Source organism: Megascapheus bottae, chromosome 14 (genome assembly GCF_031878675.1).
Source record: "Megascapheus bottae isolate mThoBot1 chromosome 14, mThoBot2.hap1, whole genome shotgun sequence".
In the NCBI taxonomy this organism is placed as follows: domain Eukaryota; kingdom Metazoa; phylum Chordata; class Mammalia; order Rodentia; family Geomyidae; genus Megascapheus; species Megascapheus bottae.
The window spans coordinates 27,037,597-27,180,974 of NC_143522.1; the positions used below are offsets into that span (position 1 = coordinate 27,037,597).

Genomic DNA, 143,378 nt, shown 5'->3' on the forward strand with positions numbered 1-143,378 from the left:
ATGACAAGTGTGGGATGGTTGCAAAAATAAAAGTGACAATTTGCTTTTGTTTTCTGAACAAGCTCTTCTTCCTTTCCCTTTGCAACTTGGCAGCTGGGGATGAACATGTAGGTATATTTGACCAGAGTCTGGGTCCAGCCACTGACAATAAATCATGACAGCTGTATGCAGCTTGGCTGCTATGCCATGCTGTTCAGATGGATTACTGTAAAAGAGGGCTAGCAAGAGTGGAATCAACTTGTACTGTCTCCCAAGGACCTAGAATTTTACATTTGTTGAGGGGTAACTACTTTGTACAACTACTTAAAGATAATGAACATATAATTAAAAAATAATTTGACACTTAAGCCCAGGAGCTGTTCTCATTTATGGATGAGGGGCTAGGAATCACAAAGGTTAATAATTATACTAGGTCCCAGAGCAATGAAGGGTCAGAAGGATGTTCTAGAACTAAGTTCTAGTTTATTCATAAAACTATGTCCTATCACATTATCACACAGCTTATCTTTCTCACTACAAAGACAATAAACTCACTGCCAGTTACAAGAGGCATGGATCACAAGATATGACTGGATTTCAGAAGGATTAAAATGTGAAGAGCTTGTATTTTAGTTGCTTGTCTGGGTGCATGGGTACACCTGTTTCTGCTTGGCATTTTTGGCTCAAGTCTGCTACTCTACCACTTGAGCCACATCTCTACTTCGGGCATTTTGCTGGTTAATAGAGGTATGTGTTTCATGGACTTTCCTGCCTAGTCTGGCTTCAAACTGTGATCCTAAGATCTCTGCTTCCTAAGTCGCTAGGAGGATAGGTGTGACACATGAGCTCCCAGCAGTTTGAATTTTAGAACTGATGAGCAATTGCATTTATCGAGGCCAGCCTCTCTCCTGTATCAAAGTTTACCAAGGAACAGTATAAATACTCTAGGTCTTCTAGCATGCATTGAGGGATTTCATAGAGTTGATTGCCTATGAAATCTCTGAAGGCCTGGGCTAGCAGGCATGTGTTAGAACACTGCAGAAGTACTGGCCTTCTCTTGGCCCTGACCTCATCACATTTCTCAACACCAGCAGCTGTGATTGTCAGCAATGGATGTGGAGCAGCTAGATCTGTTGGTGACTAACAGGGTGACCTTAGCAGATAGATGCTCATGCATTGACCTGGTCACTGAGCTATTACCTACATGCAAGCTTGAGTGAGATAGAATCCCTACTGCCTGGATCTCTGTCAGGTAATGCATTGAGGCTAAAGATGAACAGATGCAGCAGTGGTACTCACAAGACTGTTGAAAATGAACTACATACCTTGTGGGTGGGCGTGGGAGAGGAAAATTGGGAGAAAGTAAGGGAAGGGGTGACTTTGTCCAGAAAGAAAGGTACTCATTACCTGACTTACCAAATTGTAACGTCTCTGTATATCACCTTCATAATAATAAAAACAATGTATTGAGGACATGGTACCCACACATGGTAGAGGCATAACAGTAAAAGGACTGTGGGAGTGTCCCCTGGAGACAGGCATTCAGGAGACCTTGGAAGATATCCTGCTCTTTACTTCCCTCTTCTGTCTTCTCTGGAGGTACCATTTCCTTGGGACACCAAGATGGCTCCACATACATCTGAAGAGGCAAATTGCTTGTAGGGTAATTGTTCCCCTTGTACAAATGGAAACCAGGGTAAGAATTCAATACCTGACTCATGGTGGACGCTCAGGCTTCTCATAACTCTGTTTATTTGACTTCACGATTGGAAGTTCTGCCACACTGGAGAACATGCCCATCTCCCCACATTTCCCAAATGCCTTTACTCTCTGTTGGTTTTCCAGACCTTTATGCTAACATAAAATGTTGAAGAGGCTTCCAGAAATAAAAATGGCACTTCAAGACCTCATTATGTGGGCAAAGCCAAGGCAGATCCTACATCTAGAGAGTTCTGGTTGGTCACCCCTTGCTGGAGCACTTGAAGTCACTCTGCTTTAGCCTTCTGATCCCTTACCCAGGAATCTCAGTATTGGTTATAACAGTGCACAAGTTTCTCTCTCTGTGCTGAAACTTTCTTTACAAGAACTGTCCTCATCTCCTGAGGCCCTGTATGGAAAGAACATTTAGAAATACATCCAGGGGGCCAGAATCACTTACATTACTTGATCTGTTTTCTTCCCTCTCAGAACTGGGGAGATAATGTGTATGCAAAAAGTACAGTGCCTACTTAAGGTCTCCCCAAATGACAGTTAAATTAGAATCCCTGTAGTTGAGTCCAGTCCCTGACTTACAGGAAGTGCTTGGTAAACATATGTTTGGACTGGATCAGTGTTTCTAATATTTGGCTGGATTATATTGTGAACTCCTTCTTTTCTCTTTTCTTCCTAGTTCCTTGTTATTGACCAGTCAATCTTCTGTGCAACTCTGGTGTTGTTTGATAAAACTTTGCTGAGGGTGTCCTAAGTCCCAGCAATGCTTCTCCACCTACAGCACTCAGACTTGTGGTCTCCATGACAGGAGCCTGGGCCCGTGTCCTTCTGTGTTCTGCACTGGTAGGACATCAACCCAGCATGAAAGCAGTGACTTTCCTTCTGCAGGTCTTCTACTAGGGTCAGGGGGACATGGTCACATTGTAACAGATAAATCCCATTCCAAGTCTTAGTGTGCCTGCACACGCGAATATTGTACATTCATTCTCTCTACTCCCCCCTCCCATTTTTTTTCACTCAATGAATTCTGGCCACAAAGTCTTCCTGGGAATTCTGCACTCATGGGATATGTGAATCTTGAGATCACTTGGTTGACAACTATTCATCAAGTGCTCACCTTGGGCTGTGTTTTCAGCAGGGTCTTGACAGAAAACAGATGACACAGGAGAAACAGGTTCATATGAAGAAGGTTGAAATTTGCAAGGTAACTGTTCACAAAGGTGTATGTTGGGAGCGACTAGGGATGGGGCAGAAACTGGAGGCTCAGTGGCTGTCAGTGTGTTTTCATCTCTTGACCTCATGCACAAAGAAGGGGCTCGTGTTACTCACTGCAAACTCAAAGGAGGCCCAAACAGAAGTTATGAAGTAGGGATCTTTTGTAGAGGTCAGCCTCCTGGCTTGGGGGAACAGGAAGGGTGTCTGGAGGGACAGCATAAGACACAGGACAGAAAACAGCCCTGTCCAATGGACAGGGAGATTGAGGTTTTTATGGGGACTGAAATGTGCACAATTTTGGGGAGATCCACTTTAGGAAAATCACACAAAAATATCTTGCCTTGGTAATCAGAAGCCTGTAAAGTCTCTACAAACATCCAGTTAAGGCTTATTCCAGGGCTTCGGAAGGTGTAAGTGATTTAAGAACATCGGTGTAGGTGATTTAACTTATAACCTTAAGAGCTTTGTGATTTTTAATCTAGAATAGTGTCCCAGTCCACAGTAAGCTTACGGTCTCATGGGTAATAGAAATTCACAAGTGATAATAAATACAAAGCAAACTGGTATAAGAGAATTACAGTTAAAATACTACAGGGGGTTAGGTCAGCTCTGAACCTGGGAACATTTTAACGGATCAAGCCACTCAACACACGATATTCACTTCAGTTTCTATGGCATGGACGTAGTCTGAAGGGTGGAGCCAGGCTGTAAAACTACATTTCCCAGAAGCCATCGGGGCCAAAAGGACAGTAACTTACTTTGCCGCTCAAAGACTCTATTTCCCAGCAGGCACCGGGCGCAGGCGCCGCAGCTCCCGACATGCCTTGGGAGGTGCCGGGGACGCACAGCTCCGTCCGGTCGCTTTCCGTTCGTCCCGCCTCCCCTGTGCCTCAGAGCCAATAGGAAGGCTCCTTACTGGAGGGTGTGGGGGGAGCCGGCGTCGCCGTAAGGTTGGGAGTCGGTGGAAGCGGCGGGAAGTTCGTACTGGGCGGAAGGCGACGGGTCTTCTCCAGCCTGGGTAGGAGGGAAGCCGGCCGCGCGAGGTTCGTACAGGGCGGAAGGCGGCGGGTCTTCTGCAGCCTGGGCAGTCCAGCTGCGGGCCACGCGATGTTCGTACTGGGCGGAAGGCGACGGGTCTAATGAAGCCTGGGCGGGCTGGCTGCGGGCCGCGCGAGGTTCGTACAGGGCGGAAGGCGACGGGTCTTCTCCAGCCTGGGTAGGAGGGAAGCCGGCCGGGCGAGGTTCGTACAGGGCGAAAGGCGGCGGGTCTTCTGCAGCCTGGGCGGTCCAGCTGCGGGCCGTGCGATGTTCGTACAGGGCGGAAGGCGATGGGTCTTCTGCAGCCTGGGCTGTCCAGCTGCGGGCCGTGCGATGTTCGTACTGGGCGGAAGGCGATGGGTCTTCTGCAGCCTGGGCGGTCCAGCTGCGGGCCGTGCGATGTTCGTACTGGGCGGAAGGCGATGGGTCTTCTGCAGCCTGGGCGGTCCAGCTGCGGGCCGTGCGATGTTCGTACTGGGCGGAAGGCGATGGGTCTTCTGCAGCCTGGGCGGTCCAGCTGCGGGCCGTGCGATGTTTGTACTGGGCGGAAGGCGATGGGTCTTCTGCAGCCTGCGCGGTCCAGCTGCGGGCCGTGCGATGTTTGTACTGGGCGGAAGGCGATGGGTCTTCTGCAGCCTGGGCGGTCCAGCTGTGGGCCGTGCGATGTTTGTACTGGGCGGAAGGCGATGGGTCTTCTGCAGCCTGGGCAGTCCAGCTGCGGGCCACTCGATGTTCGTACTGGGCGGAAGGCGACTGGTCTAATGAAGCCTGGGCAGGCAGGCTGTGGGCCACGCGAGGTTCGTACTGGGCAGAAGGTGACGGGTCTTCTGCAGCCTGGGTGGTCCAGCTGTGGACCATGCGATGTTCGTACTGGGCGGAAGGCGGCCGGTCTTCTGCAGCCTGGGCGGTCCAGCTGTGGGCCGTGCGATGTTTGTACTGGGCGGAAGGTGATGGGTCTTCTGCAGCCTGGGCGGTCCAGCTGTGGGCCGTGCGATGTTTGTACTGGGCTGAAGGTGATGGGTCTTCTGCAGCCTGAGCGGTCCAGCTGCGGGCCATGCGATGTACGTACTGGGTGGAAGGCGACTGGTCTAATGAAGCCTGGGCGGTCCAGCTGTGGGCCGTGCGATGTTTGTACTGGGCGGAAGGCGATGGGTCTTCTGCAGCCTGGGAGGTCCAGCTGTGGGCTGTGCGATGTTTGTACTGGGTGGAAGGTGATGGGTCTTCTGCAGCCTGGGCGGTCCAGCTGCGGGCCACGCGATGTTCATACTGGGTGGAAGGCGCCGGGTCTAATGAAGCCTGGGCAGGCTGTTTATGGGCCATGAGAGGTTCATACTGGGTGGAAGGCGACGATGGGTCTTCTGCAGCCTGGGTGGTCCAGCTGCGAGCCACGCGATGTTCGTACTTGGCGGAAGGCGGCCGGTCTTCTGCAGCCTGGGCGGTCCAGCTGCGGGCCACCTGATGTTCGTACTGGGTGGAAGGTGATGGGTCTTCTGCAGCCTGGGCGGTCCAGCTGTGGGCCACGCGATGTTCGTACTGGGCGGAAGGTGATGGGTCTTCTGCAGCCTGGGCGGTCCAGCTGCGGGCCGTGCGATGTTTGTACTGGGCAGAAGGTGATGGGTCTTCTGCAGCTTGGGTGGTCCAGCTGTGGGCCGTGCGAGGTTCGTACTGGGCGGAAGGCAACAGGTCTAATTCAGCCTGGGCGGTCCAGCTGCGGGCTACACGATGTTCGTACTGGGCGGAAGGTGATGGGTCTTCTGCAGCCTGGGCAGTCCAGCTGCGGGCCACGCGATGTTCGTACTGGGCGGAAGGCGACTGGTCTAATGAAGCCTGGGCAGGCTGGCTGTGGGCCACGCGAGGTTCGTACTGGGCAGAAGGCGACGACGGGTCTTCTGCAGCCTGGATGGTCCAGCTGCGAGCCACGTGATGTTTGTACTGGGCAGAAGGCGACAACGGGTCTTCTGCAGCCTGGGCGGTCCAGCTGTGGGCTGTGCGAGGTTCGTACTGGGCGGAAGGTGATGGGTCTTCTGCAGCCTGGGTGGTCCAGCTGTGGGCCACACGATGTTTGTACTGGGCGGAAGGTGATGGGTCTTCTGCAGCGTGGGTGGTCCAGCTGTGGGCCTTGCGATGTTTGTACTGGGCGGAAGGGGATGGGTCTTCTGCAGCCTGAGCGGTCCAGCTGCGGGCCACGTGATGTTCGTACTGGGCGGAAGGTGATGGGTCTTCTGCAGCCTGGGCGGTCCAGCTGCGGGCCACGCGATGTTCGTACTGGGCGGAAGGCGGCCGGTCTTCTGCAGCCTGGGCGGTCCAGCTGTGGGCCGTGCGATGTTTGTACTGGGCGGAAGGTGACCGGTCTTCTGCAACCTGGGCGGTCCAGCTGCGGGCCACGCGATGTTCGTACTGGGCGGAAGGTGATGGGTCTTCTGCAGCCTGGGCGGTCCAGCTGTGGGCCGTGCGATGTTTGTACTGGGCGGAAGGTGACGGGTCTTCTGCAGCCTGGGCGGTCCAGCTGCGGGCCACACGATGTTCGTACTGGGAGGAAGGTGATGGGTCTTCTGCAGCCTGGGCAGTCCAGCTGCGGGCCACGCGATGTTCATACTGGGCGGAAGGCGACTGGTCTAATGAAGCCTGGGCAGGCTGGCTGTGGGTCATGCGAGGTTCATACTGGGCGGAAGGCGACAATGGGTCTTCTGCAGCCTGGGTGGTCCAGCTGCGAGCCACGTGATGTTTGTACTGGGCAGAAGGTGACAACGGGTCGTCTGCAGCCTGGGCGGTCCAGCTGTGGGCTGTGCGAGGTTCGTACTGGGCGGAAGGTGATGGGTCTTCTGCAGCCTGGGTGGTCCAGCTGTGGGCCACACGATGTTTGTACTGGGCGGAAGGGGATGGGTCTTCTGCAGCCTGGGCAGTCCAGCTGCGGACCACGCGATGTTCGTACTGGGTGGAAGGCGACTGGTCTAATGAAGCCTGGGCAGGCAGGCTGTGGGCCACGCGAGGTTCGTACAGGGCGGAAGGCGACAATGAGTCTTCTGCAGCCTGGGTGGTCCAGCTGTGGGCCGGGCCAGGTTCATACTGGGGGGAAGGGGATGGGTCTTCTGCAGCCTGGGTGGTCCAGCTGTGGGCTGGGCCAGGTTCGTACTGGGCGGAAGGGGATGGGTCTTCTGCAGCCTGGGCGGTCCAGCTGTGGGCCACGCGATGTTCGTACAGGGCGGAAGGCGACTGGTCTAATGAAGCCTGGGCAGGCTGGCTGTGGGTCACGCGAGGTTCATACTGGGCGGAAGGCGACAATGGGTCTTCTGCAGCCTGGGTGGTCCAGCTGCGGGCCGAGCGAGATTCATACTGGGCGGATGGTGATGGGTCTTCTGCAGCCTGGGCGGTCCAGCTGTGGGCCACGCGATGTTTGTACTGGGCGGAAGGTGACGAGTCTTCTGCAGCCTGGGCGGGCTGGGTGTGGGCCTTGCGAGGTTCGTACTGGGTGGAAGGTGATGGGTCTTCTGCAGCCTGGGTGGTCCAGCTGCGAGCCATGCGATGTTCGTACTGGGCAGAAGGTGATGGGTCTTCCGTAGTCTGGGCGGTCCAGCTGCGCGTCATGCGATGTTTGTACTGGGCAGAAGGTAGCTGGTCTTTTGTAGCCTGGATGGTCCAGCTGTGGGCCACGTGATGTTTGTACTGGGCGGAAGGTGATGAGTCTTCTGCAGCCTGGGCGGGCTGGGTGTGGGCCTTGTGAGGTTCATACTGGGCGGAAGGTGATGGGTCTTCTGCAGCCTGGATGGTCCAGCTGTGGGCCGTGCGAGGTTCGTGCTGGGCAGAAGGTAGCTGGTCTTCTGTAGCCTGGATGGTCCAGCTGCGGGCCACGCGAGGTTCGTCCTCGGTGGAAGGTAGCTGGTCTTCTGTAGTCTGGATGGTCCACCTGTGGGCCATGCGAGGTTCATCCTCGGTGGAAGGTAGCTGGTCTTCTGTAGTCTGGATGGTCCACCTGTGGGCCACGTGAGGATCGTAGTGGGCGAAAGGCTGCTGGTCTTCTGCAGCCTGGATGGTCCGGCTGAGGCCTACGCGAGGTTCGTCCTGGGCGGAAGGCTGCTGGTCTTCTGTAGCCTGGATGGTCCGGCTGAGGCCTACGCGAGGTTTGTCCTGGGCGGAAGGCTGCTGGTCTTCAGCCAGGTTGGTCTGGCTGCGGACTCCGTGAAGTTTGTACTGGGTGGAAGACAACGGGTCTTCTGCAGCCTGGATGGTCCGGCTATGAGCCCTGCCAACTTCATACTGGGTGGAAGGTGCCTGGTCTTCTACAATCTGGGTAGGCCGGACGCTGACTGCGCTAGGTTTGTCCTGGTCGGAAGGCGATGGGTCTTCTGCAGCCTGGTTGGTCTGGTTGCGGGCTGTGTGTGGTTCGAAGTGGGTGGAAGGCGACCGGTCTTCTGCAGCCTGGATGGTCCGGCTATGAGCCCCTCCAACTTCATCCTGGGTGGAAGGCGACGGGTCTTCTGCAGCCTGGATGCTGCCGGCCACGCGAGGTTGGAACTGTGCGAAAGGCGACTGTGCGGAAGGCGACCGGTCTTCTGCAGCCTGGTTGGTCTGGTTGTGGGCCGTGCGTGGTGGTTCGTACTGGGCGGAAGGCGACGGGTCTTCTGCAGCCTGGATGGTCCGGCTGCCCGCCATGCGAGGTTGGAACTGTGGGGAAGGCGACGGGTCTTCTGCAGCCTGGATGGTCCGGCTGCCGGCTACTCGAGGTTGGGACTGGGCGGAAGGCGACGGGTCTTCTGCAGCCTGGATGGTCCGGCTGCCGGCTACTCGAGGTTGGGACTGGGCGGAAGGCGACGGGTCTTCTGCAGCCTGGATGGTCCGGCTGCCGGCTACTCGAGGTTGGGACTGGGCGGAAGGCGACGGGTCTTCTGCAGCCTGGATGGTCTGGCTGCCGGCCACCCGAGGTTGGGACTGGGCGGAAGGCGACAGGTCTTCCGCAGCCTGGATGGTCCGGCTGCCGGCTACACGAGGTTGGGACTGGGCCGAAGACAACAGGTTTTCCGCAGCCTGGATGGTCTGGCTGCCGGCCACGCGAGGTTGGGACTGGGCGGAAGGCGATGGGTCTTCCGCAGCCTGGGTGGTCCGGCTGCCGGCCACTTCAGGTTGGGACTGGGTGGAAGGCGACAGGTCTTCTGCAGCCTGGATGGTCCGGCTGCCGGCCACGCGAGGTTGGGACTGGGCGGAAGGCGACAGGTCTTCTGCAGCCTGGATGGTCCGGCTGCCGGCCACGCGAGGTTGGGACTGGGCGGAAGGCGACAGGTCTTCTGCAGCCTGGATGGTCCGGCTGCCGGCCACGCGAGGTTGGGACTGGGCGGAAGGCGACAGGTCTTCCACAGCCTGGATGGTCCGGCTGCCGGCCACGCGAGGTTGGGACTGGGCGGAAGGCGACAGGTCTTCCGCAGCCTGGATGGTCCGGCTGCCGGCCACTCGAGGTTGGGACTGGGCGGAAGGCGACAGGTCTTCCGCAGCCTGGATGGTCCGGCTGCCGGCCACTCGAGGTTGGGACTGGGCGGAAGGCGACAGGTCTTCCGCAGCCTGGATGGTCCGGCTGCCGGCCACTCGAGGTTGGGACTGGGCGGAAGGCGACAGGTCTTCCGCAGCCTGGATGGTCCGGCTGCCGGCCACTCGAGGTTGGGACTGGGCGGAAGGCGACAGGTCTTCCGCAGCCTGGATGGTCCGGCTGCCGGCCACTCGAGGTTGGGACTGGGCGGAAGGCGACAGGTCTTCCGCAGCCTGGATGGTCCGGCTGCCGGCCACTCGAGGTTGGGACTGGGCGGAAGGCGACAGGTCTTCCGCAGCCTGGATGGTCCGGCTGCCGGCCACTCGAGGTTGGGACTGGGCGGAAGGCGACAGGTCTTCCGCAGCCTGGATGGTCCGGCTGCCGGCCACTCGAGGTTGGGACTGGGCGGAAGGCGACAGGTCTTCTGCAGCCTGGATGGTCTGGCTGCCGGCCACGCGAGGTTGGGCCTGGGCGGAAGGCGACGGGCCTTGTGCAGCCTGGACAGGCCGGAAGCTGACCGCGTGAAGTTCATACTGGAGGGGAGGCCGCGGGGTTTGCGCACCCTCGGTGGTGTGGACGCTGACGGGGCGAGGTTCGTGCTGGGTGGAAGGCGGTGGGTGTTCTCCAGCCTGGGCGGGCCGGACGCTGATGGCGCGAAGTTCGTACTGGGCGGCAGCCTGGGCGGGCTGGACGCCGACGGCGCTGCCTTGGGAGGTGGTGGAAGGTGGTGGGTCTGACGCAGCCTGGGCGGGCCGGACGCTGACCACATGGAGCTCGTACTGGGCGGGAGCCGGCCGGTCTGCTGCAGCCTGCGGGGGCCGGGCCTTGGCTGCGCGAACTTCGGGCTGGGCCTGCTGGGCCGCCGTCTGCCGGTCTGCTGCAGCCTGCGGGGGCCGGAGGCGGCTCGAGCGGGGCTGGCTCGCCGGGCCGAGCGCGGGGGCCGGCTTCTGGAGCGGCGGCCTCTGGAGCGACGGCCTCTGGAGCGGCGGCTTCTGGAGCTGCGGTTTCTGGAGCGGCGGCTTCTGGAGCTGCGGTTTCTGGAGCGGCGGCTTCTGGAGCAGCCGGCGTGGGCCTGGGCGGCCGCTGCTCCTCCTCCTCGTCCGGCCCTCCCGGGCCGGCCTCACCGGGCGCCACAGTGTCCAGGGCCGTCCTCGCGGTCCCCGCAGGGTCAGGCGGCCCCGCAGGGACATGAGGCCCCGCATGACCAGGCGACCCTTGAGGGTCAGGCGGCCCCGCACCGTCACGCGTTCTTCCGGCCCGTACCATGACTGCCCGATCTGGCCCCAGAGCCCCTGCAGGTTCAGGCCGCAGTCGCGGTTCCTCCGGGTCGCCGCAGTCCACTCTAGGGTTAGGCCGGCCTTCCGGCCCCCGCCGCCGCCTCCGGGGGCCTTGGGCTGGTCCGCGTCGCTGCGGGGCGGCCGCCGCCTCGCGGGGGGTCCGTTCTTGAAGTCATTCCTTGAAGAGGGGCCTTCGCCCGCGGTCTGCGGGCGGGGCGGCGGCCTGGCGGTCCTGGAGGACCCCGAGGAGGAGGCCGTGGCCCCGACCTGCCCTGCGCGGAGCAGCACCGGCCGGCCTCCCCCCACCCGCCCGGTGAGCCTCGCGGGCGCTGCCTGGAGGCCGAGCCGCGCGCGTGCCCACGTTCGGCGCTTCCTCCGGCCCCGGCCCTCGAGCCGCCCTCGAGCCGCCCTCGAGCCGCCGGCCGCCCGGCCGCTCCTCCCGACCGACCCAGCCGTCGTCAGGGGCGCCGCCGCCGCCGCCGCCGCCGCCGCGGTTCCCTCCGAAAACAGGCCGATCCATTTAGCTCAGTTTGACCAATAGCTCCAAGGTCAAGGGGAGACAGACGAAGGGACGGACGGACCAGTTCCCACGGAGATTGCGCTCCGTCCGTCCGTGCGTCCCCGTTTTCTAAGAGCGCCTTGCAGACCGCTCATCCCCTGCCCCATCAGGTCCCCGCCTTGACGCGCTGTGTCGGGGAGGAGCCCGGCTAGGTCCCGGCGGACTGGTGAAGACGCTCTCCGAGATGTCTGCTTTGAAGCTTCCAAGTGGGAAGCTTCGCCCCGTCTGTTGCAAAGCGTAGGGCAGAAAAGCTACACAAAAGCAGACCAGAATGCAATTTTGAGATTTCAGAATAAATGGACGCGTGCGCGCGCGTGCGCGTGTGCACGTTCGTGTGTGCGCGCGCGCGCGCGTGTGTCAGTGTATGTGCGCTGTCCCTGAGCTCTCTTGCTCAGGGCTGCTGGCCCACCAATGGAGCCACAGCTCCACTTGCAGCTTGGTTTTTGTTTTTTTGTGGATAATGAATCTCTTACACGACTTTCCTGCCCACGCTGGCTTCAAGCTGTGATGCTCAGGTCTTAGCCTCCCGAGTAGCTGGGATTTCAGGTGTGAGCCCCCCAGCACGTGTCCTGGCCGTGCTGGGCAGTGCACTGGATGGAAGAAGTGAGTCGACCGTTGGAATTGCGTTTCTGGTCAGATAAGATCATGCTCACCTTCCTGCAGAAGGGAAGGCAGGCAGCGCCAGCTCTGCAGACAGCAGTCGCGCTCTGTGCCGATGCCTTTGCAGATAGTTCATGTTTCTTGCCCATTCCTGTGCCCTGTTGGTAGGGTAATGCAGGTCGAGTTTCCTAAATGAGCAGGTGTTCGGCCTTACTGACCTAGGACAGCTCTGGTGTCCAGTCCATCCAGTCCAGTCCCATAGTGTGACGAATTCTTTTTGGGCTCAGTGCTGCAAAAATTATGAGTGTATTTGTTAAACAAATGAGATTAATGGAGGGATGTGTTACCCATAAAGCCTGGCATAGAGGAAGTTAGTGAAGTGCCCAGGAAATGGTTATATGGAAGGTTTGTGCTAAGTTTTATTCCAGTATGCAAATGTATATTTTAAAAATAACAGTAATGCAATTCAAGATGTTGATAGACCCTAAAATTAAATTTCTTAAAGGAAATAGGCCAGCCTTTTTTTTTTTCTTAAAGTTTGAGAACTAATGTAAAATAGTAAATAAATGCATGGCCCAGATGTCTAGAAAAGGAAAAAAAAAAGCAGGGTTTTAATTTTGACAATTATATTTTTTCCCTAAAGGAGTCCCTTAGTATATACATATATGTACATACATATATATGTACTATGAATAGAACTTTGATTTGAACGATGAAACTGGAAAAATAGTTCTTATTTGAAAAGTGAAACTTGGAAATGAAACAAAGCTTTGAAATTGACTGTAAGTGGAATGAAGCAGGATGAATCCTGGACTTATGCAAATGTGCAAATGCTCTCATCTCCATGTATCAGGCAGCGAGCCTAATGGGGATTAAATGCAAGGGAGAGTGAGTGAGGCTTTCAGAAAATTGGTCTTGATGGTTTCTGAGACTCATTGGTAACTGAATAGCACAGGAGAATATTTTTGTAGAGTTGTTTTTTTTTTTAAACATGTTTGCCCAGATAATTTTTCAGTGAGAAGAAATTGATTCATTCGTTCAGAAGTCACTGCACCTACCCTTGACCAGGAATCGTGCTAGCTCTATGCTTGCTATTTTCTTGTTTCCTTTGTTTCATATTAATTTGGATTATTCTTTTTGACTTCCCTTATGCACAGCCTACCAGCAGTCAGTGTATGTGTCAAAGCACCAACTTTACCATTGATGAAGTGTAGGAAATAGGGAATTTTAAAAGGAATGGAAGACTAATTTAGGAAGTTGTAGAATCTGCGTTAATTTTCTCTTTGTGGATTGGCTGTCTAGCTGCTGTTTGCATGCCAGCACATTTATCTGTTTTACACTTAGCTCCTGGTTTTAAGAACCCAAAAGAGACTACATCATATAATTGTCAGTTTTTTTCTAAGTTTTTTTTTAAAGCATGAAGTTAAAAATCTTACAGCCAAGATAATTATAGCTTTATTTCAGGTTTTTATTTTATTTTTGTTCCTCTTTATACCCCTATTCCCACATTAGCTGACATAGGTTATAGGGGGCATACTTATATTTCCACCCATATACAATATGTTTCAGTCTTGTATCACCCCTGCTATCAATCTCCTTCTTTAAAATAATTTCAATAGCTTTCATTCCACACAGAAACAACTCTGAGCAAAGAATTCAGTATTATCACGAGCAAAATTGATTCCACATCATTAAAAAGTGAACTGTGATTTTGGTTGGTTTCTTGTAAGTTCCTCTGAGAGCTTAAGATGAAACCAGAAGAAAAAACACTGTTGAAGTCAGTGAGACAGTTTTAAAAAAAGGGTCGGCCCCTCATCTGCTGAACGTGTAAGAGCTTATTTCCACACCTAGAGCCCTTGCTGCTCAGGACACTGAGGCCTGAGGAACACAGTTTGAAGAGACAGGAGAGTGTGAGATTTTCTTTCAGTTAAACTGCCAGAAAGCTGCAAGTAGACTGTGGCTCAAGTGGTAGAGTGCTACCCTTGAGCAAGAAATCTCAAGGGCAGTGCCCAGCCCCTGAGTTCAAGCCCCAGGAACAGCATATACACACAACATGTCGGTCTAATGGTTCTAGTTACTACATTCTTAAGATGACTTTGGAATGGGAACAGAGTAGTGTTTATGGGCTGGGGCTGAGTTACTTTCAGGTAATGGATCAGTCTTGTAGCCTGATTGTGGTGATGGCTGCAGAGTGTATGTGGGTGACAAAAGGTGGTATACATACATACATACATACATACATACATACATACACGCACATACTAACAACTGACATTGGCCCTATCTAGTTTCAGTGGTTGTACAGTGTTCATCCACTGTACTGCTGGCTGTACAATGATTTGTAATCATCCACCCACTGAAGGACATGTGGGTTGTTTCTACTGTTTGGTGATTACAAATAAAGCTTCTGCGAGTATTCATTTTCAGGTTTTTGTGTGATGCATGTTTCTATTTCTTCTCGGATAAATGCCTAGGAGTGTAACTGTTGGGTTGTGTGGTAAGTGTATGTTTAACTTAGGAAACTGCCAAACTTCCAGTGTAGCGACATTTTACAGTCCCATCATCACTCTATGAGAGATCCAGTTTCTCTGTGTTGCTGCCATTTGGTACTGGTTTTATTCTTGTGGGTAGTGGTCGGTTTGATGTGTATATTCCTAATAGCTAATCTTTCCATGTACTTAATTGTCTCTGATAATTTGTCTGTTCAAATCTTTTGCCCATTTTGTCTATGAATTGTTTGTTTTCTTATGGCTGAGTTTGGAGCTTAAAAAAATATGTTCTGGATAGTTCTTTGCCAACTATCTGAGTTGTTAGTACATTCACTCAGTCTCTGGCTTGTCTTTTCTTTCTCGTATAATGTGGTTCTCAACACAGACATTTGATAAAGCCTAGGTACTTTGAAGGCATGTACCTCTTAAAATTTAGGGCCCAGTCTTTGTCAGGAAGATGGACTCTTGTTTTTTTCTAAAGAGTGTTCTGATGTTATGTCTTACATTGATATCTGTGATCCCTTTGGAGTTGATTTTTACACAGGATGTAAGATTTAGGTGTTGATTATTTTTCTTTTCCCTTTGTGAATGTCTAATTATTCCAGAACTGTTGAAATACTACCCTTTGGCTTTTTACACCTTTATCGAAACATTAGTTTGCCATTTTTACTGTAAACAATGCCACAGGAAGAAATGAAAGAATAGTTAAGTAAATATGAATACAAGTTCATCAAGATATGATGTGGTTTGAGTTTGGAGAGAGAAAAAACATCTTTGGGGGCCGGGAGTTTGGCCTAGTGGTTAAAGTGCTTGCCTAGCATGCATGAAGACCCGGGTTCGATTCCTCGGTACCACATACATAGAAAAAAAGCCGGAAGTGGGGCTGAGGCTCAAGTGGTAGAGCTCTAGCCTTGAGAAGATCCAAGGACAGTGCTCAGGCCCTGAGCTCAAGCCCAGGACTGGCAAAAAAAAAAAATAAATAAGAACTGGATATTTTGTGAACAAAGTGGGTGTGGAACTTAAGGATAATTAGTTCAGGTCTGTTGAAATTGCTGGCTAGATTAAAGAGAGTACATAATACATTTCAGTGTTGGCTAGGAAGATGCTGTTTTTGAGCAGGAAACAAATGGTATTTAAGAGGAATTGTGTTAGGTGTACATACACGGCAGTAAGAGGTTGATAGGAAGAGTGGGATACAACCATAACCCTTGAGTTATTACTTTGTATTCCACTGTTCTGCCAGAAAGTGGTATTATTTCACCATGTTCAAAGTTGAATGTGTGTGTTCAGCTTTCCTGTCTGAGATGATCAACTTGTAAGAGTTTGGAAAGAGGTATTTTAACTCCTAATGTCTGGGGCTTCAGTTCATGGTTAGTTGACCCTGTGGCTTTTGGGACTGTGGCAAGGGAGAATCTCATGTGAGAGTTACGATGGGGGCAGCTGCTCATCTCATGGCATCCAGGAAGCAGAAAGCCAAGAAAGGATGGGGTTTTCTGCACCCCTTTAAGGGCAGGGTACAACAGTAGCTAAACAGGCCTCACCTCCTAAAGGCTTTATCAGGAGTGCCACAGGCTGGCTATCAAGCCTATAACACAGGCTTTTGGGGTACCTTTAACAAACCAGAGTAGTAGTTATGGTACATTTCAGACTTTTACTACTTTCAGCTGTAGAGATCGAGAATTCTGTTGAGCTTTCAGACTCCTTCAAAGCAATGCAACTTTCAGCAAGCTCCTCATGTGGGAGAAAGTGTCATTTCCATTGGCCTATTGTTGATGTGGATAATATATATATATATATATATATATATATATATATATATACACACACACACACACACACACACACACATATTTTATTCAAGCCTGGAAAATGTCTTAGAATTGAACAGTGAAAATGATTAATTAAAACAAAGGAACAACAACAAAAAAGTATTTATAAATTGGTTCAGGGAGGAAAAGTTAATGGAACAAGAATCGTTTACTATGGCAAAGAGTGTATTCTTTTGTACCCCATACTTAGGAACTGTAGAGAGAACTGAGGATCTGCTGTTCTGACACAGCAAGAAAAGTGAATGGTGCAAATTGTAGTATTAGGGTTTTAGTCTTGGGAGTTTCCAGCCAGTAGTTTCTTGCCAGTAGTCTGGGAGGGTTATTTATTTATTTTTTTTCTGAGAACTGAACTACTGAACTCAGGGCCTGAGCACGGTCCTTGGGCTTTCCTCAAGGCTAGAGCTCTACCACTTGAGCCACAGCATCATTTCTGGCTTTTTTTCCCCCTCTGTATGTGGTACTGAGGAATCGAACCTGGGTTTTTGTGCATGCTAGGCAAGCATTCTACCACTAGTCCACACCCCCAGCCCCAGTCTGAGAAGTTCTTAAGGGCAGAATAGTAATTCGGCTGTAAAGAACATTTTGTTTACAGTCAGGGAGTATGTAGGTAACAGTCATACAGATCTACCCTTGGGTCTTAATTTTTGTATTTGTGGTGTGTGTGTGATGCACTTTTTGTTTTGTTTGGTTGTAGGGCTTGAACTTGGGACCTGGGTGCTGTCCCTGAGCTCTTTTGCTCAAGGCTAGCTCTACCACTTTGAGCCACAGCTCCACTTTCAGTATTAGAGTGGTTAACTGGAGATATAAAGAGTTGTGCAGAGATTTTCTTGCCCATGCTGGCTTTGAACTGTGATCCACAGATCTTAGGCTCCTGAGTAGCTAGGATTACAAGTGTGAACTCCCAGCACCCACCTTAAAATGTATTTCTGTTTTCTCATCACACACTTCAGTTTTTGATTTTTCCTGTACAGATTAATTTTTTAAATCCATTTTGCAGATATTGAGAGTAGATAACATGGAGTCCATTTTTACACTGATGTAGAATATACTTCTGCTGTTTAAAAAATAATCAACTAGCTGGGTGTGGGTGGCTCACGCCTGTAATCTTAGCTAATCAGGAGGTTGAGATCTGAGGATCAAGGTTCAAAACCAGCCCAGACAGGAAAGCCCATGAGATCCTTATCTCCAGTTAACTACCAGAAAACCAGAATTGGTGCTGTGGCTCAGAGTGATAGATTGCTAGCCTTGAGCTGAAGAGTTCAGGGACAGTGCCAGGCCCAGAGTTCAAGCCCCAGGACAGACGAAACAACAGAAAAACTCGAGTAATGAATAAGAATCTCCACAGTGTTAGGCAAACTGCTAGAAATCAATGCATTTTTATACTTACTTGGGTCATGGAAAACGTAACATCCCGTATAAAGACACGGAAGATGACTTGTTATGTGAGGGTTTTATGATGATGTATAGAAATGCAGGGCTGACAGTGTGAAAGCTCACTGCAACAACTCACTTGTCCTTTATGTATTTTTTAAAATTTGATTTAACTCCTCAGTTTGGTTCTTTGCTACTGTAGTAAAGGGTTGTTGTTGTTCTGTTTAAATGTGGAGATTGATCAAGACTCTATTGTACTTGTGACTGCAGCCCTTCAGTCTTAACCACAGAGGAATTTTTTTCCCCCTACGGAAGAGTAAGCTCTTACAGTGCTATGCAAGCTGCCCATTTAAAACTATCATTGCTTGGCACCTATGCCCTAGTGACAGTTTGACCAACATGTGAGCAGGCACACTGCCATCCTGACAGATGGATGTGAGTAGAGGCAGCCAAGAAACCATGTATCTGCATCTCGTGTATTTGTTAAGGGCAGGACTCCCAGTCAGGGACGTTCAAACGTCTGTCCATCCTGAGCCTTCACTCCTGTGGATAAAGGGATGTCATCATTAATCTCAGCTCTGACTGAGATTCCATGGGTAGGTAAGAGCTTCCTGGCACTTACAGAAGTAGGCAATTGGAGACAGTCAGGATAATTGTTCTCTCCTACATCACAGGACTACTTCAAATAATCCTTTCCTCTTTCTTCTAGCCAACTAGATTTGTAAGGAGCATAAACCTGTTTATGCATTGTTCTGATATATTTGAAATAGTGTTTTTTTGGGGTCTTGTAGAGCATTAAAGCGTTGCTAGTCATGTACTATTTATCCTTTGTGCAGAGATATATAATTCGAGTCAAGTAGATCTGAGTTCAAATATTGACTGCTGTACAACACTAGGGCAGCCTAATTTAGCATCAAATCACTACCTGAGATACAGGGTTGTTGTGAGAACTAAATATGGATTATGCACATAAGTCGCTTATGTAAGGTCTGGCCCACAGTAAATGTTCTGTAAGCATTGTCATCACGTTGACATCACGTTAGCACTCTTAAAGGTAGTTTTCCTATTGAGTGCTATCTGAAACAGAGTACCTTTCTTCAGCTCCTTTCTGTTCTTGAAAGTCACTTAGTGGACCTTATGCAGGCATTGTGTGGAGAATAATGATAGGGAATTCCAGTGATGGGGAACTCACTATGTCTAGGGCTGAGAGAAAGGTCTTTCTTTCTTTCTTCCTTTTATTTATTTATTTTTGTCCATTGTGGGACTTGAACTCTGGGCCTGGGCACTGTCCCTGAACTCTTCAGGGCAAGACTAGAATGCTACCACTTGAGCCACAGCGCTGCTTTGGTTTTCTGGTGCATAATTGGAGATCAGAGTCTCATGGTCTTTTGTGGCTTTGAACCGTGATCCTCAGATCTCAGCCTCCTGAGTAGCTAGGATTTACGGGAGTGAGCCACTGGCGCCTGGCTCAGTCTCCTTGAGTTGAAACATCTCCAGTTTATTACCAATTCATCACATGCCATAGTTACATGTCAGATCAACACATTGGTGGTTTTTCTCTTGAAATTTTCATTTTTAAACTATGGTTTAAAAATCATGGCTTGATGAATAAAAAATAATACATCTCTTGTGGATGTAGCACCCCCTCTTTTGTTAGTATAGTGAAGAATCTTGTGTTTTATGCATACTGTGTTTTTATTAATAATAGCTACTTTCTGTTGACCACATCATGCTAGAGGTGAATAGATTCGTGTATGTACTTAAGTCATTTTTTTCATGCTGTTGCCCTGCAGTAATTTTGGGAAGCTGTCATGGATAGAACGTATGTTTCACCATGCTAGATTTCTTTTTATTGGCTAGCTTCAACTTTTTTTTTTTTTTTTGTCAGTCCTGGAGACTGAACTCAGCACCTGAGCACTGTCCTTGGGCTTCTCTACCACCTGAGCCACAGCAGCACTTCTGGCTTTTTCTGTATATGTGATACTGGGGATACATGCATGCTAGGCAAGCACTCTACCACTAGGCCAAACTCCCGGCCCCTAGCTTCAACTTTTTTTGGCGGGGGGGGGGGGGGGGGTGGGTCATGGGTCTTGAACTCAGCCTGGGCACTGTCCCTGAGCTCTTCAGCTCAAGGCTACCACCCTACCCCTGGGCCTGGGCATTGTTCCTAAGCTCTTCAGCTCAAGGCTATGGCTCTACCCTTGAGCCAAGCCTCACTTCCCAATTTCTAATTGGAGATAAATTTCGGGTTCTTTTGTGCCTGGGCTGGCTTTGAACCTTGATTCTAAGATCTCAGCCTCCTGAGTAGCTAGGATTACAGGCGTGAGCCACCGCACCAGCTCCCCTAGCTTCAACTTTTTAAAATACTTTGAAAACCTTATTCTTGGTCAATCATAAGTTACTAGTTTAAAAGAACAAATATGTGATGATGCCAATTAGCTGAGATGGGAAATACAGGAGGAAAGAAATGTGTGTGCAGAGTGAGAGGAGGATTGAAGCTGAAAGCCTGCAGGGTTTCAGACACTGCAGGGCAGAAATGTGGGACAGTGGGACAAGAAGAAGCTGTGCCCATGGGGGTATGATGAAACAAGAGTACTGTTGTAAGCTACAAAGATGGTCAAGAAGTGTGCTAGGGTTGGAATGCAAAGTGTGCAAGGCATGGTCACTGCTTTCTGCTCTCTTTATTTGCCCCACAATTTAACTGTTGAATCAGTGGCAATGCTTAGTCACTTGTGCACCTGAAGAATTGGAAGTATCCTTTATTTCTCTCCTGTGCACTTTGATTTATTTGGTTACCAAATTCTACTGTCTGTCTGTCTGTCTGTCTGTCTGTCTACATCTATCATTTATTATCTATCTCAATTGTGGTACTGAGGTTTGAACTCAGGACTTTGTATTTGCAGGGCTGGTTTGTTAACTGCCTTCTACACCTCCAACCCTGTTTCCACTGCTTATTTTTAGAATGGGGTCTTCCTGCTGCGACATGTGCCTGAGCTGCTTTAGGCTTCTTGTTGCTGGGATCAGCTTTCCTGCAGGGAAATGGAGTCTCTTAGACTTTCTATCCCAGCTGGCCTTGCATCATGCATGATTCTGACTCAGCACACACCAGTGAGCCCAGCTATGAGTTCAGAAAGGGTTTTGTGAACTTTCTACATAAGTTGGCTTCAAGCTTTGATCCTCCCATTCTTAGACTTGCAAGTAGCTAAGATGAAAGGCATGAACCACAACACTCATCTATCAGGTTTTCTTTTTAGTGTACAAATCTTACCTAGCTCAGTGGTGTGTGTGTGTGTGTGTGTGTGTGTGTGTGTGTGTGTGTGTGTGTGTGTGTGTGTGTGTGCCTGCACCTGTGTGTGCTTGTTGGTTGTGGGGCTTGAACTCTGGGCCTGGGCACCATCCCTGATCTCTTCAGCTCAAGGCTAGCGCTCTACCCCTTAAGCCACAGTGCCTCTTCTGGTTTCCTGGTGGTTAATTGGAGATAAGAGTCTCACAGACTTTCCTGCCGGGGATGGCTTTGAACCGAGATCCTCAGATCTCAGCCTCCTGAGTAGGATTACAGGTGTGAGCCATCAGTGCCCCGCTGATTTTTTGTTTTTTTAAAGCATAGTGATAACTAGCAGGCAGATTGTAGCTAGTCACTTTGCTAGTACCCTAGAAACTCTGTTGCCCCTTTCTAGTAGTTACTTCCGCTGAAGGCAACCCCTGTTGTGAGTTCTAGAACCATTGGGTAGAGGTGCCTGGTTTGAACTTATATGTACATGGGTAATGTCCTGTTCCCACCTTCCTTCCAGTTTCCTATTCTTCGTTGCATCTGAGGTTTAACTATGCTGTTACATGACTTTTGTTTTGAAGTAACTGGTTCTAGCTAGCCATTACTGCCAAATGCACTAGTTTTGACCATTGAATATAGCCTCACACACTGATTCAAAGTCAGTGATACAAAATAACATGATTCATTTTATCATGATTATGAGTTCTCTGGGTTGGGCATTTGGTGGGGATGGCTTCTCACTGTAATGGCCTATTTACAAAATCAAATAGGGGCTTCTTCCCCCCATTGTCTCCTGCTATGGCTGGGAAGTGGAAGATGGGTATCATTTAGGACTGGAGCAGCCTAGCTTCCATGTGGGCTCATGAGGCCTTGGCTCTTCACAACATGCTTCAGAAGTCACGCATTACGTCCACCCATCTCTGTTGGTTGAAGTAGACACTAGCCTGCCTGGACTCACTAGAAGGGAGCATAGACCTTTCATCCTCATGGAATCCTCACTTTGAGCTGGCACAAATTATATCCTAACATGGACCCATTTTAGTGTAGGTGCATCGGGAAATAGTATATACTTTGGAGTACTTGTGAATACTGTTATAAATTTGTGCACATATGTTTTATTTGGGAATACGTTTAGGAATACAACAACATGCCCGGAAAACCTAGGCATAAGTGACACTCTGGAAGCTGTGGCTCTTAGGGCCCAGAGTTTGGTCTTCAGATACCATATCAACTAAAAAGAAAATCAACAGTTCTTGTAAGAGTGTCTGATTATAGATTAGGAGGAACTCAGAGTCTCTTTCACTAGAAAGCCAAGAGAAAGATCTCCAAGACTTTGCAAACCTTTTGAAAGGACACAGTGGCCAGCTCAGAGGGCCTTCTGTGAAGTAGTATAAAAGAAAGAAGTGGCCCTGACATTGAGAAATTGACTTGCACTCCCAGGGGCCATGTTGGAGAAACTTTGTCTAAAGCTTTAAAAAATCTTGTCCAAGGCTTTAGTCTTAAGGAATATTGAACTCTCCTTGTCCAGCTACAGGTGTGTTCCTGGTAGTCTTTGGCTGAGGGCAGGATTAGGATAATTCAAGTAACGATTAAACAAAAACAGGAAACAGTGCATTGACATCATAGGGTCACAATCAGCAAAATTCAAAATGAGAGGAATTTTACTAGACATAAAAAGGAGGAAAGGAAAATAATATGGAGATGGTACTGGTAAAGAGATCTGAAGACACACCAGCCAGATGCAGTGACTAGTCTTTGGTGGTGAGTACATGTCATCATGTAAAAGGACATTGAGACAGTTGGAGAGGTTTGAACACTTATTGGTGGATAGGGAGGAGTTATTGTTACTTTTGTTGGGCAGTGATAGAGAGTACGGACAGGAAATGATAAGATGTTTGAGATTTGCTTTTAGATAATCATAGCAGGGGTGGTGGAATGGGACAGTGGGACAAGCTGGTCAGGTCTTGAGAGGTGTTGACACTGGTTGATGTCATTTTGCTGCTTGTTTGTATTTGAAGATTCCTATAATTAGAAGCTGTTGTTCTTGCGTTTCTTTTTCTGTGAATTTGTCCATATTGTTTTTCCAGTTGTTTGGTTGAACTTGAGTCTCTTTTTTTCTTAATACTTTGAAGGGACTTATAGTATGAAGAGTACCCTTTTGTCCTTAATATATATTTATATTATATTTATCTTAATATATATTTATATTTTGAGTTCATGGCGCTTTTTTCTTATGGACTAGTTTTCATTTTTATTTTATTAGCTCTACCTGTATCCTTCCTTCCCTATTTTCCTCCTCCTTTCTTTCTCTTTTGGTTCCCTCCCTTCCTTCCCTCTGTCCTTACATTTTCCTTCTTTCTCTTTCTTTTCTGCTAGTACTAGGGTTCAAACTCAGGGTCTGGGTACAGTCCCTGAGCATTTATGCTCAAGACTAGTTCTTAACCACTTGAACCACAGCTCCATTTCCGGATTTTTGGTGATTAATTGGAGATAAAGAGTCTCATGGCCTTTCAGGGCTGGCTTTGAGCCACAATCCTCAGATATCTGTAATCCTGTGTAGCTAGGATTACAGGTATGAGCTATTAGCACCCAGTTACCAGTTTTCTTTATAGTTTAAATGTCTTGTGTGTTGCTTTTTCTAAGCTTTTCTCTGAGATTCTGAAAAGTTGTTTTAATGAACATTTTAGTGACTGTAGTTTGCTGTTCATATACTTTCATTATTTGATCATCCTACTTTTTTCAACATGTTTAGGAATATTCTAGAGCTTTGCCCCAGGAACATATCTGCAAAACGTCCAGTATCTCGGTAGATTAAATAGTGAACAAAGTTTGCTGTATTGTGTGACAAATTGATTATTTGCAAAAATTTTAAAGTGTTATATGAAGCAAGAATACAGGGCAGTGTTTTCTTTCCCTTTAGAGATGTTTTAGTATTTGCTCTACGTTAATTCTTGTCTTGATGCATGGCAGGACCCCGGGTCCCCTCCCTTCAGCTGGCTCTTGTCTGCCAACTCTGCTGCACAGACCAAGCAGTACAGTACATTCTGTGTCTAGTTACTGTGGCGCCTTCTTCACGGTTGGAATGGGTGGCTGGGTCTTCCTCAAGCTGCATCAGGTCAGAAAAAACCTTGAGTCTGCAGAGACTGCAGGGGCCCTTGTGTGCAGGGAAGATGGGCTTGGGCCCGTGCTCCGTCCGCGATGTGCCCCTTGGAGAACTTTAGACATCGTTTGAGGAAAAGCACAAGTTGTACCTGCCATATCAGACATTTTTTTCTTCCAGTAATTTTACAGTCTAATGATAATTACTTTTCTAATTCATGTGACGAGGAAGATTTCTTGTCTGAAGGTACACACCTTCTTATTCAGAGCTTGAAGCGTGAGTCTTCACCTAGTTCTTTCCAGCTTAGGTGTGAAAACATGACTAGTGTGACAATTGCTGCTAAAGATTGTGTCACAGTTTGAGTTTAGTCAAATGTTTTTTTTTTTTTTTAGAAATAAACCTATGAATTTATAGGCTCATTATCTCTAGCCTCATGGTTTTTGTTGTGTTATATTTTGATACTTAGTTGGTTAATGCTACAGAAGATACCATATAGCTATGAATGCTTGTACTTTTATTATTGATTTATGTGGTCCTCTGATTGAAACCAGGGGACTGATTAAGTGTCCTTAATAGGAGAACCTGGAGACGTTTAACTTCCTGATGCCTCAAATTTTTATGTTAAATGTATTATTTATAAATGTATTCTTATCTTTACTGAATATTCTTATAGTTCTATCTTACTGGCTGGATTTATAAGGACAGATCAAGAAAATAAATGAAGGCTCTTACTAGAAATTGGCTTTGTAAATTCAGAATTCTGTGTTTTACTTTTCAGAAGATTTTTTTTAGTGTTAATCAAATGCATTAATCAACTTCAGATTAGCTCATTCTGGGAGGCTTGTCTTTAGTTGCCTTTCAGATTGTTCTTGGTATAATTTAGAAAAGAGGCAATGAAGTTCTTTGTTGACCAATTATAAAATTTGATTTTGTTCTTTTACTGTAGTTTGGCAGGAAGCCATTTACACTTTGGTAATTTCTTTTTTATCCCAGATAATTTCGAAATACAAATGAGTTATATTGGCCTAGGGTTATGATGGGATGAGGGAAAAAGCTTTGATTTTTGACTTTTCCTGAATCATTCACTCAGTAACTTATGGTTTTTACTTTACTTCTAAGATGAACTAGAAGGAGCTTTTATTAAAATCTTCCAAGTAGAGTGGATGTGTAGGTAACAGAACAGTCAGGCTGAGAGTGACTGTACAGAAAGGAAGGTGTGCCAGGATGTTTAGCCCAGTGGACCAGCTTGCTTACGTACCTTGTACAGATGTGCAGATCTCAATGCCATTGTGGAGTGGGACCTTTATGTTCCTAAAATGCTGTTGTGATAATGGTGGATGTCAGAATTGACAGTTCCTGACTGAGATAATAGTAGTGGTATAATCAGCTTCATAATTTTGCTCTGAATGTTCTGGCAGTCATTGTCGTGAGGAAGTAGGAGTTTGCAGGCTCTTTGATGCTATGTGCCCGGGGAAGAAGCACTTTATTTCTCGTGTATGGATCTGCAGGGCTTTGATTTTATAGATGTGTAAAACTGTTCACTGTCTTTCATAAAAAGTTTGTCTAAGGATTCAGTAATATTCTTTACCTGAAACCCTTTGTTGTGATCCTTGCTTGAAGAATGGATTCTCGTAGTAACAATAATCATAACTGTGACCTGATGATAGGTCTTGAGTGGAGCTAAGTGCAGCTTCTGGTGGTCCAAAGTGCATTGCCATCTTTGAATTTCCAGTCTCTCGCTGTGCCTGCCCAGACTTTGTAGGAGTATGCGTTGGGAGTAAATGGTTCCAGGGTTGAATTTTCTGGTGAACTGATTGGCTGTAGAGAGCTTAGCAAGTCTAGAGGAAGAGATGATTAGCATGCTTCCTAGGCCATCTGTCACTAATATCAGTTGTTTCCGCTTGGCATTTGTTTTTTGAGGGGAAAAGGCAGCTTGTCTAGCAGTTAAAACAGCTCTCTGAAGTTATTCTGTACCCCTCTGTGAGCAGCTAGAAGTCAGTGCAGTTATTGTTCAGTGACTTTCTTCTTCAGTAAGAATGCATACAGTCATTTCTTGTTCCAGTTGCAGTGCCATTGTAACACAGGTTTCTGCCTTGTCCCTTACCAAGGGGTCCTTTTAGAATGCCCTTGAAAGCAGTGCATGTCCCCTGCTGGTGATTTCCCTTCTCACCCAGACTTATGGTCTATCAGTGGTTCAAGCATGGCCATACTTTCCACCTTGGTATCCCTGCTTCCCTTTGGCTGCTTCTGGCTGCATGGCCACCTTACTGTTTGCAGAGCAAGTCTGGCACATGTCTACCTGTGCACCTGAGCATTTGTTCTTGTCTCAGTGAAGGATGCTCTTTCTTCAGAGCATCTGTATGGATAGCTCTTCTCATCGTCCCTGCTTAAATGTCATTGTCCTCTGTGGTTTGGGAGGCCATTTTTAAATTCCACTCTCCTTTCCTCCAACTTCTGTATTTGCTCCTCTCCATCCCTTAGTTCTTACTACCCTTTGGACATAAGACATATCTTAGTTAAAAATGTGTGTGTGTGTGTATATGTGTGTGTGTGTGTGTGTGGTGACATTTTGCTTCTTTTGTTTGATGTTTTAACCCTGTGTTCTGGGAATATGCTGTCCATATATACTTGTTGATCAAATGATAAGTGGTGATGATGTATATGTTATAATAAAGAATTCTGTGGGAATCAATATTGTTTGTTTTAAAGTTAAAAACAAAAGTGTAAAAATATTTGTTTCTTGTCAAGCAGTTATAAATCTATTCCACTAGTCCTATTCAATTCCTCATACTGTAGTTAAAAGAGAATAGGACCTGTTTTTATTCTCTACTTTTCAGGGATGAAATATGATCCATTATAATTCTGCTTCTTCTTTGAAGTGACTTTTGTGACAGAGACACCATAGAAGAATCATTTTAAGTTTTGGACTTAAGATTATGTAGTTAATTTTATAGTTAGATATATTTTGAGCACATTTTCAGGACATTGTAGGTTATCGATAAATATTTGTTGAGGATTTTGTAATTAGCATTTTGAAAAATAGCACTGTAGTGCTTTCCCAGTTAGTGTGTGGAGGGAGAGAAGTGACCATGGTCATCAAAAGTAGATCTGTATTATTTTGATTCAACTAACTTCTATCTCTGTTACAGCTGTTGTATCAGGAATCTTTTCTTTGTTTTGTATTGCGATAAAAATAAAGTTCACCGTGTGTACATTTTCAGTTCAGTCGTGTTACGTGGGTGTACATTATTGTGAAGCAGATCTTTAGAAATTTGAAACCATACCATTGAATAGTCTACCTTCTTGTCCCTCTCCAGCAGTTTACAACTATTGTACTGTTTTCTATTTCTGTGAGTTTTGATGCTTCAGATCCTATGCATGAGTGGAATTACACTGTGTCTAATCTTCTGAGACAGCTTTATTCACTTAGCATGATATCTTCAGTGTTCATCATTTTTGTTGTTGTTGGTAGTGGGGCTTGAACTCAGGGCCCAGGCGCTGTCCCTGAGCTCTTTTTGTGCCAAGTTAGCACACTTTAAGCCATAGCGCTACTTCCCATTTTTGAGTAGATGATTGGAGATGAGCCTCTCATGGGGACTTTTTTGCCTGGTTTGACTTCAAACTTTGATCCTCAGATCTTAGCCCCCTGACTGGCTAGAATCACAAGTGTGAGCCTGTAATGAAGGCACTTAGCCTTCATCTTTTTTTTTCCCCCCAAATGTCAGAATTTCCTTCCTTTTGAAGGATGAGTGCTATTCCAACACACACACACACACACACACACACACACACACACACACACACACACACACACACACACAGTGCTGTGAACTGTGATCCTCAGATCTCAGCCTCCTGAGTACCTAGGATTATACATGTGAACCACTATGCTCAGCTACCATTTTTTTCTCTTAAAGAACTTTGAGCAAATGTGAAAGCCGATGGGAAGGACACAGCAAGGGATTGCCAGTGTATGTCTTAAGGCTGTGGGTGGCGTGTGATGTGAAAGGGATGGAGTTGGTGTTTGGTAACTTCCTCAATGTGAGAGGAGAGAAAGGAAGCTAAGGTTCCTTGCAAAGCTGGGCTTGAAGTGAGTATTTTACATGAGATTTTACTTTTGGAAAAGTCTGTTTCTTTTAAGACTAGTATCAGGCATCTGTTGGGAAAGGAAGGGGAATTGCAGTTTTGAGGAAAAATAATCCTGATTCACCATTGTCCATATGGAGAGGGGCTGCTTAGTTTTTATGAGTGGCAGTGGGTGAAGGTACTTGGATTAAAAGCAAGACAGACGAAACCAAACCAAAAGAATTACTTTACTGGACAGTGCCTAGGTTCAGAATTCAAGCTTCATGACTGACTCCCCCCCCCAATGATTTTACTATATAATTTCATAAGTTTTTGAATACTGAAAGAGTATAATGTATTTTAAATAAGACCATTCTTACATCCACGGTGTTCATAAAATCATAGCGATCATTTCTCATTTCATTTCTTATGTGCAATGAGAGACTGAAACAATACTTGAGAGATCCCAGAGATCCCATCTGATTGGCCAGATAGCCTTGGGAGAGATTTCAGTAAGCGTATGTGGGAGACAAGGCCAGTGGGAAGGGTGGAGGTAAAATATTTGGGAACACACTAATGAGATGGTCAGTAGCCACCTTGTCAGATGTGCAGTATGAGACAGAGAAGTTAGGACTTTAGGAAAATACATGACCTCTTATAAAGGACCTTGCATGTGTACCTGTTGTAGGATAGTTTCTGAGCAGTCATCTAGTATGTTAAAAGTGGTTTCTGGCATTGTCATTTCCCAGTATGAGTGTGATGAATTCATTGAGCTCATTAAATGTGCGTGTTATTGTTGTGATTCTTTCAAGCTTTTTGTCCTCTCTTTAGCAGAAAATTTAAAAAAAATCCCAAATTTGAATCCAAGACTTGAAAAAATGCCAGTTATCTAAATACAGTACCATAGTGATGAATATAGCTATTGAAAAATTTAAAAATCTATTCATAAAACTTTATTTTAATATTCATAGCAGAACTTTTTTGGAATGTTATTTGAAAAAAACAAGAGCATTTTATCACCAGAGCTGACTATTAATTAGGGTATTGTTTCAGATATAAAAGTTGATCTGCCACTAAAATTCTATTTGAATATGTATAGACCCAAGCTTGCTTTGTGTATTTAATAACTTTAGTGCCATAATTACTCTGTTTACAATTAAATTTTGGTGACTATGCTAACAGAATATAGTGGTGAGTAATTCCAGCAAAGGGCATTATTGATGTGCATATGGATGTACTTTTCAGTTGCATCTGCATTCCATTAGTATCTCAGGGAAGAGAAGTGATCAGGTTATGTAATAGCTTACGTGATGTGATGATCAAGTCATCTTTGTCTTGGAAACTTCTCTAGTGCACTAGGTACTGTAGTAGTAGATTTGAGCCAGCTGGGTTGAAGTTATATGTGGGAAGATTTTATTTGGTTACACATTATACTCTCCAGTGTATTCTTTTTTTTTTTTTAAGTTATATTTTATTGTCCGGGTGATGTGTAGAGAGGTTGCAGTTGCATTTGCCAGGTAGTGGGTACATTACATCTTCTTGAACACTGATCTCCCTTCGCATGTTTTTCCTCTACATTCCCCTCCCCCCACCCCCCAGTGTATTCTTTAAAAGAAACCTTCACGCAGGGATTGGTGGCATTATTGCAAGAAACCTATAATGAACCAAATCAATCGTTAATTCAAATTAGTAAACCAAGTTCTTTAGAATACTCACTAGCTTATTAAATCAGATGATTGTGGTTATGTTACTGTTGTGACCATGGACTTCTGCTTTTGAGTAATTTCCTCTTGCAAAAATTGCCTAAAAGCAACAAGATTAAGGCACAGATTCAAATTCTCAGAAAGTAGAACATTTCTTGTAATCCTCACCCAGAAAATAAGATATTCCTCCACTGTAGGAGGGGTATCATGAGACCAGAGTATCATGTGACCATGCTGAAAGTTAAAACACATGGGTACAGACACATCTCAGACAAAGTTGGCAAAATAGTGTTCCCCCAAGTGTACCTCCTGAGGGGCATGGTAGCCTTTGTTTAGGAAAATGGGAGTGCGTGTTGAGAGAAAAGGGTCTTAGGGAACTTAGGGTGTCATGAAGAGGTTTTATATGTTGTTGGACAAGAATGTATGATGCATTAAAACAATCCATGCCTTCTTATTATATTGGTATGTACTTAATAATTTATTGCGTCTTAGCTCTGAACTTAACCTTCCTTTGTTCTGTTATACTTGAGCTAAATCTTGTAAGCTTTTTCTCCTTTCTGAAATGTTAGGTTCTGTCATTTGGAGTAATATATCGTTGAGGAAGAGACTTATGCTATTGCAGTGTCTTTTTTTTGCCAGTCCTAGGGCTTGAACTCAAGGCCTGTGCACTGTCTTTGGGTTTTTCTCAAGGCTAGTGGTCTACCACGTGAGCCACGGCCCCATTTCTGGGTATGTGATACTGAAGAATCAAACCTGGGTCTTTGTGAATACTAGGCAAGCACTCTCCCACTAGGGCAAACTTCCAGGCCCCTCCACCACCCTTTAAAAAAAAAGTTTGTTTTTTTTTCCATCTCAAAGTTTGACTGCTGGCTCTACTATACTCACTCTCCTGGGAGTATTATCAGCATTGTAATAGGCAGATTTTTCTACCAATATTGCAGTGGGTACATATCAGTGGTACAGCTTCGCCCACCTTTGCTCCAGAGAGCTTGACGTCCAGTGAACTGTCACTCCAGCTAGTCCAGCAAAGTCTTCTTTTTTTTGGTACTCTTCTTTAGTCTCAGCTATAATAGTGGCCATACCTTATGTTTGTTTGCCTCGTATTCCTCAGTGTTGTCTTTTATTCCTTTGTGTAGTTGATCGCTTATAAATCAAATTTTTTATGGTAATTCTACTCTTTAAATTCCTTGTATATATTTTTTTGTCATCGAAATGAATCCCGATCAATATAGAACTTATGTGATTTACTGTGTTAATTTTACATAAAATTGAAGGAAATAAATCATAAGCAGACAACTTGGTTTTAACGAAGTGAATGCACAGTTTAAGTATCCAGGATTGGGATGTAGAATGCTGCCAGATTCTCAGGACCATGCCTGCCGGCACCTGTACCTTCTTCCAGCTCTCAGCATTTCTGCTCCAGACTGACTTTATCACCAGTGATCAGTTCTGATCCCTTTTGGGAATCTTAATTATAGGAGCAGTCCTGTTTTTAATGTTTCAATATGACAACAATACCGAAAACACTCAAACACTTAATAATTTCATTTTTCTCTCATAAGCTCCATGTCTTCATGAAGGTGATGCTTATGGTAGGTGCTCTCTCATCTTTTGCCAGGACTTTGCAACACAACTCACATGCTTTCCCAAGTGACTTCTAGCTTTGTGGTGGTAACTACTTTCTGTGGTTTAGAGTTGCCCACTTTTGTTCTGTTTTAGGTATGTTTAAGGATTTTTTCCCCCTGAGATAAGTGTCTGCCTGTGTAGCCTAGGCTGGCCTTGAATGTCTGGTCTCCTCTGTCAGCCTTCTGAGTGCTGGGATTGTAGGCATGTACCACTGTGTCCAGCTACATAGAGCTTGGACTTCCTCAAGGCTAGAGCTCTACCACTTGAGCCTCAGCATCACTTCTGGCTTTTTTCTATGTATGTGGTACTGAGGAATCGAACCCTACTCTTGGTGCATGCTAGGCAAGCACTCTACCACTAGGCCAAACTCCCAGCCCCTTGTGGTTAATTGGAGATGAGAGTCTCACATTCTTTAGTGCCTGGGCTGGCTTTGAACTGTGATCCTCAGGTCTCAGCCTCCTGAAGTAGCTAGGATTACAGGTGTGAGCCAAGGTGCTCGTCTGTTCCTTTTTTTTTTTTTTAAATAGTTGTGCTGTGTCAACATTGCCAGAACAAGGGCTTGGTGAATACTCTTCTCTGTAACCCTTTGCCAGTCTCAGATTTACAAGTAAATGCTTGTGTTTACTGTGCAGGGGTACTTGATGTTCCTTAGTATCCCTGCCTGTTCTCTAGTAGATTCTTACTTTTTTAATGTTTACCACACACGAATTCAGTTTGTTTTTAAAACATGGAGGTTACCTTTTCTTATACTGTGCTTTCTTTTGTAATATGGGTATCTTTTTGCCCCTTTTGATTTTTTTTGGTGAGGGGGTGGGGTGGTACTTGGGCTTGAACTCAGGTCCTTGGGCTTGAACCTGGGTCTTCGTGCATTCTAGGCAAGCACTCTACCTATCACTAGGCCAAACTCCTTGCCTGAGTTTTTATAATTATGATTCTTTTTGTCTTTGTAGGTGAACAGTTTTGCCTAATTTAAAAATATTCAGAGGAAGTTTTTTCTGAAGGCACTTTTCTCCCCCTAATTGTCATCTGATATGTTTGTGGGCTGGGTAAGGCCATGGTCACTCTCAGTTCTTGTGATTCACATGCAACTGTTATCCAGTATGTAGGTGTAGTTTTTAGTTGGCATTGTTCAGGTTGATTTTGTCATTCATTGCCTGCTGTTCACTCTTAACTTGGTTTTGTGTTGTGTTCCAAAATCTGGAGGTTAACCTGCAGATTTACTTTAATTTGTGTTGTCCTTAGGATGCTCATTTTAGGTGATCTTTCTGGCAGGATATATGTTCAGAATGAGTTTGACCTATGTTTAAAATCATATAATACATGCCTGTGTATGCTCACAAATACACAGAATTCCTTTGCATAGTGGAGTGAATTGACCTGACCTGAGGATACTTGAAACTTAGAAGTGACTTGATCAGGATTTCCCAGCCAACCAGTTACATACATGGGATATAGATCTTTTGATTCCAGTCCAGGCTTCTTTATTTTGGCCCACAGTAAAGCATTGTTTTCCCAAAACGTTATGGTATGCTTAACTTTGTGAGAAAGTGGGTTGAGAGACATCTCTTGTTGAATCCGTAGTGGGACACGAGCATAGAAATGCTTGTGTTACCAGCTCTAACTTCTCTGTGGATCTGAACACTCACAGGTTCTCCTCATTACTCCTGGAAGGTCATTTTTCCATGCGTGTGGACTGTGTGGGTGAGGTTATAGCATGGATAGTTACCTGTGTGTGTTAAGTGCGGATGGTAATGTATAGCCTTGGGGCTGAATAGGGTCCTGCTGTCCTGCCCCAAATGCCCCTTCCCCCTGCATCTCCTCTGAGTGTGTGTGTCTGCAGACTCTGTGCTGTGGACTGAGCACTGGAGGGTTAACCTTGTGAGGGCCTGGTTGGAGTACTGAGGAGTATGTTCTCATGCATGTACTTTACTCCTGACCTCATAAAACATATTTTTTTTAAACAAATAGCCTTTCAGCCATAGATGATATGCCACTGTAACGTAACACTAAATATTTTCTGGAAAGTAATTGCATAGATTGTCTTACTTGTTTCTTTTGCAAAAGTAAGAGATAACCAAATAATACTTGAACAATTATAAATTAGAGTCGGCTGATACCTCTCTTGCAGGTTTTGAGATAAATAGGAATTTGAACATTCACACATTGGCTTTATTTAAGGAAATTGATTGGAAGACTTATGGGATGATAACCTCAAGTGTTGCTTTCTTTTGTATTATAGTGAAAATGCCTCGGGTAAAAGCAGCTCAAGCTGGAAGACAGGGGCCTGGGAAGAGACGCCTTGCAGAGCAGTTTGCAGCTGGGGAGGTAGTGACTGACATGTCAAAAAAGGAGTGGAAATTGGGACTGCCCGTTGGCCAAGGCGGCTTCGGCTGTATATATCTTGGTGAGTTCCTGACTGCTTCTGTCCTCATTCCAAGGCTTACATGCTTTCTTAGCAAGAATGATTTCTCCTTTGTGAACTGTTCCAAGATGTTTCTTAAGACCTGCAGTCACTTACTATGTCTGATTGCACAAAAATTCATCTGACATAGAGGACTAGAGAAGTGTTCATGTAATCATAATAGAAAAAAATTAAATTACATGTAACATTTTCACTGCTAAGCACTACAGCTATAGAATTTTAGTGTATTTATAACCTTAATGTGTTTTGAGACCAAGCAGAAGATGCCTGTATCTTTTCTCCTCTACTTACAACCAATTAGAATACACTTTGTCTGTTTTTGACTAGCTTAATAGATCTTTTATAGGTGCATATTTCCTTTTCCTTTCTTTACTGGATTTAGGAGAATGGCCTAGAAACTGAATACTAGGCCCAGCCAAATGCACCATTAATTAGCATACTTTCACTGAAATTTTTTGAGACCTGTGTAGAGCTCTGCAATCAGAGTGCTAACTAAATTGTTGATTTTAAAAGTACTTTACCTGATTGCTTCCTAAAGCTGCTTGCTTCTCCAAGAGAGTCAGTGCCTCCTTCTCTAAGCGTCAGTGAGGATGCAGTACGATTGGTATTTAGTTTCTAACTTTTCTAGTTTCTGTTCTTATTCCACTTCTCATTTCGATTTAATTAGTTAACTTTAATTTCTCTCATGGAAGTTTATATAGCATTTTATTTTTAGCACTCAGTGGAATTTTTTCTTTTTTTCAAGGACTATCTTAACTCAGAATACTAAGACTGTAGATTAGTGCTATCTGGAAGCTTGTTAGACCTGCGTATTCCTGGGCCCTCATCTAAAACCTGGTCGTCCAAAACTTACCAGTGGCACTCACCTGTTCTTCCGGCTGCATGGGAAGCCGAGATTGCGAGGACTGAGATTCCATGACAGCGGAGGCAGAGAGTTCAGGAGATTCTCATCTGAACAGAAAAGGCTAGATGTGGTGGCACATACCCATCATGCCAGCCTTGGTGGGAAACATGAATAGGATCTTGTCTAGGTGAGCCCTGGCACAGAATGAGACCCTGTCTAAAAAGTAACCAGAGTGAAAGGGCTGGAAGCATGGTTGAAGTGATAGAGGGTGCCTGACTGTCTAGCAGGTACAAAGCCCTGAGTTCAGACCCTAGTACTGGCTGACCAAAACAAATGGACACCTTAGGAAGAGACCCTCCAGTGTGATTGAAGAAGCCCTCCAGGTGAGCCTGGTGTATGTTCAGGTTTGAAAACTACTAGAGTAGATAAAAAAGCAGCTGCTTTTACTCAGGGGGCTCCACTCTACCTTGTCACCTGTAGGGTACAGTTTGTCTGCTGAACTCTTTGGGCTTGTCTCATGAAACATAGCATGAAAGCCAATGCTTTGCCTGTAGGTTTGTGTCACTTGCCTTTGTGGGAAATAGATGTTGGTTCTCTCTCTGGTTTGGAGCAAAACCCATAAGCTAGGTTATATTTAACTTCAGGAGAAAAGCCACTATTGTCAAAGAGTAGTAGCTATACTAGATGTATATATTTGATTGTGATTTTTAGGAGATGCTAGATTGTATAAGTTGCCTCTATTGTACAATACTTGAATTTATGACACATTAGTGAACACTTGTATCTGAGTAACACAACTTAATTTGCTTTTGTAGCTTTCTACAAATTGGAACTTACCATAATGTATGCTAGCTGTTTTGTATTTATTACTAAGAGGTGCCATCTGAAAGTTTTTTTTTAATATCCTGTGGTTTGACAGTTTATTAAAAACTTTACAAGTACTTCTGTAAATTTGCATTGATAATCCTGGAGGAGGGATTTGCTTTTGTATTGCTGCCTATACTTTATCTTTCTGTCCAGATATTCAAACAGCCATTTTTAAGATCCCCAGTAACTTCTGTTAGTGAACTAAAATTTTACTTTGATTTCGCTTTATTTACTTTCTGCCTATAGTATTTGATACTAAGTATCTTTCTTTCTCATAAAAATTCCTCCCATTTTCTCATCTCTCGTGGTAACCATTCCTCCCCCAAGCTTTTCTTCTCTGGCTGTACTTAGTCTTCTTGTAGATTACCTCCGGATTCTTCAGCTTTCCTTCTTTGACCTGTTCTTTCTTCCTAGCATTCTCTCTCAGTGACCTCACTGAGTTTCACAGCTTCTGCCACTCTATGTTGACTTCTGTTCTCTATTGTCTGCAATGAAGACTTGATCTTTTCCATCCAGGCCAGGGCTTCCGGCATATCTCTTCTTAGATGTCTCCAGGCATGTCTAAAGTTTATTTTGTCTTTCATTTTGTGATCCTTTCATGATTAGAATATTATCTATGTGACACCCGATAAGCTAGAAATGGGAAAATTATTCTTGAATATTCCTTTATGTTCCCAGCACCTTTTATAATCCTATTTCTTTAACTGTGATATCTCAAATCCATCCACTTTTCTCTTACCACTACGCTGGGTCAGGGTAGTTTAGTCATGTCTTGTCTGGACTTGCGTTATAGCAGTCATTCTTCTTTACCCAGTTTCTGCCTTTGGATCCCCCTGTCATCTTGTGGGCCTAAGTAATCTAGCATGAGGATCAGATCATCCTATTTAAACCCGTCATTGGTCCTCAGTTCTCCAAAGCCAAACTTTTAAGAATGATATACAAGGCTCTTCATATATAAGTCCAGTTTTCTTTTTTCTGCAATCATGATGTTCCTTGGTCTTGATCGTTGTATAGGCTGTTGCAGTTGTTTTTTTTTTGGCACTAGGGTTTGAACTTAGGGCCTCATACTTTTTAGAAAGGGCTATACTATTTCAACTATGCCCCTAAATTTATTACAGTTTTCAAAAAACAACATTAGTATTGCAAACCTTGTTGCATATTGACCAAAGAAAATTGAGCTTTGATGCTTCCACACACAAATCTCTTTTAGAGTTACATTCCTTTGAATGCAGAGCCCTGCTTTCTTAATGACCTGATGAACTCTTCCTTTTTTCTTCAAAACCAACTATTTTTATGATCGTGACCACCTTTTTTTGTATTATTAAAAGGATTAAAGCTTGGCATCAGAAACAAATCATTCTTTGAGTTTAGACTTAGAAGAATTTTAGAGTTTATGGATTGTGGAGTCTTTTTGTCTTTTTTTTTTTTTGTGTGTGTAGGTTTTAGGGCTGGCACTATGGGCCTGGACGTGCTGTCCCTGAGCATTCCAGCTCAAGGCTACCGTTACCCTTGAGCCAAGCCTGACTTCCCATTTTCTAGAGGTTACTTGGAGATAAGAGTCTCAGGTCCTTTTGTGCCTGGGCTGGCTTTGAACCTTCATCTTCAGATCTCAGCCTCCTGAGTAGCCAGGATTACAAGCATGAGTCACGGTGCCTGGCTGGATTGTGGAGTCTTTTGTCCCTACTAATTTTTTTTTTTTTTGGTAGGTCATGGGATTTAAACTCAGGGCTTGGGTTCTGTCCCTGAGTTCCTGTGCTCAAGGCTGGCACTCTTGCCATGTTGAGCCACAGCTCTACTTCTGGTTTTATGATGGTTAATTGGAAATAAAAGTCTCACAGACTTTCTTGCCTGGGCTGGCTTTGAACTACGATCCTCAGATCTCAGTCTCCTGAGTAGCTAGGATTACAGGCATAAACTACCAGTGACTGGCTCTACTAACTTTTACTTTCACGATTTAATATGTTTGTATAATATTCAGTTTTTTTCAATTCAGGAGAAAATAGTTAATAAACTAATAAATTTCTTGTTAAGTAATGGGCAGAGTAATAAAAAAACCTCAATGATACCCTTTGTTTAAACAATATATTCAACATAATTAAGACATTTTATGTTATTTTTATGCCTTGAAAACATTAGTTCTGTTTGAGATGTAATTTCCATGCAGAACACTCACTATAATTCAGGGAGTATAGACATCAGTAAATACCTCTGACCCTCTTACTACAATTCAACTAGTAAATATACTGTTACTTCTAAAAGAAGTATCCTTCTAAAAGTATGCTTTTTGTTGTTGTTGTTTTTTTTAATTTTCTTCTCCCCCCCCCATTTCCCAAACCAATTTTAAGGAAGATAGTAAATTCCCTTCATGTTTACTTTCTTTGATACTCTCCACATTGTACTGAAACTGCTTTTTTTAATTCCATATTAAACGTGGTTTTTTTGACAGTGGGACAGCTCTTCTTGTTTTCTTCATGGCTGGCATATTTTGCAGTAGATATTATTTGAATGAATTATCACACTTTCTTTCCCTCCTCCTGTTCTCATTTGAATGTGCAATATTACTGGAATAAATACTATTTTCATTTTAACATTTTGTTGAAAAGTCTCTACTGCTTTATTACTAATTCAGTAAGGAAGTGATGTCCCTTGGGACCTTTTTTATAGGGAGACCTTTCTTCCTTGGTCTGTAGTACTTCAGCTGTAGCCCTTCCAGGCAGTGGTGCTTCCCAGCTGATTGGTACACAGTGTCTTGGCTCTCACTGCTGTCCTCCTCTCTTCTACTTTTGGGGGAGAGTGCCTTGGGGCTCAACTCTTTGTTTCTTTGTCTGCTTTCATTCTCTAGGGATCGGTCTCACTCTCAGGCTTTTAAATAAATAAGCTTTTTAGATTTTATTTTTTGGCAGTTTTGGGTGTTGAACCATGTACCTTGTATATGAAAAGTCCAACTGCTGTTATACTCCCAGTTCTCACAAATAGCTCCTCTCCCTCTCTGTCTCTCTCTGTCTCTCTGTCTCTGTCTCTGTCTCTGTCTCTGTCTCTGTCTCTGTCTCTCTCTCTCTCTCTCTCTCTCTCTCTCTCTCTCTCTCTCTTTCTCTCTATTTCTTGCCCTCCCTGCCCTCCCTCTCTGTTGCTGTACTGGATATTGAACTCAGCAATTCCTTAGGCAAATGTTCTACTACTTGAGTTATGCCCCTAGCTCAATAAGTAGCTTTCTGTTTAGATGTGTGTGTGTGTGTGTGGTGGAGGGGTTATTTTCATACTTGTAAACATGTATGTGTATATAGATACATATATGTGTGTGTGTGTATAGTTGTATATCATCTTTCTTCTTCCTCCCTCATCCTGATTGTTACCAGTTTTCACTGAGCTTCCTTGTATCATCATATGTAGACACTAACTGCACTAACACCTGAACGTGGATGCTTAACAGCATCTCAAACTTTAGATCCTCTCAAACTGGGTCCACATACAGTTCTCTCCTGTCAGTAGCAACTACCTCTTTGTAGTTGCATAGGACTCATCTATATCTCATCAAAATGAAATTCTCACACTCTGTATTGATTCCACCAACAGATCTTGTTGTCTGTCCCTTGAGCGTCTGGCCATAATCTGACTAATTAGCTCTACTTGTCTGCCCTCATGCTGGCTTGGCTAACCACCTTCGCTTACCTGGAATACCGTTCATCTGCTGCATCTGCCTTTGCTCCTGTGTGCCATTCTCCAAAGGAAGTCTTCTAAAAGGCAGTGTTTTGGCCCTTCCCCTTCTCAAAATCTTCTAGTGTCTTCTCACCTCCTTTATAGAACCAGCCAGAATCATAACATCTGTCACCTGGTAGGCCCCTCGTGTCTCTTCTCTGCTGCTTTTCTGATCTGCTTTCTTCAGCTTCTTATCTCACCTTTTCTCCTTCAGCTCCCTTGGCCTCCTGACCTCAGAGGTTTCTAACCTGTCCCCACCTCCAGTCTGCCTGAAATTCAGTTCTGTGTGTATTCCCATGGTTGTGAGCCCTCTTTTAGTAATGCCCTTTAAAGAGGCCTGCCTCCCTCCTCCCTCCACTCTTCCCCTTAGTTCTTCCTTCACAGCACTTACACGAGCACCTTCCAGTTTGATGTGTTGCCTACCCTACTTCTCAAGAGGATAAGCTTTGTAAGAGTAAAGATTGTTTTCTCTGTTTACCAGAATCTAGCATAGAGTAGTGATTTGGTAAATATTTGTCAATGAGTATGAGCAGCCTTACGTTCCTAATTAAATTAGCATTCGGAGGGTACTGTGGTGTACTTGTATGAAATAAGAACCAGCCACATTAAGATGATTAGATGGCAGAATTCCCAGCACCCATGTCCTGAGTACTGATCTCGATGAATTTTTCCCTAAGTTGGTATTTTTTTTTAATAACTTCTGCTTCAGATGTTCCTTTTTAGGTTGTATAGTTTTTCAAAATTTAAGAAATTGTATTAGGTATCATGTTCTGGGGATTCACAATACATATACCAGCATGTCAAAAACCTTCAGTACTTTCGGGCTAAAGAAACATTTAACTTTGTTCAACTTGGGACTTTCTGTAGATGAACTAATGGGAGAAAACAATACAAATTGTCTTCCAGTGTCAATATTAAAACATGAGAAGCTGGGTGCCAGTGGCTCACGCCTGTAATCCTAGCTACTCAGGAGGCCGAGAACTGAGAATAAGGGTTCAAGCCAGCCCAGGCACTAAAGTGTATGAGACTCATCTCCAATTAGCCACCAGAAAACTGGAAGTGGCACTTTTGCTCAAGGGATGAAGCACTAGTCTTGATCTGAAGAGCTCAGGGACAACTAACTCCCAGACCCAGAGTTCAAGCCCCATAACTGACCCCAACCACCCCCCCCCCAAAAAAAAAACCACAAGAAAATGATCAAAATTGCTGAGATACACTATAATTATATTCTGAAATATATTTGGGAACTGGAATTTATAAAGGTGTTTTAGACATTCAAGTATAAATATACATACAATATTTATAATGTTATTCTGATATTATACATTTCCCTTTTTAAACAGCTGATGCAAATTCTTCAAAATCAGTTGGCAGCGATGCACCCTGTGTTGTAAAAGTGGTAAGACAATATTTCAGCTTATTTTTCCTTTTTAATGAAAGTTAATACAGTATTTATTTTGTAAATCATCCTCTGATAACTAGACTTAATTAAACCATAAGGTATTACATTTTTAATAATGCTTCATAAATAGTTAATGAGACACAAAAGTAGCTTTTATAGTTTTAAATAATGTTAGTTCAAATACTTCCTGTGTTTTCTTGAATTAGAATGGCATTAATGTTTGGGGCACGGTCAGTGGAAGTGTGGAGGAGCTGAGCAATTGTGGTTCCTGCCTGTCATCTTAGCTACTCAGGAAGTAGAGGGGGAGGATCAAGACTACCCTGGGAAGAAAAGTCTACAACAACTCTATCTCCAAATTATCAAGTAAAAAGCTGGGCTGGAGGAATGGCTCAAGAAGTAGAGTACCAACTGAGCAAGCATGCTGACTAAGCATGAAATCTTGAGTTTAAAAAATGTGTACAGGTACGCAAATATGGAACAAAGCACCAGCTAATCTTGCAGCTGTTTCAGTAGATGAGCTGCTGTTTGTATTGCTCTGCAATACTATGCTAATTTGGTTTAGTTTTATTTTTAATGTGCTTCTGGACTTTCTGTGGGTCAGTTTTTGTTTATTCCCAGTTTTCTTTGCTTTAGTAAATTTAGTTGCTTATTTGTAATTTAGTTAGTTGTGATTGTTAAATTTACTATATTCAAGTTGAAATTAGCTCATGATGAATAAAGATTAGCAGCATCCTCTCTGATATGAATGTACTTTAAATAGCCAGGCCAGTTTATAGATCTGTCAGGTAGGCATTAATTCATTGTATATCTTTTTGCTTACTAACATTTGTAGTTCCTGATTCCTTAGTTCTTGGATACATGTGAAGAATATGTTTGTTAAATAGAAAAAAAAAATAGAAGAGGCAGCAGAATGTCTTATTTGGGGATATTATAACAATTAAGTCCTGTTCTACTTTTGTTCTCAGTCTGTATAGCTCAAGAATTATCTCATAGTTTTGTTGTGTTTGTTTTTTTTTTTTTTTATTCTTGACCCCTATGCACCAGCTTTCTTGATGTAGAATTGTTTTAGTGATTCATTTTTTTTAAGTTTCTTTTTCTTTTTTTTTTTGTTAGGCATAATTTTTACTTGGAAATACATAGAAATAGTTTGAAGACTTCGGACACATACAACTACTGTTTAACCTTCACTAAGATACAGAACATTTCCATCACCCCAAAAATATTTCTTGTGTCCTTTGTAGTAGAGCATCTATTTTGCATCACACCCTTTGGAGGCAGTTGTTTGACTGAAATATATATATATATATATATATATATATATATATATATATACACACACACACATATATTTATACATTTATTATATATATATATTCCTGCCCTATAGAGTTACAGGAATTGCACAATACATATATGCTTCTTCATGTACCCTGTGATGTTTTAGAGGTTCATGCATACTTGGTATATTAATCATTAGTTTCATTTTGCTACTCTGTTGGATAAGCATTGTTTGCAGTTTGGGGCTATTACGAATAAAGCTTCTATAAACATTTTTATATAAGCATTTCTGTGTACTTTAAAAAAATTTATCTTAGAGTTTGAATTGCTGGTTTAGTGGAGAACAATGCATTTAAAACTTATAAAAAGTACTAGACAGATTTCCAAGGCAGTCAAATTTTGATGTTCTCAAGATGATGGGAGTTGTCATTCTCTATGTCTGATGTTTTCTTTCTGTGTTGTTCCTTTGTTTTCTATCTCTTCAGGGGGTATGGAGCATTGTGGCATTATAGTTCCAGTGTGCATTTGCTTGATGGCCAGTCTGAGTACATCCTCACTGTACTAACTGACTGTTTATATTTATTTGTGTCTGTGGGGCACCTGCCTCTTTAGTCTTTTGCCCAGTCTCTGAAATAATTTTTGATGTTGTTGGTCATTGGGCTTGAACTCTGGGCCTGGGTGCTGTCGCTGAGCTCTTTAGCTCAAGGTTAATGCTCTACCACTTGAGCCATAGTACCACTTTCAGTTTTCTAGTGGTTAATTGGAGATAAGAGTCTCATGGACCTTAGTGCCCAGGCTGGCTTTGAACCGCAATTCTCAGATCTCAGCTTCCTAAGGAGTTAGGATTACAGGCTCAGTTAGATATGAGCAAGCCACTGGCACCTGACTGAAAAAAATTTTTTTTAATTGTATTTTATTGTTGTCAGGTAGTGGGTACATTACTTCTTGAACATTGATACCCTTTTTCATGTGAAACAATGTTTTTAAAATGAATTGTTGCCTTTTATAATTGTGTAATTAAGAGTTATTCCAATTTCTTTTTCAGATATGTGCTGGTAATATATTCCTCCATTTTATAGTTTGCTTGTGCGTTTTTAATACTTTCATTGCAGCTTTTGAGATGGATTGTGTTTTTATTTTTATTCAGTCACTTGGTAGTTAAACTGATATTTGAGCCAAATTTGCATTTCTAGTACATAGTCCACTTAGTCAAATTGTATATGGTTTTACCAATGCTGAAATTGCTTTGCTAATATTGTATGAAGGATTTTCATGTTTTTATTCATAAGGAGCATTGACCTTTAATTCCCCTTAGTATTACCGTTCCCCCTAGTATTTCTAAGTTTAAAATTTTCTAACCTCATGACTTGGTTTTGGTATCAGGGTCATGTTGGTGGATGGATTGGCCTTCTTTGTACTCTGTGTTCTTCTCATTCTTCAAGCCTCTAGGAGAAAAGCCAGGGCTGTCAGAGGGCTCTTGCTGTTTCCTGTCTTGTAGAGGAAAAGTCCTGAACTACCCGTTGTCTGATTTGTGAAAGTAATACTTTATTTTTTTTTGAGTTTTTTCCTCCCTCATTTCAAGTTTTAATTTAATTTCATGATTCAAGTTTAGTGTCTGGATTTTGTGTCTCCTGCCATTCTCTTTTTCTTGATGTCCTTTTGCTTTGGAGTTCTTTTCATTGTGGAATAATGTTAGTTGAACTATTCAGCTTGCTCCTCAGAAAGAGGAACTAAAATTCTTACTGTTGAACTGTTACTTGCATGGAATCAGAGAGTATTATCCACATCTGATGACTATAACAAATTAAAATACTAAAATTTATAAATAATAGCACATTGAAACAGTAGTACTGACTTTTCCTTTGCTCTTTGCAAAGTCGTTGTAATAGCTCTAATTGTACAGATCACCTGTAATTGCCTTCTCATGCCTCTAGGTTTATCCCTTATCTCCAACTAGATATGAAATTATCTAGTAATGACCTTATTTCAAACCTTGTTTTCTTTATATAGACCTTAAAGTATTTTTTATCCATAATTTTCTACCACCTTTTATTTCTCTTTCTGTTCATTCACTGTAATCTTCTTGAGGCCCTTTTCATTCCCAAGACAGACCCCATTTTGTCGTCATCGTCGTCTTCTTCCTCCTCTTCTTCTTCCTCTTCTTCTTCTTCCTCCTCCTCCTCCTCCTCCTCCTCCTCCTCCTCCTCCTCCTCCTCCTCCTCCTCCTCCTCCTCCTCCTCTTCTTCTTCTTCTTCTTTTTTTGCCAGTCCTGGGCTTGAGCTCAGGGCCTGAACACTGTCCTTGGGCTTTCTCAAGGCAAGAGCTCTACCACTTGAGCCTCAGCATCACTTCCGGCTTTTGACTATATATGTGGTACCGAGGAAGTGAACCTGGTCTTCGTGCATGCTAGGCAAGCACTCTACCAGTAGGCCTAGCCGTTTTGTCTTTTTATAGCTTTATCATGTGCAAAGTGGAATGGATCATCAGTTACAAATGTGGAAAATGAGAATCACATTTTCCCAGTATCAGATCTGTTGGTTGAACATTAAGGGCTGTTGAAGGTCATTCTTGTGATTTTCTTGTTTTCATGTTACTGGGGATGAGCCATGAGCCTCATGTCTGTTAAGCACGTGCTTTACTGTAAAGCTATACCCTGTAACCAAAGATCATGTTATCAGAGAACATGTAGTGCCCATTGGGAAGTTTTAATAATGATCAAAAAAGTAAGATTCAAGTTCAGCCACTCTGGAAAGCAGTGTGGAGATTTCTTAAAAAACTGAAAATAGACCTTCCCTCCATACCACTCCTGGGCATCTGTCCTGAACATCATAACCCAAGATATGATAAGGACATCTGCTCAGCCATGTTCATCTCTGTACTATTCACAATAGCTAGGCAATGGAAACAATCCCAGATGCCCTACTGCAGATGAATGGATACAGAAAATGTGATATACACACACACACACACACACACACACACACACAATGGAATTCAACATAGCCAACAGACAAGATAAAATAATGGCATTTGCAGGGAAATGGATGAATCTAGAGTAAATCATGTTGAGTGAGACAAGTCAAGACCAAAGGAACAAAAGGCATATGATATCCTTAATATGTGACTAGTAGATCCAAACAGTACAAGAGCAAGGACTCAATATTTGCGTACCCAATGCTATGGACATGGTATTGGAAATATAAACACAACTATATAGACATAAAAATCTATGACTCTATAGACACAATGTTTTATTACATAGATTAATATGTATCTGTGATATATAAACCTTCAGCCTAATTTTGATTATGTTCTAAAATCTAAGTGCCAGTGATTGTATAGAGAGTCCCTTCTTGAATACTTGTTTGTTAAATGTCATTTGAAATATGATATAAAAATCAATGTTAATAAATTCTTCAATAAAAAAGTAGGATTCAAAGCCTTGTGTATGGTTTGAAAATAGTTTTACAAAATGGTTGTGTGTGAAGAAATTATGTCATAATGTTTATAAATTTTCAAGAATGAACATGTATTAGGTAGAAACCTCAAATGTATATGCAAACTAATTGTGCTGTAGACTCATAACCTCTGGGGTAGGACCTGGCTATTGGTATTTTAGTAACATTAACCAGGTGATTCCTTGGTCTGTCAAGGCTAAGAACCATGGAAGAAGCTAGGGTTGAGGGAACCTTAGAGATTTTTTTTTTTTATGAAGTTGTATGTGTTCACTTTTTTATTCTTGTTCTGAGATCCTTTACCCAGGGGATTGCTTCAGTATGGGTTTTTATTTTCGTATGGAAGACTTGTCCAAGAATTGGATTATTACTGATATATCTGCTTTATGATGGAAAAGCTGATGAAATTAAGGTGTACATACTGAAGGTGGATGTTTAAGCACTTACTAGGGATAATCTCCTCATGTCCAGTGATGGTCCGTGTTCTTGTTCTTCAACCTTGGCTTGCGTAAGCAGCTGAGGAACTGTGATGCTGGGTCATCCTGGTTCATCTGTACTTAGCTTTTAGATAACGATGTTCTCTTTATTATTTTTTTAATACGAAGTTGGTAATAAGTTGGGTAATACACGTGGAGTCTCCCTTTTCTCCCCATCCCCATTCTTGTCTTTGTCTCTTCTTCTCTCACCTCTGTCTCTCTCTTGTCTCCTCTGTCTCTGTCTCTTTATCTCTCTGTCCCACTACAGTTACCCTTAGCAGTCAGGTCAGGAGCAGTCCCGGAGGTGGAGGTTAGGTTATTTTTGGCTCATGTAAACTAAGTGCCAACTGGTAGAAATTTGTATTCTAAAGTTCCTGGCAAGGAACTTTGCTGACTGATGTTTGATTTTACCTGTTGGTGTTAGGAAAAGTGACCCAGATTTTCAATTCAGATATCATTTTTTTTTTATAGGAAGGAGAAACTTTGTACATCTTCATTTTAAATGGCAGCCAGTTGCTTTTAGATGGTGCCATTGAAATGTATCACATTTTATTTTTTTTCTGTTGTCATCTTCATTTTGACACTTAGAAGTCTTAAGGAAACGTTTAGTGATATTCTAGTTAAAATGTCAGACCCAATTTCTTTTCTAAATCTTGGCTATTACAGAGTTGGCAAAGTATTTTAGATTTGAAATATGTTAATAAAACTTTAGTTATGAGTTAAGGTATTTTCTTCAACAGAAATAGCTTGCTTTGGCTACAGTGCAGTACCAAGGAGTAGCTCCTTTATTTTCTGGTAAAAGAAGCTTATTAGATAAGTAAAAATATGAAATGAGCTCAAAAGGCCTTCATTGTTGTAGGGCTTTCATTATAACGGCCTGATGGGTATGGTTGACTCTCATTATTGTAAGTTTAATAAATTATTGCTTGAAGGAAATTTAAAAATTAAAGTTGATATGACATAGTTTGGAACTGAATAAATCAAAATTTTATACCGATGGTAATAAGCCAGGAGTTGTCTTATGAAAATCCCTTTCCCAGCTTAGTTTTATTAATGAGCTATTCTAAAAGTTAGCTAAAATTCCTTTTCTTTGATTTCTTTCTTTGTTTCTTGCATTGATTCTGTGATTCTTGCTCATTTGTTTGCTTTACATGTCCTCTGATGTCTTGTGGCTTCTATCCTGTCAACAAGGTAGCCAAAGATATTGAGACTTGAGCAGGGCACGTATATCAGACTTGAGTGTGGCTTGCTTCTGTCTTAAGAAGTCAATGACTTGTTGAGTCCATGCACACCAAAGCTGGTATCTTATAATATCATGTCTTCTAAAAAGGGGCTGAAAGTGTAGCTGTGACAAGGGAAGCTTATATTTAGGTTCTGATACAAGTGTGTACTGGTTGACCAACCTGCTGTAAAGTGCTTCTCTGTAACTGGGTGCTGCTTCACTGAAAATTGGCAGTATTTTCCTGTAAGCACGAAGTAATAGAACTGTATAGCTTTATATAAATCTCAAGGAGTAAAATTGATTGGGAGTTAAGCTGATTGAGTAAAAAAGAAAATGAATATATTTTAAATATTTTCAAAGGATGTATCTAGTACCCGAAGAGTACATGTTTTCTTTCAGTCAAGATAATCAGCCTTGCAGGGCATGGTGGTTCACACCTCTAATCCTAGCTACTCAGGAGGCTGAGATCTGAGGATCGAAGTTCAAAGCCAGCCCAGGCACTAAAGTCCATGAGACTCTTATCTCCAGTTAACCACTAGAAAATGGGAAGTGGCGCTGAGGCTCCAGGGCTAGGGCAGAAGCCTTGAACCGAAGAGCTCAAGGACAGTGCCAGGCCCCATGACCGAGAGGGAGAGGGAGAGAGAGAGAGGGAGAGAGAAAATAAACCTCAATTATCAGTTCCTTTAATGTTCTAATAAGTCTCAACACCAGCTATGCAAATTTTTCATCCAGAGTAAATTTCTTCTCATACCTCTTAAAAGAAAAGCAGCCCTTAGCTTAAATGTTTGCTTCATGTGAAGTTTTCACAATTTTTTCTAGATCCTTAATTTAAAATTATTTCTAATCACCTAATAAAGATGATAATAACAAGCAATATCCAACATGAAAATGCTCACCCTTATTAACCATATAAAAATCTGCTTACTGAGAAACCTACAGAATTATGTTTCTATTTAACAAGGCTGATTTCTTACATACCTTTTTGCAAATGTTTGCTTCCTTGCAGATAACATAAATTGTTAATCATCATCAAACTGGGGAAGGAATGTAGTTTGGAGAGCAGTTGTTATAACTTCAAATTATCATGTATTAGAAAAAAATGGGAATTGATGTGAGAAAGGAAAAGAGGGAGTTCAGTGGTCAGGGCTCTCTTTGGAGATAAGGGATAAGGCGTGTTTCTGTGAAACCTGGTTCACCAGCAAGAAAGAGCAAAGGAGTAGGGTTTTGCCATTAATTGGTTAAATTGGCTATTGACATTTTATTAAATATCAGAAATATTATCTTGTAGCTCTTTGCTGGTCTTTGCTTAAGGGAAAGCTTAATAAAGATAAAATTAGTTGAAGCGTTTTTCTTAAACTTCTCCAAAGAGTGAGCTGTATATCTGATTTTGTATAATTTATCACTTACAGAAATGGAACTTGAGAGGAATTTAGGTCTTAGAGGCTATTCTGAGAATATCTGAAATAGTTTTAAGGGGTTGAACAGCTATAAATTTGAGTATCAAATTACAATCTTTTGAAAGAAAAATTGATTAGTCTGTTTTGAAGTTTCACTGAAAATAACTGAGTATTTTAACTAGCATTAGTACTAACACATTTTTATATTTTAAGGAACCCAGTGACAATGGACCTCTTTTTACTGAATTAAAGTTCTACCAGCGAGCTGCTAAACCAGAGCAAAGTAAGCAATGTAATACGTATGTTTACATATTTAAAACATTGTTTTTCATTTTGTTTTGCTTAGACCATTCCTTATTATGACTCCCTGTTATTTTTGTCTTTTATACAAAAATGTAAATTTGGGTTTGGAGCCATGGCTCATTTGATAGAGCACTAGCCAATGAGCAGAAGTGTTAGGTATGAGTCCCAGTCTTAGACCAAAAGAAAAAAGTTAAATTCACTCAAATGACATTTTTGTGAGGTTGTCTTGATGTCTTAATAGTTCTCTTCGGTCATGGTTCCCATATATTGATATAAATAAAGAGTGATATATGACTTAGAAAATATTGTTCAGTATTGAAAATAGCCTTAGTCCTTTAGTTTGATTGTAGAGTGTCTACGTTGTCTTGAGTGTTTTTCTAAATTGGAGTGAACATGCCATCATTGATGAGATGGAACCTGCCGAGGGTGTAGGTGCAGAGCAGAACCCTGTCTAGCTGCTTTTGTCAGCTCTAGCTTCAAATTGAAATTCTCTGATCTTCTTTCTTCTCCCTCTAAGAACTCCCAACTCCTGCTAGGATGACAGGAAAGCTTCCCTCTACCTTTCCTACATTTTGATGCCGATTGAAGAAAAGATGTAAAAATTGTGGAAGAAATCCCCAATTTATATAGTAAAAATAAATCTTCCTATGACAGCAAGTAAATATTTACATAGATAAAGAGAATTATTGTAACTAGCAGTATTGTTTTACTTTTTTTTTTTTCTTGAACTTGAACTCCAGCCTCACACTCTTGCTTGTCTTATAGTTGGCAGTCTACCACTTGAGACACAGTTCAGTTTCCAGCATTTTGGTTGTGGTTAACTGGAGATAAGAGTTCTCTTAAGTTTATCTGGCTTCAAACTTGGATCTTCAGATCTCAACTTTCTGAGTAGCTAGGCTTATAGGCCTGAGTTCTTAGCTGGTTTTTCTGTTTGTTTGTTTTTTTTTGTTTTTTTTTTGGGAGGGGGGCGGGCAGTTATGGGGCTTGAACTCAGATTCTCGGCTCTGTCCCTGAGCTCTTTTGCTCAAGGCTAGCACTCTACGATTTTGAACCACAACCTCGCTTCCAGTTTTTGAGTGGTTATTTGGAGTAAAAATCTTAAGGGGACTTATCTGTTCAGACTGGCTTTGAACTGCCTCTGGAGTAGCTAGGATTACAGGTGTGAGCCACCAGTTCCCGGCTTTTGGTTTTGCTTTAAAAAAAAACAAAACAACAACAAAAAAAAACACTTTAAAAAATGCATTTTGAGGGGCTGGCCTAGTGGTAGAGTGCTTGCCGAGCATGCACAAAGACCTGGGATTCAATTCCTCAGTACCGCATACACAGAAAAGTCAGAAGTGGTGCTGAGGCTTAAGTGGTAGAGCTCTAGCCTTGAGGAAAGCCCAAAGATAGAGATCAGGCCCTGAGTTCAGTCCCCAGGACTGGCAAAAAAAAACCCCAAAAACAAACCTTTTGAGCCAGGTGCTGATTGCTCATACCTGTAATCCTTGGGGACCTGAGACCTGAGGATCTCAATGTGAAACTAGCCAGGCTGGAAAGTCTGTGAATCTCAGTGGAGCTGTGGCTCAGGTGGTAAAACACTAGCCTTGAGTGAAAAACTAAGGAACAGTGCATAAACCCAGAGCCCCAGTACTGGTATGCACATGTATACTTCCACATACATATAACAACCAGAAATGCTGTTTGCATATTTTTTATTTTAAAAAATGTTAAAGACAGGGTAATAGTTTTGTACATTAACAAAATGCTTTGATTGTAAATACTTCTTGTTACGCTGCACTCTTCTTTATTGTGACTAAAGATGAAGTCTTATCTTCATAACTGCATTCTGCTATTATGTTTTTAAAAATTATCATTTATATATAGCAATTGAAATCAAGTATCCATTTTAACTTGCAGTTCAGAAATGGATTCATACCCACAAACTGAAGTACCTTGGTGTTCCTAAGTATTGGGGATCTGGTCTACATGATAAAAATGGAAAAAGGTAAAAACTGCATGGGATTTCCCCCCCCCCCCCATTCTTCTTCGCACATTTCCTCTCTGTAGTCAGAGTTATTTACTTAACACCCACCTATCCATAGCCTTTCACCTGGGTTGTGCAGACTAAATGTGGTTGGAAATAGAGGAGTAGGTACCATCTCTGCCTTCTTCCTATAGCAGCAGATCAATGCTCTGTTAGGATGGGAGGCCTCTCTAATCTAGAGGGCTTCTGTGGAACAGTATCACCTGACTACAACCCACTGACAAGACCAAAGCCTAAGCTAAGTGGCCCTGCTCTGTGTGTGTGTGTATGTGTGTATGTGTGTGAAACCTTCCTCCATGTCCTTTATACAAAAGAGGGGTATTAGGATTCTCTATGGTATTTCATGTTGGACACATAACCTAACCTACCCATGGAAAGAATCGAAATCCTAATCTTTATGAAAGTTTTAATCTAGCTAGGGAGGAAATATAAACATGTTTGAAACATTTAGAGAATAACTATGTGCTAACTTGTGTGACTTTCTTTCTTTTGACTCTTAAATGTCTTGGGACTTGAGAAAATAAGAAAGTTGTTTATGTAGCTAAGTTGGAGAAAACCTCTATTATTTTAAGGCACAATTTAAGTATTTGAATGAATGAATGGAACTTTATGGGCTGGCTGGTGTTGAGACTTCAAGAATAGATTTAGTTTTAGGTGTGTATTGGTTAAAGTGCTCTAAGTTCCAAGTGAAGGAAAACTGACTCAGCTATCTTAAGCTGTCATCAAGAGTCCTGGTTCCTTGTCTTGCCCTGGCCAGACACAGAAGCAGGGTTGCTCTGAGTGCTCAGGCTGGCCTTAGGCTGTCAGTCCTCCAATCTTAGCCGTGACTGCTGGGATTAGGAGGTGGGTGCCATCATACCTGGCCTGATTTGCTTGCTTGCTTTCATCTTGGTTTTCCTTGCTATTATATAGTCTTCCTTATATATTCTCAAGGTAGCTGCCCAATTTCTAGACTTCACTTGCGAAGTTCCCAGTGGCAAATAGGGAAAACTTTCCCAGAGTCCTGTGTCTGGCTAACCCTTAATGTTTTCTTGATCTGACTTTTATCAGTGCTAATTGTTAAATCAGTTACTTCAGAGGCAAAGTGGTCACAGTGGTTGTTCTGGCAAAACATGGGTTGTGTGGGAGAGGATGGAATGCCTGAACTAAATTGTTCCATTAGGAAATACTTCAGTGCTAATGCAGCTAATAGCCAATATCTTATTTGAGATGTAGGCCTCTGTCACAGAGTGTGAGTACTCCTTGTATCATGTATATCACGTTGTCACTTATTGTTTTGCAAGAATAAGTTCATTGTGAGGTGATCAGAGCCTGAGGGAGACAGTCAAGGCTGATTGTACATAGTCTCATGAGGGCACTGTCCCAGTATACCTCAGAGGGGCAGGAGTGGGGGGGGGGAGGAGCAGGTATTGATGGGAGCCTTATGTGCTCCATCCTTAATCTTAGTCACTGCTTACCTGTGGGTGCCCTTACCTCTGCCTGTTTCTGCAGATTGAGGTTGCTATAGCTGTCTTCTTCAAAGGAGTATGTGACACACTAGAGTTGCATATGGTGTACTGATGCCTTCTTTTTGGTTGAGGCTCTTTTAAAATAATCTTTTAAGATCTTTGAAATGGGAAAAAATAGTAAGACTATTCTCCAATCCCTTCTTCCTCACTAGAAATCCTGTTAGCTGTTACCACTATAAAATCAGTTAATCTAGTTTATGTTTTCCTGTTACCGGAATTGTTTTATCCAGGTCTCTAGGATAGTATGCATCAAAGGTTTCACATTAGCAGTTACTCAGAAGTAACTTCCCTCAGTGCTCGGGGATGTGAGAGAGCTGACTTTCCAGATGAATGTGGTGACAATTCCTCTGTAATTTGCAGAAGCTTTAGTTGGTATTTGTTATTTAGCCCTCATGAAATTAAAGGATTGTTTAGAGGAGTAAGGTACTATATGCATAAAAACAAAGACCTGTTTAATATGGTTTATTAACAGACCTTATGCTGAAATAAGTGATAAGTGTTTTAACCCTCTTTTAGACTATTACAGAGGGGATAATAACATGTATGTGTTATTATAATTACACACATCTCTTGTTTGTAAAAATATTTGTTAACTGTCTCATCTCTAAACCTTTCAAAGCCTGTTATAAAGGAAAACTAGGAAGTAAACTTACTGTTCCTTTCAGAGTTCTTGATAACAAGAAATATTGCGTGAATATTGCATGAATGCAGAATATTGCATTATTCTGCCACTGTTAGAAATAGCTCGGGATGTTTGGGTGTTACATGGGAATAAGGATACCAACTCAAAAGGAACTTGGCAAGGCAAAGTTCACTTGTATAGAAGAGTGTACCGTCAGCCAAAAATCTGGAACCCAAGTACACCGAGTAGGGGAGTCTACTCCCTTTTTAACCCTAACTGGAGCAAGGCCCCTACCCTTGCTCAGATTGGCAGAGCTCAGTTTGCAGTGTGTAAAATGATATGGCTTAAATAAGAGAATACAACTAAAATGCAAGTTGCTTCAGGAAAGGGATGTATGTTACCACCACAGTAAGGGTTAAGCCACCTGGCCAAGCAGGGACCCTTCAGAAAATTCTTTCAGTATTAACAGAAAGGAAGCAGACTACTTTGCCAGAAAAGGCGTTTTTCTCACACTACTAACTTGGTATGACTTTGGATAAAATGTAAGATTGTCTACAGTATTTATTAAAAATACGCAGACATGATTTCTTCCAACTCAAAAATGTAAAGAATCCTGAATTTTGTATTGTTATTTTTTAATGAGTTGGTTCTTTCTTCCCTATTAAAATAATTTTACTGTATTATTGTCATAAACCTATTACTTGTAAGTAGGATTTTGTGTTGTCCTGATATACGACCTCTGTACAGTGATTAAAAGTGTGGGTCTGCCACTTCCTAGAGGACAGGAAACTTGCCAGTTTTCTTTTGCTGTGAACCAGAGGTGACAGGAGCACCTCCTCGGATTGGTAGAGTAAGGTTCAAGCACTTTGAACAGTGCTATACTGATTCCAAACATTTAGCCAAAGATGCCTTGAAGATTGATTCATCATGCCATCCCTGTTGGACGACATTCTGACACATTTTGAGTGTGATCTTGGTGTTTATTGATAGCTTGGAAGGATTAATCAGACAAGTTATAATTCGGAAAACTGTAAGATAAAAGTGATCAAAGGAAAAGCTAGATAGTATTACTACAAGTCAGTAAAGCTTTTCAGTCTAGACCAAGTCTTGGAACTTGAGGATTAGAAGAGACATTAGAAAGATGAGTCCCTACCTTCATTTTACTTTTGTCACCATTGCAGCCGAGGAAGTAATGTGAGTTGGCCAAAGTGACAGCTGTTTGGTGGCAAAACCAAAAATCTTTGCAGTTTTTCAGAATATTTATTTTCTCCATCTTGGCCATTGCGTGTTTAATGAGTTAACCATCCTTTCTCCTCGTTTAAACCATTTTGTTGGATTTAGTTGTTAGAGCTTCTCTGACCACTTGACTCATGACAGTTGATGCTGCTGAAATGTGCCCTGGAAGTAGAGGAGCGGCCCAGGGAGGAGGCTGCTTTCAAGAAACAGATGGACTTGAGGAGAGGGACCAGTGCAGTGTTCTCATTCCATTCAGATAATTTTGTTCTTACTGTAGGTCAGGGTTTTAGACAGTCTGTCAGACCTGGAAGAAGTCCTCTGAGTAAAAGGTGGGAGAGGAAATAGGAATTCCTGATTTCTAATTAGTAGAAATGATCAAAGCTTGTGCATATTTTTCCTCCTGTTCTGATTTTAAAGAATACTATCTTACTAAACTTGGATTTGAAAAAAAACATTTTGAAAGGAGAATACTCTGTGAAACATTGGTGTGTTTTCAGTTTTATTTTCTTCATTGACTTTTTTTTGTTGGTCTTCAGTTACAGGTTTATGATAATGGATCGCTTTGGAAGTGACCTTCAGAAAATATATGAAGCCAATGCCAGAAGATTTTCTCGGAAAACTGTGTTGCAGCTAAGCTTAAGAATTGTATGTGAGCTACATCCTTATTTTTTGAAAACAATTGTTTTTAATACAGTGAAGGCAACTTTCTGTTGAAGCTTGGTCCTCTGCTGGTTACTGCTAGGTACTGCATTAATTTATTGTGTGTGATTTTCATAGCTGGAAATTCTGGAATATATTCACGAGCATGAGTATGTACATGGAGATATTAAGGCCTCAAATCTTCTTCTGAGCTACAAGAATCCTGACCAGGTAGTTTCATAACTTTAGTTTCTACTATTTAAAACATTTATTTGTTTGAAAACAAATGTGGTTGTTCTGAACTCTTGAACCCAAGCAGAAGTTTTACTTTATGAAGTAGATACGGTAATAATATTTCCTTTTGACACTTTTATCTAGTTAACATTCTACATTTTTGATGCAATTTGCTTGCACTTTATCAAGTTGGCTATTTTGCCCTAAATAATATTCAGAAGAAGTGCTTGTGATACAAAATGAATTTCAAATAGCTGTTTGGGGGTGGAAACTTAAAATTACATAGTACACCAATGAATTATGTTTGCCTGTCTGCCTTGTCACTTTTTTTATTTCCTTTGTTCAAGAAATCCATCAAATATAAGTGTTCTGTTACTTGGAAAATTTGGTCTTTAACATGTTGATTATTCAAATCAGTTGGTTTACAGAAATATCTGAGCTGTCTAAATTTGTATACTCTTAGTGTTTGGAATTCAAATTGCATTTTAAAATGTTTGTTACATGCCTTTCTACTTTGTATTGTTCAAGAGGAGAAAAACTCACACTGGACCTTCATTTGGGTCAGTTTACTTGGCATGAGGGATCTACACAACTTCCTTGTGACTGTTATGGGTTTTGTAAAGTTTAGTTGTCATTCATAGTGGGGTCACTCTTTGATCTTGTATGTAATAGGAAGATTTTTAAGCATTTTAAAGCATTTTTAAATGTGTTGAGTACTTCTGATAAAAACAGAGTTGGGTATGGTGGTGTATACCTGTATTCCTAGCACTTGGCAGCCCTGCACCAATTTAATGAGACACTATCTCAATAGAAAAACAACAAAAAAACTCTAACAAACCAAATATGGGTAAGAAGGTAAATTGTAGCATCCTATTAATTGAAGTGGTCTGCATTTGTATAATACAGAAGTATACCTCATTAGTTTGCAGGCATGTACTTTGGATGGGATTATTTTCTAGTTTTGATCCATCCTTACATTTGATTCAGTGTTGCCTTGTCTCCTATACACACAGTCATTCAAATAAGTGTAACAGGGGCTATGAGAAACAGGAAATGGGGGAAAGTCAAATAGATTGGAGGCTAATCAGAACCAATATATCTACCATAGAGATGCGTAGATACACTGTGCAAAGGTAGGTTAATTGTAAAGTAATTAGTATTATTGATATGTAACATTTAAATACAGATAAGAAGCTGGATGTTTGTGGTTCATCCTTGTGATTTAGCTGTGCAGGAGGCTGAAATGTGAGGCTCTCAGTATGAAGTCAGTGGGCCAGAGTATTATCTTCAATTAGCAGGCAAAATTCCAGAAGTGAAGGTATGGCTCAAATGGTAGAGCACCAGCCTGGAAGGAAAAGCCAAGTGAGAAGCCTAGGGACCAGAGTTCAAGCTCTAGTACAGGCATAAAAATAAAGAAATTAAATATAGAGAAGAGTCTCATCTGAAAGTTATTTTTTTTTCTTCCTCCTTTTTGGTGGTACTCTACTGGGGTTTGGATTCAGGGCCTTGTGTTTTCTAGGTAATCGTGGGCCATATCCCTAGTCATTTTTGCTTTTAGTTTTCTTTCAGGTAGATTCTATGCTTTTGCCCAAGCCTGGCCTTGGTGGCAGGGGATTGATCCTTCTATCTCTGCCTTCTGCATAATTGGCCTTACAGCTGTATGCTGTGGCACCATCTTGCTTGTTGAGGTTTAAGTCTTGCTAACTTTTTTGCCGAGGCTGGTCCTCCTGCTGTTCTCCTATCTCTACCTGATAGATAGCTGTGATTTTAGGCCGACACCACCATATGCAGCCTAAAAGTCCTTCCGATCATTATTTGAAACTTTCAAGTATGTTTATGTGGTAAATTGATATTAAACCATTTTACAGCAGAAGAAATAGGAATAGGAGATAATTGCTGTATTATGTTAGCATCTTATATTGTGTGCTTGTCTTCATACAGAGTATTATTTGTATTACTATATCTATTGATGGTTTACTTTTATGTTCACTTTTTACTATACCTTGTGAGTAAAGTGTAAGATCTGTGAGTATTAACAACACAAGGTTAATTATAAGTTTATTATATACTTCTCTAAAGAAAGTATATATCAAATGATATTATCCAGAATATAGTGACATGGTCATTTAATGTTTTTAGTAAAAACAAAAATGTCTGGACTGGATTTGTAGATCATTTGTAGAGTGGTAGTAGAGGTAGCATGTGCAAGGCTTTGATTTAGATCTCATTAAGTAAATGAAATAATTTAAAAAAATTATTGTGTGTATTCTGCACTTCACTCATTTGGAGTGATTTGCCTTTGTAGGTGAAATCAACCTTAAATAATACTTAGTTCTGTATTTTAAAGTAGCTTGTGTGCAGTGACTTCGGCTCTAAATTGTCTTGATTACTGGAAATGTATAGGTATACTTGGTAGATTACGGCCTTGCTTATCGCTACTGCCCGGAAGGAGTCCATAAAGAATACAAAGAAGACCCCAAAAGATGTCACGATGGCACTCTAGAATTCACCAGCATTGATGCTCACAACGGCGTGGGTATGTCCACAGGGCTGGAATGAGAAACACTGCTAATATTTTCAGCTGAGTTCTTACATGGTTCTTGATGGATAAGGATGGAAAAGACAAAGTGGGGGTGTCATAGGGGGCTGAGGTCATTCTCCCACCTTTGTGGAACCAGGGTGCTCTCCCACCTGCTATACTCCTGCTTCTTGAATGTAACTGAGCAGGTTCATTCAGCTACACTTAGGACTTCCACTAACTTTTTTTTTTTTTTTTTTTTTTTTTGCCAGTCCTGGGCTTGAGCTCAGGGCCTGAGCACTGTCCTTGGACTTTCTCAGGGTTAGAGCTCTACCACTTGAGCCTCAGCACCACTTCTGGCTTTTTTCTATGTATGTGGTACTGAGGAATTGAACCCAGGTCTTCATGCATGCTAGGCAAGCACTTTAACCACTAGGCCAAACTCCCGGTCCAGGACTTCCACTAACTTTAATACAGTATGATTGAAGGTTGGTTGGATCTGTAGCTTTTTTATACAGTTTTAACTCTATATCAGGTAGCCTTTACCTAATTAAACCTTTCTTTTTTCTGTTCATAATACTACTGAGGGTCTCAAACATCCAGTTCTCTGGGTCTCTTAAGAGTGTTTTACACTTTTAATTTATGGTTTCCAAAAACAATATTAAATGTGTTATAGTTTCAAAATTTTGCCTTCCTAGATTTTAAACTTTAGAATTTCAAATTCAGACTATTAATTTTGGATGATTGTTAATGGGAGATTGTTAATGGGAGATAAGTTTGTTGTAATGAGGTCTCATGGTCAGTCAGTCCTTTGAGTGCATGAGTTGACACTAGGCTGGAAAAAGCCTGGAGTAGACTGCTTCTGTACTGCTTTATATACACCTGAACCTGGACCTTGAAAGTGATTTTAGTATGTTTAATCTTCTTCTGTATTTGTAGCGCCTTCACGACGTGGTGATTTGGAAATACTTGGTTATTGCATGATCCAGTGGCTTAGTGGCCATCTTCCTTGGGAGGATAATTTGAAAGATCCAAACTATGTTAGAGATTCCAAAATTAGGTAAAGGATATCTTAAAATTTTTTTGGGGGGGTGGGAATTATGCTAGGGAAAATAGTTTTAGTTAGTTTAGTTTTTGTTTTGTTTTGTTTTAAATTTTGTATATATTTTTTTCAGTTTTGAAAAAGGGTCCTGCTGTGTAGTCCAGGCTTTCCTGGAACTTGAGATCCTTTTGCCTTAGCCTCCCAAGTGCTAGAATTACTGATATGCACCTCCATATCCAGCTCAGAACAGCTTTAACTGACATCAATGTAGAAATTAGAAAGTAGACGTTAAACAGTAAGATTCTTTGGAGCAGGTTCTGTTTATTTTGGAAAATTATCTGGAATCATATTTGGGATGTAACACAGTACTACTTAGCATACTGTTACTAGATAATCTGTGATATCATGTGTCATTGTTTCATTTTTTAACAGATACAGAGAAGATATTGCAGGCTTGATGGAGAAATGTTTTCCTGAGAAAAACAAGCCAGGTAGGAAAAGACAGATGTTGATAGAGAGGAAAAAAGTGTGATGACATAAAATATGTTTCATGCATTAGATCTGGGGTTCTCAGATGTAGCATTTGTACTGGAGCATCTCAAAGAGGTACCTCCCACAGGTGGGCCATTCAATGGCTATGTGATCCTCAGTTGTCCAGTTCATTATTTTTAATAATCTTTATTTTAAGCCCAGTATGGTGGCTCATTCTTATAATCATAACAACATGGGAGGCAAACATCAGGAAGATCGTGGTTTGAGGCTAGACCAGGAAAAGTTTGAAAGATTTTCCCAGATCCCCCATCTCAACCAGTGAAAAAGCTCCATATGAGGATAGATGCCTGTCATCTCAGCTATGCAGGAAGCATCGATGAGAGCATCCAAGCTGCCCAAGGCATCAATGAGAGACTACATTTTAAAAAACAACAGAAGCGCTAGGGTTCTGCTTAGATTGTATAACACCTGCTGGCAAATGTGAGGCCCTGAGTTCAAAACTTAGTAGTGGGAAGTAGAGCTGTGCCTCATGTGATAGATCACCAGCCTTAAGTGACAAAACTAAGGGATAGAGCTGAAGTTCAAGGGCCTGAGGCTCAAGTCTCAGTACCAGCAGAAAATAAAAACAAAGACAAAAGTAGTATCCGATTCCCAGTCTTCATTAGTTCTTTTTGTATTTTTAATATTTAAATTTTAAGTACATATTCTTTCATCTTCAAAATTACATTTTTTTTAACATTCTATCTAAAAGTTTTAGAAATTATTTTGCTTATCTGGTGGTTCCTGAATTGAAAAAACTTCCTTGGAGAAATGACCAAGAAAATAAAAAGATTTTGATAAAATATACACATATTGTCATTTTACAATAGCCATAAATTATGTTCTTACTGGGGGAGGAATAGATCAGATTTTGATTACAGTTAGAAAATGATGGTGTTAATTCTTTTAGGTGAAATTGCTAAATACCTGGAAACAGTGAAACTACTGAACTACACTGACAAGCCTCTGTATCAGAACTTACGTGACATTCTTCTGCAAGGACTGAAGGCCATAGGAAGTAAGGATGATGGTCTACTGGACCTGAATGCTGTGGAAAATGGAGGCCTAAAATCCAAAACAGTGCCAAAGGTAAACTCTTACATTGGGCTTCTTACATGTTACCCCATGCTAATAGTGAAGAAAGTCATAGATTGTTTGTCAATGAAATATTTATCACCTGTCAGGACAAACTTCTTTTACAGTGTAGCCAAAGTATAGAGGAGCATAAGAAAATAACTAGATAAGCTTCTACTGGATGTATATAGTTGTATGTTGGTTAGTATTGTACCTTGTACTGCTAATAACCTGGCAGGGGATTTTGGTGATGTAGGCACCATTCTGCATCTCCCCCTTAGTCATGCCTCAGGTTTGATCTTAGCTCAGTTTTTCTGTGTTGATGCTGTAATATTTGATCTCTTTAGATTGAGCAGATTAGTTGGTCTTTTGTTGCTTGGTTCTATCATTTGAACATTATTTTGCTATTTAAGCAAATACTGGGTGCATGTTCAACTAAGGGATTAATCTTCGGAACGCTCTATTGTGAAATGCTGGTGTTAATGGTAGAAATGTTTCAGTGTTTAATACTACAGGAATTAGTTTAATTTCCCTTCCTTCCTTCCTTCCTTCCTTCCTTCCTTCCTTCCTTCCTTCCTTCCTTCCTTCCTTCCTTCCTTCCTTCCTTCCTTCCTGTCATGGGGCTTGAATTTTGGGCCCAGGTGCTGTCCCTGAGCTCTTCAACTCAAGGCTACCGCCCTACCCCTTGAGTCACAGTGCCATTCAGGTTTTCTAGTGGTTAATTGGAGATAAGAGTCTCATGGACTTTAATGCTGGGCTGGCTTTGAACCGTGATCTTCAACCTTCTGAGTAGCTAGGATTACAGGTGTGAGCCACCACGCCTAGCCTGGCTTCCTTTTTTTTTTGTTTTTTTTGCCAGTCCTGGGCTTGAGCTCAGGGCCTGAGCACTGTCCTTGGACTTTCTCAAGGCTAGAGCTCTACCACTTGAGCCTCAGCACCACTTCCAACATTTTTCTATGTATGTGGTACCGAGGAATCGAACCCGGGTCTTCGTGCATGCTAGGCAAGCACTCTACCACTAGGCCAAATTCCCGGCCCCATGGCTTCCTTTCTTAAATGACTATTTTTTCTTTATTTCTTATTTTTAAGACAAGGTCTCACTATTGTAGCCAAGCTAGTCTCAAACTTTCAATCCTCTTGTCCCAGCCTCCTGAGTACTCAGTTACAGATGTGTGAATTGCTTGGCTGTCATCTGAATAGGATATTGGTTTTATACAGGACAGAAAATTTTGTTAAAGAAAAATATTTTTCACATTATTAAGTCTGCTATTAACTATAAATTTCAGTAGATTTCCTTGGATCTCCCATAATTCTAAACTGAGAAAAAGGCTAGAAAACACATTTTCTCTTTAAAAAAAAAATCAGAAGCAACCTATTAAAAGAGCTTTGTGTCTGTAATTGACAGGCAATTGGTATCACAGAGTTGGATCAGGAAAAGCTGGTGTCTTGGTAATGTCATTATACAATGTCAACGAGATACCCACATCTGCATCTGCATTGTTTTCCAAGTTTTGTCCTGCATTGCACCTATTCATTTTTGTGGTCTGCAAGTGTGTGGAATGCCAGATCAAAGGCTAAAGCAAAGTGGAGCCTGTGTGCAGTGAACCGTTGTTCACAGGCTGTCTTAGCATGTACTTTTTGCTCTGTCAGCTGCCCCTGCAGGAATATTTATAGCTAATTTTGTAGTGTTTTCCCCAAAGTTTGCTGACTGTGAAGTCAAAGTCTCTTCTACATAGCAGCTTGTTCAAAGCACCAACTCTGTAAATTCCTGTCTTTGTGCCTGCATGCTAGGATGAGCTAGGATGAACCAGAGTTCAGGCTGCTGCGCGCGTGCGTGCATGCGTGCATGCATGTGTGTGTGTGTGTATGGGTCATGGGGCTTGAACTCTAGGCCTGGGTGCTATCCCTGAGCTCTTCTGCTCAAGGCTATTGCCCTACCTCTTGAGTCACAACCCCCCTTCCCCTTTCCTAGTGATTAATTGAGATAAGAGTCTCACGGTCTTTAGTGCCCAGGCTGGCTTTGAGTTTTGATCCTCAGATCTCAACCTCCTGAGTAGCTAGGATTACAGGCATGAGCCACCACGGCCAGCTATGTGACCTTGGAATTCTATTTGTCCTGGTGGCTCCTAAAGCTGGAAATGTCCTGTGTGGGTCATCTGGATACAGCTTCTCTTAAAGCAAAAGAAAGGTGGCAGCGCTGGGAAGCTCAGTTGATTACTTGACTTTTTTTTTTTTGTATACTCACTGCTGACACAAGGCTAAATTTTGTAGTGAAAAGTTAATAAAGATTCAGAATTTTTTTGGTATTATTTTAAAGTAGTTGCATAAAAAGGGGCTACAATTCCATAAGTACAGTGTTTTTTGGTCAGTGTCACCCTTTTCGTTTTCTCCTATACCTTTCTCACATCCCTACCCTCAAGTAGTATTTCAGTGTTCACATTATGTACATTAAATGTATCGACTGTTTTGCTTATCATTCTGCCCTCCATTGTGTTCTGTCCCTTCGCTTGTCCCCCAGGTTGTTTCCACTACCTGAGCATCATTTTGATATTAGCATATTGGGTGTTCTGAGGAGTTATACCTTTGAATTCGTCCCCTAAGTATACTTACGTTTTTTTTTTAAAAAAATTTGTAATAGCTTTCCCCACCTCTGGTTAACAGGAAGCTGTATTTTCTCACTGTTCCTTTTCTCCTTTTGTAGTACAAAGTACATATTGTATAGTTAGCAGGCTGAAGTCTTTTCTGGAAAGAGATAGTTTTAATAAGTCCACTGTTTATTTCTATGTTCCTAAGAGGTGTTCTTGATGGAAGAATTGATAGGAATTGGTCAACAGTGGAGAGAAGCAGAGTTTTGTCTGTTGTTTGCAACCATGTGTCCTTCTGGCCCTGTATATTTGGAAACTAAAGTGAACTAGGAATGTACCCCTTGGAAATAAGGTTAGCTCAACAGCCAGAGTTTCATTTAAATCTCATAACTTTGGAATAAGTCTTGCCTTTAAAAAGTACAGTGTTAGCCAGATCTCAGTGGCTTAGCTTGTAAATCCAGTTACATAAAGTAACTAGAGGAAGGCAGAAATGAAGAGGCTTGCAGTTAGAGGCCAGCTCATCTTAACCTACAAGCTGTATGTGAGTGTCAGTATAGATAAGATCATGGTCTTAGCCTGGGCAAAAAAAAAACATGATACCATATTTGAAAAATAACTAATACTATTTTAAGTAATATTGTGGCTGCTTAGCAGGCGTGAGGGCTTCCCTAATTGCAAATCCCAGTACCACCAAAACAAAAATACTCTCATCCCCCCAACAATCCTGACATTCAACACAATAGATTTATTGTATACTAACATGAGCAGTTATGCAGAAGGCCTAATTTGTGTAACTAGTCTGGGCTAGATCTCTGGACCCAACCAGGCACCAGTGGCTCACGCTTCTCAAGAGGCTATGATCTAAAGCCAGGCCACGCAGGAAAGTGCATGACTGTTATCTCCAATAAGCTTCTCTGAAAAAGCCGAAAGTGGTTCTGTGGTTCAAGTGGTAGAGAGCTACCTATGAGCAAAAGAATCTCAGGGATAGTGCCCAGGCCCAGAGTTCAAGCCATAAGACCGGGAAAAAAAATTCTTCCCTGTAATGTTGGCTAAACATAGCTTAGATTACTTGGAGAAGCTCAGCAAGTAAGAAGGACACAGATACTGCGATTAACCATCTTCTTCTAGGATGTTGACCAAGCTGTTTGTACAACTCCATAGAAAGGCTGTTGACTGGAGTCTTGGGTTTCTAGAGTCTGGTCCTATAGTTTATATGGGTACCTTGCAGTTTTCCACTGTGTATTGGCCTTGCCAGTGATGTGCACAGACTCTGCTTTGCTTTTCTATTTTATTTCTGCTATTATATAATGATGTATATATGTCTGTATGTTAGATATGTTAGATCTATATCTATCTGTCTATCTATATCTATCTATCTATCTATCTATCTATCTATCTATCTATCTATCTATCTATCTATCTATGTTATATTTGCTGACTGGACTTGCTAGCATTTTTTTCTGAACAAAATCACCTCTCATAGTACAGTAATTGCCTGCTGGCACTGAGCCGGGAACTGGGCACAGAATTGAATAAGAGGCTGTGGCTGCTCTGGTTGGCAGCTTCCTCCTGTATCCCAGGGAATGGCATTGAACACTGTTCATGGCATACCATGTGGCCCTGTGAGTGGATGTCTGAACTCATCCTAGGGATGAAACTGACTTGATGATCATGGTGTATGATATTTTTTTTAAAGTTGAATTCTATTGCAATGATGTGTGTGTGTGTGTGTCCGTGTGTGTGTCTGTCTGTGTCTGTCTGTCTGTCTGTCTGTCTATGTGTGTGTCTATGTGTGTGTCTGTGTGCATGTGCATGCTTTTGCCTATGTGAGACAGCCTGGGGCCTGGACCCTGTCGCTGAGTTTTTTTTGCTCAAGACTGGCACTCTACCACTTGAGCCACAGTTCTACTTCTGGCTTCTTGGTAGTCAAGTCACATGGACTTTATGCTCGTGCTGGCTTTGAACCACCGTTCTCAGATCTCAGCCTCTTGAGTCACTAAGATTACAGGTGTGACCCTCTGGCACCCAGAACTTTATTGTGAATTTTTGTATTGGTATTCATCATGAGATTGGCCTATAATTCTCTTTTTCTTGCTTCTGGTTTTGGAATAAGTGTAATACTGTCTTTACAGAATGAGCTCAACAGCATTCCTTCTTTTTCTATTTCATGGGAGAATTTGTGGAGTATTGGTGTTCTTGTAAGGTCTGGTAGTATTCAGCTACGAATCTGTCTGGCTCTGAGCTTTTCTTTGTTGGGAGACTTTTTATTACTTCTTCAATCTCACTGCTTGTTAGAGCTCTGGAGAATATTATTGTAATTTCTTTCAGGAAGCATATTGATTTTAGAGTAGGTCTGTATGTAATGCCATTGTTGTGATTATATTCAGCTTCTGAGCATTTCTGCTAAGCTGCCCTCTCGGTTTATATCCATCCTGCCAGCAGTTACTGCCACTCACTGATACTAGATATTACATTGGGGGCTGGGAGTTTGGCCTAGTGGTAGAGTGCTTGCTTGGCATGCATCAAGACCTAGGTTCAATTCCTCGTACCATATACATAGAAGAAGCCGGAAGTGGTACTGTGACTTAAGTGGTAGAGCTCTAGCCTTGAGAAAGCTCAAGGACAGTGCTCAGGCCCTGAGTTCAAGCTCCAGGACCAGCAAAAAAAAAAAAGATATTCACATTGTATTTCATTTTACCTATCTTAGTGTATGTGCACTGAATCTTTTTGTGGGTGTTGCCAGTACTGGGGATTGAACTCAGGACCTTCTGTTCTCATTGGGCTAAAGCTTATGGTTTGTACTCCACTACTTTAGTTGTATCTTTAGTTTTTTGCTGGTTCATTGGACTTTTCTGCCTGGTCTGGCTTTCAACTGAGAACCTGAGATATCAGCCTCCTGCGTAGTTAGGATTGTAGGCCTGAGTCAGTGGTTTGATTTCATTGAAGAATATTGATATGAGGGAGGGACCTTTTTGTATGCCTAGTAGCCTTAGTTATTAGTTTTATATTTTGTGAAGTGCGTTTCAGCGCTCTCCCCCTCACTCTCCCCCTCCCCCCCCCCCCCCCCCCCCGCCAGGTTAAAATAGCTTGTGGAGACAAATGCTGGTGGCTTATTTCTTATACTTCTAGCTACTCATGTGGCTGAAGTGAGGTTTGTGGTTTGAAGCCAATCTGGTCAGACAAGTTTGTATGAGACTCTTATCTCCAATTAATCACCTACAAGTCTGAGTTCAAGCCCCAGTAATAGCACATACACAACGTATATACTTTGTCACCACCTTTCTTTTTATTTGTCAGAATTTGAGTATGTGTGCTGTACATTTCACCTTCTGGTCTGTGGTAAATCCTTTAATACTGTTTCTGTTGATAGATAGAATTTCTTTCAATGAAGTTGAACTGGTCAGTCTTTTAGTCTATGGCTAGTGCTTTTATATTGTATTTAGGGATTTTTTTTTTTTTTTGGCCAATCCTATAGCTTGAACTCAAGGCCTGAGCACTGTCCTTGAGCTTTCTCAAGGCTAGAGGTCTACCACTTCAGCCGTAACACCACTTCTGGCCTTTCGTAGGTATGTGGTACCAAGGAATAGAAAGTGGGTCTTTGTGCATGCTCGGCAAACTCTTACCAGTCACTTACCAGGTCTTGCCGACCTCAAGATCATGAAGGTCTTCCTGACATTATTCCACAGAAGTAGGTAAATTACGCATGGTGTGAGTCAGTGTGTGTGTCCGGTATCTGGTTAATCTGGACCATATGTTGGAAAGACCATAATGTCCCCACAGGATTGCAGGGTAAATATGTTTGTTCCCCGACACACTGTTCTCTCCATTGGCCTGGTATGGATCACTAATGCCATGGGGCTCCTTGGTTCTCTCTACCCATGTAAGTCCTCCAACACTGCCCTCAAGATTGTCTTTGCTGCTGGGCGCAGTGGCTCACACCTATAATCCTAGCTACCTTAGGAGGCTGAGATCTGAGGCTCAAGGTTCAAAGCCAGCCAGGGTAAAGAAAAAAAAAATTGTCTTTGCTTTTCTCGGCTCCTTAGAGTTTACAGTTAAACCTTAAGTCAGACTATTCATTTCCACAACAGTACTCTTGAGATTTTCCTGATTCAATAGACCAATTTGGGAGGAAGCAATATCTTTATAATATCCTTTTCCATAAACATGATGATGTACTCCTCTCTTCATTTCTTTCACTTAGTTGAGTTGTAACGGTGCTTTTTTGTGTTGGTAGAATTGGTCCTCCTGTTTCTGGTTTCTTCTCTTTTACGTGATCTGTGATTATCCCATATTTACTGTTTTCTTCCCTCCCTCCACCCACTTCATCTTCCCTCAGTTTCTTTCTGAAGAACTGTATTTTCTTTCAGAGTTTTCAGATGTTTATATGTGTATGCATTTTTTTTTTTTTTGGTTCGTTTGTGGGGCTTGCACTCTGGGCCTGGGTATTGTCCCTGAGCTCTTCATTTCAAGGCTACTGTTCTACCCCTTGAGCCTCAGTGCCACTTCCAGTTTTCTAGAGGTTAATTGGAGGTAAGAGTCTCAGGGACTTAAGTACCCTGTTGGCTTTGAATCTTGATCCTCAGATCTCACCTTCCTGAGTAGTTTAGGATTATAGGCATGAGCCACCGCCGGCTGTGTATGTATTTTTGTATGTTTTGGAGACAAGACTGGTCTAGGCTGGTCTTGAACTGGCTTTTTGGCCCAGGCTGACCTTGAACTCATGGCTTTCCTGCTTGTGCCTCCCAATTGCTGTCAGTACAAGCATGTACCACCACACCCCGCTTTGCATGCTATTAATGTTTCTTTTGTTTTCTCTTTTTGTATTTTAATTTGCTGACATACTTTTTTTCTTGTTCTCATTCATGTTGAACTTTATCTATACGTGATTATTGGACTTCCATGTCCTATGAGCTATTCTGTTTTTCTCATAATTTGGACTGTTGGGCTGTTCAAGCAGAGCATTTGGTGAGCCGTAGAGCAAAAGATCTGTTTTGTTTGTTTGTTTGTTTTTTAATTTCCCTTCTCTCCCTAGCTAGAAGAGACAAGTTTGAGTGATTTATTTGAGGTATTGTTAGTCAATCCACACTGAAACAAAAGCTTCATTGTTTTGTTCTCCATGGTTTTAGTTTTTTATGTTTCTTATTTATTTCTCTTTTTTGTCATGTGTTCTGGTAATTCCTTGCTGATTGTTGAAAATACTTAATCCTGAATGGGTTCCATTATTCTGCCCTCTCTGTCCAGGCTTATTCCCAGGCAGGAAGAGACAAAATGTCAGGTCTTGCTTTGGGTGGATTTCTGTGGGGATCTGAGGAGCCTCCTGTTCCAGGGGCTTTTCAGACCTTATTTTCCAAGCTACCTTGATTACAGTGTCTATTTGGGGTAACTGAAAAGTTTCTGAAGAGTGCTTCCTCATAAGCTTCTTCCCAGTGTGATTTGGTGGTAAGTGGCAGCCATGGTGTTTCTTGGAAGTGGCTTGCAGGCTTCTTGGCCAACCCCATGGAGGCTGGTGGTGTGTGTGAAGCCACACCAGGTCTGCACTTAGTGCACTTAGTGCTACTCATTTCTAAAGGTGTCGGTGGAGTGGGAGAGTGTGAAGTCTTATCCCCTAAATGTCTCTATTCCTCTTCGTTCTTGTCTTTTTTCTTTTATTTAAATTTTAACTTGTTTGTGTGTGAGCATCTCAAGTTAATTAGGCTCTGTACCTTTCCCCACAAGAGACTCAGCAACTCACAGAGCATCTCAGGTTACAGTCAGGGAGACTTTAATTCTAGTTGTTTTTGTTTTTATGCAATATGTATCATTACCTAAAGTTAATGAAAAACTGATATTTTGTTACTGTTTATTATTGCTATTTCATTTTACTGGATTAATTTTTAAGAGTATATGTTCAGTAACATTTTTTATTTGTTTTTGTTTTTGTTTTTTTGCCAGTCCTGGGCTTGAGCTCAGGGCCTGAGCACTGTCCTTGGACTTTCTCAAGGCTAGAGCTCTACCACTTGAGCCTCAGCACCACTTCTGGCTTTTTTCTATGTATGTGGTACCAGGGAATCGAACCCGGGTCTTCATGCATGCTAGACAAGCACTTTAACCACTAGGCCAAACTCCCGGCCCCAGTAACATTTTTTAAAAAGAGAACTGGTGAATGGTAAACTTTCTGGGTCCCAGAAAGTTGAAATAGGCTGTATATTGATCCACTAAAGGGAAGTGTAGGGTTGTTGATTGTAGTGGTTTTTGTTCCTAACAACAAAGTCATCTTCTAGTATCTACCTTTATTGTATTCCTGCTACTGAGGTTTGAACCTAGGACTTTGTGCCTTTTTTCAGATGAGCTTCACTGCCTGATCCATGTCCCCACCCTTGTTGATTTTTTTTTAAACTAGATTTGTATTTTTTCCATTCTTGTAGCTTCTTGCTTATCCCTTTATCCTGATATTTTCCATTTCACTGTGTTTTGCTTTGTTCTTGAACCTCATTCGTTGTTCCTGGTACTTGGTGCATGCTCCATGTCTAAACACCTAATGCCTATCTTCAACTCTTGAAAAATTTATCTTTATATTTGTGAGTCGTTCTTTTCTTTCTGTCTATATTCTCTTCCTTTTGAACTCCTGCAATGCTTTGTGAACCCTGAAAACTGGCTTCTTGACTCTACAGCTTCTGAATTTTCTGTGAACTTGAGTTTTCCATCCTTAGCATTATTCTGGATAGAATGTGGCTTCTGGCTCATTGGCTTTTATCTTCATACACTCCTCAATATATTGCAGTTCACTCATTGTGGCTTCACTGTATTGTGGGCTTAAAAGGTAAAACCCAGCATCAAAATACATAAATAGTGACCCCTCACCTATTGCAGGAATTACGTTCCAGAGCCACCCTCCCCCTGTGAGAATCTGAAGTAGCAACCAGTTAAGCGCAGTACACTGAGGGACAACCCTAGTGCTGCTGCCTTGTGGATTCTCTTCTGTTGCAGGGGTTCTGGAAGGTAATCCCATGACAGGCGAAGTATCACTGTATTCTGCTTTTCAGTCATAGTTTAAGAAACTGATTGTTTTCTTTTTTCTTTTTTAAATTGTATTTTATTGTCGGGGGATGTTTAGAGGGGCGGCAGTTACATTCATCAGGTAGTGGATATATTACTTCTTGAACATTGATACCCCTTCCCAAGTTTTTCTCCCACGTTCTCCCTCCACCTGATTATTTTCATTTATACATTAGCCTTTTCTTGTTTTACTGGTTTGACAGCCTCTTAATTTTCTTTGAGAATGATAATTATGATTAAAAATGACCATTCTGGTATAGTTCAGGGGTTGTTTTTTTGAGTTCAGTGTCTTGTTTTTGATTCTATAATTTTCCCTTAGAATTTACCAGTCTTTGTTTCTTAACCCAAGATGAATGCCTGTTACCATTAGCTTGGTGCTTGCATTACAGATGCCTCCTGCCAGTGATTTCAGTGGAAGAGAGAGACTTTTGGCCAGAGGCTGGATTTTTGGATGTTAGGACTCCCTTGTTCTTCTGTTCCTTTGTCTTTTCTGTGAGGTCCTTTTAACATAATACATCCGGTTGTTCGGACACAGATTTCTATAAGACCAGATGTCATCCTGATATGGGGGAAGTTCCATCCCTTGAACTCAGTAACAATTCACAAATAATAAGAATGTGGATTTGAAGAAAAAAAATTACTAATCTTGCCAGGCAAAATGAAAACCATTATTTAAAAAAAAAATACGAACTACTATCTGAAAAGCTGCAGTCCAGGCTCCAAGGAGCCTGGGCTTCCAATGTATGGGCTGCCTGTCACTTGAGGAGGAGGGTGTCTCCCAGTCTCTCAGTCTCCAGGGTTGCATTCCTTGCTGTCCTGAATGTTCCTTTACACTGATGGTCAGGGAGACTGGGAGACAGCGTGATGAGCTTGCCTGGAGCTGTGAAGACATTCTTGAGTTCCATCACATAGAAGAAAGGGGTGAGTGGTATGGGGCAAGGGGTGGGGGTCGGGTAGAAGGGAGATTGGAGACGGAGAAAGAAGGTTTTTCAACCTGTGTCACCTGTGCACAGTGAAGCTGTACCTGGGAGCACATCAGGTGTCCTATGACTAATATGCAGGCCCTCTAGGAGCTTTCTTGCTCTACCACCTGGGCTGCACTACTCACAAAAATAAAACACAAGCTGTGGGGGCTGGAGACAAGGCTCAGAGGTAGGCACCAGCAGACATAAAGAAGACCCCAGAGAAGGGGGGGGGGTGGACAGACCTTAGGAAGTTTCAAAACTTCCTAGCTAAGTCTATATTGCAGACATAGTTGGGAAACAGAGCCAGTCAAAATGTGAGCATCTGAATTCTGTGTAAGTAGAAAACTGTCTGTCTGTCTGTCGTTCGTTCTTTCTTTCTTTCTTTCTTTCTTTCTTTTTTTTTTTGCCAGTCCTGGGCTTGGGTTCAGGGCCTGAGCACTGTCCCTGGATTTTCTCAAGGTTAGGGCTCTACCACTTGAGCCATAGCACCACTTCTGGCTTTTTGCTATGTATGTGGTACTGAGGAATCGAACCCAGGTCTTCGTGCATGCTAGGCAAGCACTTTAACCACTAGGCCAAACTCCCGGCCCCTCTTCCTTCCTTCCTTCCTTCCTTCCTTCCTTCCTTCCTTCCTTCCTTCCTTCCTTCCTTCCTTCCTTCCTTCCCTCCTCCTCCTCCTCCTTCTTTCTTTCTTTCTTTCTTTCCTTCTTTCTTTCTTTCCTTCCTTCCTTCCTTCCTTCCTTCCTTCCTTCCTTCCTTCCTTCCTTCCTTCCTTCCTTCCTTCCTTCCTTCCTTTCTTTCTTCATTTATTTATTTGCCAGTTCTGGGCCTTGGACTCAAGGCCTGAGCACTGTCCTTGGGCTTTTTCAAGGCTAGAGCTCTACCACTTGAGTCACAACACCATTTCTGGCTTTTTCTGTGTATATGTGGTACCGAGAAATCGAACCTGGGTCTTTGTGCATGCTAGGCAAGCATTCTACCACTAGGCAAAACAGCCTTTTTATAAAGAGGCATAGAGCTATGGAGCATTTTAGACTTTGAATGGTAGCATTTATCAGGCCTGTGTGTGTGTGTCTGCCTGCCTGCCTGTCTGCCTGTGTGTGTGTTTTAACCAGTCCTGGTTGAATTCAGGGTCTGGGCACTGTCCTTGGACACTTTACGCAAGGCTAGCACCCTGCCACTTGAGCCACAGCACCACTTCCAGCTTTTTCTGTGTATCTGGTACTAAGGAAACCCAGGGCTTTGTGCATGCTAGGCGAGCACTCTACCACTAAGCTAAGCTACCCTCCCAGCCCCACAGTGTTTTTATTTGAATTCCTTACCACTTTCTTTAGAAGTAAGATAGTGAGGCGTGGTGGCTCATGCCTGTAATCTTAGTTACTCAGGAGGCTGGGATCTGAGGATTGTGGTTCAAAACCAGCCCAGATGCTAAAGTCCTGAAACTCTTATCGCCAATTAACCACCAGAAAACCGAAAGTTGCACTGTGGCTCAAGGGGTAGAGCGCTAGGTTTAGCCGAAGTGCTCAGGGACAGTCCATGCCCAGAGTTCAAGCCCCATGACTGAATCTTCCCCCCCCAAAAAAGATAGTATATCCTTAAAAATGTCGATTTAGGGTATTAGGCAGATGTGAATCCTGCCTGGCTTGTATTCTGCTTGGTGAATATAAATGTTCTAGACTGTTCTGAGTAGTAAAGGATTGTGACTAATTAAAGTTTGATTTCCTGGTGGAAGGCAGGGTGGTGACTCCTGTGGAATAACAGCTCCGGATGTAGCATCATGCATTTGTACTGGAAACTGCTCATGGATAAAAGAAGTACAACAGGCAATGTAAAGCAGAAGTTTCTGTGGCTGCTCTTTTCTGCTATATGCTAACTAATTAGGTGCTTTGTGGATATGTGTTCTGAGTGAAAATCTGTCTCCTCTTGTTAGTAATTGCAGTGCAGGTTGCTATGTTTTGTAAGAAACTTGTTCATATGTGGCTCGAGTTCAAACCTGTAAGACCAGAGGGTTTGTTTTCATTGAACTGTTTACCTACCTTAATTTCCAGTGTTACAGCTTTCAAAAGTCTTATATTTCTCATTTTTTCTTTTTTTGTTTGTTTGTTTTTTTTTTTTTGCCAGTCCTGGGCTTGAGCTCAGGGCTTGAGCACTGTCCTTGGACTTTCTCAAGGCTAGAGCTCTACCACTTGAGCCTCAGCACCACTTCTGGCTTTTTGCTATGTATGTGGGGTACCGAGGAATCGAACCCGGGTCTTCATGCGTGCTAGGCAAGCACTTTAACCACTAGGCCAAACTCCCGGCCCCCTCTCATTTTTTCTTTGAAAGTTCTTTAGAAGACTTTTGTTCTGGTGATTATTAAACGTGTATGTAGTCCTTTGTATTTTGTGAGGACTGTAAGGTAACTTTATGCATACTTTCAAGATGGCACATTTGTTCCTTCACAAGGTGGAAATGTTCAGGGTCATGCAACTCAATGCACATTCAATGGCACTTAAAAAAAAAATCTCCCCAAGACATGTGAAAGGGTATCAATGTATGTGAATTAATGCACCTTCTATCTGGCAAATATCATGTAACCCTTTTATTAATTACAATAAAAATATTTTAAAAAAATCTCCTAGTGATTTTAGGGATAAATTTTATGGCAATTAAAGTACAACTAGCTACCCTTTAGCGTCTCCCCAGAAATTGTCCTTAAAACATGTTAGCTTTGCTAAAAGATTTTGACACTAATGGTGCCAGTGCTAAAGCCCTCAGAGGAAAGCATGAATGAGAGATGTCGTACCGATTCTGACATTGTAGAGATCTTAACGCATTGGATCTCTGGAAATCTTTCAGTTTAGCAAATGCCTGCTGATTTACTGGAGTGATATGAATGATGTTAGGATCACAAAAGGCCATAGGTGCCAAGAAGTTGGACATGATGTCTTCAGAAGTGCAGTCGTTATTGGTGTCTGGAAGGTGGATGAGTCTCAGTTCGCCTGTAGTTCTTCCTATAGATATGTGACCAGGACCTACCTTATTTCTCAGGTCTTCTGCATATTAGCTGGGTTTTTTAGGAGGAGGAGGAATGACAGAAGAACTCCAGAGTGGTTCTTCCTCTGATTCTTTAGCAGGCCAAACTGGAGGGCACAAATAAGTTCCTAAACAAGTATGTCCACACATTCTACTACTTCTATGAAAGTAGTGCTTTTATTAGTTCTGATAGCCACTCAGCCAGGGCTCTTCTGTTTGTGTGTCATGATATGACAGATGTCTCCATTATTTTGGGCACACTTGTATGGATTAGTGTTAATTTTTGGTACACACACATGAGATTCTTAGAGTGAATTCTTATTTTTTCAAGCTATTATAGTGGGATAAATTAGTAAGGAATATTGACATTCCAAACTTTGCATTTCGACAAACTTTCCCCTCAGAACTATTAATAGTTAACAAAATTACTTGAATAATACTTCCTCTTCATCTTTAGAGTTGATAAAAATATTGACAAGTGAAAGATCTAAATTTAAATAACAAAATCAAGCATTGACTGAAAGCCATGTATGTATTGTATTTACCTAAGAGTTCTTAAGGTCACTGAAAGGAGGTCTTACACAGCTTTTACAAAAGCACAAATAGGTGTAGAAATTGAGTGGGTGGGGCCGGGAGTTTGGCCTAGTGGTTAAAGTGCTTGCCTAGCACGCATGAAGACCCGGGTTCGATTCCTTGGTACCACATACATAGAAAAAAGCCGGAAGTGGTGCTGAGGCTCAAGTGGTAGAGCTCTAGCCTTGAGAAAGTCCAAGGACATTGCTCAGGCCCTGAGCTCAAGCCCAGGACTGGCAAAAAAAAAAAAAAAGAAATTGAGTGGGTGCATTTAATTTTTATAGAAGCTTCACTCTGTGTCATGGTTGAGGATGGAGCCTGTCTCAGTGCTAGGCACGTACATAGCACATGCTTAGTAAGCATGTCTTCCGTGCCTGTCAGTGTTGTGGTGGAAGGACATTCCCGCATCCCTTATTCTCATTGCAGTCTTCATCACTGAGCTCATTTGAGAGAATACAAGTGCTTTAGTGCATTGTCGTAAAACACATTACTCATCTCCTTGCCCATTTCCATCCTTTTCTCCTTCCTCTCACTATGCCTATGTTTTTTTCAAATTCACTATAATTATTTAATGCCCATTCAAATACTACAGTTTTTGAGTCACTTGAAGGTAAGATAGCTGTACTATTATAACAATAGTTGAATAATTGCTGTATGAGTGCAGATCCACAGATAATTTCATGTAAGTCTGTTATGCTAACTGGGTGTAGAAAAAGGACAAAGACTTGTCCTTGCCCTGAAGAACATGCATGATAAGGAGGAATAAAAGTAGTCTCCAGGAAGTACACACCTCTGTGTGTACTGCACACACCTGCACCCTGCCCAGAGTGGAGAGCACAGCAGAGTAGAAATACCACTGGGAAATGATGCTCCTCCTGAAGAGGAGGAGCGCAGGTGTGGGGAGGGCGTGCTGTGGAGAGCAAGGAGCCTGACTTTATAGCTGACTGAGAAATGCTGAGCGAATTCTCGTTGACGGTCTGCTTTCCCACTAACTAGTAGGTTTCAACCACTCCCCCCCTCGTCTGTCTGTCTCTTTGTCTCTCTCCTCTCTGTCTCTGTGTCTCTCTGTCTCCTCCCCCCACCACCAGTCCTGGGCCTTGAACTCAGAGCCTGAGACTGTCCTTGGGCTTTCCTCAAGGCTAGAGCTCTACCACTAGAGCCACAGCATCACTTCTGGCTTTTCCTATGTATGTGGTACTGAGGAATTGAGCCCTGGTCTTTTGCTAGGCAAGCACTCTACCACTAGGCCAAACTCCTGGCCCACAGTATTTTGCTTTTATTTGTAAGTGCAGATGAAGGCTCCTGTGAGCCCCAGTAGAGAATGGGACAAAATCGGGGATTGGCATTGTGAAGTCATTTTCAGTACGAAGGGAAGGACACATGAACCATCTGAAGCCTAAGGATGCTACTAAATAAAAAGGAAGCCTGGCCGGGAGTTTGGCCTAGTGCTTACCTAGCATGCACGAAGGCCTGGGTTCGATTCCTTGGTACTACATACATAGAAAAAAGCTGGAAGTGATGCTGTGGCACAAGAGGTAGAGCTCTAGCCTTGAGAAAGCTCAAGGACAGTGCTCAGGCCCTGAGTTCAAGCCTCAGGACTGGCAAAACAATAAAAATAAAAAGGAAGTATTTGGAGATGTTGGATAGAAGGAGCTTGCAGAATACTGTTTAGAATTTTCCTCATTGCCATTTAAGATAAATATCATACTTAGATATTGTTAAACTTCAGGGGTTCTGTTTCGTTTTGATAATTGGTGATCTTTAGAAATACTGGCCCTTTCTTGCCAAACTATCTATGTTGTCAGAAAAGTTGGACTCGAGCTACCTGGCTGTAGTGTAGATTAATGTAATCGCCGCTTTTCTCTACTGCATGCTGTTTAAAGCACAGGTGTTTCTTTGTTGGTTGAATACTGTCTGATTTTCATTCCTGTGTAATTTACCTGCATGAAGATTAAGAAAGCTCCTTCTTATTAAATAAGCTTGAAAACAAGATGAATGCACTAGGTTCCTTGATACAAAATATTGGATAGCTCCCTTTATAATGAGCATTTAAAAACTTGCCCTCCAAAACCTAGAAAATGCATTCTCTCTCGTATGGAAAGCGATACAGGACTGAAATATTCCTCCTTAATTTTGGTCTGAATGAACAAAAGTGTCTGTGTTTATTCCTGCCTAATGCATCACAAATCTGCTGACATGCTAACCTTGGAGTCTTGGCTGGCGTTAATCAGGCCTGCGCACCGGCAGGAAAGATGTACCTAATGCACTCCATCAGTGCAGTTTGCATATGGAAGTTCTCACAGGGGAGCTGCCCTGTGCCAGCTGAGGGTTACCTGCCCACTGCAGTTATTGTATGTAATTATCGAACCAATCTGTTCAGCCCAGCAGGGTTTAGATAGTAATCATGAAGCAACACTTTGGAAAAGAAAGATGGAAGGCACTCTCCCCTCTCTCATCAGTTATGTGAAGTTGTAGTGACTCTTATAGCTATGATTAAGAAACAATGTCTTCATACACAAATCCATTAACTGAATGGCTTTTAAAGTTACTTAGGGTTAAATCAAGTTATTAATTTTTGAATATACAAAACCTTTTCTTTAGGTTTCTCTGAGTCTTGATCTTTCCACAGCCATCTCAAGCATTTTTTTTTCCTTTCATTGTTGGGATAATGTATAGAGGGATTACAGTTACATTTGTCAGGTAGTAGGTGCATTACTTCTCACACTTTGATGCCCTTTCTCATGTTTTTGTCCCCGTTTCCCTCCCCCACCCCCTCCCAACCATCTTGTTTCCCCCCCTTTCCTTCCCTATTTCAAATAGACAAATAAACTTATATACACTATACCAGGTAACAAAGCCAGATACAGTAACAACACGAGATTAACCATAAGGGCAAAAAAAGAGAAATAACGTCGCATAGTAAGAACAACAACCCCACAAGATAAAGCTCTAATTCCCAATCCTAGAGTTCATTTCATTTAGTTTCATCCTATATGACTTTACGTATATAGGTTTTGAGCTATTATAATCCTCCGCTAGGAGAGTCCTAGCTGTATTCTGATTATTACAAGTCTGGCTTATTTCACTTAATATGATTTTTTTCCAAGTCTTTCCATTTCCTTATGAATGGGGCGATGTCATTCTTTCTGATGGCAGTATAGAATTCCATTGTGTATAAATACCACATCTTCTTGATTCATTCATCTACTAAGGGGCATCTGGGTTGGTTCTATATCTTCGCTATGGTGAATAATGCTGCAATGAACATTGTTGTGCTAGTGGCTGTAGTAGCTAGCTCCTTGTTTGTGGACATTTGGGTAAATGCCAAGGAGTGGGATTGCTGGGTCATAAGGGGAGCTCTATGTTTAGTCTTTTGAGGAACTGCCATACTGCTTTCCATAGTGGTTGAATGAGTTTACATTCCCACCAACAGTGTAGTAGTGATCCCTCCTATCAAGCATGTTTTGTAACCTTGGCATTAATTGTGATGCATAGATAACAGTCCTGACTATTTGAGGGCTTTAAGATAATGGAGCTTGCACAGATTTAGCCTTCCCATACAGTTCTCTATGGAGCAGGGCCTATGTCTGCCATCGGGGAGCAGAGTGTGTTGTCAGCAAGTTCATCTTCCTTTAGAGCTATCACAGGATGGCCACAGCAAGGAGCATTCTCATACAAAGTCTAACGTGTCCATCGTTAGAACATACAAACGGGACACCCTGTTGCATTGTGATCCTGTGAAATTCGGGACATATTAAATTTTTTCCTCAATGGTCTGAACTTTAGGGAAATGAGATACATTATGAATTAAAATTTGGATATTTGCACACTGAAATTTGAAACAACATGTGATAAAGTTATGACAAATACAGAAGTTTTACATTTGCTACTAATTTAAAAACTTGGCTTCAGAGTAGTCTAGGTAGTGGATAGTGTAGTGACAGGATTTAATAAAAGAAAAAAAATTTCATACACATTTGGGAAGAATGGAAAGTGACAGGATATCAACACTGTCTCTCAAATAAACACCTATCTAGGAAAATAGGAAAAGGATGGCCGAAGAGAATGATAGGAAATCTACATGATTCTTAAGGTATTAGAAGAGCATTGTACTTTGGTGGTTATTTATTTACTGTAAAGTTTATAGCCCTCTTACTTAAACATTTAGTAAAATGTCATGTAAAAGAGAAACATGTCTTTGCTTTTTAATGAGTAGGACTTTACCACATTGTTAGGTTGTAGATGTGAGGCAGAGTATGTGTTATTCCTCAGGTAATTCCCTTGTCCCCTCACCTTCCTCCTCCCTTCCTTTCCCCCATAGAGGAGTGTTGCTCTAATCAGCAGCCGACATAGCTTTTAGTGACGAAATTAGAGCTGGTCATCAGTAAAACACTCAGCATTCAGACTGACTCTATACGTAGCTAGAAGTTCTCTTCTGTTTTGTTCCAACTCCTATTTCTTCCTCATAAACCGCTGTATTGAAGTTGGGAATATTCTTCCTGTGTTTTGTTACACCCCTGCTTAGACATACTTACATGTATACCAATGTATAGATGTTTGTGTATTTACTTCCTTGACTAGCAGACTACTCTCTCTTTGTCTTTTAAATATTTATCCATCAGAAGCGAAAGAAAGAAGAAAGCACAACTTCCAGTGTTGAAGATATGGAATGCTCAAGTACACAGACGGAGGATGCCATCCAGACCCGTAAGTTGAACACTTTTACTTAGCTTCTTCCTCACATAGGCACATACTGCATTTTTTCCTACTAGATGAAGGTAACCATTTGGTTCGTAGCACTTTGAGGGTACTGTAAATATCGTAAGTAGAGCTTGTGTCTGTATGTGCTGGGGTATCTTCCGTGCACACGCTGTTTCTTCAGTAGAATCATGAGGCTGAGGCTGGGGAGCGCCTTCACTTTGCAGACTTAGAGCATGAGACACTGATCACTTAAATGTCAGTGCCAGTGTGGCAGGGTGAGAGGAAGAGACCAGAGCTCTTCATTGTCAGGCAGTAGCTTTGCAGTCCTCCCACTTGTCCATCTAAGGTGGGGGCGTGTGGTAAAGTCAGTCAGGACCTGTGAGCTTCTGCCAGCCTGAGTTGCCCGATCTTTTCCCATGAAGTCTACCTATGAGCTTTTCTCTTCACAAGTCAGAAGGTAAGGGAGTAAAGCTTGAACCCGTCACTTCTCAAAGTTCCTGAAGTGAAGCAAGTAGTTTCTTGGATGGCTTATCAGCAGGTGCTGAAGATAGTTCCCACAGGGCAGTAGTGTAGAAGTGGCTTCAGCAGAGACCACACATATCAAGTGGCAGGAGTAGCCAGTGTGTGCCAGGACCACGAGGTGTTCCTTCACTCAGTGGAGAGATGCAGCTCTGCCCACATCATCCGTCTGTTTTTGTTTTTTGGGTTTTTTTTTTTGGCCAGTCCTGGGCTTGAACTCAGGGCCTGAGCACTGTCCTTGGATTTTCTCAAGGCTAGAGCTCTACCACTTGAGCCTCAGCACCACTTCCGGCTCTTTTTTGTGTGTGTGTGTGTGTATGTGGTACCAAGGAATCGAACCCAGGTCTTTGTGTAAGCGTTCTACCACTCCTGACCCTCATTTTATTTTTAAGGTGGGTTACTACCCCATGAGTCCCATGAGTACATTTCTGTTTTTGGACAATGTGACCCCTTCCTTTACTTTTCCCCAGTTATCATCTCTTTTCTTTTTTTGCCAGTCCTGGGGCTTGAACTCAAGGCTTGAATGTTGTCCTTGGGCTTTACCTCAAGGTTAGCACACTCTACCACTTGAGCCACAGCGCCACTTCTGGCTGTGTGTGTGTGTGTGTGTGTGTGTGTGTGTGTGTGTGTGTGTGACCAAAGAATCAAACCCAGGGCTTTGTACATACTAGATCCACACTCTGCCACTAGACCACTCTCCTGGCCCATCTTGTTTTTTAAGACCTCACCTACATGCCTCTGTGTCTTTGTTGGTCCCAATACAGTTTTTCTTTTTTAGTGGAAAGAGTTAATTTTAGTGGAATTTCCTCACAGCATGAATGGCCTCTTGAAGAACACTGCATGTCCTTCCTTTTTGACAGTGGCCCTGATGTATGGGTGAGGAAAGAAAAGTATTGGCCCTGAGTTTGTGAACATCTTCTACATGATCAGTTACGGGTAGAACATCCTGTTATATGCATTTGCTCAGAATCCCTGGGATGCCTGCAGAGGAAGTGTATATCTTCTCCTTGGAAGCCCAGAGTTTTGAAGTAGTCCCCCTCTTTTTTTCTGCTGCTGTCAATCCATTTGCTACTGTTTTGGTTTTTTATTTCCTCCTCCCCTGTCTTGTTCATTTTGTTACTAGGAAGTGAGGAGTCCCAACGAGCAATACATGGAAGCATGTCTCAGCCAGAGGCTAGCAGCAGCAGCTATGACAGTGAGTGGGGGCAAATTAAGGAGCCAGGAGCTCACTCCTACAATCCTAGTCACTTTAGGAGTCTGAGATCTGGAAGATCATGATTCAAAGCCAACTGTGCTGAACAATCTGAGACTCATATCTCCAGTTGACCAGCCATATTGGAATGCAGGCATGGTTCAGGTGGTAGAGGACCAGCCTGGAGCAAGAAGGCTGAGGAAGAGCTCATGGCCCTGAGTCCAGTCCTTGGTACCAGCACCAAAAAGGCCGGGGGGTGGAGAGGTGTAATCTGTAATGTCCTTACTTTTAAACAAGTCTCTTGAATTCCCTTCACAAGTGGCAGTTTTCAGTTTAGAAAGGCCTGCATCGTTAGGCCTTTAGCTGGGCTTTAGCTCTTGAAGACAGGTCTCAGCTGTGTCCTGGGAGGTCTGCGTCTCTCTTCAGTGACTACAGGTCACTTGTTACCTGAGCTTTGTTTAACGAGCACCAGCATTTCAGATCAATGAGTGAGTTTAAATCTAGTTTTATAGCTGTGGGAAAGTTGCTAGGTGCCTAAAATTTTAATGCAAACTCCCATGCTAATATTTTCTGGTCAGAACTTTTGTTATTTTGTTAATAAATGAAGATATTAGACATATAACTGGAGAACAATTCACATTTTTGATACTGTAATTTTAAGATAATAAGTAATCTATTTTTCCATTATTCATATAGAATCTTAGTTTATTTGTTTAGATTAAAAAAAAAAAATTCCCTACCCAGGTGCCAGTGGCTCACACTTGTAATCCTAACTACTCAGGAGACTGAGATCCTCAGATTGTGGTTCAAAGCCAGCCTGGGCAGGAGAGTCACCTTTGAGACTCTTGCCTCCAATTAGACCACCAGAAAACTGGAAGTAATGCTGTGGCTCAAAGTGGTGGAGTGCTCAGGGACAGTGCCCAGGCCATGAGTTCAAGCCCCATGACAGAGACAAACAAAAAATTTCCATTTGTAATTCTTTTTGTCCCCTGAAAGTACAGGCCAGTTAAGGTATTTGACACAAAAGCATTCATAAAAGGGAAATATTTCCCCAAGTGGTAAAATGTTATTGTTTCTGGCAAAAAAGGAGGAATTTGTATGAAAAAGTGTATAATTATATATTTTAAAAATACAAATCCATATATATTTTATACATTCACCAGCTTAAAATAATTTGAAGGAGCAGGCTTGGTATGTATTGCATTTGGAGTTTTTAATTTTTATGACATATGTAATGCAATTTAGTGCATTTTGTGGTTGAGAGCTCTAAGATTTCATGTCATAAATGTATTTCAAGAATGGTTACCTCTAACAACAGCTTTAGAAATGTCAGTTTCTTCATTAACAATTTTATTTTCAAACACAGTTTATGGTTTACAATATGGTGAGAGATTTTTCTCGCTGTGTGATCTTTCAGAATGCTGTGCCTAGCAAGATGGAGCAACTTTCCTTTAATATCTATTTAGACCATTGTAAAACCGTGTATAATTTTCTTGATACACCTAAACTCATTTTGACTAGCTGGGGGTATATTGTGTGGGAACATATTCTAAAAGCTTTCCCCATGTGTATTGTGTAGGTTTTCTCAAAGAAAGAGAGGGGTGATGGGGGGTGTTCAGGAAGAACAGAAGCCTCTAATCCTTTTATTTTTATGCAAGGCATAATTTTTACCAATTGAGAAAATTTGGTTATTTGCTGCAAGTAATTTTTCTCCCTCAGAAAATGATTAGTCTTAAAAAAATGCATATCCTGGCACTTTAAACCATACCAGGATTTCAGAATTGTACTAAAAATTAGTTAGTGTAGTCATGATATTTATGGCTAGTATACCCCTGTTCCTGGAGTGGAGACTCCTTGCTTGTTGGAGTTCGTTTTGAAGTCCTGTGGGTTTGGGCATCTTCGTGCATCCTGTGGGAACCCGACACATCTGGGCTCTGCACCAGGCAGTCCTCCTACTCATACTTCCCACATTGTAAAAATCAGAGAGGAATGTTCCAGCCTTGTGTAGCTTATTTTTCAGCCATCACAGCTTCTGCATTAGTTTTATGATTGGGCTCATCAGCAGCAGTGGTATTTTATGAATATGGTTATTTTAATCTAAAAAGACAAGACAGTATTTTTTGCTTGCAGCAATTGGCATTGATACTAGGGGAATGTTGAATTGATGCAGGCAGTGCAGTCTTCCGAGGGCTCATCCAAAGTATGTCTTAGGTCCAAGTGGTTGCAGCATTTGGAATGACAATGAGTAACATTCAGTCTAGATTGCAGGGGATAAGCAGCAGTATTTTAGAGTAAAATGCCATGTTAGGGCACTATAATGCTATTTGAATTTGCACTCTGTGTCATGTGCAGATAGCCTCTGAAAGGGAGCTAGATACTGTGAGAAGATCACATCTTGATCTTGGTTTATGAGACCCCCCATGACACCAAGTCCAAGATACTATTTCTTGATTTTCTGTGCAGAATTAACTTGAAAATTCTCCAAATAAAATGCTAAAAATCTACTATAGTTTATTTTTAATTGTTATAGCACAAAAAACTAAAGAAAAACCTCAGGTTAAGTCATCCAAAGCGTATGCTTTGAATGGCAGGAATTTGAAATTTGAACAGTTCACAATTAAATTGAAGCTAAAACTTAGAAAAATAAGAAGAAATGTTCATTTTTAAACTGATCACCCAATTAAATAACTATATAAACCCATTATCAGAAAACCTTTGGAAAGTATTTAGTAGTATACATGTGTCACTTGAGTAATTCAAAGACTGGTGTGCGGTGTTCTACGAGAAAAGCACTAGTTCTTGTGTTTGTCTGTTAGCAGCCTGCCAGGCTGCTCTTTGAGGCGCCCGGTTCCTTCCTAGAGAGGGAACGCGCCTCACAGCCACAGCTCACGGGAGCACAGCGGCCACACTGGTGGGTGGGCCAGGACTCGGCAGTGTGGTGAGGGGGGTGCAGTCCTCCTTGGTGAGGAAGAAGCATCTCCCCACCCTAACACTGGAATCATGAATTCCAACCCTGGAAACGTTGGATAGGAGACCAGGACCAAATAGGATTTCTTGGTTTTCTAAATAGACTTCCTTCCTGTGTATCTTGGTGTACTGCTGCCTAAAGAGTAAAAGAAAGAAGCTTTTAAAAAGCAGCTCAGAGTAAAAGTCCTTGCTTTTTATACCATGTGTGACCTCAGTATCTTGTAAAGAATAAATGTTTGTAGCCACAGTTTATATTTGGAGTTAAAGACTGAAATTTTATAGTGATAATATTGAAAGAAGTATTTCAGTAGCAGTGTATACTGATATTTCAATATTTTACCAGTGAAAGGGCTCCTCAGTTAAAATTAGGAAGTAGAGTTTGTTAGCTTGTATTTTTTATTATTAAAATAGTGGACACAGTTTCCCAAGTTTTAGGATACTAATAAGCTCCCTTTGGGGCAGATTTCATCACCCCAAGCTATCAGTCAGTTAAAGCTTAAAATTTTAATAATATATAACAGTGTTTGTATTGCTGTTCTTATGCTTTTATCAATTAATGATTGGTTATTTAAATTTTTTTAATTTTTAAGGTTCAAGAACCAGAAAGAGAGTCCAGAAGTAACTCAAAATGCTGGAAACCAACTTTGCCTCTACTTGTTTGAATTTTTCTCCTTTTCTATTTTATTTTATTTCATGTGAGTTCTTTGGGGTGGGAGTAATAATTAAATACCCGTGTTTTTGAAAAACTTCTTTCATTAAAATGGATATTTTGTACAATTTATTGAGGTCTAATTTATGAAACTGCAAAGTCTTAGGGTGCTACTTTTTATGTTATTCCAGTCTGTAAGTGGCTGAGATTTGAAGCATATACAAGACTTTCCTAATCATTGTGCATTTCTCAGAGTAGGTAAAAATGTGTGACAAGTCTTCACTGTTAAGGGAATCCAGCACTTAAAGGTCTTCTTGGCTTGATACAAATACAAAATTTGTTGTGGCAATGAAGTTTGGTTTGTATTGATTTTGTTAATCGCCACAGCATCTGCTTATAAGACAGAAGCTTCAACAAAAAGCCAGAAATATACATCTGTGCGGAGAAAAGTTAGAGGACACGGGGATCAAGTAAGTGTTCCAGCTCTACGACAAGACGATGATTGAGAAATTGTCAAGTGCAGTCGCAAATTCGAGGTCAGGTCCGTGAGCTAGAGTTGTACATACAGCTCTCTTGTGCACTGATTGTTTGCTTACAAGTTTTGTTGTCATGGCAGATGGTATTTGTACAGCAGAACAAACATTATTGAATTTTAGCGATTAGAAAATTTATCACATACTGATTCTTTACTTGGGAATAAGAGCTCAGAATTTTACCAGTTATGGGCAGACATATTCCTCAAAGTTCACATTGTTAAAGAAGTTGCCAGTGGACACATTTGCTAATAAAGTGGAGCACCTTTTCACTTGGAGTGATGTATGGACACTATTTAGATGTTTAAGAACTTTAAGATGTATTCAGAATACCGAGCTGGGGATGTAGCTCAGTGGTAGAGTGCTTTCCTAGTGTACGAGATCTTGGGTTCAGTCCTTAGCACTACAAAAAAACATTGTGGGGTTGGGGGAGGGGTATTAAGCTGATGATATAACTGCTTAGGGCAAACCTGAAGTGTAGGTATTTCAATTTTTTGTTTTTGTTTTTATATTTTTATTGTCCTTAAGTAGTTGTATAAAGTAGGTATCATTCAACAAAGAAATTTATGAGCACAATGCATCCTTATCAGTGTTCCTCCTTGCAACATTCTCAACTCTCCCAAAGTTTTCAGTTTTTATAAGGCAAATTGGTTTGGAGAAAATACTGAGTAAATTATCATGTAAGTAGGGTGTATCAAGGTTTGCGAAACACCGAAAACTGCACCAATAATTAACTTTTGGCTCTCTGGTGGGAATATTTAGTTGTCATATGAAGTATTTTAATATGATAATTGTCATATCTGCTGACCCCCCTTGCAGATAAATGTCTGAATGCTTCCTGAAGGATTAGAGCCCCATGTTTGCAGAAAAGAGTTAGGTTTGGGCCAGAGACTCCTGCTTCTTGAAAATTTGGATTTTCATACTCATCAGTTTTGTGTCCTAAGTTTATTTGTAACACTTAAATCAACTCTAGAGTTCTGTTTAAAATACATTGGTGCTTAAAATAGGATAAAATGTGTGTGGTGTGTTTTGTATATATGCCTTAGCTTTTTTTAGTTTTCAAAACACAAAATATAGCAAAACCTGTTGGTTAAATATTAAGAAAACAAATATTTCCTCACATATTGTTTTAAACAAGTGCTGACATTTTCTCAAATGTTACTATATTGGCAAGGCTACAGAAATTAATGAAAAACTACTAGCCAGAAGTAGCCCATTTGATTTATCAGTTCTGCCCCTCATTCTGTGTGCTTTCATTTCTGCCTTACATGGCAACAGCCTTTATTTTTAAGACGTGGTTAAGCAGCCTCCTTGTCATTTTGAGATGTTTTGCCCTTTCCGTTTCATATTTTTATCTTGCCGTATTTTTATTTCCTTCCCAGTCCTGAGTGGAGTGGATTTACCGCCTTCGTTTTTCCCAGTCCGGCTCCCAGGTTCTGAGGTGTCTTAGGCGCCATCAGTCTTGCCCTTCTCTGCCATTCTATTGAGGATTTTGTGGGGGCTTTCTTATCTGCTGAGGGCCAGCACCCAGAGCGGCCCCTTGTCCTTCTCTCAAGAACATTGCAGTGTGCTCTCCATTTGCTGACAAATCTTTGGTCCCCACTAAGTCCTGATGTAAAATAGTGATGTAAAATAGCTTCTCTGTGTTCTTTGACAGTGGCTTGTTGAGACAAAACCCTGAGATTTACAATTTTAAAACTGACTTTCAATTACTAACTTCAAGGTGCACATAAAGAGCCAAATTGCATAGCCAGAAATCTGTGGTGAAAATATAAGTAATTTCTGTCTACCTATATATACACTGAGCATTGTGTTGCTTAGTCTTCAGAGTTGTTGTTGCAATAGACCCTTGGTGTCTACGGGCACATGGTTCAGGGACCTGTGCCACGCTCAGGACACACGGTTCTGTGTTGCCAAGCTCCGTGAATTTCCCTGTAATACTTCTGCCGTTGACAGCAAATCTCAGATTTTCACTTTATCTCTGTAATTAACCACATTCACTTTTGCCTTGCTTTGAGGGCACTATTTGCCCTATAGCAGGCAAATTTTCACAAATTAAAGACAGGAAATTCAGCAAAACACAAAATTACTTTAACACAACTGATAACTTTGCGGGACTTACATGAACAGAACCTCTCATCAACTGAGCCATGTAATGTGTCTTGGGAGTTAAAATTTTTGTTCTAAAAATTCATGCTGGGTGCCAGTGGCTTATGCCTGGCATCGGTGGCTCATGCCTGTAATCTTAACCTGCTCAGGAAGGAAGTTGAGATGTGAGCCTTGAACCTTGAGGCCAGCCTGGCCAAGAAAGTCCATGAGATGCTACTCTTCAGTTAACAAGCGAAAAAGTGGAAACGGAACTGTGGCTGTAATGGTAGAGCACTGGTCTTGAGTGAAAAGAGTTGAGAGACAGTGCCTTGGCCCTGAATTCAAGACACACACACACACACACACACACACACACACACACACACACAAATCCTTTCATCTCACAAATCCTTCCCTCTTTCCATATCTTTCCTGTATTCTAACTAATTAACAAACTATTGATAAATGTATGATCACTGTGGAACATTTTGAATGCATACAAGTCACACTAGCCACAGGCAGCTGCTGTTAATCTTTTGACATTTTCTCCTAGATTTTCTATAGATTTTATCTATTTTAATTACTTTGTAAAGCTTTATATTCCACATTTTAAAGCTAACAGTATTTTCATTTTGTTACAAATAATGATGAATATCAAATTTTCATATGTTTTTTTTCTTATGGATTTGGGATGGTTTCCTGTCTCCTTATTATCAGTCTTAGCATGTTATTATTCTAAAACAGAAAGAGTAAATCCCTGGGTCCAAGATTGTGAATTAAGAAGTTGCCAGATGGATTCGTATTATGAGATGATTTTGCTGAAGCTTACCAGTTCACACCATGCGCAGTCAGTGGGATTGCCTAGCTTGCACCCCAACATTCTCTGCTTCTTCACCCAGGTCTGTGTGATGGATTAGAAGATGAGCCTTGGGCAGGCAGGTATTAGGGCTTGAGGATGGAGCCCAGGTGAATGGGTTCATGACAAAGAAATGATTAATACATGGCCCTTGGCAATTCAGGCCTAGCCCCTTCTGGAAATAGAACCTGCCCTACTGTGACCTTGGACTCCCAAACTGTGAGAAATATTTAAACCACTTTGTCTATGCTATTTTGGTTATAAAATCCAAAATAAAGCATTACACTTATTGTTGTTGTCATTTAATACTATGATGATTTAAAAAAAATTCTAATAAACCTGGACAACTGTTTATTTGTAAACCAAGCATTCTCTTTTCTTTCTGGTGTATTGGTTCTGTTTATGGAGTAATGACTGAAATCCTTTATCCTGTTTTGCTGACTTATCGTGATTATACTTTGTTGAATGCTTTTTTTCATTTTTATAAAAAGCTTAGTTATTATGACTTTAGTCTATTGATCTCTTATTTCATGACCATAAATCAGAAATATTTATCGTGACTTTTTTCTTAGGCTATTTTTTTCCCCTTCACAGAGTTAACCATATTTCAGTACCATTTGTTGAATAAATGGATTTCCCCAGTCCTGGATCCACCCTAGTTTGTGCTCTTTATTTCTCCTAAGTTCTTGTACCAGGTCTGTTTCTTTGTTGTTTGATCTCATTGATCTGTCCGTAGGCCTGCAGCACTGATTTAATTAATACCGCTTACTTACTTTTAATTTATTGTCCAGATAACATTTAAAAGAAATCAAGGAAAGGAATACCTCACCCATCTCACTACCACTATTAAAGTCACACTGTCATTTGGCATGTTACTCACGCTGTAAGCCCACAAAGTGCACAGGTTGTTCACGGTTCTCAGTGCTATGGGAAGAACGAGACACAGTGGAGGGTCTGTGGAGGAGAAGGGTCAGCATGTAAGCACACCTCTTAAGTGTGGATAATCTTCAGTGTGTCCTTCACTAGACGGTTTAGCTAGCTTTCTTCATCACCTGTGCAAGTGCCCAAATAAAATGCTTACCACCTCCACTATACTAAGGAAGTGACTGTCTATGTAATTGTTATGCTATTATTATCATTTATGCAGCTTTTGAATCACATTCCTGAATTTGGCTCACCAGGAAGTTAAACTTCTTCACTGAACTCCTTCCCTTTTTTCATCAAGCACTGCATGTAACGTCCACCAAGACCGTCTTAAATTTGGTAGGTCTGCCTCTGCGAGGATGGGTTCTTGAGTGTGGGAAGAATGAGTGGAGGAAATCTAGAGGTGTAGGAACAGGAAGGAGGAGGAGCGAGTCCAGAATGCAGGGATGGGAGGAGGCACCAAGGTAGTCGGAAATCTGTTTCCATCACACTCAGTCAAGTGAGTATCCTGCGATATCTGGGCCACTGGTTTTGTTGTTGTTGTTTGTTTGTTTGTTTGTTTTTTAAAGATAATTCTCAGGCCTTTTCTGTAAGGGACCAACCTGAGTCAGAAAAGGGCAGACTGGTGGACATTTTGAAGGAGGTCCTGGTACAAAATGTTACAGGGAATTCTCTTAGGTGCCTGTGAAGAGGCGAGAGTGGTGTTTTGCTAATGAATTTATCTAGGTATCTACCCTGGCTTCTGGCTCTGGCATAGACACCAGCAAGCTGTCTGCAGCTCCCATTGCGTTCTGGAGCTGCCCGTGGAACTCTGTCACTGGGCAGTGTTTGAGAAGTGGTAGAGATCCCAGCGGGGGTTGGCATGCAGAGAGGAGCATTCGGGAACCTTATGAAGATTCCATGTTCTGGGCAATTTACATACCTACCCATCCACCAGAGTAACCATGAGACAGGAAACATCCCAAATTTTTTTTCTTTTTTCTTTTTTGCCAGTCCTGGGTCTGGCCAATGTCCTTGTGCTTTCTCTAGGGTGACGCTCTACCACTTGAGCCGCAGCACACTTATATTCTTTTCTGTGGATGTAATACCCCAGGAATTGAACCCAGGACTTCATGCATGCTATGTTAGCACTCCACCACTAGGCTATACTCCCAGCCTGAAACACCCCCACTTTATTCTCTTGGCATCTTTTATTACCTTCCAAGTTGTGTTGTTGATATGAGTCAGTTCAACCAGGAAAACATGCACATCATAATATGCTTAATGTAATGGGTTGCAAAAGGTTTATTCCCCCCTCCCCCATGTTTGCTATCAAAACCAGTCAGCCTTCACAGATATTTAAAAGCTTATAGCAAAAACTTTGGTTATGTGGGAGGGAGCCAATAAGCAGAACACTGGTGAATCATACCTACAGCTACTGAGGAGACAGATCTGAGAATTGTGGTTCAAAGCCAGAGTGGGCAGAAAGTGCAGTGAGACTCATCTCCAGTTAACCACCAGAAAGCCAAAAGTGGAGTTGTTCAGAGTGGTAGAGCACTAGCTAAGATCAAAAAGCTCAGGGACAGTTCTCAGGCCCTGAGTCTGAGCCCCATGACTGATCAGAATAAATAAAATGGGAATGTATCATGCTGTAATAGTTGAGGAAAGAATTTAGGTGTGCATATAGCCACTGCAAAAGTTTATTGTTTTTTCTTTGTCCTTTTTCAAAGTTTTAACTGGGAATTTGAAAAGCTGTTTGTATTCTAGGAGCTGCTGTCCTAAAAGTGTGTCTTCACTGCTGTGTCATGCAAAGTGTTCCAAAAAGAGATCAGAATGTTTTCCTAGGCCTGCCTGTTCTGGTAGAGGTCAGAGAACTACAGTCTGCAGAGACACAATTGGGAGGTCAAGAATCCCAAACACCTGCTGTTCCTTAGTGACCGGTATGATGCACATAGAACGTTATTGGGAATTGAGGGCCAAGGGAAGTGACCGGTCTTGATAATCTCTGGTTGGTCTTTTAGTGACAAAATTGAGGGGAAATAGGAAACTTTAAAACGGGTGTTTTTCTTGTTTTTTTTTTTTTTTCTGGTATTATTGTTGATACCCCTATTTGAATGTAAAGTCCCTTACACAAAAGAAGCATGCCGCCCTTAGACTGCATTTACTGCTTGCAATGACTCCAGTTGTGTGTAAATATTAGAAAACAGCGGGGTCCTGCATTCCAAGAATCACTTGAGCAGTGCCACGAAGACAAGTGTCCTTACTGGTATTGTAGTCATACTACCCAGCTCTCCTGCTGTTTCTAATCTGTGCGCACAGCCGTGAAAAAACTGGACTGACATTTACAGGCACAGCAGGGATACACTTGACTAGGGAATGTTAAAGACTCCAGTCCCTCCGATTCAAAGTGGCCACCACACACGATAAATCTTCACAGGAGAGCTGAGTGCTGGGCTGCCCTCAGCTGATGCTGTAATGAGGGTATCTGTAATGAAGCAAAGAAGCAGAACATTGTACCTCGAAGCTCGGCTTTTTAGCAGTCAGGTATTATTCAGACCTCTAAAGGAGAATGTGACTCAGTGAAGGACTTTTCTTTGGCACTGTGCTTTTAAGAGGCTCTTTCTCCTGCGTTCTTGTTCCTTAACCCCCCATTTGGGTCTTGCAGGAATATTTCTCAGTAAGAGAGCATTTACCCATCAACTTGGAATAAAGATGAAATTCTTGGGAATCTGCCCTAATCTGCTATGTGAAAGAGGGTCAGTTGCTTCCTGACTTGTGTTTGACAGACTTTCCTTATTTTATGCCAGTGAGCAGCCAGATTTGTATGCCGTAATATTGGTAATGCAATTAGGTTCACTGCACATTGTCTGGTTGACTTCTCACTTAAGAGTTTCTTTCCCTGTGGGAATAAGACTAGACAGACTGCCATTCGCTATTACTAATTCTGCTTACCATTATCACTGGAGCTTTTTTTCTTTTCTTTTTTTTTTTGTAATTAGCTATCTTAGTTGGCTCTTAAATTTTAATAGCCAATTGAAGCTACGTTTTAGCCAAGTTCCATATCTAAATTGCATTCAGTCCATTAACAAAGTTGGTTAAAAGGCTATTAAAATGAAAGCCAATATATGGTGGCTTGCACTTGCATCTTTGCCATGGTAGCAGTGGCAGCCACCCCGAGTTCCTAAAGGAACTTCATCTCCAGTGAAGTTAGGCAGAGGTTGGACCCCACTTGCCAGTGGCAAGGAGTGGAGTCTGAGGAGACATTGTTGGTGCCAGCGTTAGCACCCCAGTCTACTTCCCTCTCTTGGGGGCTGAATTTCTTCAGTTCATGGTGATGGAGAGAGGAAGAAGTGGGCAGTTAATATTCTAGATTAAAATGGACAGCTTTTTGAAGAGTGAATAATTAAAATGATTTTTTTTCCATTTTAGTTGATCAAAATTATTAGCAGAACCATCTGAGGCACCTTCTGGTAGGGTGGTAGTCTTGTCGGTTCCGTCTGTAACACATCCTGCCAGACATTTAAAGAAGAAAAGGGAAAACTGTAGCTGAGCCGCACCTAGGCTCGGAGCACCCTTTGGCCCCCGGGTGACCCCATTAAAAACTGTGACTCAACTTGGGCTTTTCCTCACTCTCCTTGGTTAGGTGGCCTTGGTTTTTACCTCTAGGCTGAGTCCTCCATCCTCCAGACATGGAGTTTTCTTCTTCAGAAAAACTCAGGTTCACAATTATTTCTTTAAGAACAACTGGTGCTGGGTGAGTTCAGGTTTATTTAGAACCACCTTCACGCCGAGGATTGTGTGTGAAGTTCCTGCCCCTCACGTTGCCAGACCACTTTGAAACGAATAGGTTTTCTGTTCCAGAAATAGAAAAAAAAAAATCTCATCCCCACGATGGCCTTTTGTTTCTCCATTCAGAAGCTATTAGACCTGTAATCATGTAATGTTAGGAGCAAGAGTGGATTTGTTTGGGAACTTCTTATTCTGCAATGTTCCTCTCCAGCTAGCTTCCCTCCCACCGCAGAGCTGCCTCTGAAGACTCTGTGTCGCCTATTCAAAGGCCATTTGGAGGAGGAGGTGTGTGTAGAGAAACCCTGGAGCACTGTTGTATTTATGTCTTTCAGTGATGTCAGGATCATTCTATTCCCTCATCAACCAATGTAGAGGCCCCACAGTTCCATACATCATTCATTCACCTCATTTCCTTCCCTGGCCTCTGCTTGAGGGCGCAGCCCTGGTGAGGGGATGGCAAAGTTGGACATAAAGTACTGGAGAGGCTCTTTGTTCTGTACTGGAAGCTGATAGAGAAGTGCAAAAGAGGTTATTTTATCCACTTAGATCCTATGCAGTCAAATTAGTACACATTAAAAATGTATGTATAACTAATTGGCCTTTGATTAAAATAGAATTGGCTTTGAAAATCAGGTTATAAACTCTTTAAGAGGTCAGCTTGATGGCTTTTGTACAAGACTAAAGGCAGGAATGGACCAATCTTTTCTTTTCTCTTTTCTTCTCTTTTCTTCTCTTCTCTTTCTTGCCTTTCTTTCTTTCTTTCTTTCTTTCTTTCTTTCTTTCTTTCTTTCTTTCTTTCTTTCTTTCTTTCTTTCTTTCTTTCTGTTTTTTTCTTTTTTTTTTTTTTGCCAGTCCTGGGCTTGAGCTCAGGCCCTGAGCACTGTCCTTGGACTTTCTCAAGGCTAGAGCTCTACCACTTGAGCTTCAGCACCACTTCTGGCTTTTTTCTATGTATGTGGTACCGAGAAATTGAACCCGGGTCTTCATGCATGCTAGGCAAGCACTCTACCACTAGGCCAAACTCCTGGCCCAGTCTATTTCTTCTGAGGCTCCTACAGCTGGTGATGGATGCAGAGTGAAGAAGTCAATATGTACCTCCATTTCATCCTCCCATTTGTTTAAGGGAACTTGTTCTCTCAGGTTATACATGCCCATGAGGCATTAAGGTAAGTGGTAAAAAGTCTTAAAACTGAAGGCCATGAATCCCCAGGAGTTTTGGGTGCCTTAAGAACCAGAAGGAAGGACGGGAGCATGGCCAAGTGGTAGAGTGTATGCCTAGCCCTGGGTTCGATGGGTACCACATACTTAAGCTGGAAGAGGTGCTGTGGTTCAAGTGGTGGAGCTCTACCCTTGAGAAAACCCGAGGGCAGTGCCCAGGCCCTGAGTTCAAGCCACAGGACTGGCAACAAAAACAAAAAAACAAAAAAGAACCAAAAAACTTGAGGATAGAGCTCAGTGGTAGTGCACTTGTCTAGCATGGATTTGAGTCCCTAGCACCATAAGAAAAACAAGGAACAATCCCCCATACAACCCTCATTCATGCAAGCAGATTCTTCTGATACATTTCTAAGGATTTTAATGTTAATATATTGAAGTACCCTTGTTCCTCCATAGAAGTTAGGCCATTTGTTTTGTCTTTGTATTTAGGTGTTTTTCACAGCATCTAGTGTTTGGTGCCTGACTGTTGACATGTAAGATTGAGGGTTCAGGCAGGTGATGGGGGTGGGGATAGTGTTTGGGGCTGTCACTGCCTTCAGCTTGGTGGGTGGGCCATTTTTAGAAGGACCAAGCTAATCTTGTGACCAGTGCCAATAACTGGAGAGTGCAGTCTCAGACGATCAGGCCAGGATTTAAGAACAAGGACAGTCCAAATGTATTACAGTTAGGAGGAGCTGACACTTGAACTCTGTGGGGCCTCGGCTGAGCCTGTGACATGTACTCACAACCTGTGTTTTGGTGTTGGCACCCCTGCACTTCAAGTTACACTTGTGGAGGGCCCCTTGTTTCTGGCAGGCTTCCCATGCAACCCCTTGGAGAAGAAAGTGAGCCGTTTGGCACAGCTCAGAGACAGCCTGTGTCGGTTGGTCTGTGCCAGTGGGCTGGACTGAGGACTTGGATTGGGGCACAGGGAGTATTGTGTAGGTGTACTGCTTCTGTTGTCTTTCCTCTTGCATGGTCAGTGCATTCTTCCTGGCTCTTGCCAAGCCGAGGTTCAGTCTGCACGTGGATGTCGTGTTACAGCAGGATGTTTTTAAAGAGATGTCTTCCCCATTGCATTAATTTTGTCAAAAAATACTTGGACATATTTATAAATGAGTTTTTCTGGGATTTCCATTCTGTTCAGCCTTCCTTGTGCCAATATCAGAATTTTTTGATTCTGAATAATAAGCCTTAAGATTACAGAGTCCTCCCACTTTATTCTTGTTTAAAGATTATTTTAGCTGCTCTAGAGCCTTTGCGTTTCCCATAAAGTTTAGAATGAGCTTGTTTGTGTCCACAAAAACCTTGTTAGAATTTTGATAGTAATGACACTAAACCATTAGAAAGCATTCACACTTTTACTATGGTGAGTATTTCGACCTGTAGCCATGAAATACACCTGCCCATTTATTTTGAGCCTGGATTTCCTTCACTTGGATTTTTATAAGTTTCAGTATAAATCCTGTATTTGCTTTTCAAGTGTATGCTTAAGTAATTCATTGTCTTTGAAGCAACTGCAAATTATTGCTTTGTGGGTTTTATTCTTTAATTTTTGGTTTCCTTAGATTTGTTGTCAGTATGAAGAAAGGCAGCCGAGTTGTACATTACCATACTGTAAGCTCACAAACTGAATTCTTGTTGTGTAGATGAGAGCTCTGTGAACAGTCTTGTCACTCCTCTATCCTTCAGTACAACTGTGAGTGTGTATGGGTGTGATTTTTTTCCCTAGTCCTGGGGCTTGAACTCAGGGCCTGAGCACCATTGTTGGACTTTCTCAAGGCTAGAGCTCTACTAATTGAGCCAGAGCACCACTTCTGACTTTTTCTGTGTATGTGGTACCAAGAAATCAAACCCAGGTCTTTGTGCAGGTTAGGCAAGCACTCTACCACTAAGCCAAACTCCCAGCCCTTGTGTGTGTGATTTTAACATTACTTGGGTTTGAACTAAGGGCCTTAATGTTGACTTACTTGCTTGGCTAGTGTTCTACCATTTGGGCAGTGCCTCTCGTCTAGCTTTATGCCAGCTACTTTAGGTATGAAGTCTTGAGGACTTTTTCTATGTGGATTCGCTCCATCTCAAACTCCCAAGTACCTAGGATTATAGATGTGAGCTATTTGTGTATAGCTGAAATCTTTTCTTAAATCTTGTTTGAGAAATCATCTTTGATTTCCCTTTTTATGTCTGTTAGATAACTTAGCTAGTTAACTAGAAGCCAAAGGTGGAAATCACTGTCTCAGATTTTTTTAAGATACCATACCACTTCGTGTTTTCTAGCATTTAGTGTTGTTGAGGGAAAGTGTAATGCATTCTGGTTTCCTCTTTCGGAAGCTTGTCTGCACTTCTGTATTCCAAAACTGTAGTATTTCACATTGTTGTTCTCTGATGAAGTTTATCATTTGTAGTTTCAGAATCCCAATGACTTGTTAAATAGCAAAAGTTAGGCATACCTAGTATGATCCTTTCCCAGAAAAAACAACAACAACAACAACAAATTTTTATGAAAGGGGCTTATACTCCAGTAGGGGAGAAAGAACTAAAAGTGTATGATTACAATGACTTCTGGCCATGACAAGAACATGAATAGAAAATAAAAAATGAGTATCTTGAGCTGTTGGTGCTATGTTCAGATGCTTAGGGGAGATCAGGATTGCTGAGGTTGGAAGGTGGTGGGACAGGGGATTGGGGTGGAGGGGGAGGAGCCATGGGGCAGGGATGGTGGGGGCCAGAGAAAGGCAGACAGTGCCAGACAGAGGCTGGAGCAAATGGGAAGCTGAGCTCAGCCTGTGGGAGGACCGGCTGAGTGTGTGATCATGGATGGAGTAGCTAGAAATGATGAGTGTGAGCTCCTAGAAGCTGTGTTATTGGGGCTACAGACAGGGGCCAGAGGCCCTTGGAACACAGTCCCCAGAGTGATAAACCCTGCAGTGTGCTTTTCAGAGATCCCCTAGCTGCTCTGGAGGATGGGCTGCCAGGACCCCCTGGGCTGGGCCGCTGAGGAGGGTCTCTTCATAGTGTGTGGCAGTGATCCTGCGCTGTGGGCCAGAGCACTGTGCATCCAGTTCTGGGCGGCTGAGTTAGTTCCTTTTCAGTGGCTCTGCTTTTTGTGTTCCTAGTGCTCTTAGCTTCTCTTTTACGCATGAGAGACAATTGTTCTACCACGGAGCTATATCCCCAGCCCTCATTTTATTTTTATGGGGTGTTTTTATTCATTCTGTTTTTCAAAACTTGCATAGACATTAAAAAAAAAAAATCAAATCTTGGAGTGGTGAAGCCATGCTGAGTTGGGGAGGAGAGCTTGGGTTGGGGGCTCCTCTCCTGACGTTCTAGAGGAAAGCATCCCTGAGCTGCTGAGGGCAGGGGCAGCGGGAGTGTCTTCAGGACCTCCTTTGCTATGTAAGTCGGGTTTATTTAGCTCTTCCGTCCTTTCCTCACTAAAAACACCAGAAAGATTGCTCCACACAGATTGGATATGTTGGCAGATGGAAGGATTCCAGAAGTATTTACATGATTATTTTAGTTTTCCTAACAAGGGAGACTTGCTGTAGGTGTGTTTGAAGCTCGGGTGACATACAGAGCAGGGAGGAATGGGCAGAGGCTCCACAAGCAGTAGGTGTCCACATGCTGACCAGCATGCAGCACGGGACAGCTAGAACTCCTGGCATTGGCAGCAGATATTATCAGGGCTTGTGAATGGCCATTGAACAAGTGAGAAGCACCAGAGACCTGGAACGGGAAGACTTTGCTCATCTGCAAATCTCATTGCCCTTCCCTGTTGTGGAATTATTTAACTAGATGATGCCAAGCTCCGGCTGGCCTTCAGGAATTTTCTTTTCCACTCCCTCCCACTCTTGTGTATTTCCTTCCTGGTTCTTTGGAGAAGAAGCAGTGCACCTCCATGTAAACACGGCATTGGGCCTGGGGAAAGCACAGAGACTTTATGGTCCACAGTGGACCTCAGGGGATCACTGCTGCCGGCCGTGCTTCTCTGTCCCCTCCGTACTTCAGGTAAGTTTATGAGGAGACATGCAAGGCAGGCTTCGCAAGCTTACAGCTGCATTGTCCAGAGGTGGCAGGGTCTGCATGGTTTTTCTGTTGGCTAGTCAGCATACCTCAGCAGCCTGGTGAGGAATCTTTTCTCGTGATCTTTTTAGCCTTGAACCAGCCAGTGTCAAGATGAGGAAAACAGGAAATGAAATTAATCTGCTAGGCATCCATGCAAAGGGAGTGCCATCAGGGACTTGAGATCTGGCGGGAGACATTGGCCTGGTAGCAGATGGCGGGGAGAAGAGCAGAAGGCTGGAGTTCACCTGTGGGCCAGGTCAGCCGAAGGTGGGCAGGTGGAGACTGGCCAGCTTGCTCACTGTGCAAGCTGGAGGAGGAAGAGGAGGAGGAGGAGGAGGAGGAGGAGGAGGAGGAGGAGGAGGAGGAGGAGGAGGAGGAGGGGGAAGAAGTATTAACAGAGGAAATAGTCAAGCAGATCATGTAGTCTGGAGTGGAGGATAGGTGAGCCCCAGAGCGGGGAGATCAGTGTATGTATCTGAAAGTCTGTCATGTGAAAGAACAGGACTTTTCTGAGTCACCAGAGAAGGCAGAAGTAGGCCCAGTGAGGTAGAAGGTAAAGGGAGATGGCCCAACACAAAGTGATAGCAACTTCAGTCCAAATGGAGCCAGCAGAAGACCCCATGGGAGTGCAGGCTCCTGGGAACATCAAATGGAGATTGCTAACTACTTTGGTGTGAGATTCTTGGATGAGAACCCACATCTTTCTGTATTCCAGCTGCTGTGGTAGTGCTTTGTCATCTTCATAACAACCCAGGCAGGATGAGGATGAGGTGCTGTGATTTTCCTGGAATGTCAGGCTGAGAGATCACTTACCCGTTGCCCGGCTGCCCAGTTAATGAGCTGTACAGCAGCATCTAAGCTAGCCCTTCTCATTGTTACACCTGCAGCCACAGCCATTGCTGCAGCTTGGTGTCATGCTCAGCTCTTGATTCCATTAGTCAGCATGGACTCAGTCATGCGGCTGTGACAAGTAAACCACCAAATCTCAAGGGCTTAAAAATCACAAAGATGATGCTGTTGTGGTGGGTGTATGTCATACCTGGGGCCAGGAGCTTATTGTCTTATGAGACTGGTCAAGTGGAAAGCAGCGTGGTAGCTTACCTGATGCCTCTGATGAGAAGATTCTCTTGGATAATGGGCTACTGGGGGGAAGTGTTCTGGCTGTTTCCCAATTGGGAAATATTAGAAATTTGGAAAACAGTATAAAGTTACTACAAAGCTAAGAAATTCCAGTGAATGGCAAGTCTGAATGAGATTTGCCCCAGGCATGTGGGTGAGTAAGCTGAATTAGGCCCCATCCTCGAGATACCTCCAGAGGGCAGTTGTTTGTTCCTGTGTAGTTACAGACAGTTCCTTCCTGACCTGGTAAGGGAGGGCATCTCACCAAGGCCTCGCTCCTGTGTCACCTGCCCCGTCATTCCATAGCTCAGTCTGCTCTGCGAGTCTTCCCTTTTGATGATGTAGCTCTTATTATGGGGGCTTCTTCCAAGATCAGAAAACAGTTGGTACTGGTTTAATAACTTCTGTATGTGACTAAGTGACCAACCTAGATATCTTCTAGTGCATACACAACACACACACACACACACACACACACACACACACACACACACTCACACACACATAAAGTGGGTGGCTTTGTGTCTGCTGTAAGTTCTACTTCCTATGACCATAGGATCCTCATTTTGCTAGCCCTCCATCCAAGAGCCTTTGGGTGGTGGTTGTCCTCCAAGTACATAAGACAGTTACTGTCTTCTAGCTTGGTTCTTGATGTTCGGTGCGTACACCACAAATGATTTTCTGAGGGCACTAGAATCAATGACATGAAGTGATTTTTGTCTAGTGTTTATTTTTCTTTTGTGGTGCTGGCAATCAAACCCAGGGCCTAGACTTTCTGAACCTGTACTCTAGCATTGAGCCACATCCATAGCTATGAAATGATTCTTAAAGAATTATATTACTTTGAAAAAGATTTGATCTTGGAATGATAAACGGCCCATATTTGCAGAGTTGGGGCCACAGAGATCCCAAGCAAAATGAAGAGAGATGGTACAGATTATGGTAGTTGCCCATCTTATTTCAAAATCTGGTGGAATAGATGAAAATACACAGGATTTATTTCATTCAAATAACGTACTCTGTATGCTTTGAACCTAATTTAGACTTTTCGAGTCTTCATAATGGAAATTCAATGACAAAGGATAAAAAACAGTGGTTTGTCACATTACTTAAGTATGAAATGAATACTGAGATTCAAATCTTGATGATGTTTTCATGCTGTTTTTAGAGACTGCTTGATATGAAGCAGTGGGCGGAAGGATAGGGGATGTGAGGGCTTATAGAACTGAGGTGTTTTCTCTACAGCTGGAGCCAGCCTGTAGTGAGACACCCAAGCTGCTCAGAGATCAGCCTCTTCTCCAGCCCAAGTTTTCACTGCCAAGAGGAACAGCACACGCTCTGCCATAGCATCTCAGTAATTAGGCAATTTTTATGTACGAAGTGGTTTATAACACCACACCTCCATCATTCCGACCTTTCTTTCACTTACCTGCAGCGTGTGGTATTTTGGGAAGTGACTTTTCTGGATGAGTGACAGTTCCTGTGAAAAGCGTGGTGCCCTGGTGGCCCTCAAGAGCAGGGCCTCAGACCTCGTGCCACGGGACCTCTGTCTGTAATTCCCAGCCTAGAAATGCCAGTCCTTCCCTCCCATGCCCTGGCGCTCTGGGGTTTCGTTTTCAATAGTTCACAGCATGTAATTGTGGGAGCTGAGGTGGGCATCAGAGAGCCACCATTTTCTGCTTGGGGTGCTGCTGCTGGGCTGGGGTGCACGTGGGTTGCAGGTGGGGATGGTGGATGGGGAAGGCGGAGGGGGGGGCAGGTAAGTGGGGGAGGCTTGCAGCTCACACACTGGCCTTTCTGCTGCTCTTTGGTCTTGTAACCTGTCCAGAATCAGAATCATATTTCTTTAAAAGGATTTTTGTGAACCTTTTAAATGGAAACCGCTTGATGACTATGTAAGTATGGCTTTTTATTTTTATTTTTTATTTTTTTGCCAGTCCTGGGTCTTGAGCTCAGGGCCTGAGTACTGTCCTTGAGCTTTCTCAAGGCTAGAACTCTACCACTTGAGCCACCGCACCACTTCTGTCTTTTTTTCTATGTTTGTGGTACCTGGACCTTCGTGCATGCTAGGCAAGCACTCTACCACTAGGCCAAACTCCCAGCCCCTGTAGTACGGCTTTTAGCTGATAGTCTTTCTAAAACAGATGTTCTGCTTTCCATCTTAACGGTGTATTGTCTGTGGAAGTAAGCAAAGCCTCCTTCTACTCTTCCTTGTCCCCAAGCCAAATTTTGGGCAGCTCTCTCTGGCCTCGTACTGTGGGAACTTGATATGGAGCTAAGCATGTTTAGATGCAGGGGTGGAGACAGGGCCAGTGCCAGAATCCCTCGGGAGGAAGGGAGGGAGGGAGCACCTTAATGGATCTGCAGCCACCAGACACCTGTGCAGAGGGATCAGCGCCAGTGGCCCCCTCATGAGTCGTGAATTCCTTCACAAAGACGATGGCATGCAGAGGAGAGGTGGCCCACGTGGAAGGCTGTGGTGGGGGGTACTCTTCCTGCAAGAGCACACTGCTTTGTGCATGCACAGTGACGTGGCCAGCACCAACCTTCGAGGGTGGCTAATGCTTGGAAATAGTTCAGTTCTTTGGAGCCAAATCTAGCCACCAAATGCATAGTCGTGCTGAGGAATGTAGCTCTTGGGATCCAAAGCAATGTATTGCTATAAAAGCAAAGCCATTATATAGCTTTCAAATGGACTCCAGTGGCAATTCTAACAAGAATCCAAACGAGGTTGGAGTGCTGACAGCCCCGATGAAATGGCTGTGTGGCTTCTCAAATGGACATCAAGTGTGTTACTCTGTTGGACGGCCACAAGCACAGATCCATGGATGTCATGTGAAGGTCATGTGGACAGAGGTCAGTCCCAATGCAGTCCTGAAAAACTAATGCTCATCATTCTAACAGGGCCAACTTAGCTACATGCCCTAACCATGGGTGGACTTCTAGGCATCCTTCAAGAACCCCAATTTGACTTTTATCTCCTCTGTCCCTACAGAGAGGAGAGTTGCTCTCCTCTCTGCCCCATTTTTGTGTGTGTATGAGCATTATGTCGCCTTTCCCCACTGAATTGTTCTAATTTGCTCTTTATCTCCCTTTAGTCATCCCCACCATATTCTGGAAGTCAGGGCTGCCATATTTGTGTGTGAGAGCTTGTGGAAGTGCACTGAAGAATGAATTTTGTACATAATTGATCCAACGTGTGATTGCCGTCAGTTTGCACTGATCACTTGTCCTAAACCCACGAGGTCATGAAAAAAGGAGAGAAGAGGTGCAGAGACCGAGCCGTCGCGTGCCCAGTCGCACAACATCCACACAGACGGCATATGATTCCTGTGTGTTGGCTCTGGGGGGCCGGGTCACATGGTCGTGTGGTCCCATGTGGGGCTGGGCCCGTGAGGGGAGCCTCAGACCCGCAGGCCATGTTTCCTGCGGGGATCTGGGATTTGGCTCAGTCTTGCTAGAAATACTCCCCCTTAAGTGTGATGTGTAACAAGCAGTATTTGAAAGTCAATTACCAAAAGGAGACCACTGCAGAATAAAAGGGAACTAAGTGTGTAAAATTAGAAGGCTGCGTTGAACAGTCTTTCGTCTCAATTAGCTGCATTTCCTCGTCTTCTAGCAGCGGAGCCCAGCGTCAGCGGAGGGGAGCGTGGTCTGGCAGCACGCAGCACTGTTGCTTCTGATGGCCACAATTATGCAATAATCGTAACTGCTCATGGAGGGCTTGGAGAACTGCCTCCTCCCTGTAATCATGAGGGAGGAGGAAGGCTGGCGTTGATTCTGTGTGACTGTGTGAGAAGAGGCTAAGTGAATCCAGGCTCTCCGGCTGGCTCAGGGAGCTGCCATCGACTCTGGGCTCATGCAGGAATCTTGGACCACCCCTGCAGGAAGACCCATTTCCAGTCTGTGCTCTGCCCTGGATCCTCAGAATGGTCAGAGCCAAGCTGATTGTTGGTTCCTCATGCCTGTCATCTACTCAGAAGGCTGAGATCTGAGGATCATAGTTCAAAGCCAGCCCAGGCAGGGAATGTCTGTGAGATTCCTATCTGCAATTAATCACCAAAGAGCTGGAAGTGGAGTTGTAGTTTAAGTGTTAATCTTGAGTACAAAAGCTCAGGGATGGTACCCAGGTCCTGAGTTCAAGCCTGAGGATTGGCAAAACAAAAAACAATGACAACAGTAACCTCTCAGGGCCATTTGAGACAGAAACCTGTTCCTGGCATTGGCTTCTTCTCACAGAAAATGCCTGTGGGTTTCTTGTTGTCATCAAGAGGGTAAGAAGTGGGAGATTTTTATACCCACTGGAATTCCAACCTTCTATCACATCTGGCCCCTGGCAACGGCTTCCTGGATTCTCTTTAGTTTTCTTAGGAGTTTCTAAAATAATGACAATAAAGATTGTACCACACACACTCATGCATGCACGTGCGCACGTTCACACGCACACACAAATGCCATAGATTCTCCACTATCAAGAGGTACAGTCTGTTTCTATAGTTGGCTGATTCGTGCTAGATTTCAAGTTGTTTTTTTATTATAAAACAACTTAAAGTTGTATACATTTATGAAACTCAAAGTGAGGTTAAGAGTTTTGCTTTATTTTCAGTATTCGTGTTTGAACTTGGCTCTGCTCCAGCCCTTGTTACTCAGGTCAGTTTTGATGTAGGTTTTTGCTTTTTGCCTGGGGAAGGTTTGGATCACAATTGTCCTGTTCTTCCTTCCATACTGGTAATGACAGGTGACAGCCATGTGCCACCCCACCCAGCTTGTCCCTTAAGATGGGGTCTTTTTTCTTTGGTCTGGGGCTGGCCTGAAATGAAGATCCTCTCACTCCCAGGTTTCTCCTATGCAGCTGGAATGGCAGATGCCCATCATTATATCTATCAACCTATCTTAGCCTGCCTCAAGGTCAACTGACCTTGAACTCCTGATCACCTTCTGTGTAACTAGGATTACAGGCACCAGCTGTCAGAACCTGGCGTGATGCTATGGTTATGAGTGCAACATGGGATGATTTAAATCAGTTAATATGTCCATTTCTTCAGATTCTTAACGTTTTTTGTTAGGTTGAATATTGTAAATTTAGTCTCTTAGCAATTTTGAAATGTACAAATGCTCCCCTCTAACGGTATTCATCACCGTGGTATCTATCTAAAGCCATTTTCCCCCGAGGTTTTGCCTCTCCTGATGCCAGCTCCTTGTTCTCCCCGCCCACCCATGCCTCTGTAAACACCCTTCTAACCTCTGCTCTGAGCTCAACTGGTTCCGAGCCCCATAGAACTGAGAAGGTGAGAAATTTGTCTTACTGTGTCTTGTCTGTTTCATTTAACATGGTTGTCTAATCCCATCCATGTGGCAAATGGCAGAATTTCATTCTCTTTTGTTGTTCACTCACATTGTTTTAAATGTGTGTTAAATTAATCCACACCACTACTCTTAACCTTGTACTTTCATCTTTCTTGCCCCTACCTGGTGCTCTACCACTTGGGCCATCCCTCTAATCTGGCATTTTACTGGTTAACTGGAAATAAGAGGTCCTTAGACTTCTCTGTCCAGCATGGCATCAACCTCCCCCATCCTCTCAGTCTCTGCGGAGTAGCTTGGGGATCGTAGGCGAGTTACTTCTGGTCCATGAATGTGGGATGCCTGCTCACTTATTGGTGTTTTCTTTCATCCCTGTTGTATAGTTATAACCGTTTAATTTTCTTGTAGCGTCTGTACATGGGATTGTTTTCTTCGTTTCTTTCTTCAGATACTTTACTGTTAGTATATAGAAATGCTACTTACTTACATGCATTGATTTTGTATCTCCCAGCTTTACTGGATTCATTCATCAGTTCTAACAGCTTTTGTGGTGAGGGCTTTAGGGGATTTCTCTATATAGGATCTTGTTGTTGGCAATGGACAGTTTAACTTCTTCCTGTCCATTTGCATCTCCTTCTTTCTCTTGCTTAAGTGATGTGCCTGGTCTTCAGTGGATTAGACTGGTGAGAGCCTCGCTGCTGGGTTTATGGCTTTCACATCCTTTCCACCATGCCACGCTGGTGCTTGAGTAGAAGGCCCATGCTCCTACAGGGCCCATCTGACTCCTGTCTTGCACATAAGTAGACACTGACCACAGGCACCAGAGCCGCCCCTCTGAGCCCTGGCCCAGCATGCAGCAGTGCTCTGTTCGTGGGTGGCCAGGTGGGTGGGGCCTTGTCTGTCACTGGAGGTCCAACAGCCCTCCACAGAGCTGCATGTCACACTGTATCCGGGACCTTAACCTTACTTCAGCTGCTTGGCTGTTGTTTGAGAGTGGTTCTTTCTGTGCCCTGGTTTCTCCGTGGCAGCTCCTATTTCCTAAGCATCAAGGGGAGAGTTGCCCCCACCAACGAACCCCAGACAGAGGAATGAAGCTGAAGCATGGTGGGGCCCAGCCCAGCTGCTGGTGGTTAACATGGGCCCTTTCCAAGCTGTGAGGTGGTAGAGAGTGGCAGTCCTGCCCTTGGCAAAACAGCCAGGATTCCTGTGTCTTTAAGAGTTGTGTGAACAGAAGAGATCACAGCCCTCACCGGAGCCTGCAGGCCTGTCCCCATGGCAGAGAAGGGTTCCGGGCTCTCCAGGACCCTCCAGGCTCACTGCTGCTGTGGGAGAAGCAGCTTTTCTGAGGCCACCATTCAGGACGGGAGAGCTATCCTCACTCCAACTCCAGTGTGCGGTAGTTGCCTCGTTGGCACAAGCAGGCCTTCTTCCCCGAGCCGTGGATCTGTTCATTCTCTTTCTACCATGAAGGACACAAAGCTGGATAACTCAGAAAGAACAGAAGTTTATTCAGCTCCCAGCTTCAGGGACTGTAAGTCCCAAGTGGGTGAGCCTGGTCATCTACGGATGGACCTCAGAGCACATGGCAGACAGTGTCACAGTGCTGGGTGGGACGTCAGGATGGGGTGGGGGGGAGTACTCCCTGGTAAGATGGGAAGCTGTCACAGGGTGGGGGGGCAAACACCACAACTCGACTTTGCTTCCTCAAGAAGCCAGAGTGTTGCTGGAGTCTAGCATACCTGCTGTTTGCTTGGGTAGTGTTATACAGAGAAATTCATTCACATTTCAAAGAGGAAAAGAGTTATCAAAGATACACATGAAGACATGGCTTAGAATAAAAAAGAAAAAGTAATGAATAGCTTTCCACATAATAGTGACTTAAAGCCAGATAGTCTTCAGCTATGGTTCTGAGGTCAAATAGAGGGTGATTGTAAGACTGATAAGATCGCCGTCCTTTCTTGCATGAGAGTTGTGCTATTTTATCAAGTTGGCAGGGTCGCGAAACAGTGACCACACATGGCCCATGTGTCTCATGTCGGGCTTGGCCCGTCTCCTAAGGAAAAGTGGAGTGGTTATGACCCTGGGATGTTTGTATCGGAGTTGGCTTCTAGAACGTTCTTCTCACTTCTACAGCAGGACTTATTGGAGGAGGGTTGGGAATCCTGGCCCGGCTTAGAAGCCCTGAGCATGGGGTGGCACTCGGGTGATTGGATGGTGTCCTTATTACAGAGCACACTGGGGATGGCATGCATGGAGGAGCAGCCATACGAGGCTGAGGCCGGCTACCACTGTCCGAGGGAGGCTTGGGAGGAACCAACTCTGCCGGCACCTTCACCTTGGCCTTGCAGCTCAGGAACCACAAACAAATACATCCCTGTCCTTACAGCCCCATGATTTGTGTTTTCTGTATAGCAGCCTGAGGAAGCTAGTACAGATAATCACCAGATGGTCCTGAGCCATTCTTTCGTGGAGGTACTTGTTACTCAGCGTGAACAACCAGTACAGAATGTCTAGTGTAAGGAAGTTAAGAAGGGAACTCTGGACTTGGGGAGGTTATACTCCTAGTTCTGCCACCACCTTGCTTAATGGGCCGTGCCATCTTTATCTGTACCACGGGCAGGTCATATGACTTCTAAAGTCTTCCGCAGCTTCCTGGAGAACTTTTTGGATTAGTTTTGGGAACAGGTTCATCCCACAAAAAGACTGTCACAGCCATGTTGGGGGGCAGAGACCTTTGCTGATTCTGAGCAACTGAATAATAGCTTAAGAAGCTCATTCTTTTTTTTTGTCAGTTGTGGGGCTTGACCTCTGGGCTTGGGTGTTGTCCGTGAGCTCTTCAGCTCAAGGCTACTGCCCTTGAGCCACAGCGCCATTTCTGGTTTTCTGGTGGTTCACTGGAGATAAGAGTCTCAGCGAGTTTTTAGTGCCTGGGATAGCTTTGAACCGCGATCCTTAGATCTCAGCCTCCTGAGTAGCTAGGATTACAGGTGTGAGCCACTGCTCCCGGCTAAATTAGAAGCTCATTCTTAATGTCAGAATCAGCGTGGTTTATATACTTTATCTTCACACTAACTTCACAGAAAAGGAGTGGTTCCTTCATTTTTGGCAGTGCTGGGTTTTGAACACAGGGCTTTGCATTTACTAGGCAGGCCCTCTACTACTTAAGTTCCCCCTGCCCTCAACTATTTTGGTTCTGATTGTGAGACAGGGTCTCACTTTTTGCTGGGGTTGGCCTGGATGTGCATCTTCCTAAATGATGCTTCTTGCTGTAGCTGGGGTGAGAGGCGTGTACTACCGTGCCCAATTTTTCCTGTTGGGACGGGGTCTCACAAACTTTCTTTGTCTGAACTGGCCTGAACTCTGAGCCTCCTGATCTCAGCCTCCTGTGTGGCTGGAATGCCAGGTGCATATATGGTGGCCAGCTATTGGTGGAGCTGGGGGTCTTGTAAGCTTTTCTGTCAGGGTTGGCCAGCAACCAAAATTCTCCTCATCTCAGTTTCCCACATAGCTAGGATTGCGGGAGTGAGCCATGCGTATCAGGTCAGAAGGAGTGTCTTATAGCTAAGACATCTGAACAGAGACAGAAAAAGACTTACCCAAGATGACAGCTGGTGGTGTGGGGCTTCAAACCACAGCCTGTGTAGCCACCTTCCAGGCCTGTTTCCTGCAGGTCTTCAGGGCAAAGGCCAATGAGCCTCACCTGTCACAGCCCAAGTCTGCCCACCAGGGGTCATCACCTTCATCCTTGGGCAGAGGATAGCCCTGCTGTAACTCGAGGTAGAGCAGCAGAACACAGGCTTGCATTGTGTCTTCAGTAAGAACAGACCGGGGGCATGTGTGAGAGGCCGAGGGGGTGGGGAGGGGGGTTGGTGATTACATCTGCCCTTAAGGTCCTGGGAGGGCTCAGCCCAGGACAGATGGCAGACTGCTGTCACTTGATCCAGAATTAAGCCAAGGCCAAGTTCAGGTTTCGAGGCTGTAGTTCAAGTTTCCACCCAGCTGTCAGGAAAATGAGCTTCTCAACAAATGGGCTCCCCTGTCACTTCACCCTCCTTGCCTAATTTTGCAAACAGCTCTTGTATTTGATGGCTTCTTTGTTGATTTTGAGTGGGGTCTGGGGGAGAGAGGCTGTTGAGCTATACCAAGTGCCACCCCTGTGCCACTTCCTCCAGGGAGGGAGGCCAAAGGACTGGGCAAGAATCCCAGCCATACAGTTCTGACCCTGTATGATTTACAGCCCAATAGCAAGCATTCATTTCATCCCAGTTCTTTCCCCCACTCCATTTCTTCTTCCCCTCAACAGGCCTTTATTGAGTGCCTGCTGTGTGTTCAAGCTTTCTTCTGGGTGCTGCGTCTTTTAGCATACATGGATGAAGGGGACCAACAATTCTCTCGAGTGGGAGTCGCAGGCAAAGAAAGAATGGTAGCTACTATAAAAAAAAGAAAATGAACAGGAGTGATGGGGGGGATGTCTTCTGTGAGGTTCTTTCAGAATACGATTCTATTCCCAAATTACTTGCCGATTTTAACAAGAAAGCGTCTAGTAATTTTCTTCACCTCGATCGGGAAGGCTCTTCTTCCCTTTCTACACCTGTTCCTCCACTGTTCAATTACACAAAGTATCTTGAACACTGAGTTCAGCCAGATTCCTTAGGAGGAGGAGAAACGGTGCTGTAAGCGTGCGTGATGTGTTTGCATTATGGAATAATTATACATAATTGCTCTGCCTTGTAAATAAGTATAAAACATTTACCAGTCGACACTGGAGCATCCGCAAGCCCACCTTCTCCCACGGAGGAGTCGCTGGTGGGAGAGGCACCCGCCATCTTTACAAGTGGCTGGGGACAGTTGTGATCCAGAGGCAAACCTATGAGCCTCACTGTGGCCTGCAGAATGAATGCCATCTCCCGGGCATGTAGCCTGAAGCCCCGCTCTCACACTGTCCCACCATCCACGAGTGGCGTGGCCGTAGTGCTTCAGGAAAGGCTGTCACAAGTTACTGCTTTGTGAGGACTGACTGTGTGCCATCTGCACTCCGCAGGATGTTCTGCACGTTATTGCTCTCGTCCTGCAGGGTTTGTTGTTCTGTGTATAAGAAATGGGATGCAGGGCCTTGAAGGTGCTAAACACGCACTCTACCACCGAGCTACACCCCAGCTTCTCAATTTCCTTTGAGGGTGACTTAAAAAAATGTTTGTGGGCTATGGATATTCTAAGTCTTTCTCCTTGAGTTGTTTTTGTATTATTCTTATTGATTTCTAGGTGTTGTTTACATGCCTTGCTTCTTTTCTTTTGCTAGTTATATAGGTGGCAAAAACAGCCATCCCTCTGTACCAGGGGTACCAAATCCTCCGACATGCCCTTACAGAGTATGCAATGGTGTTTGTGTCTAACCCTCACACATGCTTCCATATGCTTTAAACTATCATGTGTAATACCTACGGTAATACCAATTCTGTGTAAGTAGTTGCTATTCTGTATTTCTTGGTGTATAATTACAGGGAAAGTCTGTCCTTGTTGAGTAGAGAGGCTTTGGAGGAGGGGGGGCGGTGTTTGGACTCAAGGCCTCCAACTTTCCAGGCAAGCTTTCTAGCACTTGAGCCACTCTCCCAACCTCCAGTCTGGATAGGTTAGTGTTGAAAGAGAGTCTCACTTCATGCCCTGGCCAGCCTGGACTGTGATTCCCCTACTTATACATCCTTCCATCGCAAGGCATGGCACATAGCTGCCATGACACCCAGCTGTTGCCTGAGATGGAGCCTTGTTAACTATTTTTGCTTGGGCTGGCCTTTACTGTTGATCTCCCAATCTCTGCTGTCCAGTAGCTGGGATTACAGATATGAGCCACAGCTGCCAGCTTCTCTCCCCCTCCCCTTCCCCAGAGTATTTTTGACTCCTGGTTGGAGAGGCCCACAGATCTTGAAGAGTAACTGTGCTTTCACTGACAAATGGCAATTTCAGATTTGGGTGCAGGTTGGGCCATGCTCCATGCCCTTGCCCTGTGACAAGTTGTCTTTGTGCCAACCCCTCCTGGGGAAGCTTCTCTCTGCCTGGAGGAGAAGTGCACTGGGCCTCCCTTGACACCCAAGGCTTTTACTTTTCTCTGCACAGGTTCTTCCTGCTGGCTCATTCTGATTTGGGGGTTTTGTTTCTTTCCTTTTCCCTGGGTAGGGAAGGCACCCAGCTCATTTTCCTCTATGGCTCATCAAACTCAATGCCCCTTTACCTGAATGCCTGCCATCTTCCCTGCATCCTTCCTCTTCCCCCTAGACCCTCAGGTACTGCCTCAACAGTGTCCACACAGCTGCCCCCAGCTCTGGTGGCCCCGAGAGGTTTTCTGCATGTTGTGATTTGTCATCATTTTCATCCTGGCTCTGTGCTTGTTTTATGAGGCAGGACAGGAAGATCTTGTCCAGAGGAAAGATTTGGGGATGCAGCTCATACTTGTTCTGTGTCCCCAGCAGCCACACCAGGGCCTCAGTGGCCAGCCATGCATGGAGCTCTGTAAACCCCAGGGCCTCCCTTGTTGCCTAGGAGAGTGAGGGGGAGCAGGAGGATTCTGAAGTCGGGGCCTCCTTGGAGTTGGCAGCTTCCCTTCTCTGGGGCAGGCTGGTGTCAGGGAGGGGGTGACAGGAGGAGAGGGGCTGGCTGGGGACACATTTGCATGAGAACTGCACTTGAGGGGGACATGAGCGTGGGGAACAGTTGTCCAACTGGAGGTCTGGGGTTTGTTTGCAGCACATTCTCGCTGATTTCCCCAAACACTTGAAATTAATTAGGTGGACCGGAGCCTCTGTGAGGCTTGCTCTTAGCTGGAGTCTCACCCCTGCGAGAGCTAGGTTTGGCACAGGATCTCTCGCCCACCCTGGCCTGCTGTGCCGGTAGGGAGTGCTCCCACACAAGCCAATGTGCCATCTCTGCACGCCTGCCAAGCGTGCCCATGCTGGACCACGGGGCTCTGGTCCCTCAGGGCAGAGAGGATGAGGCTACATGCCACAGTCATCCGGTGGAGAGGCCTGTCCCCTCTGCAGGTGGTCTGGGCATGGAGGTGGCTCCCACCTTGTAGGTTGAGTGACCCCAGGCTGAGAGGTGAGGCAGCGCTCAGCAGGCTCTGTAGTCCCCAGTTTAACGCCCGGTCTTCCTGGTCAGTTAATGACCTCTCTAAGCCAGAGTACGGTCTGGCCAGGGGAAGTCTCTGCCTACAGGAATGGGACCAGCTTAGGTGTGTGGAAGCATAGTTGATCTCAAGGCTTTCTCAAAGCCAGTAGAGAGACCAAGAGACTTTGCCTTGCTGGGGCATGCTCCTGGTGGTGGTGGTGGTGTGTGTGTGTGTGTGTGTGTGTGTGTGTGCGCGATTTCCCACATCGGTATGCAGAGATCTCAGTGACAGTACCAATTATTGAAGATGAATAGCAATGTTTACATGAATGCTTTTGAAACAGGTCTCCCTATGTAGCCCTGGTTTATCTTAAGCTTTCAACTCTTCTACCTCTACGTCACTGAATGCTTGGGTTATAGGCATGCACCACTGAACCAACTTAAAAAAAATAGAGCATTCATTATCTTTTGAATAGATCATGGTAAGATATTCCAAAGACAAGAAAGGGTAGCAGTGAAAATTGCCCTGTGCATCCCTGTGTCTCAGCCATTCATTCTCTTCCTGAAATGCCCAGTGGTGCAGCTTCCATTGTCCTGTGTGTCTGACCCATTTTTACAAAGACACAGTGTGTATACCCCACATCCTATCCCAATATGCTTTCTTCCCTTCAGGATGTTTGCCGTTATCTCATACTGACATGTAAGTGCATTTGCTTTATGACTGTAGTGTGAATTGATGGGTATAACATAGTTAACTATTGATGGGTGTCGCAGAGTTAATTAACTATTGATGGGTGTCGTACAGTTAATGAATTACATCCCCACTGGTGGTCATTTAGTCTGCTCCTGATGTTTTCATAGCCTGGACATTTCATGGAAGGTTCACCTCACTTATGTCATCCAGTTTGGGGGAGCTTGGGTCTGACATTTCTCCCCACGCTTCCTGGCAGTCGAATAGGGTTACATGACTAGATTGAACGTGAGTAGGATCAAGGGGAGGGCCCTAGGATTCTCCATTCTCTCCTCTTCTACCATGTCAGCTGAAGAGATAGAATGGTCTAGGTGGTAAAAGTGCCAGATGGTGAGCCTCTATCAGCCTGAGTCCCAGAGGGCCTGTATGGAGTTAAGTCTCAGGCAGACCCACAGTGGACATTTGCAAAAAAGCATACTGGCATTGCTCAGCCACTAGGAATTGGGAATGCTTCCTTAAGAGACCTACCTAAAACATAGTGAGAATCATTATGGGGATATTTGTGGCACTGAGTTTAATATGCGACTTCTAAATGAATGGTTTGGGGGCATCCACAGAGCTGGGGTGCTGTGGATGTGGGCGGGAGTTCTTAGCAGACCCACTGTGAGACCCAGATGGTGTGTGACCCAGAGCTCCTCACCAGGCTTGCCTCGCCACATGCTGGCCTGAGCAGCTAGACTCAGCTTCTCCCTTCCCCCTCTCTCGGTCCTGAGGAAACACCTTGAAATCCAGACTCTTACAGTCAGAGTCACAGGGAAGTGACATAACTCAGATCTGATCTTAGATGTTCATCCATAAAGGATTCAGGAACTTATGAAACATTCATAATGTAAGATGCCATTAAAGGGGGTATCAGAGATAAAAGAAAATGTCCGTGGTGTGTTTATTAGGAAGAAAGCAAATGTGATGACAAGCTAATTTAAAAGTATGATCCTGTTGGAAATGATAGTTCTACTGGCTGCTCAGAAGAGGCTGAGATCTGAGGATCGCCGTTTGAAGCCAGCGCAGGCACATAAATGTGAGACATGCTCATCTCCAGCTAGCCAGTAAAAAGTCAGAATAGGAAGTGTGTTTCAAGTGGGAGAATGCCAGTTAGAATCTTTTACCCTTTCTGTGTCATCTGCCTTGTGTGCAGAGGGCTCTAACCTGTTTCTAAGACATCTCTGTGTTCCTGGTGGTGCATCACTCCCTTCCAAGCTCCTCGTTCCTCTGCTTTGCTGTCCCAGCCTGTGGCTGAGAAACCTGCGGAATTTCTTTCTACTTGATGAATCCAATGGGCTGACACCACTTCTGACACCTCTGCAGTCTGCCCACATCTCAGCATTTTGTCTCAGTATCATGATGTCATCCACAAATGTTTGCAAGGCAAACCTTCCTGGTTGCTCGGCTCCTACCTCCTCTGGCTCCATACACTGCATGTGGGGAAGCCAGGGGACCATGCAGTGCAGGCCTTGTCACTCCTGGTGCCCAGCGGGACCCCTGACTTCCCCAGGATCTTCCCCAGCCAGACCTGTGAGCCATCAACTCACAACTCACCTCTGCTTACCTAGTTTTCCAAATACCTTTCCATTGCCATCCGCCCACCTATCCATATTCAATCTGACCACCTGTCCACCCCCCATCTGTCCACGTTTCCATCCTCCATTTGTCTACCTATCCGTAGTCAGTCCGTTCATCTTTCTATCCCCCATCCACCTATGTTTCCATCATCGTCCATCCACTCATCCATCCCCCATTTATTTAGTAAAATCCACCCGAATGTCTTCATGCAGCCGAGCGGCTTGGGCATAAATCATCACTGTTCTGATGGGGATGGAGTGCATTCCAGAGCCCTCATCTGGGACATTAATGACAAGCAGAATGAAAGAAAACAAAACAATACAGACTCCATCTCCCATTGCTAATGTTTCCAATTTTTGTGGTCTCTTGAGTTAATTTTTCATAATTATCTCTTTTCTGCCTACAACCCCCACCACACACACACACACACACACACACACACACACACACACACACACACACACACACACACACACACACACCCTGTTTTGCTTTCTGCTTGAGGTAAAAATTCTAGTCATTTGCCATGGGGACCAGGAGGGGTCCACACTCTCTCTGAGCCTTCGTGGAATGTCTCTCACAGCCTCCATTTCTCTCAAATGCTCATGGAAATATTTGTGCAAACATCACAGGGACCACCATTTCGTTCTGAGGTGGCATTTCTTTGATCGTGGAGGAATTCATGGAATAAATATAGAAACCAATCATGAGGCTAAAAGGAGAGACCACAAAGAAAGCCTTTAATTTTAAATCCTCCACAGCAAAAGAATCAGGAAGATTTTAATTCCTCTTTTCTGCTTTTCCTAAATTCAGAACAGGTCTTTGTCCTTGTGTTGTTCATTTAGAAGCTTCTTTATTATTTATTTATTTTAATGATGGAGTCCCATCCGAGGAAGCGCCTAGCTCTAATGAGAATGGGGCTCCGAAATGCTTCCAGCATTCGCCCTCAGTCCCGTGCATCCCCAGGCTGGCTGGCATGCATATGCCTCATTACGGACACATGCCCTGTCATGTGTTATTCTCACTTAGTGACAATTTGTCACTGTCACCCTTGACATGTCACTCCTCGGCAGACGGATTTGACTCCCGTGCCAAGTCTGACACTAGGATGAGAGGCAGGCGTAATCTGAATTGAAATAGCGGGTTGAGAGTGGCTAATTTCACTCTGACATAATTCTAATATCACGTAAAGAGAGAGAAGTGCAGTATTTAAAGGAATTTTCTTTCTTAAAAAAAAAAAAGACTCCTCACTCCACCCACCCCCATATTATCTCTTCTTCTGAGCCAGAGTATTCAATTATTCTTTAGGATAATGCTTTTATTTTTGAAGGATTAAGTTTTGCATTTTAATAACATGCATTTTCAATTAAGTGCACTAAAATCCATGGATAGAACTATTACTTAAACTATAAGTAATGGTTGAATGTAAAAAATTAGGAAACATTGTGCTTTAGATAAATTACATTTAAATTACTTCTTATTATAAATGGGATAGAAAATGGATTTTTTAGCTTTGGCTGGCCAAAGAGCCAACATTTGTATCTACTTCATTTGTTTAAATGTATTTCAAGCCAGATTGAAATCCATAAGGCCTGACATTAATTGAACACTGCCACATCAGTGTACCCAAGTTTCATAAACCACGGAGGAGTGAGTTTTTACTGGCTCCAGAGAGAAATGTTCCAACCCTCTTGCACAAAAATGGTATTGTTTATGTCACGAGTCTTTAAGCCATCATTAAGTGGTATAAATCTTAATAAAACGCATTTAAACAGACCATATGCAGGATATGGCTGTATTTTCAGGGAATTTCATTTTTTTCTCCACTAAAGAGATGATTATATTTTTCTCCCCTATGGGAAGAGATTCTTTGGTACAGTCTTTTTGCAGGAAAACATTATTTTTCTTTTGTGAAGGCATGAGACTGAGAAGCAAGGCTCATGTACATTTTCTCTCTCTCCCTTTCTCAGGGAAAGAGTGGAGACAAAGGAAAAAAAAAGAAAACAACACAATTCCATGTTTGTCCTGAGAAGGAGGATAGATTTGGACAAATCTGTGTAGTTTCTGCAAGGGAGCCAGAGGTATTTGGCTTTACTTTCATGGAGCCCAAATCCAGTGTGTTCCTTTGTAAGTATGTTGGGAACAGGTGGCTTAGTCTGAATTCCTCAGTTATTGACAGAGGTCTCTCCTTCCTGAGTAGGCCATCTAAGAACCAGAGATGTGCTTTGACTCACTGTGGATCCATACAAGCAGATAGACAGAAATTCAGCATTCAGTGGCATCAGGATACCATGACCCAAATGTGAGCACCTTTAACTGAGCTAGCACCTGCCATATGCTGGACTCCAGATGCTGTGGGGACACTGCAGGGACAGAGGTAAGAATTGTTGGTCACTGTAGGTGGTGCATTCACAGGTGATAGATGCCAGAGCCATACAGATATGATGGGTACCTGAGACTACCTGTTCTTTTTTTTTTATTTTAACTGATTCACACATTCAAGGAGTTCTTGGAAGACATAGTCCCATGGACCTGGCCCACTGGGCTCCCAGTCAGGCTTTCAGTGGAGTGGTGGCATTAGAAGGATGGAAATTGATTCCTGGCCACCAAAAGGCCTGGTGTCCACTGCTCAGATGGTGGCCATGCTGGCCTTTTCCAGGGAGGATAGAGCAGTGACTTCAGACCAATTTAGTCTGCTCTCAAGGGCAGGCCTGAGAGTCAGATGCCACTCTGTTTTGACAGCCTGGGTTAATTGGGGCGCCTCTGAGACAAAGCAATGTGGGCTCTCTGTTGTTCAGTAGTCCATTAGGCAGGGATTTAGGGTAATATGGTCCTAGGAGTCTCTGGAGGGAAAACTCATTAATGGGACAGCAAATTCCAATTAGTGGCACAACCCAAAAGGACCAAGGTGCAAAAAAAACAAGGTGCTTGGCTCTTCTCCCAAAGGGGCTCGCATTACCCAGCTGCCTGCCTCTACTGCACAGTGTTCTCGCCAACATCACAAGTATTTCCTGGGAAAACCTGACTTTGCCATATACCTTGCCAACCAGAAGGGGGAAAAGATATATGCCAGGCGCCAGTACCAGATCTATAATTCTAGCTACCCAGGGTACTGAGGTCTGAGGATTCAGGTTTGTAGTCAGCCTGAGCAGTCTGATCCAAAAGACCTGATGCTATTAACCACCAAAAAGGTGGAAGTAGACCCATGACTCAAGTGATAGAGCACCATCCTTGAGTGAAAAACCAAGGGAACTGTCCTTAGGCCCTGAGTTCAAGCACTATTAGTGGAATATCTTCCCTCCCCCAACAGCCAACTGTTAGAAGAAAACCACAAAGGCTGCTTGCTTTCATGTGAGGCCATTTCCCCCATGGACACAGAACAAAAGACATTTAGGTGTGGCCAAGAACTGGGCTTCTTGTGGGAAGCCTGCATTTGCTTTAGTTCAGGTGCACCATCTGAAGACCCTGCATGTTAGCTACTGCTGCCTCTGGCTTCTGAAGGAGATCCTGGCCCCTTCCCACTAGGAGTTATGTGGCAGAGATGTGTGTGTCTGTGTTGGCCAAAAGTTGACCTCAGACTTTGGCCTTGACCTCAATATCTCAATATCTGCCTTTGAGTTTTGTCAGTTAGCTATTCTGAGGGCCACGTGCCCATTCATCAGAACATGAACGTGTTTTGGTACAGGCGTTCAGTGCACGTGTGAACACACACAGTCACATGTACACATAGACACACACAGAGCCACATGCTGATAACGACCGTGTTCAACTGGGAAACCTTGGGTTCCCATCTCACCCGTGCTGTGCAGTGTCCTCCCTGAGCCCCCTTCTTCCCATTTGCAAAGCAAGGAGGCAGGACTGCCTGTCCCCAAGGTGTCATTGCGAGCCAGACCATCTGTTCTATGAGCGAATGCTGGAGTCTGGGTTAAAATGGGTGATGTGTTAAAGCCAGTCTCCTCACACTCAGAGGGCAGAGGTCTCTCAGCTGCATGGTGGTACACTTGGAGACAAGATACAGGGGGCTGTGTGCTGATGGGTGAGCACACGTTCTTGGCTGTTGATGGGAGGAGAACTGTTTCTGTCCACATCTTAACGTGACTGTCTGTGTCATCCGGCTGAGATAATGGGTAGACAGTATTACCATGACATTCTGAAACGATGTTTAGGGTGGCAGCAGGAAAAGAAGATTAATTCCATTCATTGACAAGCTTGTCAATTTATTCGTATTGACTCTGGGATGGCCAGACCACCGTCACCTAACTATAAAATACATCAGTATGAATATCATGTTGAGCCACTGGGCGCTGTTGGGAGCTGAGACCTAGGGGGCTGGTGTTCTGGTTTTGTTTTTTAGATCAGACACTTCTCTACACATATAAAATTGGGTGTGCTTATATTTATGTTTTATATTAAAAGCCACCAAGGGCATCTTGTGTAAGTCATCTCTGACTGCCCTCATCCCCCACTGGTCACTAAGCCCTGCCAGTTCTGTTTCATAATACAGCTGTATGGTGGCCTTTCTTCCTCGCATGCTTCCTGTGTTCTGATTTAGCACATTGTTGCTTTTGCTTGGGTTCTTGAAAAATCTCTCCCTTCAAGGGCTTCTTTTCTCCCCTCCCAGCACTCTTGTTGGTGCCATTCTTCACTCTAGAATATTCTGTGGCTCCTTCATACCTTCTCATTAAAGTCTATGGTACAAAGACCACATGGATTGGACTTAACCTATGGCCCTATGTTTTCTCCTTTTACAAGATGGTAGTTCAACACTCAGATCTCCCCTGGAGTTGGTGCATTAGGGGTTCTCCTGTTCCCTTGTAGATCCAGATTCCATGGTCACAGAAGACTATTTTCAGGGGTCACTGTGATCTGGTGGCGTAGATCTACAGACATGCCTACTGGTCTGGCCAGGACCCCTCCCCACTTCCTCTGCATGATGTGACCTGGCTCTCTGCCCCATCAGCCCATCTCCCTGCTGAAATGCACCATGGGAGGAGCTTTGGGGCCACCCTAGCTGCAGTCCCCAGACCCCAGCCCTCTGCATAGACTTATTACAGCTTTCACAGCAGCAGCACCTTCCTGATCTTGCTTCCTGTCTTACTCCTCTGATAAGCAGCCAGGAGATTAAGTGGCATTTATTGTTTTTATGGTTTTTTTTTGTCAGTCCTGGTCTTGAACTCAGGGCCTGGATGCTGTCCCTCAGCCTCTCTGCTATACCTCCTGAGTCACAGTGCCACTTCCGGCTTTTTCTGAGTAGTTAATTGGAGGTAAGAGTCTCATGGACTTTCCTGCCTCGGCTGGCTTCTAACTGTGACCCCTAAATCTTGGCCTCCTGAGCAGTTAGGATTTCAGGTGTGAGCCACTCATGCCTGGCAATTTTTTAAATTGCTGTTAGTAATCACTCACATCTTTGTGACAGTTTATAGCATTTCCAACACATTTGCAGTTCTCTTTATTCATTTAACTAAGGTCACAGAGTCAGAACACTGAGAAGACAGTGGGTGGGGAAGGGGTCACTTGTAACAACTGGCTTTGTGTGGGTTCTGTGCCCATCATGCTTTGTACTGAGCCTGGCACACAGTGGGCTCTGTGATCAGAATGCTAGCTGCCTACATGTCCTGCCTCCAGTGTTTACTGGAGGCCATGTTACTTGTCTATCATGTAAAGAGGGCACGCCACCAGTTGCACCCCATGGGACAGAGAGTGTGGCATCCACAAAGTGGGTGGTGAGAGATAGCCACACCACAAGACAGGAGTGTCCTTCCATGGACTCCACCCCCACCCCCCAGCTCTGTTCTAGGCAGTGTAGACTTTGGGGTTATTCTTTCTGGCTGTTATCTGGCCTCATGACTTGAGGAAAATCCTGCTAGTAGTAGAAGCTCGAGGACTGGAGTCCTGGTGAACTTATGCCCCCTGCTCCCTACTTCACGGAGACACTGGAATACCCATTCTTCTGGGGAGTTTCTGCCAAGGAAGGTCAAATTGGCCACTGGAAAGTGCTCCCGAATGCTGACCTGCAAATATGAATTTGTATTCACTGCCAAACTAGGGGTCTGGTTTGTGAATATGGGATGGAATGTTGTCAGAAGGGAAAGTGGGTGTGGATGCTGATAAGAAGGCATCTCAGGAGCCCACTGGGAAGCCGAGAGAGAGCTCTGTGCTGGGTAATGCCAGGCTGAGGGTGCAGGCTGCTGTTCGTGGTGCTGATTGCCTCCAGCCTCGGCTACCACGGCTTCTCCTGGGGGCTGGTGACTGCTGACCTGGCTTCCCCAGTGGTGTAGGAGGGACAGCGCGTTAGGCATCTGGGTGGAGTTGCCAGGTTAGTCTTGCTGGGAAGGAAGGGCCACAAAGCAGACAACATTGGCTTTTCACATATTGGAATGGCTAGGAATTTTTTCCCCCTAAGAATTAAAGAGAAATAATTTTCTCTGGATCCTCACATGCTACGTATAGAGAATTAGACTTGACTTCCAACCTGGGGCCCCAGATTCCTGATCCTCCATCCGCAATAACCAGTGCTTCAAGGTGCGGCCTGAAGACTTGCAGAGAGTTCTCTTCACTTGAGTTGGTCATTTGTGCCCCGTCTTCCTTGCAAACCTCACTTGGGCTGCTTGTCATCACTGTAAGCTGTGAGGGCTCCCCTGACTTGGCTGAACGCTATTTCTTTCCATGTCTGTGCCTGGCTCTGTGCTTGAATCAGGGGTGAAAAAGCAGATGTGTGTTGGATGGACAACCCTCTCTCCAGTACTATTCATTGGTGCAGCCCGAGGGGCCACAAGGTCCCAGCAGCCAATGAAAACTGCAGGCAGCCATCACACCACCTACCCCCATGACACCACTCAGGTTTCCTTGCTCCTGCTTCTGACAGTGACCTCATGTATCAGGAGAAGTGAAGGTATGCCTTCCTGACTTCATAGGTAAACTGAGGCTCATGGAGAGGGGTGTCTCCGAGTCTCATTTCTCTGCATGGCACAAGTGTTGTTCAGATCTCCCAAGCCCCAATTAAGCTGGTAGTTTCTTTCCTCTTCTGTGGAAAGTTCTAAACATCTACTATTGCTTGAGTCATGGAAGATACCATTCAACATTGCCAGTTGAAAGGGCAATGTTGTTCTTTTTTGTTGTTGTTTTGTCTCTGCCACATACCACTTTTGATATGCCACTGGCTACCGCTCTGTCCTCAACAAATATTTGTTTCCTCTTCCCAGAGGACAATGGCTCATGGTAGCCCTGAAAACTAAATATTATCATCCCATTTTACAGAAGATCTGAGGCCCAGCAAGGAGAGGCCCCTAATACTAGGTCAGAGAAAATGAGTGTGGCCCAGAGCAAGCTAGCTCTGACCTCATGTCTCCCTCCTCTTGCAATCCTTCATTATTGGGGTCTGGGGAACATCTGGTCAAGTATTCCAAGCAACAGATCTGTGGGAAGGAACCCACCCCGTGGTTTATTTTCTCTGATGTTCCCAGGATATTTTTCTTTCTCCTCTTTCACAATACCATGCTGCCAAATTCCCACCTGAGGTCATTAGCCCCAGCATAGGTTAAAAACAAAGTGTTTGTGTCCATCCATCTAATTACACAGAAACCATCAAGCCCTCATTACCACTAACCTAATTATTTTGAAATCCAGCATATTATCCCTTTCATCAATTAGTCAGATGATAAGCATTTGCCCCACCTGCTCAGGGACTAGAGGTAAATGTAGTGTGAGAGCTGTAGGGAGGGAGCCGGCTTCCTGGGGAGGGGAAGTGAGTGTCTATGCTGCCAGTTACCCACCATTTGCTCCCGATTGCTTCTTGCTAAACCACTTGCTAAATCACTAACAAGAGCCTCGTCTCAATGAGCAGGAGGATGGGACATCGTTGCCAGGCTGGATCCTTGGTGGTCAGAATCAGCTTTCTGGGCAAAAGTCAAACGTTTATCTGGACGCATTAAATCCAGAAGACCAGCCAGAAGGTTTCCAACCTCGGAATAATAGATTCTGCTTATCCTGTGCCATTGGAGACTCTGGGGATGGCCCTGTGCACTGAGGAGGGGCTGCACCTCCACCTGGCTCCACCTGGGCCTGGCAAAGGGGGTGGAAGAAAGCTTGGTGGTTGGTTCACTTTCTCCCCTTGTTTTATAGACGAGGGTACTTGTCTGCAGAGGTGAACTCAAGTCTTAGTTGCACACCTGCCTTCAGAACTGAGGGCTTAGACAGAGTTGGGTACATGCCAGGATGAGCTGTCATTTATTAGACACTCACTGTGTACCCGACCTTGTCTTATGTGCTTTATTTTAGCCATGGACTTTCTACAAGTCACTTCCATTCTCCTCATTTTACAGACATGGACACAGAGGCAGAGAGTTAAAGCAGCATATTCAAGGTATTATGAAGCTATGAAGTAGTAGAGATTTTAAATCCAGGTAGCCTGGCTCCAGTAAGCTCAGAGCAGTTCCCTCCACAGCCCACCCTGAGCCCCCAAAATGAATGGAGACATGAGGGGCAGCATACAGACAAAGCCGGTGCCAGCCAGCAGGGCTGTCCTGTGGGTCATTCTGGCATCTCAGCATGTGGAAGCCACTGGCAATGGCCTCTGCTCATTGTGCCTCAAGTCTGGCTGGTGAGCACCCTGGGGTGTTTGTATCCAGACATAGGCAAGCAGGGCGGGCTTGGGGCTGGGTTATTTGTGGTGGCTGGAGCCTCACATGGCTTTGGCAGTATGAAGACTTCTGGGCTAACCCCTGGAGTATGGTCAGTTAGTTGTTGGTTAGAAGAAGAGGGGAGGGAGCAAGTCCTACAGAGCCAAATCCTGATGCTCCTCAACTTGAGATGCGACCCTCACAGACCCATCATAAGTTGGAAATACCCCTCTGTATGCCTTCTAACCTATTGTTCCTCCAAGCTTAGACGTACCCTAAAATACGGCATTTCTCGTGTGGTCGAGGGATGCTCAGTGTCTGGGGAGGATTCAGGTTGGAAACTCCATATACGGCATCTACAGGAGTGCATTGCTTTTGCCTGATTGTAAAGTCAGCAAAAATGATTCAGTGGGGATATTCTTTGGTGACAAAATTAGGAAGAGAACATGGCTGTGCTCTAAGTCCACTGTGGCTGTGGAGAGAGCCATGTTGTCTTGTCAGACTGCATCAGAGACGCTGAGGAGTTTGGTGTTGATGTACAGGGGAGCAAAGTGTCTGTGTGTAGCCCGCACGACTGACCTGTGTGCTGGAAAGCCACTCTGTCGTCTATACCCAAAGCGAACTGTGCAGTCCCCACGATGCCTCCTCACCTGGCTACAAGCCACTGCAACCTCTGCCGTGGGAGATGGCTAGCTGTACTCAGGAAACCCCACTGGGTCTTGGCACTCTTATTTCCTTGTGTGTGACTTCTGCAAACAGCCCTTTGCTGGGTGAGTTAGGAGACCCCAACCTGTCCTGTGTATGTCAGGACTTCTCACACTTCGGTTTATGCTGTCAGTGGGAAACACATCTAACAAAGAGACCCAAGGTCTCCAGGCCTCTGGACAGCCCTAGCTCCTTCAAGCCTTGACTGATGACAACATCAGTGGCTCCATTTTGTTCAGCCTTTTGAAAAGTAAGGGTACCAACTGTGTGTGTGTGTGTGTGTGTGTGTGTGTGTGTGTGTGTGTGTGTGTGTGTGTGTGTGTGTGTGTGTGTTGATAGAGGCAGAACATTCCATGCAGAGAAAGGGACATGAGAGTCCAGAGAGGGGCGCTCAGGCCACATAACTGTCAAGAGGTGGAGAAGAAGTAGAACCTTCACTTCATACTGTACCCCTGGGACCTGGACCTAGCAAAACCCAGAGTTGCTGTCACATGTCTGCTCGTTTTTGTCCCTAGCTAGGCCTCCAGGGAAGTGGTACCAATAGGTTTTTCTCTTTCTCCTCCTTCTTTCCAAGCCTGCCACCACCAGCAGGTGGTCAGACCAGGGTGTCTGCTCAACTCTGGGAACTTGTCCTGTTGAGCAGTGGTCTGAACCCTGCACCTACCCCTACAACATGCTCTAGGACAGCTTTGTGCCCAAAGCACAAGGGACTGGGGATAACTCACGTCCAGGGCAAGGTCTCGAGGTCCTGTGGGGATTGGCCACCCCATTTTCCTCAGAGAAGAAAACATTCATGCAAATAGGTGAACTAGAAAAAGAGTTTATTAAATTGTTCCAAAATAACGTCCATTGAAAAGGTTTATAAGAGCCATCATTTCTGTGACGCTGAAAGAAGCCCAGTCTTGGGGCATGGTGGCTTTCTTCCCGAAGCAGGGGGTGCTGTTATTCGTTTCCTGTGCTCTTGTCATCAGGGGCTTCAGTAGTATCTGTCTGAGTTTCCATACCTCTTCCCAACACCTTGGTGTTGGGAGTCCTAGAAAGCAGATCTCAGCTGCTGAGCTGCAAAGCCTGGCTTCCAACCACAGTGTGGTGGTGGGTCCAGAAACTACTCAGCTGGAGCTGACCGAGGATATGACGTGGGCAGATCAAGACCACAAAGCTGGACCACTCTTGGCGTCTCCCACACACAGGGGGGGCCATACATGTGGCCATCTCTTACCTTTGTTTTGTTGGTTGTAGGGCTGGAACTCAGGACCCGGCCTCTGTCCCTGAGCTCTTTTGCTCAAGGCTAGCACTCTACCACTCTGAGCTGCAGTGTCATTTCAGGTTTTCTGGTGGTTAATTGGAGATAAGACTCTTTTGTGTCCGGGCTGGCCTTGAATAGCAGTCCTCAGGTCTTAGCCTCCTGAGTAGCTGGGAGTCCAGGTATGAGGCGTGGGTACCTGGCTCTCTCTTGCTTTTCCTGGGACATGACAGTGCAGGATTTGTTCCACATTGTACTCATCTCTGACCCTGTATTTGCAGTCAAGGTTGTGGATTGTGGGGCTGGCTTCACTGCATCGGGTCCCGACTCCACTGTGTGAACTTGGCACATTCACTCGGATGCTGTGCTGTCTGTAAAATGGAGCTGAAAACTCTGTTACACACTTAGATCAGCTGTGAGGGGTCGTGAGTTCATGCATAAATTACTTAGACTAGAATGAGAGGGTGTTTAGGCACTGTGACAAAATGCCCATTTAGGGGTGCCCTATAAACAGCACACCTTTGTGTCTTATGTTTGTGCTGGAGGCTGAGAAGTCCATGGTGAAGGTGCCAGCAGCTTCCATGCGTGGCGTACACTGTGGTTTGAAGGTGGCGTCTTTTCTCTCACCTCTGCCTCCTCCTCTTCCTCCTCTTCCTCCTCTTTCTTCTTCTTCTTCTTCTTCTTCTTCTTCTTCTTCTTCTTCTTCTTCTTCTTCTTCTTCTTCTTCTTCTCCTTCTTCTTCTTCTTCTTCTTCTCCTTCTTCTTCTTCTTCTTCTCCTTCTCAAATTCTGTTGTAAAGGCAATTTACTGACGGGTTACAGTCACATAAGTCAGGTAATGAATATAAAGGGTGTTCTACCCCCTACCACATTTTCTCCCACCCCTTCTGTCCTGGTTCATTTTCAGCATGGTGTCCTGTGGGTATCACTGCTGCATTAATTCACTCTTTGTTCCACCATATTTGTGACTCCCCTTCCCTTTCCCAAATCAGATAAACTTATATTAAGACAAAGGGACTAGAAACCAAAAACAGTGACCACAGGGAATGAACCAAAGAGGAGAGGAAAGAAGAAATAATTGCAAACAGTACAAGATTTAAAAAAAAAAACCTGCTTCTGTTTCTTGGAATTCATGAATGGATCAAGAAACAGTGGTATATATACATAATAGAATTCTATGCTTCCATCAGAAAGAATGGCATTGCTCCATTCCTAAGGAAAGGGAAAGACTTGGAAAAAAGTTATATTAAGTGAAGTAAACCCAACTCAAAGAAACATAGGCTGCATTCTCTTCCTCCTTTGTAATAATTAGACTATGTCTGGGATATTCTTTTTTTGGGGGGAGAGTCAGTCGTGGGACTTAAACTCTGGGCCTGGGTACTGTTTCTGAGCTCTTCAACTCAAGGCTACCGCCCTACCCCTTGAGCCACAGTGCCACTTCCAGTTTTCCGGTGACTAATTGGAGAGAAGAGTCTCACGGACCTTAGTGCCTCAGCTGGTTTTGAACCGTGGTCCTCAGATCTGAGCCTCCTGAGTAGCTAGGATTGCAGACGTGAGCCACCATACCGGGCCGCTTCTGGGATATTCTTAGCAGAGGATCACAATGGCTCAATAGTGATGTGGATGTGACTATACCCTGACTTGACGCACACCTTTGCCGTTCCCTACTTCAAGCTACTCATGAGGTCCTAGATGGTGCAGAGAAGAAAGGGAAAGGCATGGGTAGGGGTCCTGAGGAATGCTGGGATTCCTGGAAGGCCTTCGCATCCCCAGGTTAGGTGGTGTTTTCCTGCCAACTCTTTTCCTTCCTCCCCCTCTCCCTTTGCATCTTGCTTCAACAGGGGCTGTAGTTTCCAGGTTGCAAGGATCCTTGGTTCACAGTAGCAGGCCAGGCACATAAGCCTGCACCCAGCAGCAGGACAGTGCTAGGGCAGACACACAAGAGAGAATCATGCAAACAGAGACACAGGCCTGGAGAAAAAAGGGTGCAGGAAGTGGGGGAGCACTGGAAGCAAGTGGAAGCTTGGAGCAACTGGAAGCAAGGGAGCTCCCAGAGGAGGAAAGGCTAGGTGTACCCCACCAGCTTGTAGGTGAGTGGCAGAGCCTGTACCAGAGCTGGGGCAGAATCACAGATGCTCTAAGCCCCAGCAAAGATTTGAACTTGGACAGTGCAGGACAGGAAAGCGCATCTGGTAATTGAAGAGATGAAAACATAATAATAAAGTGCTGGTTTCGCAGGCAGCCAGGACGAGGGGAGTGGACGGCGGCTGGGCAGGCCATATGCACGCACCTAACAGAATTAATCACATTTCGATACGGCACAATAAAACATTTAAAGATGAGAGTGGATTTTCATTTTAGGATTAGTGTAAAACAGTATGATAATGATGATTGCCAAGTTGGCCCCGTGAATGTAAAAATCCAAATAAGACACAAATTAAAGTCATAAATAATATTTAATTTGCTATAGCAATGCATTCTCAAAAGTCATATTGATGAAAAAAGTTATTAGAACAAATCAAACGGAGACTCATACGTCTGGAATATTTAGTGGACTGGAGAGACGCTGGCGGGGGAAAAATCCATAACACGATGTATGAGTTGGAAATTGGATGAGAACATTATGGTTTTCAACTTGCATTTATTGAGCAAACCACGGACTGCGTTTCCAGGGCCATTTAGGCAGATTAGAGCAAATAAGAGAAGACTGATTTGGAAGAACTTGTGATTAATGGCATGCAATTGTTTTAAAGCGGTTTTGTAAAAGCTGTGTCCTGAGGATGCATCGTCCCCTCGTCTGTTACTGAGCCTTGAGCTATGGGACCTGGGGACCCTTGTTTTGCTGTCACTGGTGGTTTCTTTGTGTATCATGTTTTGAGGAACTTGGATCTGAAATTCAGTCAGTGTACCTTGTATGATGCATGTGTAGACGTGGGGAGATAGGTGATAGTGGGGGGGGAAGGAGTGGGAGAGAAATTTTAGAAGAGCAACTATTAATTTGTAGAATTTGCGAAGGATGACCATTAAAATTATTAAGGATGATGCTATGCAAAGTGGGTGAACAAGAAAGGTGAAAGGAGTTGGGGGCCAGTAGCTGATGCCTAGAATCCTAGCTACTCAGGAGGCTGAGATCCTGTCAGCCAAGGCAGAAAAGTCCTAGAGGCTCCATCTCTCAAATAACCAGCAAAAAGCCAGACTAGAGTCATAGCTTAAGTGGTAGAGTGCCAGCCAAAGAAGCACGCTGAGAAAGCATGAAACCTGACTTTAAACCTCAGTACTGCAAAAATGTGAAACAAAAAAATACCAACAGTGTTGAAAAAGCTACAGAAGGCCAAAAAAGCCAGAAGCAAACACATGGCTCAAATATTAAAATCCTATCCTTGAGCACAAAAGCTCAGGGACAGCGCCTGGGCCCTAGAACCAGCATGCACACACATCTACCCACACTTACACACACACAGTTCACATCTGTAACCTTAGTTGTTTGAGAGGCTAAAATCTGAAGATCATGGCTCTAATCTAGCCCATACAGGACAGTCCAGAAGATTTATTTCCAATTAACCAATGGGAAGCTGGAAATGGAGCTATGGCTCAAGTGGTAAAATGTCTGTCTTGAGGAAAACACACACCCAAAAAACGGAGGGATAGTGACCAGGTCCTAAGTTCAAGCCATAGTACTGGCACAACAAAAAATTAATGTTTGAAGTTCTTCTCATATCACACATTTCTGGAGTAAGTGTGGGGCAGTGTCATCCTGACACAGTGGGTGGAGTTTTGCTCCCTCACCTTACTTTCATTGTGTGTGTGTGTGTGTGTGTGTGTGTGTGTGTGTGTGTGTGTGTGTGTTGGTATGAGGGCTTGAACTCAGGACCTCCACCCCATTCTGTTTTGCTCAAGGCAGGTACTTGACCCATTGAACCACCTCTTCACTTACAGCTTTTTGGTGATCAACTGGAGGGAAGAGTGTTTCTCATTTATCTGCCCAGGTTGGCTTCCAGCTGTAATCTGAGATCTCTGCTCCCTGAGCAGCCAGGATTCATTCCAGGCACCAGCCATGGGTACCTGGCACATCTTGTTTGTCCAGGAGAGAATTAAATGTGAAGAGGGATGGGGCCACATAGCTAGCACCCATCTCAGCCCCACCTGCCAGTCCCTCTCATGAGCACAGTTCCCCCCCACCCGGCATCCTTGGGGGAGCTGAGTGAGCCAGGACTCCTTGACTTGCTGTCTCTTCTAAGGCAAGGGGAGCACCAGCTATACCTGTGCCTGAGGCAGACATAGATAATCTATCCCCGCTGTTTCTGAGCTTCCTATGCCTGCCTCATCTCTGTGCTCTAACAGGTGGTTCTGACAGACTGATAGCTACTTGGCTATTGCTGCCCAATCCATTCTCCCCCCGCCCACCCCATGTGGGAGTCAAGCCCCCTTACCTCTTGTCCTACCCTTTGTACTGTGGAACTACAATAGCATCAACTGACTTTTCCATTTATCTCTGTGTGTGTGTGTGTGTGTGTGTGTGTGTGTGTGTGTGTGTGTGTGTGTGTGTTGGTACTAATACTTAAATGCGCCTGGACACTGTTGCTTAGCTTTTACACTCGAGGCTGGTGTTCTACTCTTGGAGCCATATTTCCACTTCCTGCTCTTTGGTGGTTAGTTGGAAATAAGAGTCCCATGGACTTGCCTGTGTGGGCTGGCTTAGAGCCACGATCCTCAGATCTTAGCCTCCTGAGCAGTTAGGGTTATGGGCAGGAGCCCCCAGTATCTGACTTGATCTTTCCCTTTTTGAACACTCAGGGTTGCTTTGCATGGTGGAGCAGGTTGTGTACAGTACAAGGGCTCACAGCCGAGGAGGAGAGCAGATGCGGCCCTCGCTTCACACCCCCTCACCAGGCTGTCACCTTTAGCATGGGCTGGATTAACCAGGCCTGCGTGGAGGCACCGCCTGTTCTGGGAGCAATTTCACAGCATCCAGCCTCTGCCTGCTGCCTGGATGTCCCCTCTGCTGTTTTTTCCTCTCTCTCTCTAAGGTCCGGATCAAATCCTCTGTGCTCTCCTCAGGGCGGGAGCTCAGCTCTGTGATACCCCCTCCCAATCAATGCACACCAGAGCTGAGTGGGGTCAGTTATATCCATGTGGAACCCTGCATTTCTGAACACAGCACTGGGTTGGCTTCCCCTGTGCAGGAAGCATTTATGCAGTGTGGAACTTGACTCCACCTATGTTCCAGGTACCGGCATCTCATTTAATGCCTGCAACACGGTCACAAGGTGGGAACTAGCATAGCTGCTCCTGGCTCAGGAGTGGACACATTTCTTCTCTGGACCCTCCCTGCACATGCTTTTGATGTCCCATGATGCAGGCCCGGGGAGCAGAGGGTCAAAGCCTAGGCTGGTGGGAGTAGCCAGCCAGGTTCTTCTCAGAACCTTCTGCCCATCTCTCAACCGCGTTCATCTCTGAGCCCTATTCTCAGCAGGTGGGATTAGGTGTGGCTATCAGTGCCATTGCCTCGGTTTCCTCCGCTTTCCGAGGTGCCATGCAGAGGCAGGGACCATGTGCTATGCTCGAGTGTAGCAACAGCAGGCAGACAGAATGGAGCCTGTGCTTTGGGGCTGATTGCGATTGTTCTAAGACCCTGCCCATCTGGAAGGGCATTTTTCTATAGCCACGATTGGGCTCCAGCAGAGAGACCCTTCCTTGAACACACCAGGGAGGCTGGCCAGGGAGGAGAGATAGGGGAATTTGGAGAGGCCTCCATACCGGGGGACAACCTGGCTTGACTACCTGGGAGCCCAAGCTCGAGGCCCGGCCTCTGTCCTCAGAGCCATGGGAGGCAGGCCGGGCCCCTCTGCTGGGTTCCCACGCTGCCTCCACACTGCCTGTCCTCCTCACCGCTGCCACTGAAAGAGCTTGGGGGGAAAACACATGCTGGAATAAATAATAAATATGGGCAGACAAGGAAAGAGCTGCAAGTGCTTGCCTGGCGCAGGACTTTTGACAGGCCCGCACTCCTGCTCTAGGCGCTCTCTGTCTCTCCCTGTTACAGCTTCTGCCACAGGACTATGGAGTCAACTTCCCACAACGCTGGCTGCAAAGTTCTCAGCACCTACTTCCCAGCACCCCTGGGCCTCTGGGTGCTGCATGACAGGCTGTCCCCACAGCCTTGGGCCATTGTCCATGGTAATGCTGGGCCAACATGAGGGGCTTTGGATGGGTTTTTGGGTCTGAACCATCGCCTGTTTCTTGCACTGGCTTAGGTGGGTCATCTAAACATGCAGTGCCTCAGTTTCTTCATCTATAAAGTGGGAGCAGTGGTATAGCCGTTGGGCAGAGGAAAGACAACACCATGCACAAAAAGTACCCAGGCCACGCTGGGCACCACTATCTCAGGTCTGTAATCGTAAACTATTCGAGAGGCTGAGATCTGAGGATCATGGCTTGAAGCCAGCCTGGGCACAAAAGTCTGGGAGACTTTTTATCTCCAAAAAGACACAAGTGGAGCTGTGACTCATGTGGTAGAATTGTTTGCCTTGAGCAGAAAAGTTCAGGGACAGCATCCAGGCCCTGTGTTCAAGCCCCAGGATACACACACACACACACACACACACACACACACACACACACACCAGTTAACAATAGAACTTTAGACCTGAGGGTGCAGATTTCACTTCAGGACACAGGCATTTTTGACCATAATGAAAATGTAGACCTGGAGTTGTTATGCAGTTGTTAATCAGCTCCTTGGAAAGCATGCGCTCAGGTGTCCTGAAAGTTGGGAGCAGTTGCTCCCCCCTTTACTATATGGGCTGTTAGTGAGGGGAGAGGATGGAGGTGCTGGAATGCAGACCAGGGGGCAGCCAGAGATCCTGGCTAGCCACAGACGCCCCGCACTGAACCTGCGTTCCTAGCAGAGAGCACAGCGTGGCTGTGAAGAGTGCTGCCTGATGAGGAGGTGAGGGGTGGGGCCGGGGAGGCAAGCCAATCATCTTCCCCAGGAGACTGGTTGGGGGCAGGCCCAGCAGGAGGATGCAGGTGACCTGGGGTCCAGTGGCAGGCCAGACCCCGCACTGTCCGTTTTGTGTCTCTTACCAATGTCAAGCCTGATTATTTATTGACTATCACACACAACATAGAGCACGGAGCTGGCGCCACCTGTCTTCTTTCTGGCCCCTCCTAGAGACTGGGAAAATGCCTAATTCATTGTTTAGCCCAATAGTAAAAATAGAATTTGCCTGTCACGCGCCTGGCACTGCTGGGAGTTTTGTATGCTTAGTCCACGTCCTTCTTGACATATTTTTGCTGCCATTTGCACTGGAGCCTGTCAAGGCCCAGAGACACTAAGTGGTCGATCAAAATCACACAGCCTTGCAAGCGGTGGGATTTGCTCTGAAGCAGAGGTGTCATTTGGTCCCCCACCCCCACCCGTGCCAGGCACTTGCAGTGGCTCACATTCACCTGGAGGAGAGATGTCTGATGAAGGAAGGATGGACCCCTCTTGGGTGGGGGGGGGGAGCTGCGATGCACTTGAAGGGGAGGGTAACTGTTCTGGAGCCTGGTGGGGGGGCATGGAGCTTGAATGTCTGCTCTCTCTCTTCCCATCGCAGGCCCCTGGTAAGAATTAATCTCAGGGTAGGTGAGAGAATGTGAGACAAGCTGCTCTGAGTTCTGCATAAAAATAAAACCTGGGGATGAATAATGCGGGCCATGCATCCATTCTCTCTGACTTGTAGAAGGGCTTCTTTTTGTGTAAGTATAATGCCAGAGCGCAAGCCTGTTCTGAGGAAGTGGGGGGGAGAAGAGGGGGGGAGAGATCCAGACAAGTGAGGATGAAAAAGGCTGCATGGAATATAAAAATGACAGATACCCTGATGTCAAAGGTGACAGTCTGCCCCCGCGGTGAAACGGTTCTGTCAAGACATCAGGGAACCTGAAGACTGGAATTCAGAAAGCCCGGAGTCCGGGCATGCCAGCAGCCCTGAGCTCCTCCCGTCGACTCGCCCCAGAAATGATGTTTGGTAATTTTGCCTTATGATGGGTGCGGGTTTATCACGGCGCTAATCGGCCTGATGATGACGGGTGCTCAGTCATTCCCTCTCAGATGCCAGGTTTGGAGGGGGTAATGCGCGCCCGGCAGGCCCCTGGGCCATGCAGAGGGACGACCGCATGGGGTGCGCTCCCGGGGAGAGCCTGGCAAAGGAGCCCAGCTCCCCGCAGCCCGCTGCCTGCCCCGTGCCCCCTCTCAGCGATGGTCACCGCCCAGACGCACCCTCGGGCCGGGGGAGGCGAGGTGCCTCGGGGTTCCTGGTCACCCCCTCTGAGGCGCCGCCCTTCGTGGGAACATTTAGAAGCCGTGTTGGTGAGCAGGGCCCCTGGTGTCCGAGGACTCCCGCGAGCTGCACAGCCACGACCAGGGGAGAGCCATGGAGAGCTGCGGCCTCCCCGCGCCCGCGGGCCCGCGCGCCCGCCCGCCCGCGTCGCCGGGCCCCGCGCGCGCCATGGCGCGGTGGCATTTCCACGCGCATCAACACATCATTTCACCAGCGCTCAAAGCCTCGTAAATTGGACTTATAGCTCAGCTGCTGGCATAAATAAGTCCCTTTGATAGTTAGTGGAAGACGTTATGACACTCCAGGGTACAGGAGGGGACATTGGCACTGTCATTTTTTTTCTCAGCCCTGGCACCCTGGTGCCTGTGATCTTTCTGAAGATTCAGGGCACGCGTTCTTCATTACGGCTTGGGCACCAGGGACTTGTTTTTTTTTGCAAGATTAATGAGCGCCACGGAAATTCTCCAGCGCATCTCGATAATTAAGTCTTTGTTTATCAAAAAACAAGTTATATTAGGAGCAGAAAATTCGCAGTAATTATTCATAATTCTAACAATTCAAGTATAGCTACCTCATTTGCCTGGGTAATTCTGCTTTTTAATTTCTTGCATACATTTGCATATTAATTTTGCCCGTCGGCTGCAGCAGGCTTGACAGTTTGCTACCATGTGATGGTTTTCACAGGGGTGCGACGCAGTTGGGTGGCATTTCGACTGGGTGCAATGATAAATTATGAATTTTCTAATTTGCTGCATAATGAAGTAACCCCTTCCAACCCAATTAAAAAGAATCACCAGGATCTGTTTCTCTTTTTCTTTCTTTCTTTCTTTTTTGTTTTTGGTTTTGCTTTTTGGTAAATATACATCCTCCAGGTAGTTCACCTTCGTTTCCTGGCAGTTTATAAACAAGGTGTATGTATTTTTTTCCTCTTTAGAAAAAAAAAATGATGGTGCCTGTATTTGCTGCCTTTAGGGGTGACAATGCCATCGAAGGAAACCCACGTCTCAGACTCTACCAGGTGACCCTCTGGCTTTGGGATGGCTGCTGCCCAGATGCTGATTTACAGAGGGTCTGGTGTGTGAGACCCATCTCTGCTAGTTTGGGTGACAAGGAAAATGAATGATCGCTTGTATCCACTGAAGTTTCGCCTACTTACACATCGACTGCCAACGCTCATCAGGCTTCTCACTGAAAGGCATACAGTAACACAGGAGCCACAGCTCACTGAAGTATCTTCTCCAGATGAGGCTGGGAGGGTCTGAGTGGAGGGGGCAGGAGGGCAGGTGACTGTGGCAGAGTTGTATTAGAGTACAGGTTGGCAGCAGGAGAGGGGCAGGTGTGGGTGGCAAGGGCTGGAATGTTTCCTTCTCTATGCCAGACCTACTGAGCTGTACAGAGAACCCAAATAGCCAGCTAAGCGATGTGTCTTCCTGCCTTTTCAGATTTTTCTGGTATAACCTAGATGATATCTTTTTGGTTTGCTTGTTTTGGTTACCAGTCATGGGGGCTTAAACTCAGAGGCTGGATACTGTTCCACCTTCTTTTTGCTCCAGGCTAGTGTTCTACCATGTTGAGCTACAGCTCCTCTTCTGGATTTTTTCATTAGTTTAGTGGACAAGAGTCTCACAGACTTTCCTGCTCAGGCTGGCTTTGAGCCATGATCCTCAGATCTCAGCCTCCTGTGTAGCTAGGATTATAGGAGTGAACCACCAGTGGTTTGCCCTAGATGATAGTTCAGTGAGTTCAGTGGTACAAAAAAAATGTCCAAAGGTGCCAGTGGCTCATCCCTGGAATTCTAGCTACTCAGGAGGCTGAGATCTGTAGGATACCAATTCAAAGAAGCCTGTGAGACTCTCCCCACCCACCACCCATTCTACAAGAAAACCACACTGGAAGGCTGGCTCAAGAGGTAGAACACCAGCTGATCAAGCAAACAAATGAGTGTGAGACCCTGAGTTCAAATCCTAGTACCAACTGTGTTTAAAACACAGACATGATATTCAGTAGATACTCTGTGGATGGGAGGAAGAAACTAGGGGAAAGTGAGGAAGGTGTGATAATGTTCTCATTACCTGACTTAGGAAATGGTGACCCTACTGTACAAATAGCAGTAAAATTATATATATATATATATATATATATATATATATATATATATGGTGTTCAGTGGCTGGGAATGTGGCTTAGTGGTAGAGTGCTTGCTTGGCATGCATGAAGCCCTGCGTTCAGTTCTTTAGTATCACATAAACAGAAAAAGCTGGAAGTGGGGATATGGCTCAAGTGGTAGAATGCTAGCCTTGAGCAAAAGAAGCGCAGGGGGCCGGGAGTTTGGCCTAGTGGTTGAGTGCTTGCCTAGAATGCACGAAGACCCGGGTTTGATTCCTCGGTACCACATACATAGAAAAAAGCCAGAAGTGCTGAGGCTCAAGTGGTAGAGCTCTGGCCTTGAGAAAGTCCAAGGACAGTGCTCAGGCCCTGAGCTCAAGCCCAGGACTGGCAAAAAAAAAAAAAAAGAAGAAGCAGCAGCTCAGGGACAGTGCTAGGCTCTGAGTTCAAGACCCAGGACTGGCCCCCAAATGGTGTTTGAATGCATCTCCTTGGGATCATGTGGGTCGTGTCAGCCTTTCCTCTTGCTTCCTGCGGGGTTAAAGAGCTCATCTCATCCTTTTCACCTGCCTTGCAGCCCCTCCAGGTCAGGCACACCTTACACTTTTCTGATTTTTCCTGGGCTATCAACAGGGCCCGTTTCCCCTGGGCACTGAGGCCCAGTGGTGTGGAATCGCTTCTCTACATGCACAATGAGCCTCAGATCTGCAGGATTCAACTGGACGGTGTGGCCAGGTGGGACTAGGACGCGGGGATGGGAAAGGACGCCTAAATGCACCCACAACTGACGCCAGCACAGTAGCTAACTTGCTGTGCTGATGAGACTGCCTTTAGCTACCCACGTTTTGGAAAAGATAGCTCGCTCCCTTTTCTTCCGGTCCTGTCTCCCCCAGTGAAGCAGTTCAGGGAACTCTTCACAGCTCCTGGCAAGGCCATGCCCTCTGCTCGTCTCACCGAGGGTGGGCATGAATGAACACTCGGGACAGCAAGGAATACAACTCCAGAGTTTGATGCCTGCACATAGGGACAAGGCCACCATTCCCCCAGAAGCCACACCTCAGCATGAACCCCCAGAAGCCCACAGTGCTGGACTTTTCCTTTAGGATGCCATCCTCCCCTGGGAACCCCAACAGCTCACTCAGATGGTATTTTGTCCACAAAATCAACATACCTGCACTTCCTCTTCTCCCCCAAGCCCTGCTCTGGTCATCAGTGAATGGACATTTTGCTCAGGGGTGGGATTTCTGGGATCAGACTCTGAGATTTCTGAGCAGCCTCCTTTTAAAGGCCACAGAGGGATGGTATGGAGCGGGCCCCTCATCTGCACTGACTTTTATAGTTTAGCCAGCCTGTGAGCTTGCCAGGACTGGCTGCGGGCCCACCCCTGTCCACACACATACACACACGTGTCTCCCTCATTCAGTTCCTGCTCTAGTTTGCAGTTGTCAGGGGAGGAATTTTCACCTTTTTGGTTAAGTTCACTCATATGTATGTATGAGTGTGTAGGCAAAATTCACTCGTTTGTATTCATGAGTGTGTGTGCATGTGTTGGTGTGTATGCATGAATATAGTGTGTGAATGTAAGCTATGGTAAGTTCCTGGTTTTAGTTGGGCATTGTTGTGTACAGAAATGCAATGTCTCTTGTACTGTTTATTACAGTTGTTTCTTTTTTCTCCTGAAACCTTACTGATTTCATTTATGAGTTTGTGTATATATGTTTGAATGTGTGTATATGTGTGTGCACATGTGTATGTGTGTGCATATATACACATTCAAACACATGTATATGTGTGCATGTGTGTATATGCATGCGTATGTATATGTATCTGTGTGTGTGGGGGGGTCTTTGGGATATAATACACTGGATCAAGTAGATTAAGATCAGAGTACCAGCTATAAAGTTAACAGAAGAAAATTGTGTTAAAGACAAAGAAGAATCTAGGAAATATTGCAGGGGGGGGAGACTTTTTAACAAAGTCGAGCAGCTTCTGTACATCACCTTTATAATGGCAATTAAAAACGTAAAGAAAAAGTTGAATGGAGTAAAGCTGATGGGAACCTTAGATGATACTAGTAGTACTGTCCCCTGGGATGGGTCCCTGGCCATAGAGAGATTGCATGTGCACACAGCCCAGCAGAGAAGATGAAAAGAACAGTCAAAGACAACATTGGTTCTGTCACGTTTGGACTAGTTCAAGTGCCTTTATGTGCCAATTTTTTTTTGTCATTGTTATTGTTGGTCTTGGGGTTTGATCTCAGGCCCTGGGTCCTGTCCTTGACCCTCTTTGTGCTCCAGGCTAGCCCTCTACCACTGGAGCCGCAGTGCCACTTCTGGGTTTTGTTTTCTGTTTTTGATGGATAATTAGAGACAAGAGTCTCATGGAGATTTCTGTCCTGCCTGGCTTTGAACTGTGATCCTCAGATCTCTGCCTTCTGAGTAGCTAGGATTTCAGGCATGAACTACCAACACCAAGCTGTGCCAAGATTTTTTTTCTGAGAAATTTTGTTTTCTTCTTTAACCTTTTTTTTTTTTCCCAGTTACTCCAGATTTTGCACTTGGTAGGCAGATTTACTACTTTCACCATGTCTCCAGCCCTTATTGCTCAGGTTATTTTTGTGATAGGTCTCACTTTCTTTCCCAGCTGACCTGGACTGCGTGCCTCTTATTTATACTCCCTGACTGAGCTGAAACACAGATGTACACCATGGTGCCTAACTTTTTCTATTGAGACAGGATCTTGTAAGCTTTATTTCCAGGACTGGCCTCCAGCCATTATCCTCCCAATCTCAGCCTCCAGAACAGCTGCGGGGGACAGGCACAAGGTATTGATTGAGACGGGGTCTCAGGAACCTTTTGCCTAGACTGGTTTTGAACCATGGTTCTCTTGATCTCAGCTTTCCTTTGAATGTATGTCTTCTGAGTTATATAACTTAGTCTTTTTATCTTAAAGTTCAATATAATCTTCTCTGTAGTAAGGTGTGATATGTGGTCATTTGTCATCTTTGAAAACTGATTCTATTTTTTTCTTTCATTTTTTTTTTTTAAATCCAGCCCCGGGGCTTGAGCTCAGGGCCTGAGTTGAGCTCAGGGCCTGAGCACTGTCCTTGGACTTTCTCAAGGCTAGAGCTCTACCACTTGAGCCTCAGCACCGCTTCTGGCTTTTTCTATGTATGTGGTACCAAGGTATTGAACCTGGGTCTTCATGCATGCTAGGCAAGCACTCTACCACTAGGCCAAACTCCCGGCCCTTCAATTTTTAATTTTTAATTAACTACCCATTTCTTTTTGAGTCAGGATCTTATTACATACTCAAACTCATGGCACTGTTACCTCAGCCTCACTAGAGCTGGGATTATAGGCATGTGCCACCACCTTCTACTTTCCTTTCTGATTTTAAATGAAATAAAAGAGTTCTTTTTGCTTCTTACTGTCTTAATTCCTTAGACTGTTTACTTGTGAAATCTTTAAAAATAAGAAGGAAAAAAAAAGCTGGAAAAAGAACCTGGATTATTATTTTTTTTACCTCTTTTTATTCTATGTGATAGTGATCAAAGGCTTATATCTCCATAATGTCTAAAATTTTCATTATATTTAAAAAATTCAAGACTGTACTATTTTGGGACATAACAGGAGGTAATACTTGCACATGTATTCAACCAAAGAGTCTAAAAAGTACAGAAAACGTGGCAAAAATTAGATTCTGTCCTGCCCTGTATCCTTTCCAGCCCAGCGTTCACTGTACTGACTTCCTATTTACTCCATCTCCCCATAAACGTAAGCCGCTGTGCACAGCATACTCCAAGTTTTTCACTTATAATACGCTTGGGGATTTTTTTTTATGAGAGAGATGACTTACTTCACAGGACCACGTGTACCTTTCAAGGATATTTACACAGAACCCAGGATCTTATTTTATTTTTTAAGAACGTGCTTATACACATACCTGTGGCACAGCTACAGTCAGTTTACTGTTCCACGTGAGAACTTCGAGGGTCAAAGTATCCCTACATTTGTATTTTGGTTCCCTGTCTCCCGTGTGGACTTCTGGTTTCATTAAGTCTGGGAACGCTCATTTTCTTCCCTTGTGAACGACGAATTGCTCACCTTCCAAATGTTTGTGCTTCCCACAGGCACATTTCCTTATTACCATTTAGCTCAGGAGCTTCAGGGCCAGGATTTGAAACTGTTGTATCCAGAGGTCGGTCTGTCGGTCTGTCTGTCTGTCTCTCTGCTGCATGTTGTCTGGCATGTATAAAGTAAAAAGTATCAATCCTCAGTTTAGACAAGTGATGACTTTGTGGTGGGGTGGAGGGGTGGGAGTGGGGGAAGGCCAGGGACATTCATCCCCAGGGGTGGACTCCAGCCACATGGTAATGCCTACTTTCAGAGCCTGTTGGGAAGGTTGGACAGGTGATTGTTCCTCTCGTTTCGGAGGAAACATGCATGCTCCGTTCATGTGACAGAATCCTCGTGGAGCGTGTGACTGTCATCAGGTCTCTGAGAAGAGCCACACTTACGACAAATCCACAGTGGGTACTTACCAGTTGTTTGCTTTGTGGCTTTTCTGCACAAATCTTCTTTGGAAAGCTGAGGTCTTCCACCCAAAGGAAAAACCACTGAAGACCTTGTACCAAATAGGAATTCTAAGCAATAGAGGCCAAACTGTTATTCAAGTAAAACCAGATTTTTAAAGATTTAATATGACATTTTTGAAGGAAGTAATTACTGGCATGGGAACAGCAACATAAGGATATGAGGATCAAGGTTAGAATTGTTTAAGTTTTTCTCTCTCGTGGTGCCAAGATGGCTGCTGTTTCTCAGTTTTTGCACCCTTGTTATGATGAGCAAGATTTAAAGAAAATTCTGTACTTATAACACCAAGTCATTAAAGAAATGTACAGATTTTTTTTTTTGTCTAGGGCTTGAAATCAGGGCATGGGCACTGTCCCTGAGTTTCTTTTGCTCAAGGCTAGCACTCTACCACTTGAGCCACAGTGCCTCTTCTGCCTTTTTTGTATATGTGGTACCGAGGAATCGAACCCAGCCAGCATTTTACCACTAAGCCATATTCCTAGCCCTAGAGAATCTGATTAAACATCGTTCACATACATATTGTAGGCTCTCTGGCTACAAGAGAAAAAAGAAATGGACTTTTGTTTTAAGTTGGCAAATTGTCACCTGCCCCAAAATATAGAGGATTTTGTTAACGAGGAGAGAAAGCAAACAGATTTAGAATATTTATTAGCAGTGTCTGCCATGGACTTCCATGACCTTTCTTTCCTCTGTCCCAGCGCTGCAGAATAAAATAGCAAACTGAGCTCCAAGTTTGTTTCTTGCTAATTGTTTCTGTAAAATGTTGTTCTCACTCTGTCTGAGTCCAGGGCAGCTCATTTTAGAATGTTCAGAAAAAGAAGGAGGAGGAGGAGGAGAAGGAGAAGGGAGACGAGGAAAAGGAGGGGCGGGAGGGGAAGGAGGAAGGGGAGGAGGTAGAGTAAGAGGATGGAGGAGGGAAAGGAGAGGAAGAGGGAAAAGTAGAGGAGAGGAGGACAAACTTGAAAAATCCTGAGTCACAACACATTTCCCAAATCATAGCAGAAAAAGAAAACTGACTTTAACACACAACAATAACAATAACAACAACAAAATAAATAGAACATGGTAGTGGGAACACCTGGTGTCTTTCCCAGTTTACTGTAGTTTGAGTTGTTATAAATTACTTTTCACCCTTAAAAGGTTTTTGAGTATGCTGTTTTCAGAATGGCCTGCTTGTGGTGTGTTAGGTGTGTGTGTGTGGGGGGGGGGTTCTGCTCTGTCCTGTCTTCTCCCTGTTATTACTGCAGAACATACAGAGTGATAACACAGAGAGCCTGTGTTATCATTCCCTAGTTTATTTAGTTATTCTAGGGTCCCAATTAATAGCTGGGAAGCTGGGTGTTTATGGAAATGTAAATCACAAATTCCTCACAGATAAGAGCACTGAATTTTCCATGAAACTATTTCCTCCTCCTCCTCCTCTCCCTCCTCCCTCCCCTCCTCCTCCTCTTCCTCCTTCTCCTCCTCTTTCTCCTCCTCCTTCTTATAGTCAGTCAGGCTTGAACTCAGAGACCGGGTGCTGTCCCCGGGCTCTTTTTGTTCAAGGATAGTACTCTACCACTTTGAGCCACAACTCCACTTCTGGTTATCTGATGATTAATTGGAGATGAGAGTCTTTCAAACTTTCCTATTTGGCTGACTTTGAACCACGATCCCAGATCTCAGTCTCCTGAGTAGAAAGTATTATAGGCGAGAGCCACCGTTGCCCCAACTTTATTTTATTTTTCCAGTAAGTCAAAGCTCACTTTGACAAAAAGCTCACTTTAGACAAAGACTCAATGCCTTCCTCTGAGATGAGTGATGGGAAAGAAGAGAATGTTTTTCCTCCTGTTCCTGAATTACTTATCGCAAGGGGCAGCAAGAGCTGTGTTGATGTGGTGTCTGCATGAGGCCTCCAAAACTTGTTACAGAGCACTGAGAACCCTCACTGGTGTGAGCTTGTGTTTCCACGCTGTTCTAGAAGCCATCTCAGAGGGTCAGTGTGCAGGTTTTGACCTCTGGCTTCCTCCACTGTTAGCCTGGGCTCAGCCTCATAAACTCTTCTTGCTTAGTTGCAAACATCAACTCATTCATCTTCACCAAGTCCTGTCTTGATGCTGGCTGTACCCTGACTCCTCTCATTTATCTGCTCAGTGCTTAATCTCTGTAAAGCTGGGACTTTTTTTTAAATTGATTTACTTTATTGCTATGATAGAGGTAATGTATAGAGGGATTGCAATCCCATGAGTCAGGTGATGAGCACATTTCCTTCCCTCCCTCGCTCCCAGTCCATCCCTCCTATCTCCAGCCATGAGTTACAGAGTTCAGTTTCATGTGTGCTCAGTGAGCTCCACTACTGTGCTTTTTCATCCTTTTTCCCTCAAGTTCTGTCCCCTCTCCCTTGACACTCCTGAAGATACACATTTGACTCCATTCTACATAAAGAAAAGAAGAGAATCATCAAAAAATAAAAAATGCAAGATTTCTTGCTTCCATATCTTGGAGTTCAATTCACTGTGCATATTATTTTCTATAAATGTGAAGAGACTATCGTCTTTTAGTCTCACTGTGTGAGTACCTGTATTCAATCTGCCTTCATTTCTTTTCTTTTGAGGCAGTACTCGGGCTGGAACCCAGGGCTTTGTGCATGCTAGGCAGGCTTTCTACCATTGAGCCATGCCCCCATTTCTTCTTTGCTTTAGTTCTTTTTCAGGGAGGCTCTCGTGCTATTGCCAGGCTATGGTCAGATTATGATCTGCGTATTTGGGAGTGTAGATGTGTGTCACCGTGCTCAGATCGTTGGTTGAGATTGGTTGAGATGGGTTGAGTTGGTTTTAGCCATGAAGGCTTCAGACGATGATCCTTTCCATCTCCACCCCCACCGTGATCACCTGCGTCACCACCACGCTGTTCATTCCGACATCAGCAACCTGGTTTGGAATCCGAGAGGTCACATGGTCACAGAACTGAAGCTGGACGGGTGGGAGGGGGGTGCTTCCAGGGTGACCCAGAGCCTTCTGGACGAAAGATGCGTGCTGGGTGAACATGGACTGGAATTCTCCTTTGGCCCCTGACCCCGAGGGGTCCCCAAGGCTCGCTCTTGCCTCTGGGGCTTTGTCTGCTGAGCCACAGGGACCTCACAGATGTCCTTTGCCACATCTTCCTTTCCTGTCTGTTTGCATTGTTCCCCCGCCCCCCCTCCGGCTCCCCACCCTTGCCACTCCATTGAAAGACAGGAAGGCACCATGGACCCCACACTCCGTGTCTGTGAAGTTGCCCCACAGCCCTCAGACGGCTCTTCATGGATGGTGGGGATGGTGGCCTGGCTTTCCTCATGGTAGAGGCTGCATGGTCACCTTCTGGCTTAGCTGCTGCCCGACTCCTGCTGGATGGAGTCAGCTGGACGGAGGTGGTGAACATGGTAGCCTTTACCCCAAGGATGTAAAGACCCATGTAGCCCAGCCCCTGCTCCGCTTGCCACACATGGCTTGGTTCCAGCATCTCCCTCCTTCCTCTACCATAAGAGACCCATGCTGGAGGCCTCTTATTTCCCAGGCACCCACAATGCACTTCTGAGGACTCCTGGGTGCAGAGACGCCCTCTTTATCTTCCCACCGTGGCACGGTTCACCCGATGCAGGCGAACCAGCGCTCCACAGCTGTCAGCCCTGTGTGCAAGGAGCTATCTGGAGCACAACCAAGAAAACAAAACTGATTAGGGAAAAGATCTGCTTTCAGAAAACCTATTTCTGTCACAGGGGGGATGGATAAATAAAATAATGTTTCAATAATTTATGCAAGCTGCACACAGGAAAAGGAAAAAACACACACACACACAAAAACCTCATTGGAAGTGTGCAGGGATGAGGACACATGGAGAAGACCAAGGCTGACGACTGCTTTAATCAGCTTGCTGATAATTCTAAAATAAATTGGAAAACCCAGTCTTGCCCTTAGCTTTTAAGTGATGGGCGGGGTGGGGAATGTTGCTCTTTCTCCTGGAAATGCCTCATCTTTTTGGACTCTGCTTTGGCTCCCAGTGGACCTGACCTTCAGCCATCTTTTTCCTGTCTTCACAGCCCCAGCCCCCAGCCCTGCCATGTGAGCTTTCCTGGGACAACTCTGGGCCCCTCTGGGGAGGAGTCTGACAGGGGAGGGTCCTTAGAGGCCTACTTCTCAGCTTGCCCTCATCTCCCAGGTCAGTGCT

The 143,378-nt window shown here is 44.1% G+C and overlaps 2 protein-coding genes and 1 long non-coding RNA gene across 3 annotated transcripts; 2 read left to right on the forward strand and 1 right to left on the reverse strand.

Annotated features, from left to right (window-relative positions):
* Positions 1 to 1,701: 1,701 nt before the first annotated feature.
* Positions 1,702 to 12,029, reverse strand: LOC150054893 (uncharacterized). Its single transcript, XM_090344151.1, has 5 exons — positions 11,947 to 12,029; positions 11,382 to 11,518; positions 11,096 to 11,232; positions 2,807 to 10,938; positions 1,702 to 2,086 (listed from the first exon to the last, which is right to left on the reverse strand). The coding sequence occupies exons 1-4, from the start codon at positions 12,027 to 12,029 to the stop codon at positions 3,817 to 3,819; spliced, it is 7,479 nt and encodes a 2,492-aa protein (XP_090200277.1). The 3' UTR covers positions 1,702 to 2,086; positions 2,807 to 3,816.
* Positions 3,853 to 85,890, forward strand: Vrk1 (VRK serine/threonine kinase 1). The gene is made up of 14 exons (XM_090344802.1): positions 3,853 to 3,947; positions 33,587 to 33,751; positions 40,520 to 40,575; positions 48,620 to 48,689; positions 50,609 to 50,696; positions 54,638 to 54,746; positions 54,879 to 54,971; positions 57,378 to 57,510; positions 58,432 to 58,552; positions 58,967 to 59,025; positions 59,976 to 60,154; positions 78,935 to 79,019; positions 80,656 to 80,727; positions 84,282 to 85,890. Exons 2-14 carry the CDS (start codon positions 33,592 to 33,594, stop codon positions 84,311 to 84,313), a joined length of 1,257 nt encoding a protein of 418 aa, XP_090200928.1. The 5' UTR covers positions 3,853 to 3,947; positions 33,587 to 33,591; the 3' UTR covers positions 84,314 to 85,890.
* Positions 85,891 to 97,636: 11,746 nt separating this feature from the next.
* LOC150054895 (uncharacterized) lies at positions 97,637 to 115,919 on the forward strand. Its single transcript, XR_016537671.1, has 3 exons — positions 97,637 to 97,714; positions 115,574 to 115,684; positions 115,804 to 115,919. It is a non-coding gene; the product is annotated as an uncharacterized LOC150054895 (long non-coding RNA).
* The last annotated feature ends 27,459 nt before the right edge of the window (positions 115,920 to 143,378 follow it).

Excerpts from the sequence above, each read along its gene's own strand:
- Vrk1 (XM_090344802.1), top strand. The coding sequence starts at position 33,592 with ATGCCTCGGGTAAAAGCAGCTCAAGCTGGAAGACAGGGGCCTGGGAAG. Across the intron at positions 48,690-50,608 it reads AGCTGCTAAACCAGAGCAAA|TTCAGAAATGGATTCATACC; the intron begins GTAAGCAATGTA and ends TTTAACTTGCAG. Across the intron at positions 54,747-54,878 it reads TGCAGCTAAGCTTAAGAATT|CTGGAAATTCTGGAATATAT; the intron begins GTATGTGAGCTA and ends TGATTTTCATAG.
- LOC150054893 (XM_090344151.1), bottom strand. The coding sequence starts at position 12,029 with ATGAACTATCTGCAAAGGCATCGGCACAGAGCGCGACTGCTGTCTGCA. Across the intron at positions 11,233-11,381 it reads GATGGGGCAGGGGATGAGCG|GGAACCGCGGCGGCGGCGGC; the intron begins GTCTGCAAGGCG and ends CTGTTTTCGGAG. Across the intron at positions 10,939-11,095 it reads GGCCGGAGGAAGCGCCGAAC|ACCGCGGGCGAAGGCCCCTC; the intron begins GTGGGCACGCGC and ends CCCCGCCCGCAG.